The 142,462-nt window shown below is 40.0% G+C and overlaps 9 protein-coding genes across 14 annotated transcripts; 1 reads left to right on the forward strand and 8 right to left on the reverse strand.

Moving 5' to 3' along the window:
• Nucleotides 1-6,515: 6,515 nt before the first annotated feature.
• LOC120440767 (vascular cell adhesion protein 1-like) lies at nucleotides 6,516-9,199 on the reverse strand. Its single transcript, XM_039613984.1, has 5 exons — nucleotides 9,181-9,199; nucleotides 8,724-8,808; nucleotides 8,254-8,583; nucleotides 7,191-7,445; nucleotides 6,516-7,017 (listed from the first exon to the last, which is right to left on the reverse strand). The coding sequence occupies exons 1-5, from the start codon at nucleotides 9,181-9,183 to the stop codon at nucleotides 6,926-6,928; spliced, it is 765 nt and encodes a 254-aa protein (XP_039469918.1). The 5' UTR covers nucleotides 9,184-9,199; the 3' UTR covers nucleotides 6,516-6,925.
• A 7,814-nt stretch (nucleotides 9,200-17,013) lies between these two features.
• LOC120440754 lies at nucleotides 17,014-20,550 on the reverse strand. The gene is made up of 4 exons (XM_039613962.1): nucleotides 20,404-20,550; nucleotides 18,862-19,131; nucleotides 18,182-18,514; nucleotides 17,014-17,900 (listed from the first exon to the last, which is right to left on the reverse strand). The coding sequence occupies exons 1-4, from the start codon at nucleotides 20,474-20,476 to the stop codon at nucleotides 17,797-17,799; spliced, it is 780 nt and encodes a 259-aa protein (XP_039469896.1). The 5' UTR covers nucleotides 20,477-20,550; the 3' UTR covers nucleotides 17,014-17,796.
• Nucleotides 20,551-33,154: 12,604 nt separating this feature from the next.
• On the reverse strand, nucleotides 33,155-35,471 carry LOC116329976. The gene is made up of 4 exons (XM_039612987.1): nucleotides 35,275-35,471; nucleotides 34,391-34,660; nucleotides 33,900-34,226; nucleotides 33,155-33,644 (listed from the first exon to the last, which is right to left on the reverse strand). Exons 1-4 carry the CDS (start codon nucleotides 35,345-35,347, stop codon nucleotides 33,385-33,387), a joined length of 930 nt encoding a protein of 309 aa, XP_039468921.1. The 5' UTR covers nucleotides 35,348-35,471; the 3' UTR covers nucleotides 33,155-33,384.
• A 2,304-nt stretch (nucleotides 35,472-37,775) lies between these two features.
• Nucleotides 37,776-63,126, reverse strand: LOC116329981 (general transcription factor 3C polypeptide 1). The gene is made up of 39 exons (XM_031752126.2): nucleotides 62,695-63,126; nucleotides 59,907-60,119; nucleotides 59,143-59,319; nucleotides 58,883-59,026; nucleotides 58,522-58,618; nucleotides 58,317-58,440; nucleotides 57,699-57,878; nucleotides 56,730-56,845; nucleotides 55,730-55,782; nucleotides 55,231-55,622; nucleotides 55,035-55,103; nucleotides 53,551-53,788; nucleotides 53,309-53,462; nucleotides 53,074-53,177; nucleotides 50,368-50,459; nucleotides 49,476-49,850; nucleotides 49,188-49,333; nucleotides 48,755-48,852; nucleotides 48,558-48,654; nucleotides 48,162-48,345; nucleotides 47,972-48,068; nucleotides 47,319-47,451; nucleotides 47,136-47,223; nucleotides 46,967-47,028; nucleotides 46,447-46,555; nucleotides 46,222-46,364; nucleotides 45,985-46,127; nucleotides 45,832-45,916; nucleotides 45,624-45,736; nucleotides 45,481-45,540; nucleotides 45,307-45,400; nucleotides 44,924-45,096; nucleotides 43,503-44,111; nucleotides 43,058-43,200; nucleotides 42,468-42,572; nucleotides 42,095-42,390; nucleotides 40,140-40,702; nucleotides 39,870-40,053; nucleotides 37,776-38,191 (listed from the first exon to the last, which is right to left on the reverse strand). Exons 1-39 carry the CDS (start codon nucleotides 62,913-62,915, stop codon nucleotides 37,994-37,996), a joined length of 6,672 nt encoding a protein of 2,223 aa, XP_031607986.1. The 5' UTR covers nucleotides 62,916-63,126; the 3' UTR covers nucleotides 37,776-37,993.
• A 2,565-nt stretch (nucleotides 63,127-65,691) lies between these two features.
• Nucleotides 65,692-81,733, reverse strand: LOC116329980 (axin-1-like). Of its 2 annotated transcripts, none has more exons than XM_031752125.2 (13): nucleotides 81,566-81,733; nucleotides 79,949-80,630; nucleotides 77,773-77,966; nucleotides 77,439-77,594; nucleotides 76,112-76,246; nucleotides 75,894-75,990; nucleotides 73,464-73,601; nucleotides 72,303-72,693; nucleotides 71,363-71,540; nucleotides 70,736-70,909; nucleotides 69,395-69,691; nucleotides 69,152-69,301; nucleotides 65,692-69,067 (listed from the first exon to the last, which is right to left on the reverse strand). In XM_031752125.2, exons 2-13 carry the CDS (start codon nucleotides 80,558-80,560, stop codon nucleotides 68,941-68,943), a joined length of 2,649 nt encoding a protein of 882 aa, XP_031607985.1. In that variant the 5' UTR covers nucleotides 80,561-80,630; nucleotides 81,566-81,733; the 3' UTR covers nucleotides 65,692-68,940. The 2 variants fall into 2 exon arrangements, with proteins under 2 accessions (XP_031607985.1, XP_031607984.1); XM_031752124.2 differs by having other exon boundaries at nucleotides 70,736-70,912.
• A 17,694-nt stretch (nucleotides 81,734-99,427) lies between these two features.
• Nucleotides 99,428-102,157, reverse strand: thumpd1 (THUMP domain containing 1). The gene is made up of 5 exons (XM_031752117.2): nucleotides 101,670-102,157; nucleotides 101,002-101,179; nucleotides 100,820-100,905; nucleotides 100,520-100,682; nucleotides 99,428-100,431 (listed from the first exon to the last, which is right to left on the reverse strand). Exons 1-5 carry the CDS (start codon nucleotides 101,874-101,876, stop codon nucleotides 100,103-100,105), a joined length of 963 nt encoding a protein of 320 aa, XP_031607977.1. The 5' UTR covers nucleotides 101,877-102,157; the 3' UTR covers nucleotides 99,428-100,102.
• A 769-nt stretch (nucleotides 102,158-102,926) lies between these two features.
• eri2 (ERI1 exoribonuclease family member 2) lies at nucleotides 102,927-109,126 on the reverse strand. Its single transcript, XM_031752118.2, has 9 exons — nucleotides 108,897-109,126; nucleotides 108,569-108,630; nucleotides 108,390-108,470; nucleotides 108,165-108,292; nucleotides 107,928-108,084; nucleotides 107,603-107,703; nucleotides 107,239-107,320; nucleotides 107,076-107,164; nucleotides 102,927-106,296 (listed from the first exon to the last, which is right to left on the reverse strand). Exons 1-9 carry the CDS (start codon nucleotides 108,917-108,919, stop codon nucleotides 104,827-104,829), a joined length of 2,193 nt encoding a protein of 730 aa, XP_031607978.1. The 5' UTR covers nucleotides 108,920-109,126; the 3' UTR covers nucleotides 102,927-104,826.
• On the forward strand, nucleotides 108,288-118,371 carry LOC116329990 (RNA exonuclease 5). 5 transcript variants are annotated; one of them, XM_039613996.1, is made up of 19 exons: nucleotides 108,288-108,372; nucleotides 110,289-110,561; nucleotides 110,691-110,817; nucleotides 110,918-111,029; nucleotides 111,228-111,335; nucleotides 111,908-111,996; nucleotides 112,317-112,432; nucleotides 112,599-112,737; nucleotides 113,013-113,107; nucleotides 113,182-113,284; nucleotides 113,364-113,434; nucleotides 114,770-114,878; nucleotides 115,093-115,209; nucleotides 115,291-115,431; nucleotides 115,531-115,623; nucleotides 115,738-116,098; nucleotides 116,187-116,344; nucleotides 117,805-117,914; nucleotides 118,001-118,371. In XM_039613996.1, the coding sequence occupies exons 2-19, from the start codon at nucleotides 110,311-110,313 to the stop codon at nucleotides 118,053-118,055; spliced, it is 2,355 nt and encodes a 784-aa protein (XP_039469930.1). In that variant the 5' UTR covers nucleotides 108,288-108,372; nucleotides 110,289-110,310; the 3' UTR covers nucleotides 118,056-118,371. The 5 variants fall into 5 exon arrangements, with proteins under 5 accessions (XP_039469930.1, XP_039469932.1, XP_031607996.1 ...); XM_039613998.1 differs by having other exon boundaries at nucleotides 108,301-108,334; XM_031752136.2 differs by lacking the exon at nucleotides 108,288-108,372 and adding an exon at nucleotides 109,608-109,740.
• A 3,344-nt stretch (nucleotides 118,372-121,715) lies between these two features.
• Nucleotides 121,716-133,671, reverse strand: parn (poly(A)-specific ribonuclease (deadenylation nuclease)). Its single transcript, XM_031752130.2, has 26 exons — nucleotides 133,539-133,671; nucleotides 133,216-133,293; nucleotides 133,045-133,124; nucleotides 132,802-132,869; nucleotides 131,357-131,438; nucleotides 131,126-131,186; nucleotides 128,328-128,496; nucleotides 128,103-128,165; nucleotides 127,972-128,010; nucleotides 127,850-127,892; nucleotides 127,685-127,765; nucleotides 127,512-127,568; nucleotides 127,225-127,302; nucleotides 127,069-127,112; nucleotides 126,912-126,954; nucleotides 125,879-125,954; nucleotides 125,679-125,789; nucleotides 125,533-125,602; nucleotides 125,382-125,437; nucleotides 125,038-125,124; nucleotides 124,877-124,951; nucleotides 124,614-124,782; nucleotides 124,361-124,485; nucleotides 123,894-123,951; nucleotides 123,648-123,808; nucleotides 121,716-122,250 (listed from the first exon to the last, which is right to left on the reverse strand). Exons 1-26 carry the CDS (start codon nucleotides 133,555-133,557, stop codon nucleotides 122,204-122,206), a joined length of 2,040 nt encoding a protein of 679 aa, XP_031607990.1. The 5' UTR covers nucleotides 133,558-133,671; the 3' UTR covers nucleotides 121,716-122,203.
• Between the last annotated feature and the right edge of the window lie 8,791 nt (nucleotides 133,672-142,462).

The following is a 142,462-nucleotide window of genomic DNA, read 5'->3' on the forward strand; positions in this document are numbered from 1 at the left end:
AGCCCCACCACAGCGATGCTGATCGGGTTCATTTTCCCCTGGCGATTGTTTGGCTGTTAAAGGGTGGTGAGTTGGATCCCACCATGAGGTCTGTTAAGTAGTTTGTTGAGCTGCTGTTTTCACTAAGGCAATATAGTGGCAGTGAATCTTTGAATCTTATAAGCCATGTTTGGTAATAAAGGGTGATCTTTTAATTGTTTTAGGTCCTGCCACTTAATTCACTGTTTTCTTGTTTCAGCTCCATATTTTGTTTAATAAAATTATTTAAATTTTTTAATTTTTTTGATTAGCCTGTCAATTACAAGCCTGTGTGCCTTGGCAACCGGTAAAACCTTTGTATTGGTTAATGTAATATTTCCTGGGGTGCGTCGCTACCATTTAGTTCTTTCCCTCTCCATCGCTGCTGGATTTTTATTATTTGTTCTTTTTGGATCTACCTTCATATGTGAACAAACACTCTCAGTATGAAGTTTAACAAATCCAGATACAGAATTTCCAGCGTTTGACAGTGTTCAGTCTGACTTTAATGCAGTTGTTCAAGCCCAAAACAGACGGAACAAGAAAACAGGTGAAAAACTGCAGATAAATTAAACTGCAAACACAATAGCAACAGCACTTTGTAAAAAATGAAAAGTCTTTGAAATTTGACAAAAATGTGCTCATTTTCTTGTTAGCTGTATTGGGTAATATTGGCTAAAAAATGATAAAATTACTATTATTACTATTAATAATTACTATTATTATTACTACTACTAATGCTATCTATTTCACCTTTTGATTTTCTAACTGTAACATCTGCTCTTACCAGCAGCACTTTATACATAGAGTAAATTAATCCTGAGCATAACTGAATTCAGATTATTGGTGCTGCCCTCCACAACAGATCCAGTTTCTCATGTTGCCTTCAAATAAATATTTAATCCTTCATTAAATTACTTGTAAAAAATGCCTCTGAGTTCATCAGTGTTCATCAACATTTAGCAGCTGTATGATATGAAAATAAGAAACGAAGCAATAAATTTTTATGGTATAAACAGTCTGTTTATCTTTTTATAGCTGGAAATCTAGATTTTTTGAAATCAAATGTGATGAAGAAAATGATCAAACATGAAGTCCAAAGGTGGCTCGAAAGGAAATGGGCTCTGAGTTTCCTGTTTTGCTTTTCTGCTGCAGAGAACAATGCTGGCAGTGAAGGCTGTTTGTTTTTTTCAGCAGTGCATCCGCTTGTTTTATTATAACAGCTTGCCTTCAGTGAAAGTGAAAGTGAGTGTCGTAAAATCACCAAACAGGAAGCCCGACAGAGGCAGGTCAGGTCTGCTTCCTGGGGAGGTTCCCATGTATCCCCCTGAAGAATTTTTTTTTTCAACTGACTTTACATAATGTGAGTAAGTACGGAGCGTTTCACCTTTTTAACAGGGCATTAGGGAAAACGTAAGAACAGCAGTTTTGTAAGTCAGCCCTTGACTGGTTCTAGTCTGTTCAGATGCTGAAACTACTAGGATAGAAAAACCCTCACATAATAATAATGATGATAATAATAATAATAATAATACATTTTATTTATAAAGCGCTTTTCAAGACACCCAAGGACACTTTACAATAGGATAAAACACATAATGGAAAAATGACAAAATGAAGAACAACAAAACAAAAACACGAGATAAAATGAACAAACAGTGGTTCACAGTGAATATGCAGATTTGCAGACATATCACTTATATCTCTTCTTTTAAGCTTCATTGAAATCCATTTTTCCCTCTGACATACAAAGCATTTATTAAAGTAATCTGAGTGTTAAAAAAGTAAACCTTAAAATTAGACATACACAGCATGCGCTCAGCTGGATGTGTAGAGACAGAGCCGTATGTTCTGGAAACTCTGACTAGAGAGTCAGTTTGGGAGATGAATCTCTAACCACATCTGCCCGGGTCTGCTGACACCAAAGATCAGAAAAATGAAGATTTCTGGTCATTTCCAAGGTTCACCTGAATTGCTCAGACTGAGCAGCCTTCACTGGCACGAGAAGCTATAGATCCTGTTATCTTGGACACCATAAACACCACCTCTCTCTCTGTCCAGTGATCACATTTAAAACCAGCAGAGCTTTTCACACAGCATGCAACTGAAGCAAATGTTTTTGGAAAAAACAGTTTACATATTGCATTACATAGCATTTAGTGCTGGATCACGTTCCGTCTGTTTTATTGAATAAATCTGTTGCCTGTGTACTGTATTTTGTTTTTCTCACATTATAAAAGAACTAATCAGGTAGAGAAACAAGATGCACATGGTCACAATTTCATTAAAAACTTTGTTTTATACTTTACACAGTTGAAAAGATAAAATATAGTAACAAAAAGGAAAGAATTTCATGTTGGTATATGAGCTGATGTCTCAACACCTCCCTTTAGTAATCAAATGCCTACACCATCATGATCTTATTGCAATAATGAAAGGCGGTGGGCTGGGGTGGGTATCTGAGTATCTCCCTGTACGTTGGGGTTTTGAGTGGGTGTGTTTCCTGCGCCTTGAGAAACAGCTCCTGACTGTTGTTTGTGCCTGAGTACCTGGCCTTCCTGGAATCCCTGGACGGGGTTCTTGAGGGTGCTCCACTTGAGGACTCTGTCGTCCTACTTAGAGACTTCAACGCTCATGTGGGAAACATGAGTGAGACTGGAGGGGCGTGAATGAGAGGAACGGCCTCCCAGACCTGAACCCGAGCAGTGTTCTGTTACTGGACTTCTGTGCAAACACTATGTTGTAACATAAGGGTGTCCGTAAGTGCACGGGGCACCAGAACACTCTCAGCCAGGAAAGCTTCCACTTGGGTGGTCTCAGAATTTCATCTCTGCTTTTCAAAGATGATGTTGTTCTATTGGCTTCATCAGGTGACGGCCTCCAGCTCACACTGGAGTGCAGCCCAGTGCAAAGCACTGGGAATGAGAATCGGCACCTCCTAATCTGAGGCCACGGTCTGCAACTGGAAAAAGGTGGAGTGCCCACTCCAGGTCAGGGACGAGTTCCTGCCCCAATTGGAGAAGTGTTTTTGTATATCATGGTGTGTTCACGAGTGACGGGAGAAGGGAGCGGGAGATCGACAAATGGATTGGTGCAGTGATGCAGACTCTGCACCAGATCGTATCAATATATTGGTTGAGCTACATCCCTACCCTCACCTATGGTCACGGGCTGTAGGTTGTGACCAAAAGAACGAGATCATGGATACAAGTGGTGGAAATGAGCTTCCTCCTAAGGGTGGCAATCTTTCAATCTTTAGAATACAATAGAATAGCCCATTACTGTTATTGTACATGTACAACTGAGTCTGGTTACCACTCTTGAGAGGCAGATAATATAGCAGAGCTGGTCCATTTATACTGCAGCTCATAGGGTTGATGACACTCAGGTGAGCTGGCCTGGTAGTGGAAAGGCTTTGAGCTCTAGTCAAATGGGTGGAAAACATCAGCTGAACCCTTGCTGGCTCAGTTAGGGTTGACAAAAGGCTCTATATAAAAATGGCCACAACACTGTGTAAAAAGTTAAGTCTTTGAAATGTAATAACAATAGGCAAATGTTGTTCACAGTTATTTTGGTGAATATCGTTTAACACTGTCTGTTTTATCTTTAATTGCCTATCTGTGGCCTCTACTCTCACCAACACTTTGAAAAAAGATCAAATTAATATTGAACAGAACTGAGTTCAGCTTAGTGATGCGATCCAGTTTGTCATGTTAAATTAATTGCCCAACTCTGCTTTAGATGCTCTCTAGAAACCTTGTTGCATAGATTTAAAGGACTGTGCAGTTTGGCTGGTTTGTTTAAAATGATGTAGCCACCAGTGGAAAATATGTATCGTCCATTATAACCAAAGGTTGACATTGTTTAGTGCCCATCACAAGTAAACACCAGAATCTGAAATGAAATAACTAAACTAGAAATTTGAAATTTGTACTTAAGCTGAACAAAATAAACCAAAGGCATCAGCAAAACATTTATTGAGGCAAAGATACACAGATACGCAGTTTGATGATTAAATGCCAATGACCCATCAAATCACAACAGGATCGCAGCAGTGATAGGAGTTAGGATGGGACTCCCCCAGAGATGAAGATGGAGGCTTGGATGGAGCTCCGAGGGAAAGCGGTGAGACAAAGGTTACACAAATGAGAGTCTGACAGGCAGGATGACAGAAGAGCAATGAGATTTAAAGTATATGGAATGGGAGCTGATTGGCTCACACAAGGTGGGCAAGAAAATGACTGGAATATAGTAATGAAGTCAGCAAGGAAAGAAAGGCTTGAGAGCTATCAGTCCATAAAGAGAGATAAGAAGAGAGCCTATAATAAGGCTAAGAGGTAATTGGAGGCCAGGAGAGGCTATTATACAAAGTTTAGAGAACAAAGTTTTTGTAAAGATGAACAGAAATGAGAATAAAAATGGTTTGTTACCACCACCAGCTCGATGTCATGGCTTACCTGGACTGTTTTGAGGTAAAAAGATGACATCAGAGTCAAAACTGATGTACGCCAAATAGCTTGATGATGACCAGCAGCTCAGTTATTAAATATTGGATGAGGAAATCTGGTTGCAGAAATAGCAGCACCTATTCCAAAAGTGTGACCTCAGCATAATTTAGGGGCTAATACCCCACCTGAGAAGCAGTTTTTAAAAAACACTAAGAGTTTAAACACTGAGTGACTGACAAGAGTTGAAAAGAAAGGAAAAGATGTAAGTAAGGAAGTAGCTGCTGATTGAACTCTGATGAAGCTACAGAGCAAAGTGGAGTCACCCCCACCAAAAAATAAGACCAGTCATACCGTGGCAGGGAGAAACACCTCTGAGAAAAATAAGTCATATGACATTAGCTGCAGCTCAACGTTAAAGACAGACTGACATAATGTGGTGAGGAAAAGTTACTGAGAAGGATACAGATTGAAACTGATTGCAAAAAGGCTTGAGGAAGACTTGAAGATTTCAGGAGAGACAAGACAAAGCCTTGAATAAAAGCCTGAGGGCCATCAGAGGCAAGGAGAGTTAAACCAGAAGTGGTGATAATCCTCACAAGGCCATCAGAAGGACAGATCTATTACAGAGACTGGAAACTGGTGGAGGTCAAATAACAAAGTGTTTGTGAATAAGAGCAGAAGTGTGAATAAAGATGAAAAAGATTTTGAGGTTTACAAAAAGGTTTGACAGCTGTTGAATGCCAGGAGAGAAACATTTTGGACTTTTAACTGTTTCTTAAAGTGTTACAGCATGAACTTCTCTTATAGCTGTTCATGCTTTAGCAAAGTAATTAAGTAAAAGATAAACAACTAAATGACAGAGAAGTTCTCTTTATTTACTATCCACTATAAAACATTACAATGAGCCTACAGTAAGAAAAAGTATCACATGTCACATTTTTGGTGAGCCAATGGCTGTAATGGGGTTGGGCTAATTAGAGGTAGGTGTTATTGATTGCACTGATACACTGGTCTACTTATAGCCCGCACTACAAACACTGCTGTGTAATTTTGTCTCTCTGTGCAGGCCAGGGCCTATTATATGCCACAGTCTAAGGGCAGCGGAGTTGCAGAGGCTGGAGTGACCACTGGCTATCTACTTGCAGGGTGGCGGGTGTCAGAGAACAACTGCTAACCCTGTTGAAGTCGACACGTGGAGTGCAACTGGCATTGTGGCGTAGCTGGCTCTGGCCTTGGGACTGTGTGTTTTTACTTGATTCGCCAATGGGACACTGGACTGTTTTATCTTTTATCTTTTGAGTATTGTGTCAATAAATGATCTTTTAGAATTTTATTGACTGTCATCTTTTTGCCCACGGCTGAGACGGTTGGTCAGACCTAGAATCTTTTTGGGTGTGTTACACATGTCCTTCTCTTATAGCTGTTCATGCTTTAGCAAAGTAATTAAGTAAAAGATAAACAACTAAATGACAGAGAAGTTCTCTTTATTTACTATCTACTATAAAAAATGACAATGGGTCCACAGTAAGAAAAAGTATCTGATGACCCATCATAGAGGAAGGAGATCCTAGCAGTGACAGGAGTTTGAACAGGATCCCCAAAAAGTGAATAAGATCAATCTTACCGTTTCAATGAAGTCTGACTGTATAGAATATAAAACACATGAATGATTAACAGCAATATTTCCAGAGACACAGAACATATGCATAACACCAACTGAACTGAATGACGGTGAGACGAGGGAACTGAAGCAAGTGTCCAGAAGCAAAACAGAACAGAGGACAAGGCTTGAGGGTGGATACACATGGATACAGGAGTATGATGGAATTGAATCGGATACATGAAGAATAGTCTGCTGCTTATCAGCATTACAAACAAACAAAGCAAACTTTGTGAGCTATAATGACTAAAAGTCCCTTTTATGTTGCATTTTGAATAGAAAAGGACATAAAATTCAAGATGATGAGCAATGAGGACACATTTTATTCCAAAAACAACTCTTATACAATTCAACTCAAGAGAAAAAGTGGCATTATTGAATAATCCCAAGAAAATGTGCAGACATTGTGAAGTAATGTATGAGATCGACAGAATAGATGTATTAAGGATTTTACGTTTGAGTGAAAATAGCCTGCATTATCAAGCAGAGAATGATTAAGAAGAGAATCAGCCAACAGGTGAAGAACAGAGGGGACATTTATTTAGCAGAGACCCTCAAAGACCCCGTGGGCCCAGTTTGAACACCACATTTAAACAAAAAGATAGAAAAATGGGGAGACCTTCCCTTGGAAATGTGCCTTTTCCAAACAGCAAGTCTACTTACAGAAGATAGACAGTTACAAGCTGCTCATCAGAATCAGTATCGAAAATACATATTAACCATTCATTAACAAGTATTTTAACCAGTCATTTCTTCAGCTGTTACTAACGATATTTTTATTGAGTTTGTAGTGTCCCATTCAGTTGTGTTTGCAGTAGCATCCCACTGACAGTCCGACAAGGACCAGAGCTCCCAGTATCGTCCCAGCTATTATATATGGGATGGAGTTGACTGTAGAATTGGGTTGAGGTGGGGTCGGGGGTTGGGTAAAGAAAAGAAAGGAGAATCATTTATACCAGGCAAATTAAAAACACCAAAACACTCACAATGAACTTAATTTGTGAAGTAATATTGTGATTGAACTTCAGTGACTCGTTTTCCAGGAAGTATCTGACAACACTCACCTTGTACATCAATGTTAAACTCCTTGGTGACAGTCCCTACTGTGTTGCTCACAGTGCAGATATACTGTCCTTCATGCTCAAAGCCGACAGATTTAATAGTGAGAACGCTGCCACTGTAGGAAGGACTATTTGTTGGAAGTGTCCAGGTGTATGAGGGGCTGGGGTTTCCCACAGAGGAGCAGTTCAGGTGTAGAGTGTCTCCTTCTGTGATTGTGATCACATCTGGATTTGGTGGCTCCTTTAGCTCAGGCCCATCTGTGTGATTAATGATAGAGATTAAAAATACGAAGCAAAATTTCAGCATAATCAAAATAATTTATAAATTAAAACACATTTCTGGTGTAATATACAACAGAAAGTACTGTCGACAGTTCAGCCCACTGTACTTTATTTTCACTTTGTGCTGCTATACTCTGTTGTCAGTTTGTCCACTTCATGATGTTTAACTGCTCTACTTACTTTACAGGTTGATGCTCGCCACACTAAACATCTGACATAAAGTTTAAATTACACGTAGCATGACAGTAAGAGGTCAGTCTGACAGTTCAGAGAAGTAAGAGAATTGTTCAACCCATATGACACTGAAAGGAGACAAATCATGATTAATTCTTCTGGAGTGGCTTTAAATACACTTATTCTTTTATTGCATATTTGTTACTCTGTATTAATTCCACATTTAAACAAATAGTAAAGCCGACCTTTTATCATTTAGGATTTAAACACAATTACTATTATTATTTTTTAATGTTGACAAACAAAGTTTACTTCTATTCTGGCTTTCCACAAACTTCTGAGGGAAACATTTTACTGGTAAACAGCTAAATCCTCCACTATGTTCATCAGCTTGTGTCAGTCAGCAGTTTGTTGATGATGCTATTTAGAGCCTGTTCATTAACAGTGATGAGAGCTATGAGGAAGAATCAAAACACTATTTCTTTACTGTTTCGATTCTTCCTCAAAGCACTCACAAGGACACAAAACCAAACCAGTGACATGAATCATGCTCAAAATGTCAAACTCTGAGAAACAGATCAAAGAACGTCTTTATTTCTCTCAGACTCACAGTGAACTATAGCAGGGAGTTTTTCTGATGTCACCACTGGAGGGCGCTGTGGTCCATCTGGTCCCAGCTCCAGCTTGGTTTCGCACCAGTACTGGGCTCCATCATCTTCTCTACTGGGAGTGATGTTCAGAGTAAAGGTCTCATTCACTGGTTTCTTCTGTTCACTGTTGGACTGTAGGTGACCCTTTGCTATGTTTCCTCTGTAGAAGGTCACAGTGAGGCTTTGAACAGGAGCTACGTTCTGTACGCTACACTGCAGGGTGTACTGCTGATTCTCAAACATCATCCCAGTGTGGTTTACAAAGCTGATGGAGACACTTTCTGGAGGCTCTGAGGAGACAGGGAAAGAAAGAGTAACACAGGTAGATGTTAGTCAGTAACCTCTGAGCTCACGAATCCGTCTGTGCATTTACACAAAGAGGTCAAATTTTGTCTGATTGTAAACAGCCTTGAAAGTTAAATGTAGCTACCAGGGGCGTCATAGTGGAGGCAAAAGTGATGCTCAGATAAAGACACCCAAGGAGCCAAAGGAAGGAGGCAGCCGCAGGTCTCTCTCTTAAGGATGTAACACAAGATGAGCTCATGCAGTGGCAATTAAACGTTATTAAAACAGCAAATAGCTTTTATCGGTGTGGTTGGTTTTAAGGTTGATTTAAAAAATTGCATTCGTTTCTAAACAGAGGAGAGTTCAGCTTTTTTCATTATATATATAACACACAAAAAACGAAGACGTCATTTTTTCATTGTAGAAAATCAGCGCAGTTAGAAGTAAACTGTGTGTCGGAAACATTAATAGATCAGTTCGCCCGCTTGTTTGAAATATTATGAGTAAGCCACAGGACCACAGGCAATAATCTCGGAGTGGGCAAAAAGACGTGACAGAGGCGGATGGAAGTGAAGAGAGCGTGGAAAATAAAGGTTTTCTACCATAGAGAAGAGCTTTTGCGTAAGTGGTGAAAATGGTTTTCAGGCCTATTTCAAACATTAAAGGGCAGAGTCGGGCCATGACGTCAGAAACTCTGGAAGCCCGTTCTTTGTGGGCGTTACGTATTTTCAATCAGCCAATAGGGAACGTTGTTGTGGGCGGGGCCGGTTTCAACAATGAAAGGCAAGAGAACCAGGCCGTGACGTCACAGTCAACTCAAGTCCATAAATAGCAGGTGAACCCCGCACTGGACCAGCACGTTTCTTACTTATAGTCACGAGCGATTCACTGGATGAGATTTTGTTCTGCTACCCTCAGTCATATCTGAATGTCTGATTCATTGTAACACCGTAGCTTAACTGTCAAAACTGAGCGATCAAAAACCAAAACCAGGATTAGTGTGCACTCTGCCAAAGAGTACACTGGGCGACCTGCAGGTCGAGGAGGAAGAAAATAAAGTCCTGGAAGAGCAGAAAGTGATGAAGGACACAAAAGAAATGCAGGAAAAAGTGGACGAGCAGACAGAAGAATTAGCCGAGGCTAAGACAGAGACAAAAGACACGGCAACCCCAGATTCCTCCTCAAAGTTGTGTGTCGACAAAGTTGAGAAGACCATGGTAGAGGACGCAAAGAAACAAACTGAACAGGACAAAGAAGTGTTAGAAGAAGTGCAGTTTGTATTCAAAGATGAGACCAACCAGGCTGAAATATCAGCACTGGAAAAGACACTGAAGCTGCAGAAAAAGGTGCGCGTCAACTGGGTTATTCAGTTGGTGGTTTTACTGGCCAAAGAAAAAGTCTCCTCCAAATACAAGATCTTCACAGAGCGCCTCACTCCTGACTGCATCAGTGATCGTCTGATTGAGAAAATCTGGCCTGAAGTTGAGGAGAAACACTTGAATTTATCCCACGACAGCATTTTTAATGTGGGCAAGGCCATCCTCAAGGATCTTTGCAAAACACACAAGAGCAAAGAAAACCTTTTGATTTTTAATCTGAGGGAACAGCTTGACAATATTACCGTCTCAATCTTCATCAAACACCTGTTGGCATTACCAGCAAGAGTACTGAGTGTCTCTAAAGACAGGGAAGAATACCAGGAAGTTGTAAAGAATGTGACCAAAGATCTGGTAATGCACGCCATGAGCGAAGGAAATGAGACGATGACAATGAATCCAGTAGCATCAGAGTTTATTGTAGAGAGGCTTTTCCAGAAGATCTGGAACAAAATTTTGTCAAAAAAGTACAAAATGTCCTTGGAGAACATTGAACTACTCGCCCTGACAGTATACAATGAACTCCATGACAGGTGGGACTCTCCAATACTCTTAATGTGGTCAAGAAACCCAGAGATGGATGAAGCAATCGTCAGCAGCTTCAAAAAACATGCAAAACTGAGGAGCCAAAATGTCATCGTTAGGGCTTTCTCATGTGCACGCTTAAATCTAACTGACACGTGCATGTGATTATGCAAGAAAACTCTTAAATTGGCTTCAAATATTCATTTCAATTGGGCTTTCTAAATTTAATTTTAAAACCAGAGTGGTTAAAAATAACTACTCTTCTTCTCCCAACTTCCTTCCCTCATCACCAACTGGCCGAGGCAGATGGCCACCCCATCCCAGAGCCTGGGTCTGCCGGAGGTTTCTCTCTTTTAAAAGTGAGTTTTTCCTTCCCACTGTCGCCAAGTGCTTGCTCTAGGGGGTTGGAGTCTTTGTGCGTTATTGTAGAACAACCTTACAATATAAAGCACCATGAGGGAAGTGTTGTTGGGATTTGGTGCTGTTTCTTAACTCAAAATGTCCAATTACAACAGGACATTTTGAATTTAAAAAAACAGCACCAAACCACAAATAAAAAAAAATAATAAAAAAAAAAAAAAAAAAAAACTTTGAATTTGTGCTTTGTTTCATTTACTGTTTAAGAAGTTCGTTCTTCCTGCAACTTTTAAACACAACAAACAACAAATAGCTGAGCTGTTGGATTTACTAAGTGCAGCCAAGAATACAAACAAGCAGTCCTCACACACATTTGAGAAAAACTGAGACCTTTGAATCTTTATAGCTTACTGAATATTTATCTCTTTACTCTGTCTGTATTTCTCCAGTTTTTTTCTTTTTCTATTTGTATTATTTACTTAGAAGCTAGAAAGTTACAAGCTGCTCATCAGAATCAGAATCAAAAATATATTTTAACCATTCAGTCATTTCTTCAGCTGTCAGTAACAGAAGAAACAGAAGACAATATATTAGCAAAATTAACATAGATTACTAACTGATGCACATATTTGTTCTTTTTTAAACATCATGACATCATTTATTTAATGTCTGCTGAACTCTGTACCATTTCTGAATCAATTTATAATGGAAATGTCTTTTTTTAATAAAAAAAAAACAAAAAAACAAAAACAAAAATGACACAAATATAATCCAAGAAGCGTCTCAGGTTTTCTGAATTTCTGGCAAAAAAAAAAAATGTATTGAGTTAACCATCAGCTGATTTTATTTGTCAGCTGTTTGGTGTGGATTTTAGAGAATTTCCACTCTGTCACCGCTGACATGAGCTTTGAGAAAACAACCAGAATGGCAAATTAATGTAAAGAAATCTAAACCAGTGAGGTACAACATTCTAAAAAGAAAATGTTCATTTATGTTTTTATGTTTTTATTATTTTATGCTCACAGTAGACTGTAACATTGACACTTTCTAATGTCACCACTGGAGGGGGCTGTGGTCCAAAAATTGACATGTACAAGCATATGAGGGCAGATCATTGTAGTAGAAAACAAACTGTATTTCAATTCATTTACTGTATTTTCCGCATTATAAGGCGCACTTAAAATCCTTTAATTGTCTCAAAAATTGACAGTGCGCCTTGTAATCCGGTGCACTTTATGTATGAATTCTGGTTGTGCTTAATGACCTTGAACCAATTTTATGTGGTACACGGCGCTCAAAATCTGTCAAAAAGTGGTTTAGCACGGCTTTTGTAAGCTATGAAGCTGCACCGCTTGATGAATTTGTCGGGTTAAATGAAATCATTCTACATACCAGGAATTCAAGACAGTTAAAGCAGCCCTTCTACAACACAACCACACAAATCTACATGCTTTCAAAACAGGTGACTGGGTGCTGAAAAGAGTTCTCTGGAGAACCATCTGTAAGCAGAAACAGTTGTAGGGATCATTCCAGGTTCTACTTTAAACCCAGATAGCAGTTAAGGTCAAAGATTGCGCCACTTGGATCCATGTCAGCCATTGCAAAGAGGATTCCAGAACCACAATAACAACACAAAGGGTTAAACAGATTTCCACACAAACAAAGACATCAAGGATGTACATTGTGCTCTGCCATTTCAATTTACAGAGCCAGACTGTCTCCACATGAGGCACCGAACATGAACACAGGAAACACAGGAAAAAGTGTTTTGTTTGTTTTTTAAATCACTCAGATGCTCCTTAGGGAAGAGTTTTAAAGATTACTCTAGTGTGTCATTAGCTTGGAAAGTCGTGTGTGTGTGTGCGTGTGTGTGAGATGTTGTACATTCATTCTTAACAGTATTGCAGCTCACAAACTGGAGACACTGGCTGACAAAGGAGAGTTTTTGGATAGAAATAAAAAAATCTTTTAATCTCCCTGATGACAAGCGTCATTGTGGCTTTGGCTCTCCTAACACTGTGTGTTTCCTGTATCAGAGACCTGGTTGATAGGACAGCTGATAACTCTGTCTCACAACAAAGGACTTCCTTAAATGCACAATGGCTTCTTGTGAATGAACAACTTGATTTAATTCCTGTGCCATCTCAGTACCTTCCTATCAATATTGAAATTCCTCAGGCAGTAACAAATGAAGATTTTGTGTACATTTTTAAATCTCTTTACACTTTGTAGCCATCAGGATGCCAACTAAAAGGGTAAGGCTATTTAATTTTTTGTATGTTATGTTCACTCAACCCCCATTTGTTCAGGCACTGATATTTTGGGAAGTTTCTTTATTAGCACTATGTTTTATTGGCTAGAGAAATATTGGATAGATAGAATCAGACTACCCTCAATTGCACAGCTCTGTATCTAGAATCAGTCTCTTGGAGACAAAGCAGAGTGCTAAGCATGCCAGGATGGCATTAATACACACTTTATTTATCCCAAAAGTCACAGACCAAAGTGAAAAAAGGAAACGAGAGACAGAGGGTAATGCCCACCTGATCTGTCACCACAAGATGAGGACATTATTATACTTATCGCACAGACCACAGCCATCAAATTCAAATTGACCTTTTTTATGGTACATTTTCTCACTTCAAACATTTGATAACAAAAGCTCCAGGCAGCGTGCAGTACGACTGATGTTGTATCTTAAGTGTATCTGATTGTATCAGTTCCTGGTCTCTCGAATTGGCAGCTCTTGGGGGTTTAAAAAGGGGAAGTGTTGGGTGAAACTGTGAATGAGGTGCCAGTGTTGCTAATGGATCAAGGGAATTTACGCTCAGGGGTTTAAGAAGCAAAACTAATGTGACTATTGCAGTGTGTACTGTGCATTAGATGGAGGAGTTGTACAGGAGTGATTTCCTGTGTCGTTCAGTGGTGTATTTGTGTAATCTCAGTCTCTCACTGGACATGCTCCTGTGACTGGCCAGCACTTCATGAAGTGGGTGGGAGGTATTGTCCAATATTTTCCTTATCTTGGGCTGCCTCTCCGACGCCAACTTAACAGAGTCCAGCTCCTTCCCCACAACATTACTGGCCTTGCGGATCAGTTTATTGAGTTTGCGACCCTCAACCTGCTGCCCCAGCATGCAACAGCTTAGAGGATAGCACTGACCACAAGAGACTCATAAAAAATCCTGAGCATTGTCCAACAGTTGTTGAAAAACCTCAGCTGCCTCAGAAAATAGAGATGACTCTGGCCCTTCCTGTAGAGGGCGCTGGTATTTTTAACCCAGTCCAGTTTATTATCATTGTGTACTCTGAGGTATTTAAAGTCCTTCACAATGTGAGAATTTAATGGCTGTTTTGCTCGAATGTGCTGTGACTTTCAATGACTCAATTTTCTGTTACTTGGCTGTGTCATTTTTTTTTCAAGAACACTGCTGCACAGCTTTTAAATTTTCATGTACTTTTCACACAAGACAGACAGACAGACATTATTGTTTCTGTTATATTGTTGTAATAATAATAATAATAATAATAATAAATTTCAAAAAGGTAGCAAAGAGATTTAAACTTAACTGGTAATTCTTCTACCAAAATAAAATAAAATAAAATAAAATAAAATAAAATAAAATAAAATGAAATAAAATAAAATAAAATAAAATAAAATAAAATAAAATAAAATAAAATAAAAATCCTCAGCTTCATAACTCATAAATAGGCAAGAGAAACTTCAAGTCACCCATTGTCTCTCCATACATCAGCTTGTTCGCAGCTACCGAACGTTCAGCATCGACTAAAAAGAATTTGGAAACTTCTAGATTCTTTAGAATGTATTTGTATCAAGGTACTAAAATGTCTCACAGACAACACCACCGAAGCCAGAGGGATCACTCCAGCACTGCTCACTTGGGTGAATTTATGGCCCTCAGAAAAGCATTTATAAATTGTTGCAAGGAAAAACAAGACCTGGAGAACAGGATTCAACAAATGGAAAAGGAAAAAAGTGCCAAAATGATTAAAATGCAACAATTTACAGAAATATTGAAAGACAAGGAAAAGAAGGAAAAGAAAAACAGAGAAATGCAGTGCAAGCTCCAAGACATGGAGAAAAACAGTGAAGGTTTGTGTGTCATGTTTGATGAAGCTCTCAAAAGAAATATACAAATGCTTAAAGCGAAGGAACAATAGGAGGCACTTCATCAACACATGCAGTGCAAACGCCATGACACAGAGAAAAACATGGAAGCACTGCAGGAAGTCTTTGATAAAGCACTTCAAGAAAATGCAGACCTGCTAAATGAAAAGAAACAACTGGAAGAAACCCAGAGAGAGACGCAGCAGATTCTCCAAGACTTTAAAACAAGGAAGGCAGAATTGAAACTACTTAACAATGAAGTGAAGCACAAAAACACTGAAGTCGAGGAAGAGAAACAGCAACTAGAAAAAAAATGCAGGGATATGCAGTGCAACATCCAAGTGATGGTGACAAAAAAATATCCATTTGAAAGCGTTATACAACAAAGTTCAGTATGCAAACACCGAAATTCAGGAGGAGAAGCAACGACAGGAAAAATCACAAGAAAACACACAGTCTTCGCTTGAAGAACTGCTGAAGAAAAATGACAAGTTACAAGCCATCATTGACAAAGAACGACAAAAAGACATAGGATAAGCATGAGAAAAACAAAGAAGTGCGAGAAAAAACTGATGAAAAGCAAGAAACATTAGAAGAACTGGAGAAACGCTGAAGAATCTTGAGGTGCAGGATGAACACTTTTTCACCGACATGACAAATCTCATAGCGCAAAACAAAGATCTGCATGAAATCTGCCTAAAAAAGAAAAGAAAGCAGTTTGGGATCTTCTGGAAAAGGACTTCTTCCCAAGAGTAGCCTCATCTTCCTCCTTCAGGGGCTAATTATTCAATAAAATACACAACTAAATTCAGTGTGCTTCAGGGTCTTATTTAATTTTAACATTACTGATGAAAAACACTGTTTAGCAGTGCTTACGAAAAGCTGAATAACTTAAACTGAGCTTTATTTAAAATGACGTCCTGTTTTTAGATGAGTCGACAGGTTTGAGTTGGATAACAGGTACCAGTTCAAGACTTAAAACTCACCGTAATTAGAAAATAAAATTTAAGACAAGTCACACTTTGATCATTTGCCTTCATTTTATAAAGATATGTATGCGTTAGTGTTGACTGATTCTTTTAAGTCTTGTTGTTGCTTTCCCAAAGACCACAAAGATTTAAACAACAAACATATAAAAGTGGAACACAAGTTAAAAATAGAAGGATGAAATAATTTGCGGATTTCTTTCTTTGTAAAAGAATCAGGGAATAAACAAATGCAGATGTACTTCAAGGTTTTAGGAGGCAAAGAAGACAAATAGGCACCATATTATTTTACATGCATTTTTTATAAAACATACATTTAATGCACATCATGATCATTGATAAAGATCATTGAAGACCTGCTGGCATTAAAAAATCATCAAAAGGATTAAAAGGATTCTTTTTAAGGATTAAAAAAAGGCTTACTCTGTAAAATCTATTTAGTTCACTGAGCTTAAATTATGCAAATTTGTTGCCTAAAAAACCTAAGCAAAGCATATTTAAAATGGAAATTAAACACTAAATGTATAAAGGCTAATTTACACCATTGAAAGTGAACAGCATGCCCTTGGTGTTAACACAAAACTCATTGTTGGAGTCAGGGGCAACACAAAAATGACCCCCACCTCCAATTTGTAGTTTAAGTGTTTATACATTTAGCATTTCCTGTCCTCTTTAAGCTGAGTTAGGGAAACTTGTGAATTATTCTCCTGTAGCAGCTCTACCCACAATGCAAAGGTATCGCGTCACAAACAGAAACACAGTTATGGAAACAGCTGCTGTGTACAACATTTGGTACAGGAGGTTTTTGATATAGACTGAAAGTGTGAGGGCTCAGTGGTTGGCACTGTTTCCTCGCAGCTTGGTGATCCAGGGTTCAAACCCATAAACCAAAACCATTTCATAAAGTGTTGATTCACAACAAAATTAATGATTCACAAAATATGAGAATGCACACAGACTTCTGTACACTAAAAGAACAAAATCAGAGGTGTTTTATTTCACAGTTTATTATTCAGTGAGTTTACTGTCAGCTCTACTTAAGGCATTCACGAGGCTCACAAACTAAAATGAGATGACACCTATAAGCTACACCAAAACTGGAAGCAATGCATATATTAAAACATGGAAACATTAGCATGTGGGCGTTGTCTCTAGCATGAACGAAAACTCCTATCAGTCTAATGCCAGTCTCAAACATAAGGCCTGGGAGTCAGAAACATTGCAGCAAAGATCAACTGGAGAGCTCTGGAAAATGTGGAGGAGGGCGTAGATTTTGAACTTTTAACTGTATTATCATAACTTTCACAGCTTTTCAATGAAAATCTTAATAAAGAACACCCTTCACTCATACTACACCAAAGTAATTGATAAACAATTACAATTACAGAAAGTTCCTGTTTTGTTTTCATTATCTACTATATAAATGTGTTGGGGGGCGCTACCCTACATCCCATGCCTCTCCTCTTTTTGATCCACAGCCACCTCGACGCTGCTTCTGCTACGTTGGTGACCAACTTGATAGCTCTTCGCTGGTTAACCTCTGTGATTCCAAGCATCAAAACTTTATATTTTACAAGTCAAGGTAAAACTTTTATCATTTATCACATTTATAATTTTTACACATTTATCATGTAGTTTCACTTTAGCTTCTGAAGCAACTCTAACCAGTCAGTGATCCCAGGATGTTCTGTGTCCTCACAAACATCAAACACTCTTCACTCCAAGGCTAACGCTCTCTCAGGCTCAAACATCAAAATAAAAACAAAAAAAAGTCATTTTACACAGCTGTCTGTACAGGGAATGATTTTTTGATGTAACAGCTTCATGCAACATTCTGTCGTGAATTTACATCAAAGCAGAGAACAGAAACTTTAAACACATGAAGTGAAAAATGAATATTCTGCTGGAGCCTCTCTTCCATGTTGCCTGTCCATTTCTTCCCCCAAAAGCTACAAACAGACAGACAGTTAAAGGGTGCAAAGAAACATCTGTGAATCAGAGACTGAGCTGTCATTATTGTAAGACTGTGATGTACGGTGGCTCAGAGAGTTTACTGCAGTATGCAGTGTATCATTTAATCAAGAAGTCAACTGATATGAGTTCACTGACACACATAGCTACCTAATAAACAGAGATAAAGCTGCTTTATCCTTTTTCACTGTCAGCAAGGTTTTGCTAGTTTCTGAAGGGTAAATTACGATTTTGTTGACTTTTAGTTTCTCAGACTTACGTTGGAGTGTAAGATTTAGTTTTTCTGATGTCACCACTGGAGGGGGTTGTGGTCCAGCTGGTCCCAGCTCCAGCTTGGCTTCACAGCAGTACTGGGCTCCATCATCTTCTCTACTGGAATTGATGTTCAGAGTAAAGGTCTCATTCACTGGTTTCTTCTCTTCACTGTGGTTGGACTGTAGGTGACCCAGTGCTGTGTTTCCTCTGTAGAAGGTCACAGTGAGGCTTTGAACAGGAGCTACGTTCTGTACGCTACACTGCAGGGTGTACTGCTGATTCTCAAACATCATCCCAGTGTGGTTTACAAAGCTGATGGAGACACTTTCTGGAGGCTCTGAGAAGACAGGGAAAGAAAGAGTAACACAGATAGATGTTAGTCAGTAACTGCTGAGAGTATGAATCCATCTAACTGGAAAGAAAGGGAAAGAAACAAAAAATGTAAAGAACAACACAGAATGCAAGCTAAAGACTTGTTAACAACAACTGAGAGGATGAATCCATGTAACTGTATATTTACGCAGATAAAGAGGTTGATTTGCGATTATAAATTATGAAAAATTCATTAGCAAGTGTCATGATCTAGAGTACATATTTACATATTTACACAAAGAGATCAAATTCAGATTATAAATGATGCAAAATTCACTAGTAAGTCTGATGTTATAACGTAAGCATACTTACGATAGATAGATAGATCCAGAGCGCTACAGCACTGATCACCAGCACCATTGTTATAATAGCACATGACAGATATGCCCCATTCAGTCAGTCTGTCAACTGTCCAGATCATCGTGGTTCCATGTCCTGTAACTTTTCCCACAGGGTGCTCCAAACCAAAAACATCTTCACTGCAGTCCTTCTGACATACATCACATGTAACACTGGCTGGGTCACCGTACTTCACTACCAGTGCAGATGGAGTGAACACAGGACACTCTGTGCAGCCCAAACCTGTAAGAAACAAAGTATATATGTCTGAGATAATCAAGAAAACCATAATGACACCAGTGCTTTATAATCCATCTTATGACTTTATATTTTGCAATAATTATATATTTTCTTGTTGGTAATTCACAGTCTCAAAATATCTGGATGTTTGGTGATTTAGCAGTAAAGTCAGAACAAATCTACAAAGAAATAAACATTTATCTTGAATGGATGTATGTCACATTTGGACTAGATCTGGAAAAGATTTGTTTTATGCCATTATAACACAAAGTATCCTTAATAGCCTTCTCTTACCTGTACATGATGTAGTTCTGATGTATGTTTTTTTTACTTGCTTGTTTCAGAACAGTAACCAATTTATAACTGATTAGAATATTTTCATTGTAAGATTCAATGATAACCTTACATATTATTCAGACATTCAACTAACAGCCATAGTAATTACTTGAAGTTTGTAAGTGTCAATCAAGATCTGCGGCTGCAGATCGTGTGTTCCTTTTGTGAGGACCTAAACATAGACAAAGGAAGGCAAAACTAGATTTTTAACAAAAAGGAAACCGTTTATTAAGGATGGTAGAAAGACATGACCAAAAATTGTCAAACCAAAATAACAGAGAAAACCTGGAACACTGGGAATACCTTGGAAACACCTTGGAATAATAACAGAAACATGGAAACACGAGGAAGGATTCACGGAGGATTTACAGACGATCTGACAATGAACACAGGGAAACTAAATATATACACATGAGGGTGACGAGGGAAGTGGAAACAAATGGGGAACATGGCTGGGATGAACAGACATAGTGACACAGGGGAAGTAAAATGGAACACAATGAACACGGGATGAGTGACTGTCAAAATAAAACAGGAAACATAGTGAGACACAGAATAGCACACACGGGCTAGTCTGTGTCACTGGGACCTAGGTTAGAACAGACATGGGGACAAACGGACTGGGGAGATGGAGAAGATGAGAGACTCTGACAGGAGACACGGGGATGACAGAGACTCAAGAGGAACCTAACACAAGAAACATAAACTAGGCATACAAGAAAGCTTAGAAACATGTAACTAACTAAACTTGAGGCTGACTCTAAAACTGGAATTTAACCCGTCTTTAAAATAGAAACAGTCACAAAAACACAATAACCATAAGACACTTGGTAAAAGACCCAGCACCCTGACAGTAAGACTAACATTCAGCAGAATCAGGGCTAAACAAGAACATCCCGAACACAGCCTCTTTTTATAGCTGGGAAACCTTTAACTTACCACAGCTGGACACATGGTGGGTGCACAGAAAAGTTACTGAGGAGGCAACCAGAAGAATAAAATGGAAAAACATTATTCCCAGCTAGATTTTTAGAAATCAAATGATCAAACATGAAACCCAAAGGTGTACAGAGAGGGAATCTGTTCTGCGAGTTCCCCGTTTTGCTTTTCTTCAGTAGGAGAACAATGTTGGCAGAGTAGCCTGTTTACCAAAAATACATCCGCTCATCTGTTTTTTTTTGTTTTTGTTTTTTTCAATCTTCAAAGATAGTCAGCTGTGAAAGTGAAACTCTGTTTTTCTGAAATCACAGATTCAAGTCAAGTCTGTCTCCTGAGGAGGTTTTACAGTCCAGATCAAAAGTTTAAGACCACTTGCAAAATGACAAAAAATCATATTTTGCATTGTTAGATCTTAACAAGGGTCCAAGTAGAGCAACAAGAAGAAATGAGAGTGACACAAGCAATTTATTGAAAACAGTGCTTAAACTTAAACAGGCTGTTTTACCTGATCAAAAGTTTAGGAGCATCTTCTCCGTGGAGGGTACTGCTGCTTGTGGATGTTCAACTTATAGCCAAGCATCTCACTCATTACTGGTTCTACAAGCTCCCGAACCATGGGGTGTTTGTACAACGAGCTATAAACACACGAAGATGGAGTAAGTATGGCTCCTAGGCAAGGACTGTAGGAGAAAGCGTCTTGTCTCTGAAAAGAACATGGCAGCGCGCCTTAAGTTTGCAAAAATTACATCTGAACAAACCACAAGACTTCTGAAACACTGTCCTTTGGACATATGAGACCAAAGTGGAGATGTTTGACCATAATGCAAAGCACCATATTTGGAGAAATTAAACACAGCATCAACACGTCATATCACCTGTGCATGGCAGTGATAAGTTAGGCCTGCATTGCAAACACAGAAGCTGGGCACCTGGGAGTCACTGACTTGAGCATGAACTCCTCTGTATGCTTTGACAGTATAAGCTTGGCTGAAATTGGGTCATGCAACAAGACAATGATCCCAAGCACGGCAGGAAAACCACAAAGGAACGCCTGGAAAAGAAAAAAGAAGTGTTGCAACGACCCAGTCAAAGTCCAGACTGCAACTTGATTGAAATGCTGTGGCAGAAACTTAAGAGAGCTGTGCATCAACAAATGAACTGAAGCAAAATTCTAAAGAAGAGCGTGCCACAAGTCCTGATAATATGATTAAGGAAAGGATTCATGCCTTTCTTATAAACGTGTTTCTACAAGCTATTGAATAATTGGTTGTCTCTTTCTCAATTTGACTTTATGTCTATTCAATTGCATGTTGTTTTACACCTGAGGTTAGGTTAGATTCAGTGGGGTTTAGATTTATCATGCTTTTGTTTTATTATTTCAATTAATTTAATTCAGTTGCTTTTAATTGTCTAATTTTCTCATTGTATATTATGCATTAGCTGTACCTGGATATAAGCACTCTCTAAATCTGGGCTTTTGTGCACTGTCATATGGAACTTGTCAAAAAATCTTTTTGTTGTTGTTGTTGTTTGTCTGTTTGCTTGTTTGTTTTTTAAAAAGAAAATTAATTAGCAAATTTCTAGATGTGACTCCTCATGTAGTTCTAATTAAATGCATAATTAAACATAGTTTTGAATATGATTTTCCCTCTTACAGCCTCTATTGTCTGTATGATTACATGTGGTTCAAACCTATTGGCTGCATAAGTGAAATTTTGGTAGTTCATGCTGAAAGACGAAATTTTGTCCTCATGAGTGACACTGAAATGAACGGCAATGTGGTACATTCCTTTCTCTTCACTTCCCAGGGATCTTTATCAGTTTCCTGAGACTCCTCCCATGCTCCTCATTAAAGTACCAGTTACAGTGTATGGGCCAACCTGACTCAAGTGTACAAGAAAATGAAGGTACGCATGATATGAGATCATTTACATCCTTGAAAAACTGACAGGGAATGTGTATTTTTAAAGCCTTGTTGTAAATACGCTTACATCAGTGGCTTGAAGTGACTTTTACAGAAAGCCAAATCCACCACGCAAATAAAACATTTTCCTCCACTATTTAGTATTCACTAGCTGGGCCCACGTCCTCATTTTAGGTTTGACAGCATTTTAGTAGGTAAAGATGAAGAATGCTTGGACATGAATTGAGCTGCGGTTTGGGGAAGGCCTCTAAGGGGACTGGCGCCACCTCCCGGGCCTGGCAGATCCCCATGTACTAAATAGAAGTAAGGAAGTTAAAGAATTGAGAACAAGGAGGGAGGGAGGGTGGGGCACGTAAACGAGAATGAACAGCTTGCAGAACTGGGGGAACCTATATAGATGACAACCGGAAGGAGCGTGTTTGGAGGCGTGGTCCCGCTCCTGAAATTCCGATACATAATCTTCAAAATAAGATAAGCTGGATCCCATTAAAATGAGCTGCATGACTTTCATGTCTTCCTGGTGAAGTATTGCAAAATATTATTTCATCTTATTAGTTCTATTATTAATTAAATATTTACTATATTGCCAAAGCGATTTACTGTTAACTGACAATGACAAGTGGTGGAGGAAATTTTCAAACTATTCCTTTAGGAAAAGCTTTAATAAAACACTATGAAAACACCTTACAGTAGTCATCATAAAAATGTGCATATCTGTAAAATTGCACAATAATATCAAAAATTTAAAATATATATATTCTGCAGATAAATTGGTGTTATGTAGTCAATATTACTGCTGTATATGTGCTTAAAGTTGAACTCATTTTAAATACTTTGCATTATGTTTAAAATCCAGCAGCAGATGTTTTTAATGGCTGTCCTGCGAGGACCACGTATCTCAGGAAAAAAACACAATCTCTGTGTTCAGGCCCACGTGTTAAATTATATTACATAGCTTAAGCAGTGTGTGCATTTTCTCTTGCTAACTACTTTGGCCAAGATGTGTAAGATAGAGAAGACTGAGTGTTAAAAAGATGTTATCTCACCCCATGCCAATTTACCAATTACCCAATTTACCAAGATGACCTCAGAATAACTTTGGTTTCTGCTAAAAAAAAAAAAAAAAGAATATCCTCTAAAATATCCTTTAAATACTGAAGCCTAGTCACTAAAACTGTTTGCATTACAACTGACTGTAGTGCAGACCGATCTGCACTTCTGTTATGTGTGCATTGAAGGAATTCCATCTTATGAGAATTAAACTGTCTTCTCTTTTAGTGCTCAAATCTGCTGCACCTTTCAATAGCTCAATTTTATGTGAGTGAAGTTGCCAACAGTACATTTGTAAACATGTACATTTATAAACAGTACATTTGTATAAAGAATGAAACCAGCACCACTGAATGAACTGTGAGGTCAGTTCCTTGATCATTAATATGCAAATTGTCATGGCCATTGATCAACAACCACTCATCAAAGCCCACTGATCAAAGATCATTGATCAATGGCCATGAGTACCATTCACAGAGAGTTGGGGAATGGCTGCAATCACAGCGTTGTAAGATGGTGAAAGATGTGAAAAGACACTGCTGTTTATACAATTTAAGTCTCTAAATTGTATAAACAGCAGTGTCCAACATAATCATAGTGATTGTGGGCAAGTTTGTGTGCAAGTGGGGATGGGGCAGTCAGTGGAAAGGCAATGCAGGTCTGGAGTTGGTGTATGTGAGAGGAGAGAGTGAATTCAGCATCTTGACAGCCTGATGGATGAAGCTGTCTGTCAGTCTCCTGGTTCGAGCTTGGAGGCTCTTAAGTCTCCTTCCTGATGGCAGCAAACTGAAGAAGCTGTTGGACAGATGAGTAGAGTCACCTGTAATGCAGAGGGCTTTCCAGATGAGGCGGGTGCAGTAGATCTCCTGCAGGGAGGGAAGAGAATTACCCACAATCCTCTCCACTGTTCTCACTATTCGCTGTAATTTTTTCCGGCAGGACCCAGTGCAGGAGTCATACCACACAGTGATGCAGCTGCTGAGGATGCTCTCAAGAGTCGCTGTTGGGCTTTACTGACCAGTGATGCTGTGTTTTTTAACCAGGAGAGATCTTCTGGGATGTGCACACCCAGGAACTTGGTGCTGCTTACCCTCTCCACAGCAGCACCATTGATAGTTAGTGGGGTGTGGAGGGAGTGAGTTCTCCTGAAGTCTATGATGATGTCCTTGGTCTTCTCAATGTTCAGGAACAGGTTGTTGTTGCTGCACCAATCGGCCAGATGAACTTCACTCCTGTAGTAGATCTCATCGTTGTTGCTGATGTGACCCACCGCAGTTGTGTCATCTGCAAATTTGATGAAAAGGTTGGAGCTGTGTGATGGTGTGCAGTCGTGGGTCAGCAAAGTAAAGACAAGGGGGCTCAACACACATCATTGGGGAGCCCAGGTATTCAGTGTTCTTGTGCTGGAGGTGTTGCTGCCGCCCCGTACTGTCTGCTGTCTTCCTGTCAGGAAATCCAGCAGCAAGTTTCACAGCGAGGCGCTGATCCCCAGCAGATCCAGTTTGTGAATGAGCTGCTGCGAAATGATGGTGTTGAATGCTGAACTGAAGTCTATGAACAGCATTCTAACGTATGAGTCTCTAGTGTCCAGATGTGTGAGGGCTAAGTGAAGGGTAGTTGAAACTGCATCATCGGTTGAGCGGTTTGGCCAAAAACTGAAGTGGATCCAGGTTGGGGGGAAGAGATGTTTTGATTTGATGCATGACTAACCGTTCAAAGTACTTCATAATGATGGAGGTGAGTGCGACCAAACGGTAGTCGTTAAAGCAGGAGGTAGATGACTTCAGTACAGGAATGATGGCGGAGGCTTTGAGGCATGTGGGAACGACAGCCTGGCTCAGTGATGTATTCCACAGAGTTCCACAGCACAGTCCCTCAGTGCTTACCCAGGGATGTTATCAGGACCTGGGGCTTTGCATGTAATGATCCTGGCAAGGGATCTCCACACACTGACTGGGGATAGTGTCACTCCCGGTTGTTGGGGGGGGTGGAGTTTTCTGTGCGGGGGTGAAGTTCTGTGCCTCAAAGCGAGCTAAGAACTTGTTTAGCTCATCTGGTAAAGAGGTGGAACCGACAGCGATCTACGGAGTGGGCTTGTAGTCTGTGTTGGTTTTTATTCCTTGCCACAGCCTCCGAGTATCTCTGCTGTCGCTGAAGCTTTGTGAAATCTTCCTGGAGTATTGCCTTTTCGCCTCTGATGCCATGTGACAGGTTTGCCCTTACTGTTCTTAGGCTCACCTCATCCCCAGCTCTGAAGGCTGCATTTCTCAACCTCAGGAGCCTGTAGACCTCACCTCTGAAACATGGTTTCTGATTGGCCCGAAAAGTGATAGTCTTGGTCTCTGTGACATCATCGATGCATTTTGAGATGTAGGCAATGACAGCTTCTGTATATTTCTGAAAGTCTGTGGAGCAGTCTGTTTAAAGATCTCCCAGTCTGTGGTGGAAAAGCGGTCTTGCAGTGCCTCTGAGGACCCTTCTGGCCACACACCTGCTTACAAACTGGTTTTGTGACTTTGACCAGGGGCCTGTATGCTGGCATTAGCATAGCAGTGATGTGATCAGAGGCACCAAGGTGGGGGAGGGGGAGGGCTTTGTAATCTCCTCTCTGGGTGGTGAAAACATTGTCCAAAAAAACAATGACACAAATGAACACAATGACACCACAGGGAAAGAGAAACTAAACACAATGACAAACACACAATACGCTTTCAAAATAAACCAGGAAACACTGAGAAAATAACAATAATCAAAGAATAAAACTAAAACACAAAACACTGGGCCGTAGACCCAGTACCGTGACAACAGGATCACTACGGGTTTTTGCTTAGGCAGCAGTTGTCCTTCTCTCCTGGATCGGCTGGAGCTTTCTGTAGGTGCCTTCCCAGCTTTGACAAATGTCCAGCTGGGATAACCCCATTTACTCAGGGCCTTCTTGATGTGCTGTTCTTCTGCTTCCCTGGCTGCTGTGTCTGTGGGAATGGCGTTCCTTCTGTGTTGTAGCGTCCTGATGACACCCAGTTTGTGCTCCAGTGGATGATGAGAGTCAAACCTTAGATACTGATCCGTATGTTGATTGATTGATTTTTATTGATTAGCATACAGAATACAAAATAAAGATTACCAAAAAGCAAAAAAAATCATGAGACAAGGCTAATCAAAGGGTATTGGCTGAAGCATTTGCTTATTATGCCAACCCTTTTAACAAAAATCTTTTGCATGCAGCTCCTGTACACAGGGCTCAAGCAAAGAATAAAAAAGAAAGCAAAGCAAAAACAAACAAACAAACAAACAAAAATTTTTTCCACCTTAGATAATTACATCAAAGCAAAACAATCAAGAGTTTCAGAATTATTATTTTTGCTCTTTTCATTCTTGATTAATATATTTTTCTAATACTCTATTTTTAAACATGTTTTTAAACAAGGAAAATGAACTACACCTTTTCAAATCATTGTCATAACTATTCCACAGGTTAACTCCTCTAACAGAAACACATCTTTGCTTTATGTTTGTCCTTATCTTGTTTGTTTTAAAGACATCTGTTCCCCTTAAGTCATATTGACTCTCTCTGACTTTAAACAGCTTCTGAATACTGCGGCAAAGCAAGTTATTTTGTGCTTTATACATTATCTGTGCCATTTTATATTCGACTAAATCATAAAATTTCAGGGTATTCAGATTAATAAACAAAATGTTAGTTGGTTCTATATAGTTTGATTGATTTATAATTCTTATAGCTCTTTTTGTAACTTGAAAATAGGAAGAGTATTTGTTTTATATGCATTACCCCATATCTCCAGACAATAAGTCATATATGGAAGCAACAGAGAACAATAAAGTGTGTATAATGATTTTTGTTCAGGACATGCTTTGTTTTGTAGAGAATAGCAATGGTTTTTGACATTTTGTTGTCACATGATTTATATGAGACTTCCAGCTCAGCTTATCATCAATTAGCACTCCAAGAAATTTATTTTGAACACTCTTTCAATTTCAATTCCATTAACCCTGATTTTAGATACATTTTCATTTGTCTAGTGCCAAAAATAATCAATTTTGTTTTCTTTATATTTAATGATAACTTATTTACATCAAACCAGTTTTTAATATATTTAACTCCTTTTCCACTGTAGTCAGAAGCTGTTCTAGGTCTTTACCTGAGCAATACAGAGTGGTATCATCAGCAAACAATACACATTTTAACAGTTTGGAAACACTACATATGTCATTTATATATAATATGAATAATTTAGGGCCCAGCACAGAGCCCTGAGGAACACCACAAGTTACCTTCAACTGATTAGATTTTACATTATTGATTTCAACATATTGATATCTGTCATCCAGGTAACTTTTCATCCACTTATATGCTATCCCTCTTATACCATATCTCTAGTTTATTCATTAATATAGAATGATCAATTGTATCAAACGCCTTTTTAAGTCTATAAAACACCAACGGTATATTCCTTATTATCTATTGCATTAGATATCCCTTCTACAAGTTCCATCACTGCCATCGAAGTGGACCTTTTCACTCTAAAGCCATATTGGTTATCACTTAGGAGATTATGCTTCTCTATATATTTATCAAGTCTATTAACAAATAACTTTTCTAAAATTTTTGAGAACTGTGGGAGTAGTGATATTGGCCTGTAATTGGTAAACTGACATCTCTCTCCGTTTTATGGATTGGAATAACTTTTGCTGTTTTCATTTGTGAGGGAAACATACCAGTTCGAAAGGACAGATTACAAATGTATGCAAAGGTTGCACTATATATTCTATAATACTCTTAACTAATTTCATGTCAATACCAAAACAGTCAGTGGACTTTTTATTTTGAATGTCTTCACAATGTTAATTATTTCTCTATGAGTTACAGCACCAATAAACATGGAGGACACATTCTGAGTAATATGTTTATTTAGGTCATTATTATTTCTTGACTCTGGAATTTCTTTTGCTAAATTAAAGCCAACATTTACAAAGAAATCATTAAATTCATTTACAATGTCTTTAGTTTTATCAAGCACAATATCTTTATCTTTTTAAAATAGTCTGGATAATTCTTATTTTTGAGCCCTTTTTGATTATGCTATTTAATATCCTCCATGTTTCTTGTGTGTTACTTCTATTTTGCTCCAATAATGTGTGGTAATATTCTTTCTTACTTGTTCTTATAATATTTACTAATCTATTTTTATATAACTTGTACTTTATTTCAGCATCTTTTGTCCTCAGTTTTATGAATCTCTTATATAGATTATTTTTCATTTTACATGCATCTTCTATCCCCTTTGTGATCCATGGCTTATTTGATCTGTGATGCTTTCTGGTGATTTTCATTAAAGGACAATGTTTTTCATATAGTGAAATTACAGTTGATAGGAATGCATCATATGCACTACTTGAATCTTCATTTGCAAAAACCTCATTCCAATTGTGTTCCTTTAAGTCCGCCTGGAGGGCAGCAATGGCTCTTGTTGTTCTATGTCGTATCATATCAAATGTTTGATTCTTTTTTTTAGTTTTAATCTCAAAATAATTTTCAAAAATTGCAAAAACAGGAAGATGATCGCTTATATCAGTTATAAGAAGTCCACCTACTATTTCATGGTCAATTTTATTTGTGAATATATTATCTATCAATGTAGCTGTATCAATTGTTATTCTACTTGGTTTTATAATTACAGGGAAAAGGCAGTTACTATACATTGTACTGATGAAATCTGTTGTTTTCTGATGTCCATTTGGGTTTAGCAAATCTATATTAAAATCACCACAAATTATTTGCACTTTTTTATCATTTAGGTTGCTAAACATAGCAGCAAGTTTTTCATTGAATGTGTCAAGGCATGATCCTGGTGTCCTATAGATGCAACTTATAATTATATTGCTAGCTTTTGTGTAGGTTTATGGTACACGTCAGCTTTTAGATGTCCCCCCATTACTGATGGAAATCTCACAGTCTAAGAAGGCTAACCTGCCACTTTTCATATCCTGGTTGACCTTTTGACCTTTACATTTTCATTAATATCTTTAAAGCAGAAGCAGCACAAACAACAATTTTAGTAGTATCGTGCAAGATCAATCAATTGGAGACCAGAACAACAAACGACGGAGGCACCAGACAAATGCAATCAAACGATGAGTTTATTAACACAGGAGAGGAAACATCAGCATATGTCTTCCTCTGACAAAAATACACTGATTTTATAGCATAGAGGATTACGCCCCCACGTACGTCAACACAGGTCAAAAATACATTGTGTACAGTCATTGTTTACAGACAAGGGTACATCTTGTACATCTCTAATAACTATAAACAGACATGTAACTTCTCTTTTCTATAACACCTGCCTTTTAAGGTAATAAACTTCAAGCTTCAGGGTCTCTAAGGGCTAATAATTGACCCTCGTCACCAATCACTAAGTAGACAGGATTGGCGCAGGTCTCAAAGAAAAGCAGAAGACACTTGGGCCTTCGCTCAGGCCTGCTACTAGATTAATATGTGTATTGTAAGCATGCATGCAATTAACCTGCTATGTTCTCATCTTCCCTCAACATGTATCACCTGGACACTCTCACCAGTGAAGCTTAAAACGAATGTTCCCTCTAATTTTTCATGTGTCTGAGCGAACACACAAACTCCCTGAGCGATCCCTTGGACCACTGTGAGCGACATCAGACGTGTGCACTGTGGTCACGCCAGCATCTAATCCATCCAAGTTACATGGTTTATTAAAATAATCAAATTACAGCATTTACATTTATGTTAGACTACTTTTAATTAACTGCTTTAGCCCACTTACAATGAAAATTTAAAAAATCCTGTTCATGACCTGTGTAGTATGTTAACACTATTGGAAGTAAAAATAACTTGAACTCCAATTTTGAAAACACAACTTTCTTTCTTCTTTTTTTTTCATAAAGCTCTGACTTGTATTATGAGTCTGTGGTCTGGGAGAGTCCTATAACTCTCTGTCTGCCAAATACAGCATATAATGACCAATGTTGGGCAATTAATTATATAGTTACTACTTCAAAAAAGTAACTCAGTTTGGCAAACAACAAAGTTTTTGCAGCTATTTTTTTTTTTTTTTTTTTAATGCAGCCAAGGCGTTTTTAAATAAACATTTCAAACTATTTACAGAACAATCAGCTGTTCTGCATCAAATCTGATGCCACACAAAATTATTTGTGCCACTCCAAAAATAATTTCTGTCCACTATGAGATAAAGGAGAACAACAGCCTGATACCTGCAGGCCTGACAACAGGAGATGTATCACTCCTGTAACACCTGTAACATTCAGCACTCGCCTCATTGTTCTGACACACACAACAAAACTATTGACAACACTACACACTAACTACACACTAACTACACACTAACTACACAAGATTTGTGCTAAACGTCTCAAATCTCTCACATCTCAGAACACACCCGTCACCCTAAAACTTCCCCCCCGTTTCTTAACAACTAGATGCCACGTTGCCATATCATTTTTTGATTGGTCGACACGGTACTTTTTTCGACCAATGGGAAAGGGTGGGGGTTTGGTTTTGTCTTTGCTCACAGGCGGAGAGTGCTTTCGAGCGTTTTCCTTATAAAACGCCGTTTTTACCGTTTCTTCCCGCAGTAAATATAAACAACGATAGTATTCAGGAAGAAAACCAAACATTGCAGATATTTTTATCATAACTCTGATTTTACGTGGCCTATCAACACAATTTAAAAACTGGTATAAAGTCCACACTTTTTCCGTCAATTGTTCCGTCTGTCCTGCTCACATCTCCAATGGTTGTACACGTTGTCATTAATGTGGCTTCACTGCACATCAGCCACGCCGCTTTGCTAGCTAAAACACCGGTGTCGGCACATAAGGACGCTGTCATAGCCTGTCAACGACGTTGATTGGCTGCGTATATACGAATGTGAATCGCATTATTGGCTGGACTATAGGATAAGGTGGCATCGTTCTAATCCCATACAGGAGCAGCCAGTCACTTACTGACTAACACTGCAAAACAGAATTGTTAAAGTTTTAATTTTACTTTCAATTCAGGTTAGATTTTTTTTGTGCGCAACGCAGATTTTCTGTGCGCAGAGACCGTGCCAGCAGTGCGCAATTGCGCACGTGCGCAGCTTAGAGGGAACATTGCTTAAAACCCTCTTGGATGGAACATCAACTCCAAACAAGCACAGATATGCAATGTGTATAAAATGAACTCAACCTGTGAATAGAAAGGTCACTGTGATGACAAACATATTCAATGCAATATGAACCCTGTAAGAAATATTACTGATAAAATAATGCTGTAAAACATGTTATTAATGCATTTATCATAAGGCAGATTATATGGTAGCAATAAAAGAATCTCTGAATCCTGACAGTAGCACAAACGTAGCACAGTTGATTGACACCAATTTTTTTGATTTCCTTAATGGGGGGACTTGCTGACCTCTGATGACCTCTAGAATTCTTTATTAATATCTCTAAAATGATGGCGGCACAAATGAAAATTTTTGCAGTACAAACCAGCACAAACGTTTGATACCACTTTCGTTGGATTTGAAGAAGGTGGGGGGTCCAACTTCACTCACATCTTAAATTTCTGTAAGCAGGTGTAGTAGAAACAGCAGTATTTGTATATATATATATATATATATATATATATATATATATATATATATATATATATATATATATATATATATATATATATATTTCACAGTCTTTTGATTTTTCATAAGTCATAACTCTTCATAATTCATATACATTCAACTTCAAATATTATGCACAAATGTGTATCTTTATCCTAATAATACCAAGTCATGGCTTCTCTTTCTCTTTTGGGTTTATCACGGTTCTCCAGCTTCCTCTCTATAGTCTAAAAATGGTTTAACAGGCTTCTGCGACTTGTCTTTTCAAACAGGCTAAATGATCACAAAGACAGAAACTTCTCATGTACACATTAAATGTTGTGACCAAGAGGAAGAAGAAGTTGTTTACATTAAAAAAATCAACAACTTTATTTTGGTTTATATTTGGTGTACATACATAGAAAAATCAATTTACACACATAAAACAGAATTCTGTGATTAAAGCCATTCTCAGATCATATGTTTCATTATATAGAAGGAAGCTAAGACTGGTGTTATTGTAACTACAGGAAGATCTGTTATAGTGGCTGTCAGTGAATAAAGCATTAATGCAAAAAAATGTATAATGTGCATTTATATACAAATCAGCACTGTGGTATATGGTTCCAATGTTGGACAGTTAGGTTATCAATTTGGTATTCATGATCCTCACAGGATTAATCCACAGACTGATCGCGACTTTTCTCTGGCAGAAATGATTTGTTGCAACTTTGGTAATGCTGTGACCTCATCAAGGACCATCGTCAGCTCAAATGAAAACATTTCCCTGCAGTGTTATTTATGATTAAATATCTAAATGTACTATGTTCTTAGAGTGAAATATTAGTTTTCCTCCTGCGATCACGACAGAGATTAAAGTAGACTGAGCGAATGTGCACAAAGGGAAAAATGAAGACAAAATTATGAGATGGAACTTATATTTCTGCTGCTCCTCATTTGTTTGTAAAACAAATAGATTATAAATGTGAACACTGTCAGAATGGGCGTGTTCTCATTTATAGACAAATGAAGGTGTTTAATTTCTAATGAATTAAAATGAGGTCGACACTGCAGAGCGACACTACAAATGGAACCACTGAACTCCTGAGAAACATCAGCTTGTTGGTGTTTCTAGCACAGCTGTAAACGACTCTAATGATCTAAATAAAAGAAAGCAACTCTAACTAGTCACCTTAGATCGTTATGTGTGTGCATATATAGAAAAACAAGTCATTTAAATACTGTTCACTCACTGCCTTTAAAGCTAAGAAACTATACAGAAAATGAATGAAGTATTTGCTATGATCTAATTACATTCATTGTTATAAAAGGCTCATGCAATCTTTTGATATGAAATCAGATGACAGCAGAGAGCAGAAGCATTAAACACATGAAGCTGTGAGTTAATATTCTGTTGGAGCTGCTGTTTGGTGTAGTGCTTGTTTGTGCAATTAGTGCTGTCGTGGTCGCTGTTGTCGTTGTGGCTGAGCTTGTAGTTGATTTGGTGGTTGTAGTTATTGACTTTGTAGTTTGGGGTGTTGTGGCTCTTGTGGTTGACCTTGTTGTTGATTTAATGGTTGTAGGTTCTGGCTTTCTGGTTGTGGTTGGTTCAAAATCTAGAAAAAGACAAAGAGGTAATGTGAGCAAATGAACACCTGATGTATAAATCCCGTGTTTTGGTCTGTCTGTTAATATTTTCAGTCTGTAGTCTAAGATAAGCTAACCTGCTCCCAGCTATAGGTTTAAGATTATGCACAGACATGGAAGCGATACCAAACAAAGAAAAAAAAAAGTATGTTGAAAATCTGTGTTGGTTTGGTGTGAATATAAAACTGAGGTTTGATTCTTTTAATTTTCCCACAGTGACTTACAGACTGTAGCAGGGAGTTTTTCTGATGTCACCACTGGAGGGCGCTGTGGTCCAGCTGGTCCCAGCTTCAGCTTGGCTTCACACCAGTACTGGGCTCCATCATCTTCTCTACTGGAATTGATGTTCAGAGTGAAGGTCTCATTCACTGGTTTCTTCTGTTCACTGTTGGACTGTAGGTGACCCAGTGCTGTGTTTCCTCTGTAGAAGGTCACAGTGAGGCTCTGAACAGGAGCTACGTTCTGTACGCTACACTGCAGGGTGTACTGCTGATTCTCAAACATCATCCCAGTGTGGTTTACAAAGCTGATGGAGACACTTTCTGGAGGCTCTGAGGAGACAGGGAAAGAAAGAGTAACACAGATAGATGTCAGTCAGTAACCTCTGAGAGCATGAATCAATCTAACTGTGTATTTACACAAAGAGGTCAAATTCAGATTATAAATGACACAAAATTCACTAAAAAGTCTGATCCTCTAAAGTAAGTATACTTACGATAGATACATAGATCCAGAGTGCTACTACACTGATCACCAGCATCATTGTTATAATAGCACATGACTAATGTGCCCCATTCAGTCAGTCTGTCAACCGTCCAGAACATCGTGGTTCCATTTTTTGTAACTTTTCCCACAGCGTGCTCCAAACCTAAAGCATCTCCACTGCAGTCCTTCTGACATGCATCACATGTAACATTGGCTGGGTCACCGTACTTCACTACCAGTGCAGATGGAGTGAACACAGGATACTCTGTGCAGCTAGAACCTGTAAGAAACAAAGTAAATGTTTGAGACAATCAATAAAACAGTAGTTGCAACAACACTTGATACTAAATCTTATGGTTATATAGTTTACATTTCCTTCTTAATAATTCTCATGGTATTTGGATACTGTTGGGTGATTTGGCAGTAAAAGTTTAAACAAATTCACAAATAAAATGAACATTTGTTTTTTATGAATGTCTGTCACATTTGGACTAGATCCAACAAAGTTTTATATTCTTTAAATACAAAATATCTACAAATAATAACCCTTCACCACCCAACTGTACACGTCTTGTTATATATGTGTGTTTGTTTTTCACTTGAGTTATTAAAAAATTTAAGATTGACTGATTGATTTAAGATTCAATGGTCACATTACAAACTGATCAAGCACTAACATAAGATCCGCAGTTAGAGTAATTAATCTATCACTTTACAACATCTAAAATAAAAAGTGAGAACCATTAAATTAACAGGGTATTACAGTATGCTTCCACCTGTAACAATGGCTCTAAGTTTCTAAGACATTCAGCAGCAGCAGGACTAAATGAGAGCTGTATATTAGTTGTACCATGCACATCGTGAACACAGCCTCTTGGAAAACCCTTCACTTACCTTGACTGGACACTTGGTGGGTGCACAGAAAAGTAACTGAGGAGGCGACCAGAAAAATAAAATAGGAAAACATTATTCCCCGATAGATTTTTAGAAATCAAATGTTGTCAAGAAGATGATCAAACATTTAGTCCAAAGGTGGTCGGAGAGGGGAATGTACTCTACGAGTTCCTCATTTTGGTTTTCTATTGTAAGGGAACAATGTTGGCACTGTAGCCACACCACACATCCGCTGTTTTTTTTCCTTTCCTGTTTTACAGCCATCAAGTTATCAATGTTGGCAAATTGTGAAAACGAAAGTGTAGCATTGTCACCATTATACATACTGCAATCTTTTTATATACTGACTTTAAAGTAGTAATATCCTCATAATAATTAAAAAAATATCAATCAATCAGTATGACTAAGGAGCCTTGAAAAAAAAGCGACTGGACTTCTTCAAGTTGCTTGAAGACGTTTCACCTCTCATCCGAGAAGCTTCTTCAGTTCTAGGGTCAAATGTTGGAGAGCCCCAGATTTAAGCTCTGTGGGAGTATCCCCCCCCCTTAACACACCATGCACTGTTTTATGTTTTTTTTATCAGTCTTGAGGTTTAAGCATTTAGTGTGTGCTTCCTAATGTTTGTTTTATATCCAGTTTGTACTTATTGTGCAGTTACTGTTTTGGTTTTTTTGCTTGTTGCTTTTAATGCCATTACAGTATACCATGCATTAGCTTGAGTACTCTGTATATGCAGCATAACTTTTCTAAACTGTAATATGGGAGAAAAATCAGTTGTGCAATTAAACTGCCAGAGCTTTAGTCGTGAGCCAGCATTAGACAGTGGCTCTAATTAAAGTGAAGATTATCCAGTTTTACATGTTCTGAGTGTCCCATTTCAGTCCTGTATTGTAGGCTATGGAGAACTCACACAGACCTGCACAGTGCACTCAAACATATTTATCTGTACATAATATCTGTAGGCTGATAGGGTCCACACTTACAGGCAATAATATTGAAGGTTTGGTACTTTGGCTGAAGGAAAAGAGGAAGTTTTGTGCTCATAAGTCACATTGAAATGAATGTGACTGTGGTACATTCCTTTCCTCTTTGCTTCCCCGGTGATCTTTATCACGGTTTCCTGAGGCTCCTCCCATTCTGTATCAGTCTTGTATTTATTCACTCAATAACAACGGTATTATTTCTGCACTTTCTGTTTTAACCCCAGTTCTCTGTATGACTGACCTATCTCAAGTGTATCAACAGATGAAGGCAGAACATCATAACTAATTTATAGACTTAAACTGTGAGTCTTTAAAAAAACAAACAAAAACATTCAGTCCTGCCAAGTCCGACTTTCAGCACCTTTACAACCATCTAGGAAGTGAAAGCACAGCGTACGCCAGTAATTACCACACCATCTGAACAAATAAAATTATAGCTCACATACTGGTCACATACTCAACTGAAGCGCTGCTCATTACCTACATTACTTGCGACTTATTGGTTATAGCTGCTTAATTTCTCGTTAATGGGAATATCTAAACAGCCAATCACATGACACTGATTTAAGGGACTCTGACATGCCAGGATTGTTGGTGCCAGACAGGCTGGTCTGAGCATTTCACATTTTCTCACACTAGCATCTCTAGGGTTTACAAACAATAGTGTCAAAAAGAGAAAATATAGAGCAAGTTCTGTGCAAAGTGTCTTGTTGATGCCAAATGACAATAAATATAATAAAGGTTAGGCGAGTTTCCACTACCAATCAAAGATACAGATGCTTTTCATTAAGTACTTCGAGCTCTGGTTTTCATATTGGACTCTCACCTGGCTTTTATATATTGTGATTGTCTTAAAATATCCTAATGACAGCTTATTGCTAAAACATCTCCACCTTTTTATCCTGTAATAAACACAGTAAAGCGTTTTTAATTGGAGTGTGCTGTTGTTTTCGCCCTTTTCCAGATTTCTGCCCATTCTGTAAACACTACTCGCATTTCTAATCTTCTGCAGCTAGAAACAACCTCGCTCCACTACACCAATCTCTTGATACACTTTAAAGGTACCTGATCAGGCTATAGAGAGAACGAGTGGGTCCAACAACAGGAGTAAGCCATGAAAACCTGACAAAAAGACAACTCCTCAGCGAACAGATATTTGCATGAATGACTTCCCCCAGAGTCATTCACACAACACCAAAGTATCTAAGTAACAGATAAACAATTAAATGACAGAAAAGCTCGTTTTCCATTGTACTATAAAAAAAGTTTAAAATATGGGACTGTGGGCAGTGAGCTCGAACATTTTCTGTGATTTCACACCTTTATCATGTAGAAAAGACTTGATGTAATGTAAAGAATCCAAATTTATTACTAAATAAAGTAAAAAATAGAGTACACTGAGTGTGTTTCTCTCATAAGACCTTTACAAAGCTGATTTAAGCCTTTAGGAGCTGCATACTGTATGCATAAGTGTAAACACAACTTTTGCATGTTTCAGAGAAAATGACAAAAACGTGATTAACTAATAAATACAAGTTTTAACAAAACTTATGGATTTTTATTGAGAATTATAAGTTAGAGCACAGAAAAGCTGAACACAAAAAACTTCCCCAAAGGAAATACAAACAGCCTGATCAAATTTGTGAAATATCCTCACTTAGCTGTCAACAGCCTGATCATTGCTTCAATATTTTTCTCAGTCCTTGGAGATCTAAAATAAGTTTAGCAAACACTTTTCAGGGTATACAACAGTTCCAGGTTCGCTCGTTGGGCAACACTCGACAGAGTCGCAGGCAGCAGCTGATGGTGGGCTCATACATCACTATATCTGGTTCTCTCTCGCTTTTTCTTTGCTGTGCAGGACGAGTGAACAGTGAGGGTTTAGGACTTTTAGCCAGAGTTTTCTTCGTCACACAGCCCAGTTCGATAAGTGCCTGTGGAAGAGACAGAAAGAGTAAAAACTCAACCAACTCAGCCATTTTTTGTCTTTGATGCATTTTACACAATGTTTCCAGCAGTCTGAAGGCTAATCTCTTAACAGAGATGCGGAACTTGTTATCTGAAAGTTTGAACATGTTTAATATGAGCACCTTATCTATATGACAGAAAATAAGGAAAGACAGCTCTTTTATAGTAATGCTAAAACTGTGACGTGCTAAAAGTGTCAAAACAAGTTATCCTGAGATGTACCACGTTTTAAAAAGTTCTTCTTTTGCCTTCATCAAACTTGTCTGAACTTTTATAATTGTCATTTTTCATGTTGTGTATGCAGCCCCCGAAAAGTTGGGATGCTGCAATTTATAAATCTCATAAACTACTTGCAGCTAATTAGGTTAATGGGCAACAACTCAATAACATGACTGGATAAAAGAAGAGCATCTTAGAGACGCTCAGAGTTTCTCAGAAGTAAGGACAGGCAGAGGTTCACAATCTGCAAAAATAACGGCGTCTACAAATTGTGGAACAATTGAGAATGTTCCTTAATGCTAGATTGTGAAGACTTTAAATATCTCATCATCTGCAGTGCATAATGTCATCAATCTCTGCACAAAGGGTAAAGCTGAAAATCAGTACTGGTTATCGTGTCATCCACAAACGCAGGTTAAAGCTGCATCACGCAAAGACGAAGTCATGTATGAATATGATCCAGAAATCACAGCTGGGACACAACTAACTTAAAATGGACTGAGACAAACTGTTCTGTGATCAGATGAATTCAAATCTGAAACTCTTTTTGGAAAATATAGACGCCGCAAACTCTGGACTAAAGAAGTCAGGGACCACCTCAGCAGCTTGTGCATCTAAAAAGGCAACGTGAATGCTGAAAGGTATAAACAGTTTTTAGAGCAGCATCACGTCTTTTTCAGGGAAGATCTTGCATATTTCAGTAAGACACTACACTGCAGACCAGTATGGCTTCATAGCAGAAGAGTCCAGGTGCTGAACTGTCCTGCCTACAATCCAGTCTTCTCACAAACTGAAAACATTTAGAGCATGGAACCAAAAATGCAATAAAAAGAGCCAAGACTGCTGAGCAGCTAGAATCCTCCATCGGACAAGAATGGGAAAGCATCCTCTCCCAAAAGTCCAGCAGTCGCTAAACGAGACGCTACACAGCAGCAAACAACTTTTCTGAGACTTGATCCATTTCACAACTTTAAACATTTGATACCTTTTATAGTGTGAATAAAATCTGGGTTTATGAGATTTGCAAATCATTGCTTCCTATTTTTAAAATCACGTTTTGCACAGCAATCGTGTTGTGTCTGCTATTCAAAGATACAGGCATATTTTTAACATTTAGGCATGGATTTAGTGCCGCTATAAGGCTGATTGGTTCATTTTCACCGCTGTCATCAGTGCACTTGCTCAGCCCAGCAACAAACTGTCACTATAGAAAGCATCTACCTGCTAATAGATGCTGAAGGAGCTGATAGAGGTCAGAACGGAGACTGAATATTGGACGTGTGTGACTCAAGTGCTCAAATAATGGAAAGTCTATTTTATCTGTAGATCCAAGATTTCTAGTGTTTATGTGTATGAAATGTTGATACACTTAGACGAAAAAATAAAAAACTAATAGATGAAGTAACAACTAATAGACTGGAATACCTGCACAAGATCCTGAACTGCCACTGGCTGCAGCAAATCTTTGTAATGCTCTACCAGCGCCTGGTGTGTCAGGCCGGGCTGAGACATGATGTGGTAAAGAACAGCTTCCAGCATGCCCTTACACACCTGCCGGTTCACCTTACCATCAACCAAGCGCCAGGGCCGGCTGATGAAGCTGGTTTCACTGGACGCAAAAAGGAGAGAGATGAAACATGGAATATCGAGGAAGGAAAAAACGAAAACCTTGGTATGATTAAAGTTGGTACTCACGCATCAGTATCGGGGCCTGTGGAGGAAGAGCACGCCTCATCGTTGTTTTCATCGGCTTTCCTTCCTCTTCTCAACCTCTGCTCATTCCTGTTATCTTGTCTTCTCTCTGCGTCCGTCGTCTCCTTCCTTTCTGCGGCCTGTTTTTCCTCCTCCTGTATCTGCTTTCCTCCCTCCTCCTCCAATAACAACAACTGGTCTCCCCTCGACTCATCTGCCCTCTCCATCGGCCGTTCCAGTTGTTCCAGCTGTTCCAGCTGTTCGTTCTCATTTGTTTCTTTGTTACTCGACACTCCGTCCACATCCTCTTTGTCAGCGACGTCCTCTCTATCCACAGCCAATCTCTTCGCCGGTGGTTCTTCCTTCTCCACTTGGAATTCTCGGCTGCACCGCTTCCGTACAAAGGGGATGGTTTGCTTCTTCTCCAAAAACGGGTCTGACGCAAATGATGACTGAGACCAGTGCTTGGAGCTGACAGTAAGAAGCCATGGTCCAGCGAGCTTCATGAGCACCCAGCGGACACTTAGACTCCCAACTTTTACCACCTGGCCTTCTTCTTCCAACTCCTAGAACACAAACATGTTGCTATGAATTACTGCCATTTTTAATACTTTTTTAAAGGTGATTCCTCTGTAATTATTCCAGCCTCAGTGTTGTGTAACATTTCAACTAAAGACAAAAGAAACTGAATGAGTTGGCAAAGTGTAGCTGCTGCAGTTACACAAACAGTTGAAAGCTGTTGGTGCCACAGTTCTCCAGCTCCAACCAGCTTCTTTTTACACTCGCCCCTTCAACAGGTATGCCAACATGATTTCACAGAGTGAAACAGGTGCTTTTTTCTATGCTGTGGCTTTAATCATTGGAAAGAGGTGCGTAATATAAAGCCTGGTTTAGGTTCCTATGGGGAATCCTAGTAGAGACATACAACATAACCTATTCCCTACCTACCTAGTGTCTGACATTATTGCCTACATTTATGCTGGTGCATTATGTGTAATAACCGTGTCCCAGTGCCAGTTTATAGAAGGAAAAAAAAACAAAAAAACTTTTCCCCTCCTGGGTCTCCACTTTTTGTTCCGGTCATTTTTTTTGGGGGGGGGAAAAACATATTTGCTTCTTTTCTGATAGTTTCCACTCGAGGAATTTGCTGGCATTTGTGAATCTTTATATTACACTATGACTGTTATTCCTTATACTGAGACAATGACTGTTATTCTCTCACTAATAAATTCAAAAACTGGTGAAAAAGTACAGAATGAACTGATGGTGCTGAACGACTAATTCTACATCGGCACGACATGTAGTTCCATGGGGTTTGCGTTTGTGGCATCGCTACAGTGTAGCCCATTGAAGCACAATGAAAGCAGCAATGCCTAGCTTTCACCACACTGTAATGTTATTGCACTGAAGTGTGACACAGAACAGAACAGACAGGCTGTGTTAATGCGGTTCTGCATGCACACACACAAACATGTTTCCTAATCCTGTTCAAGATCCATTTTCTTTCTACACTGCTCCGCTGTTTGCAGACACCAAAGGTCAGTACATTGACAGCAATCTCATTCAGGCTTATAAACGCTGTTATTTCATGGTTTGTACATTTCTTTATATTTTGCTTCTTACACAGACCGTGTTAACACTGATCAGATGGTTGCCGGTGTATAATAACTTTTGCTTACATCACTCAAACGTGTTGCGTGTGCCTGACTGGGTGAGCTTAAAATAAAATTTAAAAACATCCTGAGGATTTGTCATTTTTCAGTTCCTGCAGTGCAGACACGCAAACAAAGAGAGAAATCCTTAAAGAGTCATAAGAATGATGACAAAGTTCCTGTAGCAGGAAATAAAATAAAACGATGCAGAACACACATCGTAACATAACTTAGACACCAAATCTGTTTTCTTCCCCCTTCATATAAAGATGTTGCGTTTAGATTATTTTAGAGTTAGATTTTTACCTCCATGTACTGCTGCAGCTTCCTGCTGCGTCCAGACTGCGGCTCCAGCAGGTTCGCGTGAGCCTCGAGAAAGTCATAAGCATCCCAACCTCTTTCACCAGCTTCATCTAAGCTCCTCATGATCTGAGTGCACGCTTCAATGTCCCGCGGGGTGTATCCCTTTTGCTCAACAAAGCGCCTGTAACACTCCTCAACACTGGGAGGAGAAAAGGAGGCAGAACGGACGAAGGAGGTGAGGTTGGAGGGGAGAAGGGATGGACCGCATTTTGTCAAGTCCAGAGGTGGAAAATCTAAAACTGAAGGAAACAGAAAAGGATTTTATTTTTGAACACCAGACTCCGTTTGTATAAGTCTAAAATACGGTGACTCTTACTCTCTGCACCGAACAGGTTGTGAGCGGGCGTGTTGCGCAGCTGCAATCTCAGAATACACGACTCCATCACAATGCTATCATTGGTGTTTAGGTTGCGCACTTTTACTAGAAAAAGAGAAGAACAGACATAAACAGAAATGCAACATCCTTTCATTTTCTTAACACAGAAAACGCACAACACACCAGTCACAACAGACGGCTGTTGTGACTGGAGGCTTCTTCCTGTTTAAAGGAAGTTTTTCCCTCCCACTGTCGCCAAGTTCTTGCTCATAATTGGTCATTTGATTATTAAGCTTTTCTTTCTATTATTGTGGGGTCTTTACAATAAAGCACAGCGACTGTTGCTCTGATTCGATGCTATATAAATAAAACTAATTTAACAAGGCTTCTGTTTCATTTCTGGTGAAAACAGTTACTCCAAATATGGCAGGAACTTCACTGAAGAGTGTGTAAACTGACACAAACTACTTGCTCTTTGCTACAAAACTATTTTGGAAGTTTGGTGTCGAATTGTTCAATCAATCCAACAAACTTTACTTTTAATGATCCACCAGGTATTATTTCACAGTGAAAGGTTTCTAAAGCTTTACCGATGCCCGGGGTGCAATATCCTCGCATCATTAAGTACTTGGTGTGCGAAGCTTTTTGTGCCTTCACTTGTAGCCTTTTTTTCCCATCGTACTCGTCACCATCATCATCATCCTCCTCTTCTTCTTCTACTAGTTCTGCCATACTGAAAAGAAAAGATTGTGACTTTTGTACATCGGGCTACAAATAATTTTTTTTATGTTATCCGTTTGTAAGCTTAATGAGAGCTGGATAAAAACTGGATAAATCTGTACAACTTAAATAATAAAAACTAGTTTCTGACTTTGCTTTTACTTGAATGTGTTGTCACTACTGCACTTTCAACCTGCTTTTGTTTATTAACACTTCAAGCAGCATTTCATGTGTGAGGGGTGATGTACATATCTTAGCCTGAGATGCTTTGGAAGTGTATAAAAGTCATTACAGTGCTGAATCCTTATGTCTCACCTCTTCACTACATCCTTGTCCACCAGGTTGCTGTCCACCACCACCATCTGTTTAGGTATGGAGACGTACACATTCAGCAGTCCTAGAGACATCAGGCTGAGCGAGACTAGGCAGGCTCCACCCGGGGACTGGAGAGAGAACTTGAGCATGTCCGACACATCAGGAGGCTCGTCTGAAGCTGGAGGTGCCGCGTTTGACGTGGCCGACACTCCTGGAGCCTCTTCACCAGATCCAGATGTGGAGCTGTCATCAGGCTTTTTCTGCTCGTCTGGTTTGCTCAAAACATCAGTTTTCTCGTTGTTTGTGTCAGTGTCCTTCAAACTCTCGTCTCCTTTAATTTCACTTTGGTTGTCATCTCCTTCCTTTGTGGTGACATCTTTTGCCCTTTCCGGCTCACTCGCTGGTTTGTCAGCTTCTTTTCCTCCATGTTCTTTACTTTTGGATCCTGTTTTTGTCTCCAGCACTTCCTCTCCATTCTGTGACCTGTATTCAGTTTCGTTGTAGAGTGCGATGATGGGCCTGTCATCTTGCGTCCCGTTGTCTATTAGACTCCTTAAGAAGCGGAAGGAATCGGTGCACAGGGAATGAGGAAAACGCCATGAAAAACACCTATAAGGAAGGAAAGGGAGAGGGGTGGTGAAAAATTTCAGGGTGCAGTAAGCAGTGCAGGAAGAATTCAGATACTGGACTACTGGAGTTTTATTATTCTGTATCCACCTGTACTGTTTATGGATGCAGTTTATTAACCAGGCTTGCTAGCTTTAGGTGAATATCTTGAAGCTTTAACCTCTTCACTTGTTCCTAGTATTCCACCACAAAAGGGCCTGACACCGGACACCACTGGCTAATGAATCACTTTGGATTTCCTGTAAGCAGTCAAATGCAAACAGAAACAAAGGGCTGGAAGGTATGCTGGTCCTAGGGGAACCCCTTCCTAATGGGTACTTACCATAACATACTGCACATAAATATTTGTCATGAAAGCAGCCTTTGTCTGAGAAATTAAAAAAAACCCTCAAAGACTTCTAGGTTTCTAATCGAGTTCTAGCAGTTACAAAATCACCTTTAAGTCCTACTTATGAGTGCTACTTAGGTGAAAGTGGCTACAGATCTATTCCAGTTAATTAATCAACTCATTCATTCAGACATACAGTACATTTGGAAAGTGTCCATTAGCTATAATGTAGTTTCTTCTTCCTTTGTTTTGAATACCTCTCCACTTTTTATGAGCAAACAGTGGAGCAAATAAAATGTCATGAGGGGAGGGGAGGAGCCCTGGGTTACCATGGTAATGAAACAGTTAGCAAGCCATTCCCACTCAGTTTTCTGTAGTGTAGAACGTTCACTCCCGACCAGCTACCAGGATCAAGTGTTGCTTCAGTGATGCGTGTGAGCGTATCATTCCTCAATTGGTAACGTACCTGAAGTAGGACTGGGACAGCTGGTAGGACATAGGCAGGATGGGCAGCGCTCGGTTCTTCTTCGGCCCAAACTGCTGGCTGATACGCCGGCGGTTGACCAGACCCCTCTTCCTGCATTGTATGAAGACTTTGCACAGAAGCTCCTGGTCATACTGACTGTACAAGTGGAAGATCTACGACAGACGTGAGACAAATAATCAAAGGACTGAGCCTTAAAATATGACACAGATCTACTTATTAAGGGAATTTAATTCTATAAAAAGCTTGATTACAATTTTTAATTATTTTTTTTGTTTGACGATGTGAATAAAAAAAAATTAATCTTCACAGATAAACTTAGTTAAAGGGAGATTTTATGGGACTATACTGAATGTTGGCTGTACCTGAAAGGATCTGGAGGTTTTCATTTGATTGTTGGTCATGGCCAGAGTGCTCTGGATCAAGTTATGTAACACTACAGAATGAATGTCATCTGTGCTGCAGTGGAGACACAAACAAACAATCACTTACTGCCATAAACATTCACATTCTAGTATAAAAATCTCAGATAACCTTACCTGCTCAGAGTGTCTTTGTATGGGAGCTTTTTCCCGCTGTCTATTGCAGAAACCTTAAACCTGTTTTTAAAAAAAACAAACAGTGTTAGCTTTACACTTAGCTACATATTGTATGTCAGCACATCAATCTTCCAGCTTTTTACCTCGAGAAGAGCTGCTGTTTGGTGTCAGGGATGATCAAATCATGAGCATTTACAATGGAGCTGAACTTCTGTCTGAGCAGCCGGATATACTCTGAGAACACTTTGGCACAATCCTAAAAAAGCACAGACAGAAATATTACACTTTCAAGTCACTTAAATAAAGAAAAATAAAGAAAACTGAAATAAAAGAGGAACAGCAAACGCATACCTCTGGTTTATCGGGATTAGCAGGTTTCTCCTTCTCCAAAAGACTCATCAGCGACTTGTCCTGGTAAACCTCAGCCAGGCAGATCCTGCAGCAAAGAGAGTTTCACGAATGACTGGATTTAAAAGTATGTGTTTCTTTGTTATCTGCACTCACCTGTAGTTCAGAAGCGTCTGAGGATTTTTCAGGATGTATCTTGAGCGACGTCCGACGGCAACAGACGTTTTATCCGATGAGATCTCAAACTCTGCGTGGAGCAGGTCTCTCACCACGCAGTGAGGTACGAACGGCCTTTTTAACTGCAACACATGACGTAACGTGCAGCACGTTTTGGAGGAAGTAAGTGCGAGAAAGTGTAAAATTAAAAAAAGATGACTGAATTTCTGTGTGTACCTTGCTGTTGAGCAGGTCCGCAGCCACACAGCAGAGCATCACCAGTGAGTCTTCCTGTACAGTCCAGTTGACTCTTTGCCTGGTCATCCGTTTCAAAGCCTGGTGGTCCGTCTCATCGTGTGCAGGAGTTCTTTTCTTGGGTTCTTTGATTATGAAAACACACGTTTTCCCTCACACCCAGCAGACACATGCATTCATTTTTAGGTTAAAATGGACACTTTGTACCTTTTTTCTTCTTGCGTGGGACTTTGACAACATCTTTCTTGCTTCTCTTCCTCTTCTGCCCCTTTCCTCCAACCACCCGCTGGTTTCTGGATGCTGGTTCTATTCCCACCTGGTTATCAGTGAATAAGATTACAAACAATAACCTGCAGGCAGCCTAAATAGATGTATTTGAGCATTGATCAGTAATTAAATAAAAAGAAACAACACCATTACTGCCTTTGGATATTTACAATATTGGACATAAAAAGAATGAGCAGGTAAATAATTATGTTGTTTATTATATAATAAAGGCCCACATTATGATTGTACTCTCAATTTGATTAATAAAACACATACTAACCTTATGAGCTTAATTAAACATACGTGCTTTAAAAGCTCCTTCAACCTGTTATTATTACTTTCTGTTGAACATTGTTTATTTTCTGCAGCAGGATTTAATGCAGGCCTGTTGAACTTATTTAACTGTACCTAATAAACTGGAAAATGAGCATATCCTAGAGTTTGAAATAAAGTCCCATACCTGAACTTTTTCTGCCATTGCTGGCCGCTTGGATGTGACGCAATGCGGTTTCGCCGTACCTCCTGTTGTAGAGATTTGTGGTTAATCACAATGTAAAAAGCTCACAAACAGATGTGACATCGCTGATCACAGGAAGTGGACAAAAGAAAACAAACAAACAAAAACTCACCAGCTTTAAGTGCAAATCTGAGAGCATCTTTACTCAGGAGGCTCTTTAGTCTGGTTTTGTTGTCCTGTGCCTCTAAACCAGATTGCCTCTTAAAAACAAAACAAAAAAACCCCAAACATGTCAAAAATGCCAGCAGGCATTCAACATGCACATGACTATCGGTATTCCATATTGCACTTGTACCGTGTTAACAGAAAGCAGCTGATTGGTCCAAAACCAGTTGCGTTTAAGATGACCAAAAAATTCAGAGTCCAGTCCTCCTGCTCCTTTACCGTCTCCTGGTATCGACCCATCATCACACACTTCAGTACTGCCCCTGTGTGTGTTTGACAGATGCACATTCATCAGAATGACTTTAAAACACTGCGTATGAAAGATAGCTGAGCTACTACAGTACTGTAGCTGCTCGAGTTAAAGTCAGCTTTAATTGAAAACGAGAAATGGAAGAAAAGCAAGCACAGTGAATAATGTCGAGCCACACAGGAAAATGGGTGCTCTCTGACTGGCTGACAAGTGGCTGCTGGGAGTCGCTAGTGTGAAGCTGGTTGTAAAGTGGTATACGGTAGTTAGCAGCTCAATATTTGCATGAAAGTTGCCAACTTGTCTGTAAAGACTCGCAAACTACTCACCAAGTGGTGAAGTAAAACTTTACATTTCTTTTGCCTTCAAAGTTGGCTGCAGTGGTAAGGCACAACTTTTACTTTAATCAGTCACAACGAGATTTATGATGCAGCACCCTCTTTAAAACCGATTGCACTCGGCGACAGCCAGGAAAGCTTCATATCGTTTTTTTTCCTCCCTCACAGCCAGAGGGAGAGAAATCATTACACACTCACTTTAGCAGGTACGCCAATCCTGCGAAAACATGGCGTTCTTGCACAAAAGAAGGAGTCGTTTCCTCATCAGTGGTGTTCCTCTTACAACGAACTACCCCTAAAAAGAACATTTTCAAACAGGGACGTATTATTATTATTTTGAATAATTGCCAGAGCAGTGCGTGCGTTTTATGGTCATGTATGCACGTACCCAGTGGTGTATTGAGGCAGACGCACATCAGGTCAAACCAGTACTTTTCCAGGTCATCAGCAGTGTTAAAGACGTAAGGGCGCCTTTCAAACGGTTTTTCAGGGCACTCTGTGACCAGCCAGTAGTGAGGCTCGGTGTTGGTGGTGTCAACAATAGTAGCATTACGTTTAAGATACACAAACACCTGGATAAATAAATGGATAAAGACATAATGCATAAAAATGCTCCTGAGCGGCTAAATTTACAGCCATTAATAAGTAAGATTTTTGTGAAGATCAAGCAATTTTTACAACCTTAGAAAAAACCGTACAAATCAAAAACATGTAACATGCTTGTATTCCTTTTAATAGTCCTCGTACGCTTACACGTACTTCACTGTTTTAAGGTTTTGTGTACCTGGTCCTTCTCCATGAACTTCTCAATTGGACCAAACTGCAGGAGACCCATGTAGACCAGCTTTAGCAGGTTTTCATGAAACACAAAGATGTACTTCCTAAAATTAAAAAAATAAATAAATAAATAAAAATGTCCATAAATGCTGACTTTCAGATCCCAGATGTGACATGTTACCGAGAGAGAAGAATGAAAGTCACCGTTTATAAAGCAGCTGCCTTCTCATTCGTGCAGGCAGCGCTCTCACCAGATGATGTTGCTTTACAGGATCATTGAGATATTCCTCCAGTCCTTCCACCTGCGGGCACAAGTTAGCAGAGTTAACTCAAAAGAATGGGTCGTTCTAAAGAGCTCACTGAATTCGTGCATGGTACTGTAGTGGTACAAGTGTGTTTAGGAGCACAGCCTCTCAGCCATGAAGCAGCAGACCACACAAAGTCTAAGTGCTGAGACAAATACCTAAACGTTGCACTACATCTGCTACAAAATGAGTTCAAACTGAGAAAATCTGCACATATCTGCCACAGAGTTGGCCTGTTCATCTTTTTAGAGGAAAAATATTTTCCACTCCACACAAGCCAATGAACTGCATGGCCTTTTTTTTTTTTTTTCAAAACAAAGCTTCACACTCACCTTATAAGTAACTTGAATAATTTGCACAAAAACAGAGAGAGGCAAACAGAGGAGCAGGTCGCCCACCATCGCCCAGCCGCTGCTATACTCCTTGTGAACACGGACAGGAGGGATGAATCTCTTCCAGGAGTCTTCATCGAGATAGACTATCAGCGTCACACAGGAAATAAAGGTGAACCAAGGACATTAGCTGGGAAAAATGCAAAACTTCCACACCGGTATAGACAGAAACAAGCAATCCAAATGAAATTTTCATTAGAAATTCAAGTATACATGAGGCTGTCTCACCTTTCATGTCAGACTGAGAGTAACTATCTTTTTGCTCCTCTCCTTCATCACCAGATTCCACTTCCATGTTAGATAAGCTGGAGTCTGCACTTTTCCGGCCGTCAGATCCGGTGCCAACAGTGTCCGACAACGGTGTTCGTCTGTCTGCAGGTGTAGAGCTTTCTGCTTCTTTCAGATCCTGTTGTGCTTTGCTGTCTGCAGGTTTGGCAGCAGGATCGGAGCCGTCTGCGCTGCTTGATGATTGACTGGTTGAATCAGAGCTGCTGCAGTTGTGTCGGAGCGGATGCCCATAGATCAGATACCAGAGGAAGTTATGCATCATACGTAGACGATGCATTTTAGGCTGGAAGCCATAAGTCTTACTCAACCCTCGAACTATTCAAAAAAAATAATAATGATAATAAAGTGAGTCAAACATTTATTGGAGACAGATCTGATTTAGTATACACAATAGCATGATCTTAGCAGGCCTGCTCAATTTACTGCATTTAAAAATGTTTTTAGTCTCTTCTTATTTTTGATCATCTGACGAACAAAAATGTCTTTTATGGTTAATTGGCCCCTAATTAACAATAATAAACCAAAACAAATGTAAAAATATCCATATTTAATACATGGGTAGGGTAAGACGGCGCTGGCACGGCTGGCAGCCTTAACCCAATTTCCCTCAGGATGAATAAAGTATGATCAATCAATCATTCCTTCCCTTGTTAGAAGAGTATTAAGGAAATCATGAAAATAATATTTATTCTGCCAGTTTGATATAGAGCCTGAATCACATGATTGACCCACTGGACAAACTATTAGTCTTTTCTCATTTCTGTTCTTGGCAATAGAAATTTGTGGGAAATTAAAGTTTTCCTTCTGTTGTGGTACAAAATCAAAACACAACCTCTTGTGGGCTTGAAGTCCGGGTCATCATCGATAATTGCTTTCTTTTTGTCAGCCTCCTTTTCTTGTTCTCTGGCTCTGTCTTCAGCATGACTGAGGGACAGAAGAAGAATACCAAGGGCACAACAGGCCAGTGAAACACAGAAGACAAGTTCACATTCTAGTATAGAAAGATCTGAATACATAAACACAGCAATCAGGCAGGCCGAGTGATCATTACCAAGATCAGAAGTCCGTTTAAATCTCTTCACATGTCAACAAACACCAGGTAACAGTAAAAGCATTGAGTACTGTCCAAAAGTCTTGAGTGAGCCGATATTTCTTTGCATTTTGCTTCCATTGTTCTCCAGACTTTCTGAAGATCTTTCAAAATTTTCCTTTAGACATTGGCTGGTGTTTTGCTCATTTTCTCTTAACACTCAAGGATAAAGAAGGCATCAAACTCAACCAGTGTTGTGTCTACACATACAGTTAAGCCCAAAATTATTCATACCCCTGGCAAATTTTGACTTAAAGTTACTTTTATTCAACTAGCAAGTTATTTTTTGACTGGAAATGACACAGGCGTCTCACAAAAGATAATAAGATGATGTACAAGACGCATCATTGTGGAAAAAAATATTTCTCAGCTTTTATTTACATTTGAGCAAAAAGTATCATGTCCAGAATTATTCATACCCTTTACAAACTGTCACAGTCTCTGGGAAAATCCAAAGTTCCAGACCATTCCAAATAGTCAAAGCTGTTCTAAAGCATCCTAATTACCCTGATTAATTGAAAATAGCTGTTTTAATCAACTCAACAGGTGAAAAACAGCAGCTCTCTGCAGGTGGTCTGTGGACATTCATGGCTAAGACAAAGGAACTCAGTGAGGACCTGCGGCTGTGCATTGTGGCTGCTCACAAGTGAGGAATGGGCTACAAGGCCATATCCAAATGTTTTCAAGTTCCAGTGGCTACAGTGCAAAGTATTATTAAAAATACAAGATGTTCCGCACTGTGGAAAATCTCAGAGGACGTTGTCGGAGGCCAAAAGTGAAACCTGTGCTGGCCAGGAGAATAGTGAGAGAGGTGAAAAAGAATCCAGGATCACCACCAAGGCCATTCTGGTGAATCTGGGCTCTGCTGGTGGCAATGTCTCAAGGCAGACAGTCCAACGGACACTGTTGGGTTCCACGGATGCAGACCAAGGAAAACGCCACTTCTCCAGGCACTTCTAAGGCATGCAAAAGCTCATTTGGCCATCTGGACAAAGAAGAAGATTTCTGGTCTTCAGTGTTATGGTCAGATGAAACAAAAATTGAATTATTTGGTCACAATGATGTTGCCTTCATTTGGCATAAAAATGGAGAAGCCTTCAACCCAAAGAACACCATCCCCACTGTCAAACATGGTGGTGGGAACCTAATGCTTTGGGGGTGTTTTTTAGCCAATGGACCAGGGAACCTAATCACAGTAAACAGCACCATGAAAAAAGAGCAATACATGAAGATTGTCAACAACAACATCAGGCAGTCTGCAGAAAAACTTGGCCTTGGGAACCCGTGGACATTTTAGCACGACAATGACTCAAAACATACAGCAAAGCGTGGTGAAGAAATGGTTAGCAGACAACAACATTAACGTTTTGCAGTGGCCTAGCCAGAGTCCTGACTTGAATCAATTGAGAATCTGTGGAGGAGGGAGGTAAAGATCAGGGTGATGGCGAGAAGACCCTCCAACCTGAAAGATTTGGAGCTCATTGCTAAAGATGAATGGGCAAAATGCCTGTGGAGACATGCAAAAAGCTGGTCTGCAATTATAGGAAACGTTTGATTGCTGTAATAGCCAATAAAGGCTTTTTTCTATTGATTATTGAGAAGGGTATGAATAATTCTGAACATGATACTTTTTGCTAAAATATAAATAAAACCTGAGAAATATTTTTTTTCCACAATGATGCCTCTTGTACATCGTCTTATTATCTTTGGGGAGACACCTGTGTCATTTCTGCTCAAAAAAGAACTTGCTTGTTGAACAAAAGTAACTTTAAGTCAGAATTTGGCAGGGGTATGAATAATTATGGGCTTAACTGTAACAGATAAATTAGTAAAGAACCAATTTAAAATTATATTTAGACAAAAACACAATTTCTTCTTCTTTTTTTAGTTGTATCTATGGGAAACAGCAGTTTCCTCAGTTTCACAGGCATTAAATGGTGTTTTTGCAGCAACAAGGTGATTCTCAGAGCGTTAGCTGAAAATACCTCGGCTTGGTGTGCAGCATGTCCTAAAATAATTTTAAAAAAACTGGACAAGTGGAGGACAAAAGAAAAATGAGGGTTACCCCAAGTAGACGTTCAAGGGGGAAAAGGTCAAAGGGAAAAGGCGGGAAGACTAAGACATGCCAAATTACACAAGAACTGGACTGAAAATCAGTGGCAACAGGTCTGATGGAGTAAAGCATGGTAGAGGCTCTGTCATTGTTTGAGGCAGCGTTTAGTTTGTGGTGATGAGGATCTTTTCAAAATTGATGGAATAATGATCACTGATCATCCAATCTCATCATTGTTCAGGAACACACTGACACCCGTTTTAATAAAGCACTGCACCTACTTTCCATTTTCCTAGTAAAATATTTTTAAAAATGGAGGTCACGCAAGACATTAGGACAGCTCAAACATCCTGTTGTTGTTTTTAAATGTGACTTATCTTTTATTATGTGCTCACCGTAACACTGCTGAAGAGCTGGAAATTCTGAACCGGACCTGCTCAATAACCTGTTTGACTCTGTCATCGTTGGGTTGAATGGACGGATGAACAATCATTTCAACCTACAGGTGCAACAACAGACACACACATCAGACAGACAGAGGACACTTTATATATGATGTCATAGGACTCCATAAAACTCTCCTCTTCCCTGTATAGAAAGGCAGAGCGCAGATGTGATGTGTTCACGTACCTTCCTTGTCATCCCATCCTGTACAACAGTGGTCGTGTATATCTTAAGCAAGCCTTCTCTTGCGAGACAGTGGACGAGACGTACGATAGTCTTCTTGCAGCACTTTGAACTGACACCGTCCTGTTTCTCGTCGTCATTGATCATCTTCTGCAGCCTGTGGAAAGCACATCACGCTCACGCTCTCTTACTGTGCATGCAAAAACACTTTAAAGTTGAACTGTTGCCATTTCAGACAAACTTACTGGAAAAGACCTTCTATGATTCTGAAGTTGCAGACAGCTTCAACTATCAAGTTCTTCCTCCTTAGCAGGCGGTACGTCTCGTGAGACCTCTCCCGAGTTCCGCTGGCTTTTTTTGGAGAGGGAATACTTTTGACGACCACGGTGATGGGTGCTGCATTATCAGCTGCATTTGGTGACACACTTTGATGCAAAGAGCTGGCATCAGTTGAACTGGTTTCTTCCTTTTCCTCAACCGGAGCTTTGTAGGAGAGAAAGGAAATTGCACGGGCACATAGTGCACATCATCATCATCATCATCATCCCAAAGAAAACTATCAAAGTTATTTCAGTACCAAACAAAGAAGAGCCACAAAAGGCTGTTTTTGGCAGTCAATTTGGCAGGCTGTTTGGTTTTTTAGGGCTACAAATAAACTGTGGTTGCACTTTTCTTTGTTAGCTAGGTTTCTGCAGCAATTGTGGATGCCCAAAGCGCACCTCAGCAGGACTTCAGAAAGTCAGACTTTCTAAATCACCCAACAAAAAAAATTCCTCATTGATCAGCTTGTCAGACTGGTTTTAAAGCACAACCTCACTTGTAAATAAAAAATACTTGAAAAAAGTCCTGAACTAACAGTTAGTGACCCCAGCTGTCTCCGTGTGTGTTGAACATTAATCCACATCTGCGCTTAGAGACTATGTTTCTCCTGCTTTTGACACTACACCATCAGGTGCATATTTTTACAGTTTCATACCTGTGACTACATTTCTCTATAAGGAATGTTGTAATTATGCATACATAGGCAAATTTAAAATAAATGCATTATAATAGTAGGAGCAGAGAAGAGCCCAAACCATTTCTTAAAACTGGACCACCTGACTCTGCACCTTCTGTTACCTTCTTTCAAATTTATAGTGAAATTCTGCTTCTTCTTTAACGTCTACAAACCTTTTTCATCTGTATTGTTATTCTTTATTGCTTTTATCGCTACCCTGTAATCTGGCCCGTTTGGAACCATCTCAGATCACTTTAACTGGATTTGGGGAACAAAAACAATTGAACCAAAAAAAAAAAAAAAACTGTAAAATCCACTTTAGGCTTCAGTCACACGGACTAGCTGGAAAAAACCTCCCTGTGATTGCTTTGCTTGTTAGCAGATCGCCATGTTTGCTATAATTTCCATCAAAGATTTTTTGGTGAGTAGTTTGAGTTTGTGTTTGCAGACAAGTCAGCGTCTTCCATGGAAACTAGTGGAGAAACCTGCTAACAATCAAAGCAATTGCAAGGAGGTGTGACCAGTGGTTGCCAGTAACTATACACAGACAGCAAAGCAGATCTGAATCAGAATGAATATTTACTAAATTGACAAAAAACGTTTAATTCAAATGCACGCTAATGCATTTGTAAATATAAATTAGTTTGTTCTTTATATAAAAATATAAAAACACATTTTTTCCTTTATTTTAATCTACAGCCAGAGCTGTTCAGGTTAACATGTGGGAATTACCTGTCACAGCACCAGACACTGAGTCGGGTGTCCCGTGAGTCGCAGGTTCGCTGCACACTGAAGTTTCACCTGAGAGGTTCCAAAAAAAAAAAAAAAAGTTAAAAACTCATCAACATTAAGACGTTATAATGTGGATTTTACCTTACAGAGATTTACTATCTATTCTGAAATCAGCAAAGGTGTAATGACTGCTCACACTCAGCTGGTGCACTCTGCGTGACAGGAACGTCAGGCTGAGTGTGCTCTGCTGTCATGCTGCCATTTTCCCCCGTTGCCTTTCGCCTGGCTCCTGATTTTACCCTCACTTTCCTTTCATTTCCATCCAGCTCTTCGTGTCTTGAATTTCCTTTCCCATCTTCAGATGTCTGCCCCTCTTCCTCTGCCTCTTTGTTTCTTCCCTTGACTTCTTTTTTATTCTTCTTGGCTCCAGGAGTTTTGGAGCTTCCTTTCACTGGCGCCTTTGACGATGACGGCGTTTTAGGGGAGGTCAGTTCTGCATTTGACGTCTGAGGTGCGGAAGAAAAGAGCAGCATCTGCCGCTCCTGCTCTTTAGCGAACAGCTGGAGTTGATTGCTACCGCCGACACACCTGCCAAAAGATGTGAGCAAAACGATATTTTTTATGGCAGGATTTAGTGCAAAGTGGCGCGAAAATAAGAATTTAAAGGTATAATTTATGTATTTAGGGTTACAAACTTATGGCTGATGAATTTTGTCGTCCTCTGCCGACCCTCATCTTCCATGAATCCCTACAGAGTGAGGCACACACACAAATGAAAAACAGAAATTTACAATGTAAACAAAACACAATGAACGCAACACTAAACGACCCACTGCTTTGGTAGATTGCTGCAACATATCATTTCCTGGTATGAAAAGGCAAGACAATGCTGAAGTGCCGGCTTATAGATCTATGACCTCATTAAACAATTTCCTGATGAGCTTATGATCGCAGTCAGTACTTAGAAGTCTTATTGAAAACAACGCGATATTCAGTTTGTAATTTTTGTTCCTCGTTTGAATCAAGAATGAGATCGTGGATACCAGTGGCAGAAAAGAGTTTTCTCCAGTGGGTAGCTGTCCTCTGACTTAGAGACAGGGTGGGGCATCATTTGAAAAGGGCTCAGAGCAGCTGCTACTCTTTGGATGACAAGCAGAAATGATCCTGGGCTGGCAGTTGTGATGTCAGGTTTGGCATTTGCCGTTCATGAGGGCGAGAAGAGCTGATATAAAAAGGTTGTAACCGATAATTCCGGCTGCTCCCTTTGCCTCTCAAGGAGTTACTTCAGAACATAGACCTGCATATTTAATTTGGCACAGATTTTACAGCCCAGGGTGGGTTCCTAATGCCTGTGCTTCCTCTCACTTGTGAACTGACAACCTTTCGCGTGTCAGAGAAACAACGGCAGAAGAATTAGAGGTTTGACACCAAATAAACTTTCAAGTGGTTATCTGATCATCAGCACATGTGCCATTAATAATATGTTAGGAAGGACGTTGTTTGTGGCGGCTGACCTCTGGTCAAGTCATGTGGGTGGGAAGCCGAAACACATCCGACAATTGAGTATACCTGCAAATAAGCTATCCTGATCATCGTTACTGATTTTTCTATTTTTAGCCTACGCACATCGATCTTATTTTAGGAGAAGGGCAAAAATAAAGAACGAAAGAATAAAAGCATCGGCCCAGACCTCACCTTAATCAACCCATCTTTCTCTAGCCTTCGCCAGAGCATGCGAGCTTCCAATTTGCTGACGTTCAGTCTGAGTGCAATATCACGCTGGGGGATGCCCTTAGTGCCAGAGGATAGTACTGCATTACAAGAGAAAAAAGACAAAAGGCAACAGTTAACACAACACTCAGCTGATTACGAGTAAGACAAACAACTTCCTGTGAGATTGAACAGAAACAAAGTGATCTGAAGGTAAAATGCAGCCTTTAGGCATTAGAGAGTGCAGAGAACTACATTCTGTTATTAACTGTCCTGCTGCGCTTTCATGAGTTATGAGGACTAGTGATGAACTTCAGAAACAACAATATTTGTTGCCTTATTTACACCTCACTGTCTTCATGGAAAGAGACAACATAAGAATGATATTGTACATTTCACGAGAAGATTACACTCTAGCACAAAATCAGACTATTAATAACAAATTAACAAGTAACAGTTTATAATGTAAGGAAAAAGGCCTGAAGGAGAACTAGTCCTCTGCACCTTTGGACACTGAAAACGTGGTTCAATGTGGTGAATGTCACCGTGGAAACCGAGGTCTGAATCCCTCGTAAAAATGAAATCTCAGCATAGACGAAGTTATTTTATCGCAGAAACCTTTAAAAAAATGAACTTCACAAAGAAGGAAGGCACTATTAAATATTGCATGAGATTTTAACTATTGTAGTAAAATTAACGAGTTAAAAAGAGCTAAATGTTTAAAAAGGGTATAAGCCCTTTGCTGTTGGCTCAGTACAGCTGTGATCACGCTCAAACATCAAAGCTCAAGGCTGCACCTTCATGCAATGGTTTGGAGCACAGACAGAAAAATATCGCCGTACAAGTGTTTATGGAAGTGTTAGCTTTTCTCTCACTGCAACAAAACTAACCAGGAAAAGCATCAAGACTTCATTTTTCTTTTGTTTCTTAACGTAAGGAAGAGATCAAACATACTGATGTGATAGGCCTGTGTTAACAGGTCCTTCTCCATGATCCGCCCCTCTGTAAGCAAACCCCCTCTTCCTGCTCCACCGTCATCATCCTCGTCTTCATCGTCATCGTCATCTTCCTCAGCTACACCCTTCTTTATGTATGGCTTTAACAGCCTCACACAGCGAACAGTCACTTTGGAGCCTGAGAAATAAGTAAAGCAGTGTACTTTTTTTTAAAAATGTGTACATTTTAGTAACATACCAACAAAAAAATTTCTATCGAATACTCCAAAATCCCTTCTTCATGGTTCTTTACTTTAGAAAGTCAAGCAGTGACAGAGTTGTTTTTTAACTCACCACTAAATATAGAATGAGGACTTTTGCCAGGCACTACAGGCCTGGCATAAACATGTGCATATACATCAAAATATTTGAGAAACTAAGCACACAGAAGCAGCAACTCTGTAAACTGCACATAAAGGACAAGTAAGACGGTGATTATATCAAGAAGCAGTTGTGTCATAAGCAATTTGGGTCAGATTTCTTCTCTTTCTGATTGGTCATTGATATCCAAATCAAGCATATGTTGTGCTGCACTCATGCACTATGAGGCTTATGTGGTGTTTCAGTGTTGCATTACCATTTTTGTTGGTGCGGGGTCCAGCGCTGGGGTCCAACACCTCCAAAGGGAATCGGCAAAACTCGATCAACTTGGACGCTCGCATGTACTTGAACAGACGCGAGTAAGTCCTGTCGCCCACGTTCTACGAGAAAAACAGACAACTTTCTACCACAAGCAGAAGGCTAGACAGACGGGAGCAACAGAAACTTGGAGGGATACTCACAAGATGTTCTCTGAGCGTGATAATTGTGGAAAACTGACTCGGACACTGCTGGAGAAAGTTGGACGTGACCTCCATCAGTATGTCATACTTGGTCCTCCTGAAAGACAAAAACAGGAAGCAGATGTGATAAAGCCAACACACAGATGGATGCACCTAAATTTTAAAGCTGCAAAAACCATGAACAGATTTAGGTGGTATCTTTATTGCTGAGGTTACGTGCATAAAACAGAATCTCAACTGAGGGTCCAAGGACAGATGATTTTTTATTTCATGCTTTTCTTTTTCACTGATGATGCTAAACTGACCATTCCCATTTCTGCTTTTGATGAGATAAAATGTGAAACACAGAGCACAAACATACCTGTTTACATGGAAGCGTTTGAGCAGCAGAAGGATGGAGTGCTGCTGCTGTCCGGTCTTCATTCGCCTGACGTAGGACTGCATGGTGACCAACTGGTATCGGACAAGAGACTTTCTGAAGTAGTGAAACTTTCGGGCATCCACCCTGCTCAAACACAACACTGACTGTTAGAAGGCAGACAGCTGAGTGCAAGCCAGTCTGTAGAGGAAACACAGAACAGCGATGGAACCGTGCTAAAGGTGGGCACAAGTGTCTCCTACTTGAAAGAGCCTCCATGTAGATCCCTCTGCAGCTCTCCTTGCCATCGTGCTCGGCCCACTCTCTCCAGCACGCAGTAAGAGTCGCTGCCGAGTTTTACATCAGGATCGCTCTCGCTGCCAATCAGGGCACGATATCGCAAACACTGTGATGCCACGACAACCAGCTTTCTCCCGTATCTTAGAAGGAAGCACAATAAATTTGCTAATTCCACAGAGCATGTTAATCATCGGGTGGGGGTGGGGGGGTTATGAAACATCCAACATCCCTCACTACAAATCTCACCATCCTGCGTAGATAGTTTCATGGTTAACACGAGCAGCTTTCATAAACACTATTAAATAAATTGCATTTTATTGATGTTTTGTAGGCATAACCATGCGATGCTAACTTGTCTGCCACTTAGGTCCTGTCTGCAACCATTTAGCAACCACCAGTCATGTGGAAAAATTAGTATTCTCCAACAGGTTGGGAGTGGTTGCTGCAGGAAAATCATTGTCAATGTCCCAGTCCAATCGTTGCCCCTCTGGCAACTACTTGTCACTAGGAAATCTGCAATCTAATAGCAACCGAAACAATCACTTGATACAGCACCTCTGATTTCACACAACGCCAACTACTAGCAACCGGTGTTTTTAATCACATCCAATATAGCGGGCAACTCTGAAGCACTGTGCACGTGACATTGTGTGAGAAATCTTCAATAAGCAGCATATTTAACCACATTTAATTCCAGGTTTGTCAGTATCAGCTCATCTCTACAAACCTTTCCAAAGCCTCGTTCAAGCTAACCAATGGGGTCAGCAGGGACTTGGAGCGGACTTGCTTTGTGACGTCTTTCCTTGTTTTGAAGAAGGCACACGAGCCCTGAATCCCATCCTTGTTTTCTGGAACAACGTCGATGGGGTAGATGTCTTTGGGAGTGTCGGTAAAGCTGTCAGTCACTTCAATGCCTGTCTCTGCATCAATGTCCTTAAACCTGAAAGAAACAAGAGCAACTCCAAACGTAACGAGAAGGCAAAATAACACATTTATTGCATTAAATTTCAATGGTAAACTTGACCCTGAAAGAAAAATGCTCTTACATCTACTACTACTACCTCTACAAACTAAGGTGTAATATTAATAACTATCTATATTTACACTATTAAAAACAAAACAAGCAAGCAAACAAACAATCCTTCAGCATTTGGCAAAGGGAATTCACTTCCGTTCAACCAGAAAAGCATTAGGAAAGTCCAAAACTTATGTTAGGATGTCCACAAAAAGAGTTTACATCAGAGCTGTCAAACAAAAGGCTCGGGGGCCAGAATAGGCCCGCAAAAGATTCAAATTTGGCCCACTGGACATCTTCAAAGCAGGGAAGGCATAAACCTTAGATGTTTTAAGTTTTACAGGTTTTCCTACTGATAATTGCCTCCACCATGGAAATTCATACAGCACCGAGTTAAATAAGAAACAGATGAATGAAGAACAGAAAATTCTTGTTTTAAAACTAATGCAGAAATTTGTGATTTTTACAGTAGGTTCACAGTTTAAAAAAAAAAAAAAGAAAAAAAAAAAAGAAAAGACATTCTGTCAATTAACAACAATTTTCCTGTGTTATAATTACAGGACAGCCTGTGCAATTTATTTCTTACAATGAAGGAAAACTGAGTTATACCTTTCAAATTGCACTTTTGTTCTTATTAGTGCTGGGCGATATGACGATATATATCGTGTGGACGATAGAAACTTTTCTATCGTGCCATTTGTGTTCTATCGTTTCTAACCCTAATTTTATAAATTATTACATAAAATATATCATTAACCCCTTACAACCGGTCGGAGCAGGCACACTGCGTTTTGCCTAACTATTTTTAAATCCCTGTAGAACTGGAACCACTAAGGTAGCACAATAATTTTTTTTGCATATGAAACCGTAGGAGTTGTACTTACATCTTATTCCATTAGCTTGCCCTAGGTCACGGTTTCCTTCCACATATAGCTTTGCAAAAACTGCATAAAAAGCACTTCCAGCAACAAAAACATAATATTCCAGAAACACGCTTTGCCGATCCGATCAGCTGTTCATAACACTTCCTACATTGGAATATAAGTCAGCGCGAACTATCGCATGTCCGCCATTACCTGTCCGAAACCGGAAGTGACGTCATTTTCGCGGAAAATGTAGTTTTTTACTTTCAAAGCCTATGTTGGTGTTTTTAAAAGTCATGTTTGACTTTATGCTTTTCTGTATCGTTTCAGGGATGCTTAGAAGTCAAATTACACTGTTGGAAATAGTTTATTTTGATGCACATAGTGTTTTTTTGCAAATTTACATTATAATATTTCATTTTTCCTGTAGTATATAAAAATTAGTTTATCTCAAAAATAAAACTATGAAGACACTCAAAATAAATTTCTCGTGGTTGGAAACTATTTTGTGCAACTTTCTTGTATTTACAGTTTTGAGGGATAAGCCTCTTAAATTTCTCTAACTAGAAATATTTGTAAAAAACAAAACAAAAACGATTTTCAATTTTTTGTAGTTTATTGCACTTTTTTTGCAATTTATGTAGTTACTATGGACTTAATGCATACAAATTATTAAAATTTGGGCTATAACGGTTGTATTGATGTATAGCAACTTGAAATGCTCCCACAAATGGCACTACAGCATGTAAAATGTAAAGATAAGCTCTGGCGGACTTGGTCTCATGGTAGGTCTTAAAGAGTTAAATAGCCTGTGGCAAATATATTAGTGTTGTCTTCTCACTATACATACTCTTAACTTTATGCAAGAGAAAATAAAGTATAAAAAAATGATATTTTTCACAAAGAAACTCCGTCTTGTGGTTTTGCAACATGGTGCTGCTTTACGTGCACCCGGATTTGCGGCATGCTTTACGGTAACTCAAAACAAAGACTGCACCCTCTCCAATCGCTGTTTACAGACTGCATACTTTTCAGATGACCACAGGTCGGGTGGTATATCGTGATATATATCGTTATCGTGATATAAAACAATTCATATCGTGATAAATATTTTTTCCATATCGCCCAACACTAGTTCTTATATTAAAATATCTCAGGGATTAAATGTGTAATGTGTTTAATTACACCAACAGAAAAAGGAGTTTCACTGATTCAGTCCACTACACCACCAGTGCGATCCAGCTGCTGTTTCAGGTCACTAAAATGTCAGGAGTCACTGATGATGTTAAGCTGACTAATCATTGGCTTTTGGACGAACAAAAGAAATCAATGGACGATGACAACAAAGGCTTGAGAAATTTACAGTGGGAGATTTTCTAACACAGATGCACACAGAGGATTATTAAGTGCATCATAAACTGGTGTAATGCAGGTTTAAAGATGGAGTACATAAAGTGCAAGAGTGTTAAAGTATAGGAAAACAACAGCCCCACTAAGACAGGTTCCGCCTGTCTGTGGACCATCATGACAAATTTGAGCATTTATTTACTTCTTGTGTGGAAGCCTGCTGTTTGTTTTAACTGCGTTAAAACTGTGCGAGCCCCTTATGATCATATCTGTGAGGATGAGAACATCACCTGTCGGTCAGCACGACATCCTCTCTCTCCTCCGGGAGCTCGTAAAACTTCAGCTCGCTGTTGATGACCAGTGACTTCCAGATGAGCTCCTTGGTGCAGTCGTCAAGCTTGAGGGGAAACCCGGGCTGCCTGTCTTCCAGTCGTATCCACAAAGTGGGAATGGTTATCCCGTCCAGCCCTTCCAGAGCCACTTCATCCACAACTATACTCAGCAGATCCATTCCGTGCTATTGGCTAGCTAACATGCTAGCGCACCGGCAGCTATCCTACCTACAGTCTGCGCGCGCGCTAAAGCCTCGTAAAGTCACGGGGTGTGACCGGAGTGCTCGCGTGCTCAGATATCTGTGTTAGTGGCAGAATAAATAAAAAGACTGATTTAGTAAGCATTACTTCTTACTTCTACGACGTCTTCCAGCTAGTTTGTGTCCGTGTACGTCCCTGCGTCATATTTAAACTTTGACCTCACGTTGTGTGATTAGTTGGGGGAAAATGAAATCCACCAGGGGGTGTACAGGTACAGTTTCTGAGCTTCATCGACGCACTGGCATATTTTGAAAAAAATGAAAAATAAATAATAATAGAATAACTCGAAAACATATTTGCTTTACAGGAAAGTGAAAATTTTACAATTATGTTTCCATTTAAAAATTATTCTGGTTTTATATTGAGCCCTGGCATTTATTTAGTCTATTTTTCTTATATATTTGACTATTTTGTGTATTCCCCCCGCCGCCTTTTTCGAGGTATATTGTATATTAGCCATAATTGAACCTATATTGTCCTCTCACCCAGTTGTACGATTTAAATGCCTTGAAACAAATTTCTGTCTGCTTCACAACACTTCCCAGCGGATGTCTGCATATTAATCAGCATATTAATCATGCTTTTCTTTGAATATGCACTCTTTCAGCAGTCACTTTGTTTTTAAGTTGCTGAGTAACCGCTGCAGTTTGTTACACCAATATTAAATGGCCATTGTTTTATTAGTTTTTGTAATTGGTATAAATTGACCTTCTATTCATTGGAAAGGTTATCTCTTTACAACACAATACTCTGAGCCGATGACTCGAAAATAATAATAATAATAGTAAATAAGTATCAGTCAAGCATAAGAGTTTATTCATTTGAGACAGCGCGACAAATGACGGTGGTATATTTGGGGGGGTTCTGTCAACTTGAACTTACAACCTTTTTCCTTAACTTGCTCTCTTTAAATATTTTTTTAAATATTTTTTTTATTTAAGTGAAAGTTAAGGTTAATTTATTTTGTGTTGTGTGTGACTTAAATCTGTTGGATTGATCTGACTTAATTTTTTTTTCTTTTTTTTTAAACCTGACATAATCTAATTAAGTTTGTCCAGCAATTCTCCTTTTCCTTTTTAGGTCATGGAGACCTAACTCCACCTGCTGCTGGAGACGGTGCGTCACATGTGACACCTGTGGACATGAAAGCAAAGTGGATGAGTTTGAGCTGTTTTGCCTTTAAATATAAATACATGACAGGCATTTGGTAAGATGCTGAGTACATTAACTATATGCAACAGAAAGTTATATTTATAGTTGGATGGGTACTTCATTAAAAGGATATTTTCCTAATGATACATTTACACCCACATTCCCTGTCCACTGATGGAACAAGTATTGATATTGGAGACATGTATGATTATTGAAATCATTCTAATTTAAATTTTCTTAGATAGTGTTTCAATTAATTAAGCTAAATAAGTGCCTGTAGACACTGCCCAGCTAAGGATCAATATTTGCTTCTAGGAGGACATTTTTATAAATCATACACTAGTGAACGAAGCTATAACTGATATAAAGACATTCAGTTCTTGTCTTAAAATAAATCAGGTCCGACTTTATTAATTAGAGCTGTTTAACTGCTCATTAACACAAATACAGTGTCTAATCAGCCAATCACATGGCAGAAACTTGGTGCATATAGACATGTCAAGATGACCTGCTGAAGTTCGAACTGAGCATCAGAACAAGGAAGAAAGGTGATTTAATGATCTGAAAAAGAAGAAAATATCCAGAATAAGAGTATCTGTGAATGTGGAACACAGTGAACCTTGAAGCAGATGGGCTAAAGCAGCAGAAGACCACACAGGGTAACACTCCTGTCAGCTGAGGCTTACAATTTGCCTATTCTCACCAAAATGGGGCGTTTGAAATACCAGAGGAGTTTGAAAAATGTTGTCTAGTCTGATGAGTCTCAATTTCAGCTGCAATATTTGGGTAGTGATGTCAGAATTTGGTATAAACAACATGACAGCACAGATCCAAACTTCCTTGTATCAACAATGCAGGCTGCTAGTGGTGGAGTAATAGTGTGGGGAAATGCCACAGCTTACCTGAGTACTGTTGATGACCATGTCAATCCCTTTATGGATAGCGCACCATGTCACAAAGCTCAAATCATCTCAAACTGGTTTCATGAACTTGACAGTGAGTTCACTGTACTCAAATGACATCCACAGTCATCAGATCTCAACCCAATAGAGCACCTCTGGGATGTCACATCATGAATGTGCAGCGTGATGCTATCATGTAAATATGGACCAAAATCTCTGAGCAATGCTTCCAGAAACTTGTTCAATCTGTGCCATGAAGAATTAAGACAGTTAAAAGGTAAAAGGGGTCCACACTAATAGTAGTAAGGTATACCTATTGCAGAAGCTAGTGAGTGTACGTATATACAGCCCTTATACAGAGTCTATATATACATACACACACACGCAAGTATGCTGTATGTATACTCAAAATACTGATTTTATCTCACAACAAGTTCATCCAATGAAGTGGCTCATGAGTGTACGTGTCATTGTTAAAGGTTGCCTGAATATTTTAGTGTTTTTCCATCACCAGCTACAGCTATCACATAAATGCAGAAACCAAACTGCAGTGGTGTACAAGTGCAAAGCATCTGAAAGTTAAGACTTTTAGTTTAAGGCAAAAAGAGAAAGCCATATAAAATACATTTAACCTCAAAAATAAAGTTGAGGATGAATTTATTCAACATCTTTATTATGAAGTACCCTTTTAAAAGAAATGTACAAGTGGAACCAGCACAGTGACATCTTGGCGTTGGAAAAAGAAAAACAAAACAGAAAACACCATGGACATTTGGTGCAGGTCTGAAGACACGTATGAAATGATAATGTACATATTTACAGCAGAGGGTTGATCAGAACAGAAGTGAGAAATAGCATGACTGCAGCTAAAAATACAAATGGGACTGAGTGATGATTAAAACTAATAATAAAAAGCATGGATTGGTTTCAATAAACACATTTTTGAAAGGTTAAAGGCACTGTGTTTCACACAAATCAACAACGCAACAGATGCAGTTATTTGTTCTTGTCCATCAAATCATAAATCTCAAGAAACAACTCAATGTAGTCATTCAACTGTCCCTGGGTGCTCTTTCTAATAAAACAGATGCAAAATATATCAGAGGGCCAAAAGCAGTTTGCACATAAACATTAAACCAAAATAGACAGTTCAATTCATCTGGAAACATTCCTTATAAAGAACATGCTCGCTGATTATTAAAATTACATTTTTTTCTTATAAACAAATACATTTCTAAATTTTTTATTTCATACTGAAGGCATAATGGGTTGGAGTAAGGACAAACATTTTCTGATCCTATGCTCCTCTTGCTGGGCCAAACCCAGGATGATTTCTATTTGACATTAATGCAACACATTCAATTAACAATCAGCATCGAGGACACAAAACAATCAGGTGAACAGATCAATAGTGAACCTGTGCTCAAGTAGCTGACATGATCGATCCTTCGAGGATATGGTGGACCAAAGTAAAAAAAAAATAATAATAATAATTTTTTTTTAAAAATTCATCAAGTTACATTCGGCTTACGTAGCTGGTGTGCCCTCAGTGCAACGTTTGCACTGCGCTTTATATTCTGACCTCAAGGCTTTACTGCGTTATGGTACAAACACAAGCAGGTTAAAAGACTAGCTTGACATTTTGAAAAATTCACTCTGCTGTTTTCATAACAAAAAAGTGACCAAATGTGTAACACTCCTCGTGTCTATACAGTAAACGTGAAGCTATAGGCAATTAGCTGAGCTTAGAATAGAAGACATCTCGCCTGGCTCTGTCTACATTTCACAGTCTGCCTCCCAGCGCCTTTCAGCGTTTCCTAATCAGCATGGATCTATAACCTGAGCTGAAGGCCTTACAATCATTACGATCTTACAATCTTACTCCCACCTCAAATCTGTTTTTCCCCACCCGCAAAAGCGAGTAGTTATTAGACAGCTCATCAGGCTCTAGGCAATCGTGATAGGTCCTCTGAATCATCAATTTATATCTAATAAACTAGCAATCCACAGATCAACCAAATATCAATACTGGCATATTTTGAATCATCTACCGTGTCACCAATTTTGTGCTGAGATAGTGTGATAAAGATCTCAAAAACCTTTAAACAGTTTAGAATGACAAAAACAAAATAAATAAATAAACAAAAACTAACAATCAGCTATCAACCAAACTATTTTAAACACCGCCACTGACCCAGAATTTCATCACTGGTGCCACCCTTCTTATAAACCAATGAACAACAAATAACTGATAATTAAATTAAATTAACTTGTAGTTAAAACTCACGTAGTTTAACTCACGTAAGAGCCAGGGTAGGTCCAATCTTCCTAGTAAACTATAAACTAACAACTGCTGGCTTTAGCTTTGCATTTACCGCTTAGATATATGAGCTGTATTAACTTATCACAGTATTCCTGGTGAAAATTTCTAATGTCAAACTATTAATTTAATTTGGAGAAAGGCAAAAAAAAAAAAAAAAAAAAAAAAAAACCCTGCAGTTTTTAAACTCAGTGTTCCTCTACAGAGTTTAAAGATGTAGGAGGAAATACTACATTCCCTCACAGTTCTGTCAAAAAACACACATTAGATAGCTGTGGACTGCACATACACGTGTATGTAGGCGAAGGGGGATCACACTACACTCTTTGGCTGAGTTCAGGTGTACACGATGGACACTTAACGCTTCAGAATAAGCACTGTAGATATGTAGTAATGGCACTGGCCAGGCAGGCAGGCAGGCAGGCACCTAGACTGAGCTTGGAGTTCTGTGCGCAGGCTTTTGATATAGCAGAAGACTTCTAAAGTTACACAAGGGGACAGTGTGACCGTTAAAAAAAATTATATATTGTGGTCTTTTTTGAGGGTAATAAAAAAAAAAATCCTATATTTAAAAATCCTCCCGCAGTAGAACACGACTGCACACTCAAAGGTAAACAGTACAGAGCTGAGGTGCAGTGATGTGGTATACTGGGAAAAAAACAAACAAATCGGCTGCCCTGAAATGACTAATGAACTAGCTTCAAAACATACACAATAATACAACATTAAGTCTGAGATATGACGAAATTAAGCTGCAATAATAAGTAATAGTACCTGCCTTGTACATACACGATTCAAATAAAATGAAAACAAGTAGCTAGAATACTTGTCTTATTAAAAATACGGTAAACAAGTTAAGCAGAGAACTGTTGTCTGAACAAGGTGATGTGAGAGATCACTACGTGACTTCTAGGAATTGAGGGTGAGCAGGTTTCTCTGTTCTGAGGCTATGAAGTCAACGAGAGGCAGGCTAAATGTTCCACTCCCCAAAAATCTTCTGTCACCAGCTGATGAGGAACAGAGACAGCAAAAGGCAGCTAGACTCCCTAGAGGAACAAAACTGCTTCCTTTACCGTCCTGAGCACCGATTGAAGAGTTTCCGTGGTAATGTAGCAGCATCGTAATGGTCTGCGGAGGACGGGCTCCTCCAGAGCAGAAGTGGAAGACTACTTTAAACCTCTCTCCTTCAGCAGTCCCCTCACCCTTTTCCCATCCATTGCAGTAGAAGTGGAAGACTGGTCAGACATACCTGAACAGCTCTCCTTGATCGTCCACAGTGGAGACAGGACAGGTGAAATAATTTATGTTCTTCTACTACCCGCTGTATCATCTGACTGAGCTTCTTTGCTTTATGTGGGTTTGGATCCAGGCGTTGATGTCCCGTAAATATAACCGCCTCCTTAACGCTCGAGCTTCGACTATGCAGCGCAATCTCCATTCGGTCGCACGTTACTCCTTCCGCCTTTCTACTTCCCGTTGTTCGTTTTCTGGCAGGTGAATTTCAATCCCACCTCAATGTTTTCTTCCTCTTTTTCATGCCATTTGATTTGTTTTCATGTTCCCAAAATTTCAGTCAACTTTCTCCACCTTCCCGACGATCTTCTCCTCGAAGATAGGCAAGATTGCGTCATCGTCACGAACCTCCTCGAACACCACACCACAGTCAAACTCGTCGCTCACTTTCTTGAAATAGAACCTGCACACAAGCACAAGTGTAAGAGCACATCTTTAACATTCCCACACACACTTATGGCTTTTTAAAACCTGTCTATGTATTTACCTGTAGTGGCCCTTTTTGGTAAGCAGCTCCTTGAACTGGCCCAAAGTCACTACACGGCCTTTGACAGATGTTCGATATGGAATTGGTTCTCCACAAAAGTAGTAAGCCACTGTCATGTTCTCGCACACTTGACGCTTTCCAGACTTGTGCCTGAGATGGAAAAAATACACGTTAAACACACAAAAAATAAACATTAAAAATAATAACAATAATCGAGTACACAGAATTTGACCTGACACGTACCTAGGCTTGACCTGTTGTAGTGCAGCCCTCCTCCTCTCCTCCTCCAGCCTCCGTCTAGCCTCCTCCAGCTGGGTGAGGGGATTGGGAGCTGGGTTGGGGGGCATAGCTGGGTCCTGGATGAAGGGATGAGAAGGCTGGACTTGGGTGGATGATGAGCCGGGGATAGCGGTGGACACTGAAGAAGGGTTACGTAGTTGCGCAGAGACCCAGGGGTGCACAGCTCCAGGCCGCTCCACTGAAGCTGGACGTGGCGATTCGCTGCTGGTTCCTGTCCTCCTTGAGCTACTGGTGCTCCCTCTGAAAAAACAAGAGAATTGCCTGCATTAAAATGGGCACAGGAACTAGAGCCTCACAATATGAGACTATGCTAAGCATAGTCTCATTGATCCCTATATGATTGCTTTATTGATCGCTATATCAAGAACCACCGAAATACTGGTTCTTGATATAGCGAGTATGCGTTACTCAGGACAAACATTTAAAACCTGAAGAAGAATAACCCCCAACATAAGCAGAAATGATTTGTTCGATGTATCCATGTGCTCCCCTGTGAGATTCTCCCTCTCCGATGCTGGCTAAATAATATCACTTTACTCTCATTTATTAGTAGGCTCCAAATTCCATTCATTTGCAGTAAATGTTAAATATTTCTAAGATATCTATGTCTTTCTGATCCTGTTTGAAGGGAATGGGCATCTGCCACATGGTGTTGTACACAAAAACTCCTTTTTAGCATCACTAGTGAAGAGAATTAAACTGTCACAAATAAAGTTATACTTCATTTGCGTTGTTACTGACAACATGTGCATCAAGTTCCTTCCATGTTAGAGCAGAACACGGGCAATCTGTAACACACCTACTGCTGGAGGGCGGCCTTGCCGTTAATCTTGCTGGCACAGGTCTGTTATGTATGCCAGCTGACTAGTGCCCGCACACACAGTTATATGGTCATGGGTTAATAATAAAGAGTAATCATTAGCCAGGTTATTGCTTAGCTGTGGGCACAATCGCAGATTCCATTTGCCGTTATCAAAGTGTCATCTATAAGGTCACTGAGAAATTCACTTTGCTAAGAGCAGAGTCTGCTTTTACTTTGACTCTCTGCTTTAAATGGCGACCAACAACACAAAGTGTTCTTCTTTTTTGCCAAGTAAAATATCAATGCCAAACCACTGCCAAATAAAAAAAAACTGTGGTATTTTCAATACAATATATCTGATGAGAAAGAAAGCACATCACCTGTATTCCTAATTTAATTTTTATTTCATTATTTGATCTGAAGAATTTTAAAAATTGCAACAACTATAAATTACTGTCAGCTTTAAATATAAAATGACTCACCCATGGGAACTCTTTCTCTGTCTGTCTCCATCCATCATCCATTGCAGGATCTTCTGGTTTCTCTCCAAATCCTCCATTGGTACTTGTGCCTCCAGGCCACGCCCACTCTCGTCACCTTTCCCCGATGCCTCTGATGTCTTCTTACAACCTCGCCGTGATAGTGTGCTGCCTTTACTACTGCAGAACAAACAGGTAACAAACAAAAACAAAAAACAGTTGGAGTCATCTGATTACCTAACAGCATAGACAAGATAATATACTTTACTGCCACTAGGGCACTGCCAGGATACGGACTTGTGCTTAATAGTAGTATAATACATTAAGGAATACAAATGTATGCAAAGTGGAGCCTATCCCAGGGTGTACCTGTCACAGGACAAACACACAGAGACAGACAACCATTGGCACTCACTTTCACACCTATGGGCAATTGAGATTCATCAATTAACCTAACCCCACTAGGGTTAGGTTAAAGGGTTTTTGAGTTGTATGCAAGCAGCAAAGAGGTGAAGATGTCACTCAAAGCTGGTAGGTGGAAGTTAGTGATGCCTTGTGCAGTTTCTACAATCCTCTGCAGAGCTGTTCCCCTTCCATACAACTTCCTATAGACCAAGTGCACACGCTTACCTATAACCCATCCCCTCGAGTGTGCTGGCTCCAGCTCCGTCAGCGTAGTTTCGACTTCTCCCGGCATACTGATTGGCTGACTCTCCATTCCACAGGAAGTTGGGCTGAGACCTACTACCCGCTTCCTCTGGCCCATCCCTTCCTCTGTGGTGGTACAACGGCTTGTGGTGATGCATACCTGAGATGGAATCAGTAAAGTAAATGGAAACTCACAGCACTGACATCTGTGCTATTTCACCTGAAGAGCCAGTTATGGCTTGCCATTAAAATTTTTAGTAACAGGATGCACTAATTAGTCCAAGCATATTATAGTTCCTTCCTCTGTGTTGTAAAGGTCCATTAAAAATCTCAAGACTCCATATCTTCACATTAGCTCAATATAATGAGCACAAGTTAAGCCTACTCTGTTATACCAACATCAATATTAAACAGAGCAACAACAGCACATTATTCCACAGCAACACAAACACTAGAGCAGAATAACAACTATTTCTTGCTACTTGAAGTTACATTTGCCAAAAACTACAGTGTACAGTAGGGCTGGGGAATACAGTCTCCAAAAAAACAAAACACCCTTAAAAAGACAGGGACACAGGATATGAACCAGGTATAATGTTGAAGTATCAGCATTAATTTCTAATGCACAGTTCCGCAAATAAATAATTTTTAATGTTTGTAGAAATAATTTACCCAAAATTGTGCAATGTAAGACAAAGTCTGCACTTTTTCCAAATGTGTCTGTAGAACTAGAGAGGACATGTAACTGTGTCCGTTGGAGAGTTGCTTTAGAGACATGTGGTATTGGGGGTATTATGGGGCAGTCAGTCTCCATGCTTAATACAGAGAGTAACCTGGGCCCACATTTAGATAGTCTGTTTGCTGCTGAAGTGCTTTGGAAATCGTACTCAACCATTTCTCCCTCCCTTTCACAGCCTCTTACCTTTGACTCCAGCAGCAGGCAGACTGTGACCTGCACCTCGGTGTGCAGGGTAGTGAGGCGGCCCGATTCCCCCGTCAGGTGAACGCGATGATTTGGGAGGAGTGTGTCGACCCCCTCCTGCTAAGGTGCTGTTGTTTGCCCCTGGCGACTGGCAGCCTGGCGTCCTCATCACCCGCTGTACGTGCTCATCCAAAATAGATTCTGGGTCGTCGTCATGGGGATCGTCTATGGGGACCAGGCCGCCGTAAGTGGCGACTGTTGCAGTGTTAGCAGTGGTCTCGGAATAACGGGCACCATAAAGAGGTGGAAACGATGAGGGGACGGGGACAGACATGCTATGAGAAGACATTGAGGTTGTCATGGAGACGTCAGCATCATCCCCCTCTTCTTCCTGTTAAGAACAGAAAATATATTTAGTTTTTCAATTTTTAAACTGGGTTGTACATCAATACAGAAGACAACGATTAAGGTGATGGAGGCTAATGAATGCGTTTCTTTTTTTGCCCAGCCTTTCTGCCTATGTATTACAAGCCGGATGGCTTCGTGGCAGTAACCTGACACCTAAAAAAAAAAAAAGTTAAAAAAAAGAATTGGGCAAACTTTATGTAAAAATACTGTTGTGCCAGTTCACCTGACTTAGAATCACCAATAATTAAACTATCGATATATAATCCCAGAGTGATTCTCTCTTCTCCTGATGGCATAGTCTCTCCTCTCACCAGCAGCAATGAGTCTATACAGAAGCAATCACTGTTAAAGTGGAATGCTAGAACCAGATTAACTGAGTGTAATATTAAATTCTCACCGTGGCCGGTCGCAGCAAAAAGAAATAGCAACTTTTCTGGCAAGAATCATGTTTGTCACTTGGTACAACAATGTGTTGCTGCCTAATGCAATTCAACGCTACTGCAAGAGAGCAGAATCAATCACTAAACTGTTCACAGGCATTTCTGCATATATGGCATAATGCATTGTCTAAATTTCTACTGTGTAAATCTCCTTGTAGATGAGAAGCTAGCTGTTAGTCTGGAATAGAAGTGACAGAGCTGCATAGGGAGGCTGACTAAAATGGAAACAACTCTCTCTTTCACTTACAAAGTTTTAATTTTGAAGAATTAAAATCACATTGCAGGGTGCATATATACACGATTGTGTACTCACCAGCCGTACTCTCTTCAGCCTCTCTTCGAGTCTTTCCTGAGCCTCTCGCTCTCTGAGCACCGTCTCCAGCCTGCTGATGAGCTCTGCTGCAAACCTCTCAGGCTCTACGTGGATGTCCTTTGGCATTCGATACGTGCGCTGTGTATTGACACAAGTAGAAATTATTACATACTACACATGGGTGCATATGTCTGCTGCCATAATTTAAATGACAAACTTATGAATTAATATGCATTTAACACATTCAAATGGGGAAAATTAACGTGTGCAAACAATCAGTGATAGCAATTTGTGACAGTTATGGTAATTCCTTCTCAACTACTTGCAGATAAATACTGCCTTAAGACCACCTCGAATTATGAGCAACATCTACTCCTCCAACGTCTTCAAACCCAGAATATAGAAATATGTAAATATGTTTTATTCCAAAGCTTTAACTGGTGCCAATCAGATGCCTCTCAGATGTCACTTCTCAGTGTCTGTACATCGAGTGCTTTTAGTTTTTAATGGGGCTTGTGATTTCAATCAGTGTATAAGTTGATCCTGAATTTTTAAGAATCCAGTGCTGACTTTTAAATAAGTTGCTGAACTTTAGCTGTACTCATTTTGACCAACATGCTGGTAGTGCACCAGGATCTCAGCTTTGCATGGGATGCACCTTTACTTCCAGTTTAAACCGTGGAATGTGCGCACAAGTCACTTCACTGACACCAAAAAACACACAGCACCTCTGGCAGGGGTTCAACACAGTAGCAGGCTACAAGCCCACCGATCAGACACGCTGTAATGACCTCGCACTGCCAGATAACCTCAATACACCAACAACAAAGGGGTCCCGTCGTCACCTGCCAACCAGATCATGTTCTGAAGGAACGTGTAGAACAACTGAAAGAGGTTTTTACAAGGACATTTTCAACATCGTTCTCAGACAAAATAACATTCCCACTTGTCTAAACGGCACCACTATAATTTTTTGCCCAAGAAATCTGACCCAGCTTGTTTGAATGACTACCACCCTCTAGTCCTCACCCCAAGACCTGTGAAATGCTTTGAAAGGCTTGTCTTGCAACATAATAAGTCACATCTCCCTTCTAACCCCTAGAATTTGCATACAGAGAAAACCAGCCTACAAAAGATGCCATTATATCCAGCCTGCACCACCTTAGTCTGACTCATCTGCAATACAGAAAGTCATACGCATCCTACTGATTCAAGTCAACTTTTTATACTGTCTCGCCACAGCAGCTTGTGGAGAAGCTGAACCTGCTCCGTGTGGGACCTGGTACCTGGAACTGGATCTTGGGCTTTCTTACACAGAGCTGGCAGATGGCCAGAAAGGAAGAAAACAACACAATATGCTGAATACAAGATCGCCTTAAAGGGTGTGTATTCAGCCCATTATTGTTCAAGATGCAGACACATGACTGCTCTGCTAGTTTTAACACCAACCACACTAAAAGGTTTGCTAAGGTAGGCCTCATTGCCAATCAAGATGAGCCAGCACACAGAGGGGAGTTGACAGCTTGACAACCTTAACCTCAACACAGGAAAAAACAGCAACAATGAGATAATTGCTGACTTCTTGACAATCAGTTTCACCTTCCACTGATTGATGGTTCTGTGGTAGAAACAAAAGCACATAATTTCTGCCGATATGCCAAACTGATGACATCACTTCCAGTTACTACACCACCACAGCTTTAATCAAAAAAGGCCTAGCAGCACCCTCCGCCTCCTCCACATGCTGACAAATGCAAACCTGCCAACTCCCCATAAATTTCTACCGAAAATTCTACCACTGAGTCTATTCTCACTTACTGTACTACGTCCTGGTTAGGAAAAAGCAAATGGGAGCAAAAATGCAAATTAAACAGGGTTGTGAGAACACCATGAAAGGTCACTGGTGCCACACACCCATCTCTGCTAGACATTTACAACCAGTGCAGTCTGGGCATTGCCAACATCCCCACTCATCCTTCTCACAGCCTGTTGCAGCATTCGCTCAAGGACCACACACACACACACACACACACACACACACACACACTTATGAAACAGCTTTTCAACCCACATCGATCACAATGCTGAACCAGAACAACAAGAAGGGCTTTACTCAACATATTTATTTACTTGTGCATCACTTATTTATTATCGTCATGATATTTTACGCTGCGCAAGATACCAAGCTGCTCTCCAATGCATCGATCCGTGTCTGAATGATACACTGAAAGCACTTAAGCATAGAAAGAAGTATGAAAAATACAAACGGGTATGAATTTAGCAAAGATTACAAAGTTGTACTCTCACAAAAGCCTAATAGTGTGCAGAAAAACTTTAAAACTGCATTCCAGTGTCAAATTCTGCACATATTTCGCTGTGCATGCAGCAATACAAGAACTGATATTACAGGGAATTGCTGTTTGTACTCACAGGTATATGAGGTAGGGGCACACGTCCGTTGGCTTTGGCACTTTCATGCATCTCTTTACGATGCTGTTTCCAATATCTGTATGGAGGAATACCATCTCTACACAAACACAAAGGGAAAAAAAAGATGAACAAAAATCAACTGCAGATCTGTAAAATTTATACAAAACTCAAAAGTGTAGTACTGTCCGAGGTGCAGCAGGTTGTCTTTGAGTACTTACACACTGCTGTCGGTCAGTGACATTGTGTCTGCATCGCTCGACATGCTCTGCTGCTCACTGTCATTGGCACTGGTTGCTGGAGCCCGCGCATAGCCCATATTTGCGTAGTATGGGTTTATCGGCTCTCTCCATGGCCTGAAGAAGAATTGAGACATCGTGACTCATGTGAAGGAGACATGTTAAATTTTCAGGGGTTCTTACAAAACATTCGCACCATTTTTTTTTTTTTTTGTCTTAGTCATGTCTGATATGATGCTTGTGAATTGTGCTTTAAAAAAATAAATAAAGAGATATGAAAGCTGTGTTAAAGGCTTCAAAATCTACGGAGTGTGAAGCGTTCCGATTAAATACACAAAATGGAAAAAAAAGGCTCAGAAAGTTTGGCTGCACACAAAATTTGCTCTTCTCAAGAAAGACTTGTGTTCATGATTTCGCAGTAAGAAAAAATGCCACCTACTCTTGATATAAGTGGGTGTGCTGCAAAGATTCCCCGAAAAGAGCTATTTGCAATCTTGAAAGGGTTACAAAGAAGCTAACAGAAAAAGGTCTCAGCCTTCCCACATGAATATTTCCACTATAAGAATTTCAACAGGTATTATATATGTATTACTTATTATAATGAATAATATTATAGATGTATTTTGACAATGTTTGTAAATGACAAACTCTAATTTCCAAAATATTACCCTTGCATAATACTAGGTCAACTACACTGCTATACACGAGACAAGAAACACCCACTGTTTCCCACGGGACAAGATAGGGCATGTGATTATGTACGCGCACATGCATGTATGAAAGCGAAAGGAGGGGCACTCAAGCATTTTAAAAATGAATAAACATAACATAACCCAACCCAAACAAACATAACCCAATATCTACTTAGTAAGAACATACATAGAAACAATCAACAGCCTCTCCACAAAGTTCCTCCTCAAACAGATCGATTCTGAGTCCACTCGCTTAGACTGCAGCTGGTCCCTGCAGTGTTGGTCCCTGTTCTGTTCTGCAAGTCTCAGAGAGCTCAGCCCAGCAGCATCAGCTCTCCACCTGCTGTGGGTTCTACTTAGAGCTGAGTCTAGGGCTTGCAGCAGATCTCCAGAGAACCAAAGACAAACATAACCAGCTGCAGTCCAAGTCTGTCCAACTGCAGGACAAGGGAAACACTAGATGCAAAGGATCGAAGCTGACTGGTTAGCACAGAACGTTCAGATCTAGACTATGTTTTTAAAAAACACTGACATCGCATGGAAGTTTCAATAAATGTTTAGACATTATTTATGTTATGATTGCAAAACAGCAGGCGTATACACACACACACACACACCTGTACTCCCTGCTGTCCTGCCTCCTCCTACTGGCTGAGGCTCTCTGTGGTGCCGTCTGCATCAGCAGTGTCTGAGTCAACCTGCAAGCTGGTGTGTCTCCACAGTCGTCCTCATCCTTTTCTTCCTCCACTTCCCTCACTCCTCCTCCTCCACACCTAAGATCACATTTATGTTATTAAAATATTTAGATAAATGAATCTGAGCTTCAAATCTTTGTTAGAGCTGTTCTGATCAGCTGAGACAGATCAGTGAAGTTTACAGTTAAATCCTATGCAATGCATCAGAATTGAAATGTGGAATAACACAAAGTCTCAAGTTTCTTTCTCTTCTCACCTCCACTCCTCATCCTCAGCGAGTGTAGGCAAATACCCAGAAACAGGCTTGGCTGGTCCTGATGAAGGGCTCTGATCACTGGGGTTGGGCTTGGGGCTTTCTCCCCCTGTCCGTGTGTACTCCAGGTACAGATCTGACTTAAGGAACAAAGGGTAGGTGTTCTCCTCGATTATGGTCTGGATCTCTGTCTGAGCCTGGAACACACAAAGACCAAGTTGGTACAATAAAAACGAAGACATTATTTCTCACCTTTAACTAAGCTCACTGTGACACAGTGCTCCCAGACTGAAAGGCTTTGCCCTTTCAAACTATATGTTTCATGCCAAATGGATACTCATTACAGACCAACACAATTACACAGGATATACCAGCATTTATGTTAGAGACTACACAGCTAGGTTAACACCTATTCCAGACTGAAAAAGCAATGTGTGTCAAACCACATGCAAGCAATAAACCTGAAAGGGTCAATGTACATCCCTCGATGTGGCTTGGCACAAGTCAAGTTGGTTTGAATTCTAGTTGAACAGTACACAGCTTTGGTTTTTATTACTTTGATGACTTGCAGAGAAACAGCAACGGAAATAAAATCAAACGCAAGTCTGTGGAACAGCTATAAAGAAAGCTAATTGAAACAAGCTTCATTTGGTCTATCACAGTAATACCCATGCATTCTTACTCAACATAACATTATTATGTATACTCTATGAGACTCAAGTCTTTAAGACTGGTGATAGAAGTCTCATAGAGTATACATGTGGTCTCAACATTAAGAAGATAAAAATGAGCAGTCATCTACACAAAACTGAAAGTGTTGAGGGTTAAAGAGGGCAGAGAAGAGCAGATGATCCTTTGGTGTGGTTTGCTCATTAAGGCAGAAATAAAGCACAAGGAAACACAAATCTGTGGTTTAACAAAACAGCGACAAGTGCGTGACTCTTGCTCTTTTACTTTTCCTGTCAGGATGAATGCCTCCTGTCAACCACAGGAACACTGTCAGAAGATCAGAAACGGATTGAGGTACTCAGGAAGTATAACTGCATTTACACCGTGGGAACCTGGGTTAGCTTTAGAGCTGCCACGATTAGTCGACTAGTCACGATTACGTCGACTATCAAAATCGTCGACGACTGATTTAATAGTCGACGCGTCGTTTGAAGCTTTGTAAGATCACAAAAGACGCAGGAATAAGTAGTAGGATTTAAAAGTGTAATAACGGACTGAAACAGAAGATGGCAGCAGTGCATGTAAAGGATGCCAGCTGCCGTTAAACCCCGAAGAAGAAGAAGCTGTGTCCCAGAATTCATAGTGCGGCCCAGCGCAGTTGTCAACAATGGCGGCAGCTAGTTAGTTTTAATATTACTATTATTATTCTTTCTGGGTCACAAAATAAACGTTTAACATATTTTCAAGCTGTAAGTTTTACGTCCAATCGATGCATGATCTGATTAGTCGACTAATCGCAAAAATAATCGGTGACTAGTCGACTATCAAAATAATCGTTTGTGGCAGCCCTAGTTAGCTTATAGTTTTAGTCACTGTTCCCTCCCCCTAAATAAAACCCTAAAGTCAATGAAGCAGAACTGAAGCGCCCTGACATATCTAACGCATGTTTCAAGACAGCAAAAGCTGCTGTGCATTGTTCTTAGATTGTTTTAAATACCCAATGGAAATGAACACATGCAAGAACAAACTCTGTGAATTATAAATATGCTACTTTCCATGTTCTTAAACAAATATGCTCACTACAAAATCTGACCTGTATAAGGGCTGGTTAAATAGACATGATGGAAGCAGACATGGCTTTAAGTTCCTCAAATCTAGGGGTAAATATTGACACTGAAATTATAACGACTTGACAGGAATAGACCCAGTGCGTATCAGTGAGAAGAGCGAAAAACGTAAGTTCCCAGCACCAGTCAACTGAAAGCACAGCCATATGAAAGCCACTGTCTGATTTTTTTTTGTCACGAACTATCTTGCCAACATCCACAATTCAGTTTCAGTTTCCTAACCTGTTGGCCTGGAACACTGCTTAGCATTGGCACCTTAATGGTTTCAATTCCTTAACCAAATCTGACCATTTAAACAAAAGAAATAATAGCTGTCAGGAATCAATAACGGTATCTACTAGACTGCTTTCCTATTAAATATTACAATATAAAATTCTAATAACCTGTTCAAAAATGGCTGCGTCTGGATGCGGCTTTCCCACGCAGTCTCTGATGAAGCTCTTGGTGGCAGCTTTGATCTGCCTGGAGACTATCCCATTTCCATCTACGATATACTTTCTGTAGATAGCCTTGGCCAGCTTTGCCCTCTTCTCCTGGCTGGTCTTCCTAAACCCAGAGCAGGCAAACCAGAAGTCGAGAAGGTCTGCACACCCTTCCTGGCACAGGAAGGTTCTGAACAGCTGGGTGCCTTCCCTGTCATCCAGGAGGGAGTGAAGTGACTCGGCCCACTTCAGGTAAGGAGGAGTTGGTGAAGCAGAGCCCTCAGGTTCATAGCCCAAGTCCAAGTCAGGGCGACGTGGGGTCGCAGACGACGAGGAGGGTGTATAACTTGACGGGTCCCCCATTTTAGACGACAGGGGATAGCCTGCGGTTTGGGAAAGGGTGTTTGGACGGGTGTTGACTGACTGGACTGGGGGGTCCACGTCTGAGCCCTCCTCACCAGGAACCGGGGGCCGCGGCGCATCCTCTGTAAAGTGGGTAGGGCCACTCATGGAGGCCACAACCCCACCCCCGCCCCTGTACCCGATCCCATGCAATTCTCTGACAACGCTCATGTCTCTGATTGCACAAGGCAGAGGTCAGATATTCCCCTTTAGCAATGACTTGGCTGGCAAACAATTTACCCTGCAATGGAAACAAGAAAAGCAGTTAGTTGTAGCAGTGGAAGGTGATGACTCAAACACAAATATTATTGCTAAGGTGAGAATGATGACTTGAGTCATACCTCATCACTGAACTGTGTCACACCACTAATACGCACACAGTATGTATATATTTAGAGTGCGAGAGATCACTGAGTAATAACGTTAGATGATGAGCAGACACACGAAGTAAAACAGTATGATACTAACAGTATGAGACTCATGAGAATAGAAACTGAAAATACTGCTAGTTTGTTAACTTGGAATCTAAACTTACTAGCAAATACACCTCAGTTTAAATAATCTCGTATTTCTCCAACTAAGTCTCCAGTTTAACAAAGACCAACTCAACGCGCTTTACTTGAGTGTCCAAGCTTAAGTTCACCAACAAGTTTATTTCGCCTGTGTAGCAGCTAGCTTTAGCGCTAACTCCTGTCAAATCACACGCTCGGTATTGCTGGACACTGTTTTGCAAATAACCAACTAATGCTAACAAGCTAAAATGGCTAGCTAGCCTTGTAGCAATGCCACCACCAATGCCAGGGCTTTGAAGTGAGAATCTCATTCATCTTGGCCTGCAAAGACGGTGGGGGATGGGCACCGAAACAAACTCCACACAACACGGGCCTCCGTGCAAAAAAAAGAGGAAAAAAAAGGAAAAAAAACTTCAGCACTAGAGGAAACTATAAACGTACTCGTAAAGAGCACATCTGTACAGAAGCAACGCAAACTTCCTTGTTGTTTAACCCCAACAAATCTAGTCGCATAAGATCAAACAAAACAAGAAAGCGAGGGCACGTTTCTGACTCTGCTGGCTGCAGCGCCAGCTAGCTTGATGTGTTAGCTAGTTTTGATTAGCTGGCTAGCTTAGCTAGGTCCGTTAACGTCCCGTGTTTTCCACAAAAGTTTACGTCCTACCGTCTCTGAAAGCCCGTTCCCCGTAATCCGCTGCATTGGGGATACTGGCGCGAACAGTGTACTCCAAAACGCAGCATATGGATAGCTTTTTGAGATTAAATATTAACGAAAATAACCCGTCGTCTTGTCCTTAACTCCCCATGGTGGCTGCTTTCAGAGCAATAATACAGAGCGAGTGAGTACGTGAGTGCACGCCGACTGTGAGCGGAGCGTAGTACGTTTCTAGAAATGCGCCGGATAGAAACGCCAAGCACACGAAAAAATACCCGAGATTCTTTCATCTTATCCACGATAAATGCAGCGATACGTCAACGTTATTATAAGTACGCGTGCATGCACAATTTCCCAGTAGTTACAAAAATATACGAAATGTAAAAGTATTTACTATGCAAGGCAAAACTGACTGATGCAGCATTTTGATTCTGCAGGACTGTAGAGCTAATTCAAATTGTTTAAATTAAATGCTGGGATATTTACTGAAAATGTGTTTGTTTGTTTTTTCAAATTCAAAGTATGACTGCCAAGTCAATGTAGTAAAGTACAACTAGACCCCACAGCATTTATCGAAAAAGGAAAATGTGCAAACTGCACAAGATTTAAATATCCAAGTAAATTTCACCTATTTTAGAAATGCACCTAAATGCTGCAATTTAGCAAAGAGAAATTAGGTTCTTCTTACTTCTGACATTTTAATGACTTTGCACTTAGAAAGTGGTCCATATGGTAGTGTAGTAACGACACTATTCAAAGGCTTATTTTGAATGATGCCAGCAACCAGTTACAACTTGTGATTTTCTGACCATGTTCAACCATTCTCTGATGCATTAGTGCATTTTGAATTATGTATTATTACTATGAAATGTATGTTAGCGCAGGCCCTTTACTGCTATTATTACCACTTTATGAACCTACTTAGTTGCAGGTAACAGTGCAGACAAATCATCAACAAACATGCAAAAGTATCATAGGAAAAAAATCCATCTGGAACCATAAGTGTAATATTATTACAGATTATATGATTATATTATTATTGTAATGGAGACTTTGTGTAGAATGATTGTATGTAGGTAGCTATAAAAATAGTGAAAGTCTTTTTACTCTTCTGGAGTAAAAAGTTGGGACTACTGCTTCTCAACACAATGAGAAAGACATGTTAAAAAGTAAACTTGAAGTATTTATTTATGTATTCATTAGTTTATTTGTTAATTTTCACCACTGTGGGTACATTAAATGAGTTATGAAGAAGAGTTTGTGCTTCGTGTCGGTTCTATATCTCTCCGTTCTATAGTAAGGTAGCCAAAAAAGTGCACAACGGCGCCCCCATCGGCAACAACGAGCAATTTCACAATATCACTAAATGAATGGAAGTGTAATACAAACGGTAGCCTTTCAATAGACTCCAATAAAAAAGTTATTCACGATAAGCCGACTGCACCGTACACTGTCACGCACATTAAACAAATGTGGATGAAAAGGAAAAAACAAACAAATAAATAAATGAGCCAGAATCCCCAAACAGCACCAGGGCACCACAATAGACCACAGGATCAGGTAGGCTACGGCTCACTTTGCTCCAGGCAATCTGCAAGTCTAAAGGTGAGACAGTTTTTTAGCAACGCGCGATGACAAAACAACGCGACTCACCTCTTGTGCGTCTGAACAGGTGTTCAGTCCGAAGAGCTCATCTCTGCCGGCGGAGTGACTCACAGGACAGAGGGAGCACGCCGCTGCCGCCACCTGAGCATGTCACTCCTCTCCGCCGGGCTGTCAGTCATGCAGGAGCACGGAGCTCCCACCGGCTGCTGGAGGGACGGAGAGAGAGAGAGAGGGAGAGAGAGAGAAAAGGGTGTGGGTGTGTGTGTGTGTGTGTGTGGGGTGTGTGTGTGGGGGGGGGGGGTGCACTACAGTTATCAGGCTGAATCAATATTTCCATATGCTCGTGGGAAAAAAAGAACACCTGAACGTGGCCTTATTAAATGTTATTCCACAGATGTATTGCAAATATCTAATATGAGCCATTTGCTACTGCATGATGTAAATTTGCCTTACACGTGGATGAACCTGTCATGTGTCTTAGTAGTAACAGGACTAAAGAAATTACAGCAAACACTGCCAATTTTTTTAATTTCTATAATCAGCAAGAATGATTTCAATTCACGTCGCTCCTTGTCTTTGACAACAGCAAAAACAAGAGAAAATACACTAATTCAAATGTCCATTAACATATTGGTTTTGGTATGAATTTGAATCAGAAAATGAAAATAGCCCATGCCAGTAAATTCAGAAGAAGCAGCATTTACTCTCTTTGGAGATAAAACCAAACCAAGGATGCATGGAGCTTACTACGCCTCCTGAGGGGCTGTCAGGCCAGCTGTCCCATGTGAAGGAGAGCAGGGTCCGGTGGCTCAGGTGAGGTCCAGACACCTGTCCTCATCTCTGCCCACTCCTCGATGCACTGCTTCTTCATGACAACTCGAAGCTGGGAAATAATAACAATAATCATCATCACCATCATCCTTCTTGCTAAAAGGGAGTTTGTCCTTCCCACTATTGCCAAGTTCTTGGTAATAAGTGGTTTACTGATTGTTGGGGGTTTTCTGTTACCTTACAATATAAAGCATCTCGAGGGGACTTTTGCTGTGATTGGTGCAATATAAATAAAGTGAACTGAATTATTATTTTTATTGTTTCATATGGAATTCAAAAATAACTTGTAACCCTCTTGTATATCCGGTTCTTTTATTTAATCATGTATATTTGTGCAGAACAATATAACACTATATTTTCAACCCTTATGACACTGTTGGTAAAAAGCTTTTACCAGTCACATGAATTAACCGTGTGCACCTAAACAGAACAGATCCCTCAATTTCATGTAAACTTACTACTACATGTGAAAATCCTGCTGTGTAAATGCTCCACTTATGTCATGTTATAAGAGCTGATACTCCTTAAATGTAACTCTCTTAATATTGCGATACAGCCTACATGTTGCGTTCAAAGGCTAATAAAAAAAAATCATATTTCTAGACTAACCCAACACAATAAACGCCTCCGTTTATTTCAACATATCCAGAACAAAATTATTTTCTTCATCTTGATTTTCATTTCTGCACATGTTCACTGTACCAATTTAATATATTTACTTTTCGACGATATTATTATTTTGTTAGCATTGTTTAATTTTGTCCGCCCTTTCGATGAGTACAGTTGAATCCAACAAAAAGCACGGTGAAATTTCCAGCACTTTAACTTTAAAACTCTATTTGGCATGCGCCATTTAAAACCATGTAATCGTCTCTAAACAGATAATCGCTGTGAAATTGTCAGAGAAGGCTTTCAGAGGACAGTAATGAAGACGGGCGGCAAGGTTGTTTAGCGAATGGCGGTGTGTTTGATTGGCAGACTTTACAGCCAAGGCAAACACACTTCATTATGGAAATGTATGCACATTATTTTGGCCTATATCATCAACAGTCAACACACATACACTCATTGCACCTGCAGATACACGTTCTTGTGGTAACAGGCTGGTGTTGTTAGGGCTGCTGTGGTGCCCCCGGAGACAATGAGGGGAGAGGGAAGAAGACAAAGAGAGAATACTGACGAAGATGAACTTGACCTTTATGATGTCTTGGTGAGGAGGGGTTGGGGGCATGTTGGTACTTATGAATCTATAATGAATCTGAACTATGTATGTGTGTGAGTATTGCTGGTCTGTACTCTAAGCTGAAAAGGTCATCACACAAGGGGACCACTAATACACCTGGTGCTATCTATCTATCTATCTATCTATCTATCTATCTATCTATCTATCTATCTATCTATCTATCTATCTATCTATCTATCTATCTATCTATCTATCTATCTATCTATCTATCTATCTATCTATCTATCTATCTATCTATCTATCTGTCTGTCTGTCAATAGCACCATAGCACCTTTCAAGTAATCCAAGGATGCTTTACAAAAATATATAAGTTAAAAAAGGCTAGAAGTAGAATATTTAATATTGCAGTAACTGTAATAAAATCGTATTGCATTGACTGACCGCTGATTTGCCTAGGGTTAAGACGTGGATATACCAGTAACCACATCTTGGTATTTGACAGATAGGATTGGCTCCAGCACCCCTGCAACACTCAGTTGGATAACGCTACGAAAATGGATGGATGGATTTAATAGTTATATGATCATTAGTTGTGTTTAGACTTGAGTTTTTGTGGCTTTGGAGTGTAGTTTTCAGAGTTTATGTGACTGTATGTTAAGATTTAGCTAGCAATGGGCTACCGTCACCAAAACTCCATGAGGTGCAAGGTGTACAGGGAAATCACAACCAATCTACTTGTTTGTTCAAGAAGGTCAAGCAGCTGAATTCAGGAAACAGAGGAAAAAACATGCAGATTGAAATAGTGTTCAGTGTAAGGAATAGTGCATTTATAGATACAGATCCACAGTACTTGATTGCTTTCCTTATCAGTTTCAGTTTTAGAATTTTAAAGACTTGGATGGTAGGAACTGACATTCAGAGAATGAATATTCCTGCACGCCTATATGCTCCACATCATTTTACATTTATGCAACAAGACAATGCAACGCATTTTTACTCATAGACAACATATATGTTTGTTAAACATTAAGCACATTGTGCCTCATTTATTCCTTTTATATATCTTGTTTTATTGGCTTTACTGACTTTTTTATTGCATTATTAGTGGAGCAGCTGTTACTAATAAAACTGACAAAGACGCCTTTCAACTCACTGCGCCAGAACCAATGACGCCTGAACTCTGGAATCAAAGAAGATAAATGGTATTCAACAATTATTAAGCTTATTACCTGTGCTGTGCTTTTACTCCTCTGACGTGTCAAAATATCTCCTGGGAAAAGCTTTCAGTAGATCATGTTTGAAGTGAAGTCATTTTTATTCATAAAGCCCAATATCCCGGATCACAGCCCTTTACACTCTCTGGTGTCAGATGCCAGACTGGGGTAAGGAAAACTCATCCACCAAACACTTTTAGGTAAAAATCAAACCTACTGTATGTTTTGGCTAACAAGAATCAAATAATGTGTTCTGCTGCACCTGTTGCCACTGGACTAATTCAGATGAATAACGTGATTGATACATGAATGATCAATAATGGACTGATCACCCTTGCTAGCTTTTCTCAATTTCAGTAAAAACACAGTCCTCCTTTCACGAGCTTTTCAAGCATTAAGAATGTGATGAAAATAATTTCCCAGTGAAGACGAGAGTAGATCATTAATTCCTAAATTGAGGCAACCCTCTTAGACTACTGAGACGGAGCTTTTTGTCAGTGAGCCGGTCCAGCTCAGGGGTCCCTTTGTTCCAGCTGCCACAGCAGATTTAGGCGTCTGTACGGAGGCCTGTCAGAAACAGGCTTATCTCTTGGGGGCCTCCCAGCACAAAGACCCATTTAGATGCTCAGAGAAAGTGAAATCTTCATTATATACCCCTTAAAAGAGAAACACACCCCTGCTCTTTAGGAAAATTAATTGGAGACAAGTATTTTATTCGGGTGAAATAAGAGCTCTAAAACAAAGTATAAGGCTGAGCTTGTACAGTGGGCCCTTTTATTATGTTTGATATGTAGTAGTGAGTAGGATAGCGTCAACGTTTCAGGCAACTTTGCACTGAGAATTTGCGATTACATTAGTCACAAACATTGCCACAGAGGTATGAAGGACAGCTAGCGCTGAAGCTTATGTTCATCACCCTCCTACTTAAACACTTCCCTCTGTTTTCATTTTTTTCTTTCAATACTCAAAGTTACACAAGCCAACCAAAACAATACGTGAACTACAGAAAGCACAGTATCAACACTCCCATCTATATCTATCTCTCTATCATTTATCCACCTATCCGTCAATCCACCTATCCATCCATCTGCTGGCCTTTCCCAGCCATGCCTGTAGTGAGAGTGTCAGTATATCTGCCATGGCGTCCCGCTGATGTGTATTGTGATGGGGCTGAATACTCCAGCAACCAATATGGCCCGCACCAATACTGGATTAGCCACAGTGGATTAGCTGGCTGCCCTCCTGCTGCTTATTCAAATATTGTTTCACGTATTGTCATCATTGGGGCTGAGCTCTGGCCCAGTAGCCTGCAAGCTACAGAATATTTTCAAAGAAAACCAGAAAAAAAATGTCTTTGCTTCCATTTCCCCACAAAAGCGTCTGATTTCAGCGAACGTGGGATCTGGACCACTGAGGGTCAGGGGAAATTGTTGAGGGGTTCGGAGAGCATCCGCAGCCCTAGAACAGGCAGGGGAAAAAGAGGGATGGAAAGATGATGGAAAAGCAAAAACCCAACTAAGGCCAAAAACAGGCATGAAAGCGTGCCTTGATCTTTGATACATGGTGTTCTTCTTTTTTCTCTCCTCTCTCCCTTTCTTTCACCCTCACACATACACTTGGGAGTCAAGGCAATTGATGTGCTGCCTTTGATGGCAAAGAGAGGCCTATATTAACGGCCAAAAAGACCATGATGAAAGGGCTGAGGAAAAAGAAGCAAAATGGGTAGAAAATGTGTTATTAGAAAGAATGGCAACTCATGATGAATACTTGGGATGAAGTGATGGTAACCAGACATCGGGGTCTTGAGGGTTTGATGATTTAACGGCAGCGGAGGAAAGGCTAAGGTAGACGGAAGGCTTACCGTGCTAGCCCCGCGGTAGTGATGGCTGAGGTTGGCTTGGTGGTTCCAGTGTGTCATGCTGATGGTCGTCCTGTTAGAATAAGGGACGTGAATACACCTGCTGCATTGCCTGAGTTCATCGTGGTGATTCCGAGGTCTGGACGCCAGTGGACGTCCCATTGCAGAAGCAGTCGCCATCTTTGTCCCGTTGTTGTCTTGGATATGCTCTCCTGCGTCTTCATCCCTCCCTCTTTCCTTTGATCATGCCTCCCTCCCTTGCTGTCTGCCGTATGACATCATCACGCAGCGGTATCGACAAGCATCAAAGAACCTCTGGGCAGGACTGTGTATCTGTCGGTCCGTGCATTTGAAAGGGGTGTAAATATGGAGCATAAAGAGTGCTGTAACCCCCCTGCTCCTAGCATCCACTCCTCTTCTCTCACTGCAGATGGGTGGTTTATTAGGCCGATACAAAACTATAAGCACACAAGCACACACCCACACCACCCATTTCTCAGACGGGTGTATCCCAAGGCCCCCTGCTGTGCTTGCAGCGTTTGATGATGCGTCTAGCTTAATTCGATCCCAAAGCTCGCTCCTTTTCTAAGATGTTCATTTCACCCTTCTTATATGTTTTTCCAAGCTGCTGCAACAAAACACAAATGTGTTCTTGGTCAACTTTGTGACTAAATGACAACACTACTCTTCGCGTAGCCACCCCTCCTTCTTCACACTTTGACTCTCATCCCCTGCTCTTTCTCTCTTACCTCTTACAGCTGGTCGGTACCATTTCCAATCCTGTTAAAGTTCTATGTCCTCTCAAGGAGACCTTCTGTCTGTCTGTCATCAGCCCCAAAATCACATATACATGTTTCACTGTCACACTCTCAATCCTCTGTGGCAGCTGGTATCCAACCCAATAAGATCATCCTCTAAAAAAACACACAGAATTAGCAACTGAATGGATTAGATTTGTCCAACATCAATGTACCTGCAAAGAGAATGACGCAAACCAACGTTTTACTACAGTCAACATATATTTAAAATACAGTGTAATGGATTTACAATTAAACTGCTCTACAAAGGCCGGCAGTAGTAATGTAATTATAGAGATAATAAAGTCAAGAAGAAACAATTAATAGTTTAAAGTTTTCAAAGTGGAAAAGACAGAAAGGCTGCAGTACAATGATTTTATGCTTTCTTAAAAGCTGATTATTTTACCCTAATTTAACCAAACTGAATCACATAAACTACTCTAGTCACTGCTAAAATGGCTTAGCTAGCTTTTAGCCAAAATCAAGACTAAAAATGAATGTTTTGCACTTTTTTCAGTCATAAAGTAAAGTGAACACTTCCGCAGAATAGCATTTTTTTACTGGTGAATCTTGTGTCAAAAAGTCCTGTCCAAGCAAAATTTTAAGCGAATACAGTAAAGTTATGTAGCAAGACAGTTTTGGCTTAATACTAACATTTTTGTCAATCCAAATAATTTCATAATAAAAGCTTTTCAGTAAAATAAATGTGTCCCCCTATCAAAAATGTTATTAACAGTCTATCTTTGACTGAACTGCTGTATTATTATACCTAATCATTTATATTGGCTGCTGTCTCTGCTACTCACTAGCTAAACGGGCCTACTTCAGGCCAATGCAGTTGAAATAACCTGGGCTCACGCTGTATAATATCACTGAAACAACATGCTGTATCACTGTGGTCTCTCTGATGCAGTTTTTCTGATGGAAAAACAAAAACTGACCATCAAAGCAATGAACAGCCCCGCAGTCCCATTCAGTTACTGAGGTCTTTTCTGTAATAGACAAAGAGCCGAATCAAACATGACTCATTAGTGTAACAGAACCTGGATCAGCTTTCTCTTAAGCACTGATTATTGAGAGGAAAAAAGAATGAAAAGTAATTCGAGCTTTTTAGAGTCACACAGCTACCACCTCCTCGCCTGTCTGCTGTTCTTCTACTTTCCCCCAGTTTCCATTCACATCTTTACTCTGCCCTGCCGCCTCTCTGCCCCCACTCTCTACCCCCCTGTCTAACTAATTGTCAAGGTTCTTGTTAGCATTATGCTTAAATGCACCTCTCTGCAGCGAAAGCCACCCAGTGATATGGAAAGTATCCTTAGTGAAGGATTAGACCACTGATTGGAAGTACCAAACAAACATGAGTGTTTGGAGAGGAATAACTGCTACGAAATCTGTTGTTCACTCAGGCTTTCGCCTTTTTCCATCCCATACTTCCCTCTCTTCAACTCAACAAACTGTTTCTCAGCGTTCCAACTCTAAGACCAGGCATTTTCTTTCTCCTTCCCAAACCAATTGCATAAACAGCCATTTACATTCAAACAGCAACTTCATTCCAGGTATTAAGAGAACTAATTCTACCACATTATTAGACTCCTTAAAAATGCCCACTTATTTCCTCCACAAATTACTTCCCGTAATCCCAATCAACTAAATCCATTTGCTGATTGCTCCCCTTCTGCAGGGGACAAACAGCAATGTCTGGAATCAATATGAGGACTCTTAGCCTACCTGTAAGATTGTTGGGGTAACAGCTAATGGCAGCAAGCTGACGGGCTGTAGAGGGTTGATAAGCATTTCTCATTACTGAACCCCATTCACATAAGCGCCTGCCACACTCGTATAATACACATTCACGCACACACAATCTGTGGGAGAAATAGATGTCCTCCAAAACATATTGCCATCGTTGTAACAATAGATATAAATAAATAAATAAACCATCGGTGTGTGCATCTATTAACTATGTGTGACAAAAGAGAAGGCATCTGGAAATGCTATAAACTGGCACATAGCTAGAGGGTATGGATAAAATAGCAGAAAAGCTTCAACTATACAAAAACATACCAGCTTGGCGAGGCTTGTAATTGCTTATTGTCACCATAGCACAAGTGCGTCCAACTCTGTGGTCATTTTTGATTTCATTTTTTTGGCTCTAATTTGTTATGAAGTAAATACCACACTCAGTGTCTTTCAGTCAGTTTTAGTCGGCTCAGTGCATTCCCTCCACTTTTAATAGATGTGCTTGAAAATTATGCAAAGAACAACAAAAAACAACAAGATAAATATTCAGTATGTATTTTATGTAATGCTAGTGGAATAGCCGGATTTTATTCTTACTTTGGGGTAACTTCACAGCAGAATATTTGAGTTGTCACAGTAAAACATTGACATTTTCATTAATGTGACATAGCACAAGTAAAATTTGTTTATACAGGGGTTATTAATGTTGTTTAATTGGAATTAAACAGTTCTAGTAGTGGATACCATCACAGAAGATGAGACCACACGAGGTACATCTGTAGGACAGAAAAATGATTAACAGGACAAATATAGCTTTTCTTTAAGTTGCCTTATATGTTGTGTGATACTGGATTGTTTCACCTTTAATTTCTGATCTAGTTCCTTTTGAGGAGAAAATCTTTGGTCAGCATCCACAATGATTTTTCAAAATATCTTTTGGTTAAATAGTGTCTTTTTTTGTGGACCCAGTCGAATTTAATGCGTTTTGTACTTTTTTTTGTACTTGGACATTTTATGTGTGGTTAATGGAAAGTAAATGAGCGTGCCCTTGTTCATTGCAGTTAGCAAACTTACCGTATTAAGGCTTTGCCATACATAGAATACATGTCGGTATAATGTATTTGTTGCCTTTCACCCAATTTTAATGAATCAATCTCATGGAATCATGGTTAACTCTGTTAACTATTTCAAACGGTTAACATTAACCCTATAATGGCCTTTGTATCATATTTGATACATGAGTTTCTGAGACCTCTATCTCATCAATATGATCAATACTTGCCAAAATTACAAAATGTTATGGACAAAAAAATAACATTGCTGTTAACAAAAAGTTGCCTAATGTATCAAATGCGCTATAAAAAATATATAATAAATATATAATAAAAATATATCATACACAACATGATACAGCAAAAAAAAAGAAAAGTGGATTTTGTTATAAGGCTTAATAAACATCTCATTTCCAAAAAATCAGAGTTTTTTGATTGCTTGGGTCTTACAGGGTGAACACTGCAGACAATCTTCAGGCCTCTAGATGCTTATTAGTGTAATTGATGCGTATTAAGACCATAAAGCCAAGGATGATAATGTAGTCGTGATGCCAGTTGATGAAGAACCTCATAATGCTGATGTCCATGTAGTACTGTATGCCCACTCACACCCACACATGGACAAGCTAACCTTTTGTTTTCCACCGTGTCTTGTTTCAATAAAGCTTGTCATACTGTAATATTTGTACTCTTTCACTATTTAATGCTTTCATCACATTATTACACCATATGTATATTTTGTAGGAGCGGTGTTTTAAGGCACTAAAAGCTTTTTCTTAGTCATTTTCTTGCATATTTGTTTTTTGTCTGAGCTCCACTCACTGGTTTGCTGCAAGAAGAGATGATATTATCTGTATATGCTTGTAATTATATCTGTGAAAATCAAGACAAACATTAAAATGAAATTCCTTAATCCTTTTATGTAAAATCCAGAATTGAGTCCATTTCCTAGATCATTTTACATAATTCTGATTGTACCTACAACTCAGTCTCAGTCAGTCTGTCTATATGTGCACTGGAGGCTTCAACCTTTCATATTTTATTCAACTGAAATGTTGAAACCAGATTACAGGTGAGCAGAAGTTATACTGAAAAACTATTTCCTGATGTAGCCATAAAGGGTCCTTAATAACCAGGAACTAAATGTCTTCTTACAAATGTTCCCTTTCGACTGTGGTTTGCTTGCTTAATGTTACATTTTGGAACCAAATTTTCACGCCTTTAATGGTTATTTCATCCACCTATAAGTGGACCTCGAGTCCTTTGCGTGCTCTTAAGCTCAACAATTTCAGGCTCCGAATGTTCATTCTGCAGAGAGAGAAAGCTGCAGTCGTGAGGGGATTGAGGCCATTGTTCAGTTAAAGTGAGACAAATGAGACCCCGGAGAGCACTACTTAGCCACTCATAAAGGTCAGATATGGAGCCACACCAATGGATGCTAATCCTGACCCTGGGGACTGTGTGCACATGCGCCTGTGGATGTAATTGTTTCACAGGCCTGTGACATTTAAACCTGAATGAGTGTACAATCCTGGGTGGCAGAACAGTGTGTACGTGCTTGTAAGTCCTTTGGCTGGAAACCAGTGGGCTGCAGTGCCCACAGAGGTTTAATTAGACATTGCCTTGGGGGCAATTAAAACATCAGAGGCTATGTTTTTATGTAGACAACACCATTTTATTACTGCTGTAAATATTCTCTTGATTTAGACTATGTTGTTTCTGGCTAAACATTTAAAACTGTGGGCTCTGAACGACAGATTTTCGAAACCTTCATATGCCATGAAGAATCATCTGGAAGTCACTAATATTAGCAAAAAAGAATCGATGGGAAATGATACATTTTCTATACCATAAGAATTTCACCTGATGGTAGATATGTCATAATGAGGCATCACTGTATGTCTCTCATTAAAATGACTAGCTACATAGTCTAATTGGTATTGAACTAATAACACACTACTGAGGCTGAAAACAGCCAATCCTTCCTTCCTGTATCAGTGCCACAAGCTTGTCAGCAGGTCTCACTGGCTGGGGCACCTGAGAGCTGGAGGTAATGCAATTTGTGAGTTTTAGCAGAATGCGGTGTAGATAACGACTGCCAGGGTCACAACAACAGTTCAGCACAAGTGTAATGAGCAGAAAAAGAAATGACAAATCAGTTAAAGCATGTGTGCGTATCTGAAAGAGACAGAAAACGTGAACTGGAGGTCCTTATTAGAATTAATTACCATCACTACACTGTATCCAACATCCTAGTTATACTGCACATTTTTTTTCAGAGACAATTCTTGCTATTTCTCTTAGATTTGACAATAAGTTTGATGTGTCTACCCACAAATCTATAAACAGCGCCTGGCTCTCCTGGTAATATCTTTAAAAGACAAACTGTAAAACTGTTTATGACCTTTAGAGGAAGGCAGAGCAGAAACAGAGAACATACCCAGGATAATTCTACAAAGATATGAGCATGTACTCTGGCATGAACCTGTAAACTGAGGGAAGAGTCACAGATGCGAGACCTTTTGCAAACAATGGCAAAACAAACAATGCAAAAAGAGAAAGCGGCTCTTATTTTTTGTCATTGTTTACAAGGTAAAAGGCATGGCTGTAGGCTACCATGAATTTTGGTATGCCAGTGAGTGAAATCTGAGTTTTTCTTTTGAATCTATCATCAGCAGCAAATTAAACTGGTCAAAATGAATTTCATGCCACAATATCTGCAAAACAAACAGCCATTTCCATCAGCTGCTTTTGTCTTTGTGCTAATAAACAAACGTTAGCATGCTAACAAGCTAAACTGAGATGTACACATGAAACATTATATGTGTAAACAATTACTGTTAGGTTTATCATTGTAATTCTATTAGCATGATTAGATCAAAAACGACGACTCACTTTATTGTGGCTCCCCTTGGAGACTTTTCAGCAGCATGAGAGTGCACCAAATTATCTTTGTTTTTATTCTGTTAACAGTTCCCACCTCTCCTCTGTTAGCTAGGTAGTTTTTGCTTAATCTTACAAAAAAGCAACGATGATCACTTCTGCAAGGGTCCTCTTACCAGGGGAAATTTAAATGTAAATAATAATAATAATGATAATAATAATCATATAGCACCATATTATCAATCAAAAACACAGCTGGCTCTAGCCGTTTCAGTGCCCTGGGCGAGATAAGGACTGTTCTCTTTACTAGTTTGTTCATCTGTCTGAGGTGCACACACTCATGTTTGGGGATGCTCATATGTATGATACTGTGGGTTGGTATATAATAAACTTAAGAGAAAGACTCTTACAAACAGATGTTTGATTCTTCTCTTTTTCAGTCATTCTCTTTCAGATTTGCTGCTGTGCTTAGGATTATCGCTTTGACAGATGATTTATTTTCAGCCAACCTTTAGCTGTCAGACAGATGCTCTCACATTTTACAACATTTTGGTATACAGCAGAGGTCATGATCATCTCAGTGACTGCAAGTGTTAAAGTGAATTGTTAAATGTTTGTCATTTTTATGCTTACCATCTCTACATTGTTTTAACTCTGTGATGAAAGGATTCTTCTGTCCTTCCCCCAGATTCTCGAGGTTCTGAGTGGGGGGCTGTAGTCTTTTATTACAGACACATCCCTGTGAAGGTCTTTTTGATGTAAGCTTCCTGCCCAGCAGGAAGTCTCACACACACACACACGCACACACACACACACACACACACACACACGCATTCTTACATACATACAGAAGTTCACACATATACATACAATGCCTTGTCTTAGAACCATGTGGGCGTTGCTTTGCTGTGATGTGTTTTGTGTGAACTGTTTCTCAATAAAAGGCAGCGAGAGGAGGCCATCGTCGGGGTCATTTTCGTGGTAGACACAGACGAGGCCTCCCTTGCAAGAAAATCGATCGATCACTGACTGTCTTGTTTTCTTCATGATGAATAAGTCTCTAAAACCAGCGGGGCTTGTGGAAACACAGACCCAACAGCAAGGTACCCAGGTCCTTTGGGACAAGTCCAAATCATCATCCTGCCATTTCCATGTCTAACAGGTGGCAGAGGTGCTGATAGGCTGTGTTTGCTTCTGGCCAAACATGGTGATGCGCATTACAGCCAAATATCTCCCCTTTGGTCTCTTCTGTCCAAAGGACATTGATCCAGAACTCTTGTGATTTGTTCAGATATAACTTTGCAAACCTAAGATGTGCTCTCATGTTCGTTTTAGAGAAAGGAGGCGTTTTCCTGGGAACCCATCCAAACAAGTCGTACCTGTTGAGCCATTCTCTGATTTCACTGTCAGATACTTTAACATGTAACGTGCTACTTGAGGCTTACTTGAAGTAGTTTCTGAGATGTACAGTGCTAAACAATTTTAATAGAAACCAGATATTTTGGAAATCTGTCTTGTTTCAGCCTAAACTTATTTATTAGGCAAATAACAAACAGGTTTCAAGTTTTGTTTAGTTTAGTTTTTTCTTTTCCTTCTTTTTTATTTTAGTTTTTTTTTTTTTTTTTTAACCAAATTTGAGCTAGAAGTCAGTGATTAATCAAGCATAACATTCAACCACAAAAACGCATTTTTCTGTGCAGGAATACGAGTAAATAACTCTATTTTGGCATCTTAATCAAAAACTAATATTGTGCTTTACTATATTTCTTTCCATTTTTATAAAGCAGTAAATCTGAAAATTAATTTACAACAATAATAATATTTTAGCATTAAAAACTTTGATTAAAGAGCTTGCACATACTGGTGGTTTAACCATTACAAAAACATAAAAAATTATTTATCAATACTGTTAACTTTGCGGCATAAACCTTACATTGGTTGATGGCCTAATAAATTTGCTAAGCACTGTAGCTCTTGCTGCTTTTACTCCCTCTCTGAACATTGCATGCTCTTGGGCTGAATTTGGGTGTCGACTCCTGCAGGCTGTGGCTCTACGTCTCCTCCAGACCAGCAAACTGTTCACACATCTGCTTCTACAGAGGTGATCACACTCTGATTTTCAGTTAATCAAGTACATTTAACTAACAGCACCTGGCTGCCATTACCCTCTTAATTCCTACGGAAGCAGTGAGGGTGTGCTTAGTATTTCACAGCACTGCACTACAGACTTTTGCATTTATAGCTTACAGGTTATCAAAATGTCTGAATATGCTTCCTCATGACATTAACTTAATTAGGATGAGGGTTGTTCCTAATTACAGACTTTTTCTTTTTTTGTTAAACCTACTGACTCACGGACTTGCGTGAGCCACATTGAGGGCACACCTTCACTTAGACAATGCCATCTGCACTGTATCTGGTTACAAAATGGATATTATATTTGACACGTAAGTAACACGGACTGTTTGATTTAGCTGTAAGAGCAGATAAGATAAGATAAGATAAGATAAGCTTTATTAGTCCCACACGTGGGAAATTTGTTTTGTCACAGCAGGAAGTGGACAGTGCAAAAGTAATATAGCAAAATTAGAATACAATAAGAATAAAATACTGTACACAACTATACAGAATAGAATAAAATAAAATACTATATACAGTAGAATAAAATATACAATAGAATAAAAATAGAATGCAAATGCTTTATAGAACTGAGTAAAAATACAACTATGTCAGAAAAAGAATATTGCACTTAGTGTTATTGCACGTGTGTGGGTTTGTGTGTTTGATCAGTTGAAGTCTTTGTTGTGGAGTCTGACAGCAGTGGGGAGGAAAGACCTGCGAAATCTCTCCGTCCCACACCGTGGGTGCCGCAGTCTCCCACTGAAGGAGCTGCTCAGTGCTGTCACAGTCTCATGCATGGGGTGGGAGATGTTGTCCAACAGGGATGACAGCTTAGCCACCATTCTCCTGTCACTCACCACCTCCACTGGGTCCAGAGGGCATCCTAGAACAGAGCTGGCCCTTCTAATCAGCCTGTTCAGTCTCTTCCTGTCCCCGGCAGAGATGTTGCCACCCCAGCAGACCACACCGTAAAAGATGGCTGAGGCCACCACAGAGTCATAGAAGGTCTTCAGGAGTGGGCCCTCCACTCCAAACAACCTGAGTCTCCGCAGCAGGTACAGCCTGCTCTGCCCTTTCCTGTAGAGGGCGTCTGAGTTATGAGTCCAGTCCAGTTTGTTGTTCAGATGAACACCAAGGTACCTGTAGCTGTCCACAGCCTCAATGTCCATACATTGGATGTTCAGTGGTTGCAGTGGAGGATGCTTGTGGCTGCGGAAGTCTACCACCAGCTCCTTGGTTTTACTGGCATTGATCTGGAGGTAGTTCAGCTGGCACCAGTCCACAAAGTCTTGGGTTAGTCCTCTGTACTCCTTGTCGTCCCCATCAGTGATGAGGCCGACTATTGCAGAGTCATCAGAGAACTTCTGCAGGAAGCACTGGGTGGAGTTGTGGGAGAAGTCTGCAGTGTAGATGGTGAAGAGGAACGGAGCCAGAACCGTTCCCTGTGGGGCCCCGTGCTGCAGGCGACCCTGTCCGACACACAGCCCTGAGTCCTCACATACTGTGGTCGGTCGGTGAGGTAGTCCAAAATCCAGGTAGTGAGGTGATGGTCCACTTCAGAGTTCTCCAGCTTGTCCTTCAGAACCGAGGGAAGAATAGTGTTGAAGGCACTGGAGAAATCAAAGAACATGATTCTCACAGTGCTTCCAGCGGTCTCCAGGTGAGCGAGGGAACGATGTAGGAGGTGAATGATGGCATCATCCGCTCCAATGCCAGGATGGTAGGCAAACTGAAGTGGGTCCAGTGATGAGCTCACAAGGCGCCGAAGCTGAGCCAGGACCAGCCGCTCCAGTGTCTTCATCAGGTGGGATGTCAGAGCCACCGGCCTGTAGCTGTTGAGGTCCTTGGGGCGTGAAGTCTTTGGCACTGGTAAAACACAGGAGGTTTTCCAGAGCTGTGGGACTCTCCCCAGCCTCAGGCTGAAGAGGTGCTCCATCACCCCACACAGTTGGTCTGCGCAGTTGGTCTACCTTTGGGACCTGAAAATATAGCAACACCCCCAAAAAAACCCCCAGCTTATGTGACAGTCAGTGCCTCTCACAGCCGACCCATACTTTCTTCTCAGTATCAGTTATTTATTGCAGTGTTCTAAACAATGCACTCGACGCACTGCATGGGAGTAGTCAGTATTCATTAGAAACTTAATGCATGAATAACAAGTACTCACAGGCAGGACCGCACCTTAGGACTGGAGATTAATTGTTCTCAACTACATGATATCAATCAAGCACTAGAATGGCTGAAATATTTCTTCCTCTTCTGGCATCCCTCCAGCTGCTGCCCAGGTCGTCAGCAGCTGGAGGGATGACAGAAGAAAAAACTGCACTCAAATAAATGATTGATATTTCTCTGCATCACAGGTTATACCCTTCCTGTATTCTGTAATAAGATGTTACTTTCTTTATATGAAGTGTTTTATATTTTAAACGGTAATTACAGCCTGGAGTATTCAAGTAGTATCATGTAGTCTTTAAGACTAAAACAACCAGAAGACTGTTTCTCCTAAAATAATTTTTAAAAGAAAACAACAGTATAGCTACGAATATCCACTTAGAGGGTAGCACAATTATCACATAACAGTCAGTACTCTGGAAAATGATGTTTTATCTCCATCTTGTGGAGTACAAAAGAACTGCCAAAGAAGTATCTACACTTTCTAAGCGTAACACACCATACAGAGTTTATACGTATGCCATTTCTGACCTCCTCACTCTCCTCCACTTCGGTCCGTTTATTGTGCCAATGAGCAGAACAGAGAGCATCATGAACTAAGTAAAGAATACATGAGGAACCAGTTAAACACACAGGCAGCAGGGACAAGTATAGGAAACGAGTTACACAACAGTAATAGGTACTAGGAGTGATACCTGTTAACTTGAGGAAAAGTCCTTTTTTTAAGCGAGAACCCCAGAAGTAATAAAAACACACTGAAATTAAAAGTCAAATTCACCATTTAAACGAACGAACAAACAAAAAAAAACAACAACAACAACAACAAAAAAAAACTGTCAGAAGCTACAAATAGTTTGTACAATCCATTAAAAAATTCTCTCATTTGAAATGTACAACTCAATAAAGCTGATATTGGATGCCAGATATCCCCATGAATATTAAAACCCCCCAAATATTAAATTATTTTAGAATCCTTTGTGATGCTTACGGAGCTCATGACGTTGACAAATCAGTCCATTTAAAACAAAATCACGACACTACAAAGCAAATAAAACTGTATATCCTCAACTGTTTACGTCAGTGTGAGCTTTTACTCCCCCCCACCTTCACCCTCATCACCCTCCCCCTTCTCTGAAACACTTGTGCCCTTGTCTTCTTCGCCCTTCGTCTCTCCTCTGTCCGTCTCTCCCGCATCGGGTTTCTCCGTCTGATCGCTCGTGTCTGCGTCTGCTTTTGCTGTGGTCACGTCAGGCTTAGATATGTCGTCTTTCACCACTTCCTGAACATTGTACTTTCTGTACAACGTATAGTCTTTTACCACACTGAGGCAGCACACTGTTTTGATGACCTCGACAATGATTGTCAGTTCAGGGTTTGTCAAATCCACTTTGTTCTTAGGGTTCATCTTCCCCACAAGGCCTGTAAGACAGTCAGATTCGAAAGGAGTCAGTTTCCTTTAGCACGGGCACCGGCAGCCATGAAAAACAGGGAAAATGAACGAGCTTACTTGCGATAGATTTGATGATTTCGTCTCGCTTGTTGTGGTTGCTGTTGCGGGCCTTGAATGCAATCTGGTAGGTAGCACAGCTTGGAGTTTTGAACCAAGGCTCCAGGAAAGTGGCCAGATATTTCACCATATCTTCCTGAAAAGCTTTGCAGGTTCCAGTTACCTGTAAGAAAAAGAAAAAACCCAAGGGTTTTACTGGTGTTGTCATAATGCATCAGATGATTCAACAACCCCTCGACTTACTATCCTGCATCAGTTTAAACGCATATGCACATCGAGACTCACAACTAAGCTACTTACTGGCAACATTCGAAGGATGACACGTGACTTTTTCTTCTTTGTAGTATGGAGGTCTGACAGGATGTGATGAACCAGTTTATCAGACTCTACGGCAAAACAAAACAAAAAACACAAAAATCAGGAAAAAAAGCCCAAACAAAACACTGAAAGACAGACTCGCATCAACTACAAAAAAGCTTTACCGATATTCTGAGTTCTGATGAAGATCACGTTGTTTGCTCCGCTGTCGAGCGCCTGGAAGCGCCTCTCCTGTTTAGTTTCCGATGCCCGCAACTGGGCCACTTCTTTCTTCAGGGCAACATCAACATCTTCTTCTTCAGCTTCCTCTTCTTCACTGCTGCTCCCCGTATTTTCCTGAAGCTGTGAGCAAGAATCAAGTCAACTTTTTTGTCACATATACACACTGCAAAACACAGAGGTTACGCTGGGCAATGCCATTCTTACTTTGTATGTTCCCTTCACACAGGTTAAATCAATAAACTACACTAAGAGAATAATAAGCATAGAAAATTACTTAATGGTATATGTAGAGCATTAAAAACACACAAAAAAGTACAAGTGACACGAAAAAGCAACACGTGTGCTTCTCATTTTACGCATGTGGAACACAAAAGCATTTCCAGTAACATAAAACATGAGAAAAGAAGCAATCACCCCACATATGGAAACACTGAAACCAGCCATTTGTGCTTCACATATTCATTATAGTTCGTACGAGATTGTTGCTTTTCACTTATTCCATTAACAAAGCAAGCTAAATCCTAGTTTAACTCAAGCCATCCAGTATATTAGCCCCAAACACTGCTCGTCTGAGGCTTTTGATCCAATAATGAAAACAATGTAAACTTACCTTCTCGAGACCATAGAGCTTGTCTGCGTATTCACCGAGCAGATTCAAGGCCTCCGCCGTGCACTTTCTCTCGTTCATGTTGCATGTGATGAGGATCCCCTGCATGCCCACCTCCAGCTCCCGGGAGCCCTTCCACCGCTTGCTGTGGTGACCGGCCATAAAGCGCTTCTTGCTCCGTTTCCTGGATTCGTTTTGCACGGCTGACATGTTCCCAGAGCGCTTTCAGATACAGAACTAAAACCGGGAGTTCGGAGGCTCACTAGCTTATCGGCTACCTGTTTTTGTGTTTGTTTTGATTGTACCTCCTCGCCTGTATTAGCCGTAAGCTCAACACGAACTGTCGGAGATTTTAAAGCTGCAGCAACAATATAAAACGGAGTAAAGTTAACGGACTGGTGCAGCCTTTCCCCCCCTCACGTGCGTTCAAACCGTTCCAAGAAAGGAGGGCTCCGTGCACATTTGTTGGTCGTCCTGTACGGCGTGTCAGGAGGGACAAAAGTCTCTGGCAGCGTGTCAAATTACGATACTGTTAGGGCACCGTATCAGATTTCCAAAAAATGACCACATTCTTAAAATAATACAAAATAACTGTAAAAAAAAAAACAACAAAAAAAAAACTTTATTTACAATGCTGTCACAGTAAACATTTGTTCTTCACAATCTTTTTCTGTTAAAAATGGTTAAAATTGCTATTGTACATTATATTGTTTGACAAGAACCCCCATATATTTAAAAATGTATTTGGTAAATAATAGTAATCATTATAAGGTTGTTATATATTTGTTTTTTGGGGGGTCAAACTCGAAATCATTCCAAAACAATGCTAAAGTACATCCTGAATGAGTAAGTGTTAAAGAGTTTCCACCCATGTAGTTTATATCAGGAATCAGTGTTTACAAATAACTCAATTTAATGGGTAATATTCACAGATAATGTTACACAAGAGTTACCGATTTCCTTTATCCAACACTAGAACCATTGATGGTAACCATGCATGTAGCTTATGGGTGACAAAAATGAACCTGAACACTATCTGAAAGTCACTAGAAGGCAATGCCTTCCAAAAAGACATCCAGCCCTATTGAAGTCTATGGAAAAATGACCATGACATGACCTTTCGAGTTTATGGGCTCAGTCACTCATTTTGGAACACACTGAATAAAAAAATCAAGTCTGTTTTTTAAATTTTGGTCATACTATGTTTAAAAATGTGGGATTATCTTGAAACCACATTACTATTACCTAATGAGCTGTCAATCAGAAGTCATTAGCCAATGAGTGTGTGGTTTGACAGTCAGACCCGCCTTTCCTTGTCATATCTGACCTTTTGTTATGGTGGAAACACTCAACTGGAGGCTTAAACTTCAAACTGGGACCTTCTGTAACCAGTAGGTTATGTCAGAGTGGAAATAGTTGAGCAAATAATTATTTCAACCCCAGGTGAATTTGTAAGTTTGCTAACTTACAAAGAAATGAACAGTCTCACATTTTTAATCATATTTTCATATAAATGGAGAGAAACAGAATTTTAACAAAACTAATTACATAGCAGTTATACACTGACTTGCTTGTCATTGAGTGAATTATTTGAGATGCTAAAACTCGGCCCGAGTTCTGGCTCCCACAGATTCAAATGTGACCTGACCGATTTTTAGGACCAATGCTTCTACCAATATTTAGTGATTCAAAAAGCCAATATTCTGATACATTGGCTGATTTTTATTTCATAAATGCAAAACAAGTAGAATTCCCTAACATTTGTTATATGTAGTTACTTTTTCCACACTCTACTTATACCAGCTGATTTTGTGATATTCTAAACACCAACAGAGAAGTTGCCCTCTGGTGGTCAGACTATGCAATGTCAACACTCATGAGTGAAAGGTATTTCTCCTGTCTCCCCTTGGCTTTTTAAATGTACATTTATCAGTCATTATAAATGCTGATAGTGACAGATAAACAAATAGCTAATATCAACCCACTAATAAATCGGTCAGGCTGTAGGCAACTCATATTTATAGAGAAGAGTAAAAACAGAATTCTATATTCAACTCTGTTCTGTCCATTTGTTTAACTGGCGTTATCACTCACAGAGCGAGTTTCTGATGAAGGTGTTATGTGATTAGTCCTCAAGAGTAAAAAGAAAAACAAAAAACAATTTCACATTTTCTTTTACCATATAATGATGTGTTTATATTATTATTACATATTAATACTCTGTTAAAGATCATGGTTCCTCTCTACCTGCAGACAAATATCATCATCTTTATTATTATAAAATAATGTAATGGATCCTTGATTCAAATTTAAAAGTATATTTAATATAAACAGCACATAATAATAAATTATTTTCTCTTCTGAGTGGCTCCAGTTATTGATCAGTGCAGTAATGAATGAATCCAGTGTTTCCCAAACATGTGGACCAGGGCCCCCTGGTGTGTCTCAAAGGTTCCCCAGGTGGACCACAGTGATAACAGAAATTCAGTTTGAAATCATTAACACATATGTAAAGTTACAAATTTATATAAATACATATATTTATATAAAGAGTTAATTAAAACTGGTAATCAGAGGTGGTTACTTTGTGATATTACTCATTACTCTGAGATAAGCTTACTGCTCTTGTATTGAGGTTTGTGCCCCAGGGACAGGTGGGTCATACATTGGCCATAAGACTTTGCATATGACTGTGTAGCATTAGCGATTTATAGTCTGTGTTGTTTGCGTCTTTGAATAAAATTTTCAAGGAAGTGCATCACCTTCTCTTGTGTTTTGATTAGAGTGAAGCTGCTGGGCTGCAGCACTCTTGACTTTGGGAATGGGTGAATAAAGCACTCAAGTCTTTAAACTACTTAATTTGCAGTGACTTGAAAGAGATAAAGAAACCCTTTTTTCCAATTACCAAATCAGTCATTTCAGTGTTTATGATGCCAGTTAAAAGCTGTAATTTGACAAGTGTTTAATTAATGAAAGGAGAGCTCTGAAATAAGAACCAGTGGAATAAATACGGCGTCCCTTCAGAGGGGATTTAAATATCAAGAGGACACTGATCAAGAAATCAATCAGTAATTGATTAACTATCTTTGAGCACTGAGTATACTTCACTATGAAAATGCTATAATGCCAATAATACTAATGTATTATTAGTATTAGCATTTCAGTAGCTTTTCCTTAGCAGTGGCGTGTGGGCTGGACGATGGGACACAGTGGAGTTGAGCTGACAGAGTGAAACAGAGGATCCGACAGCAGGAGCGGCCGCTGATGTGCTCTTCATCACGGCCGACTCCCACTTAAAAAACTCGCACCCTTTCTCCATCCGTCCTCCGCTGCCTGATCGGCGGACTGGGCAGCAATAAAACCCTCGACCGTGGTTTGGACCGCCGTTTGACACGACCTGTCGCTTTGCACGACGGCCGCACATGCACAGTGGAGAAGTGATCTTCTGAGCTCCTCTCACAGAAATGATGGAACGGTTGGCACGAGAGGAGAGAGCGTTGGTTGACAAAGAGGAGAAGACACTGCCGTGGAAGGAAGGACATGAGGGAGCTGTAGCTTGTTTGGCCGGCTCGGTGTAGATGGTAAAGGAGGACCTCAGAGTGTCTTTGTGTTTTGGGATTTGTGCGATAGCGGGTTTGGGCCGGGCAATGGACATATTGGGGGTGGAGGTTTTTTCTGGCACAAAAGGATTAGGTCTAATTGAACAGTTCTTAGTGGGAACATAAGATGTTTTGTGAAGTTGGAGAGAGGTTCTAAGTCCTGTGTTGCACTGATCTGATTTACCAATGTTAACAGTTTTAGGCACAGCAAAATAAATATGTGAGGTCACTGAATGCATCGTTTCTGTTGTTGTTCTGTTGTTCGTTTCTGTTGAGATACAACCATGAGATTTTTGACCTTTACTGGTAGAATCTGTGGCAATCTTTTGCATTTTAGAGCTCTTTCCAGTTGATTCTCTCATATCATCATTCAAAGTGAGCTGACTTCCTACTGAATGTGATGTATGCTGCTCTACCCAATCATAACAGCCACTATCAAACTCAGATATGTACTCTGCATCACATTCATCATTTGCTTCATTAACATCATCCTCCAACACCACGTCGTCATATGAGCCACGCCTCTCCTCAGTTTCCACTAAAAGCTCCGCACCCTCCTCTTTCTGCGTGGATCCTAGCATTGCTTCTGTTTTTGAGGCCCAGTTTGGTGGAGACAGATTTGAAAAGCAGCTCACGGTAGTGGAACACAGAATAAGACTGTTATTGTTATTCTGGGGAGAAACACAGTTTGTAACAACTGAGGTGGAAAGCCTAGGGGCAGCCTCTACTGTGACTGATCTCCTGCCGTGCTTCAACAGCGGCGCCGTCGTGCCATTCAGAAGAGTCTTTGGTGAGATCAGGCTTCGACAGATTTGAGCAGATTCGTGAATGGAGCTTGGGTTTTTCTTTGCGGCAAAGTTTTGAGCAGTCTCCTCGGGACATGGTCGTTTTGGACAAGCTTTGAGAGGAATTTTAAATGACGAGTGTTTGCTACGGATGACTGTATTTTCCTTTTTATTCTCGTTAGGTTTTTCTTTCTTGACTGAAGGACAGGCAGTGTTTCCAAACACCGGTTTGGCCATCACTGGGGTCTACAGGACATAGAGCAGATTTTAAATCAGTAACTGAATGGAACAACCCATCAACTATCAAATTAACTCTGGCAGCACTTCTTCCGAGTTACATAAACTATTTTGCCAAAACCATTCCCTCAGCCAACCAAATAATTGAACTCATGTTTTACAGTTATTTCCATGGCTGCAGGTGTATAAAAACTGAGCACCTAGACATGCAGACTGCATCTACTAATATTTGTGAAAGCATGGCCTGCACAGAGTCCTGAGCTAAACCCATTAGAACACCTTTAGTTAACCAAGTTAGTGTAGAAACTCCGAGCCAGGCCTTCTCATCCAACATCAGTGGACCTTACAAATGTGATTCCAGACAATGGTCAAAAATTCCCATAAACTCTCCTAAACCCTGTGGAAAATTTTCCCAGAAGAGCTGAAGCTGTTATAGCTACAAAGGGTGAACTGACATAAACCCTATGGATTAAAAATGGGACGTCACTAAAGTTCATGTGTGTGTGAAGGCAGATGAGCAAACACCTTTGGCAATATAGTGTACTTAGTTCTAATGTTGTCTTCTCTCCAAGCACAAAATACAAACTTAAAGATATAATTTTATTACTAAATAAAATCTAAATCAGAACAATATTTTAAAAAAATGTCTACAATCAAAATGTTTTTGCACAGAGCAAATTTCCTTCATATCATTATCTTCACGGAGATTTTAAATTTGGAAGATGATGAGGGATGCTAGGATTTCCAGAGTTGGGGTTCGTTAAGGGCGACATCGGCCGGCCACTCACCCTCTCCAGGCTCCTAGTAATCTTCATTATGCACCCATCCCTCATCATTCTTGCTGCCAGCTGAGCCGTGTTTCGGGCATCATCTAAACCTGAGAGAGAAAACAAAGAAGGGTTAGGTTGATGATCGTGTGTAATACAGAATTATCTACACTTGGTCACATACCAGAATGTTCTCTGCCCGAAAACTGTATTCCAAGATCCTGAAGAGCTCCATTCAGGCCTTTGGGTTTCCTGTTGTAAAAAAGCTGGAAAAACAAAAAGAAGTTAGAGAAACAACCACATGAGCAGAGAGGTAATTAGAGTAAATTACACAGTCTGTGACATCTTACATCTTAATAAAAATATTTACTCCTTTTATTCAGTTTACCTAATTTCACATTACTGTAATTACCATAAGTTATGTTTGTTTTGGACTCACTTAAATCTGTATGCTAGTCTTTGTGCTTTTACCTTAAAATTGACACCCCTTTAAACATTTTAGCTTAAATAAAACATACAATAAACAAAGACGCCTTAAAAACTCTTACCCGGTATGTGCTTCTCAGGTCTATCCAGCTGTTGAGAACATCAGGTTTATGAAGCTGTTTGCGTTTACACTCGTACTGCAGACAAACCCCAAGATCCCAGTCTGACACCGAGCGGAGACCGAAGAACACAAATTTCAGTGCACTTTTGCTCATTTTATACCATTTAATACCTTAAATAGTCTTAAGAACTGCAGTAAATGAGCAGATTTAATGGCTCTCTATAGCTAGTTTAAAAATACAATTGACACCCCAGTGGTTCACCAATGCCAATTCATAGCAATGCTGAGCTTACAGAGGTGTAGACCAATATACTCAGAACTTTTACCTGACCATGTGAGGAAAGTACACAGCTTTTGAGATGGTCCCAAACATCTCTGGTCTTTGTTGGCAAAGGCCACTCCCATTTCGAGCTGAAGGTTTTGGAGCCAACGGCTGAACCGCGAGAGACAGATCTGAAGCGGGATCCCTGCTTCAACCTGCATCTGTGCGAGAGAGAAATAAAAGTTGGTTGTAATGTAACACAGAGCATGCTGGCATTTTTAAATGTGTATGCTGCAGACACCTGTGTAATCCCAGTCAGCTCAGTACAGAAGTCAGACAGGATGGGGTGCTCCTGGGGTTGGACATAAGTGTGAAATTCAGACTCCACCTCCCCCGTGGACGTGTTCAGCAGAACAGCAGGAAACTCGACTGCAGGGAGGAAGAAAGAAAAGATGGACCGGTGTTAACACAGTAAGGACATCAAGAGGATGAATTGTAAACTGTGAATGGTAAATCTGCTCCTTACTAATTTCTTGGCTGCGGTTGTTTTTCTCTCTCCAGCAAGTGGATTCAAAGTCGATCACAATCAGATAAGAAAATACTTGATCTGAAAGAACCAGACAGTTTTCACAGCCATGATCCAGTGTAAAAAAAAAAAAAAAAATCAACTGTCAAACAAATCCGATTTGAACATGGCATACTCACTTGATACCACAGATTTCTTCGACACAGAGGACTTGCTCCGCTGTCTCAACAATCCTAATTCCCTGCGAAGGAAGGAAGATAAAATAGTGTGTATATCGTAACAACACCTGACCTAACCTTGTATTTAAAGTCTGTTACAGTCAACTACAATTCTACTTTTAACTGAATACGCTGTCCTTGTAGATGTACTTGTAGCATTTATCTAAAACAATATTGAAAAACGTAGCTTGTAATCGACATAAACTTATTCGTTGCTTTTAAAACAGGTTCCTTTGTTCAGTTTGTTTAGGTTAGCAGATTAGCCAGCAAACAGGCTAATTTTACTCACTTCGCCAATTTCTTTGTGGTCATAGCTGTTATTTAATTTTGCCACGGTGATGTTTCTGCGACCGTCTTTCTAGGAGAAACTGTGAACTATAGCAGGAGCTTGACTTTAGCCATTAATTGAAAACTCGGGGAATTCGCGCTGTTTCTTTCAAAACAGCATCTGTAGTTCCGAGCTCGATTATTTAAGCCTGCAAGTCGGCAGGCATCACTGTAGAGTCAAAATTAGTCGAGCTTTTGTTGCCGTCTCACGATTTCCTATCAAAATAAAAGACCTCTTAACACTCAAAGCAGCTAGGTTGTTATATAGTTAACAAAAAACTGAACAAAAACTAAGACTAGATGTGTGAAAAATACTCCGCTTTTGTAAAAACTTAAACAAAAATAAAAACGACTTAAAAACGTCAAATTAAGCGGTTTTGTGTACTCGAAAACTATTTAAAATAAAAAGAATAAAAACTTTAGATGAAATATCCCATTTTAGTATCTGTTTGGTAAAAACTTTATTACAACATGCCTGATGAGGCATTGATGTCGTGTTTACTGAGCTTCTGGTTGTCTGCAAGACTGTGAGCCAGCTGCTTTTAAAAAGTGCTGCGTTTTTATTGTAGTAACTGTGCTGATTTTCCTGAAGAAAATGCTAATCTATAAACAACAATTCTGCTACATGCACATAGCCGTAGCTACTCGTGTTTTATTTTTAAAGTTACAGACCGGAAGTAGTACTAGTACCTGTTTTTATTTGCTCTTACAAGACAAAACTAGTAACACATGCTTTAGCCATGTGTTACTAACTGCAGACATTGGTAGAAACATAATTTTGGACCAAACAGGACCTATGGCATGTGGTATTTACACAATTTTACCCTCATTATACATCTTACGCGTATACCGGACTTCAAAATTAATTTAAACTAAAATTTCAGCTAGGTTGGGATTTCCTGTGTAACTGTGACTCTGATATAAATAGACTAACTAACCAGAGAGAGAAGAATAAGAAAGTCGTCCGCTGAACCAGCATTTAGGAGCGCTTTAATTTGTGAAACTGAGCTTCTGTTGATAACAAATTGCCCTTCGCTGTGTTTTCAGTTCCCCAGCTCTAGTTAATGTGCTGTAAACTTAGCATAGTCTTTCTGAGCTGCCTGTCTAAAATACAGTTCAACGAACAATTACCAGCTCCAAAATTAAGTAAGCATGAAAATGAAAAAGCTCACTGACAGCGTGTGATTCTTAGCTGTTTTTAATGCCCACAGCTATATTAGTAACTCTAAAGTTTGAGCTCCAGCTCTACAGAACAAGGCTGCATTACTCTGCACTCATTTGAACCATTTAAAAAGGAGCAGCAGTAAATCTTGGCTCTAACCAAACTGAAATATGTTTTTGGTTTGCCTTCCAGTGTAAATATAATAGGCTGGAACATGGAGTCTTCCACAGTTGCAAAGTGCAAAACAAAGAAAAGGAAAAACAGCACCCACACAGCTCAGGAGGAGGCTAAGAGATTCAAAACTGAGCAGCGAGATGATGAGGTGCTGCAGTGTGGACCTGCCTCTTGCTTGCCAAGGGTTTCGGTGTTGCCTGACCGCCTTCAGCAACCGATCGCCCTGGATGAACTGACAGAGTTGCTGCAGTATGCTGCTCTCGGGAAAACAGGTGGCATCAAAAAGCCCAGGTAACAGCTGCAGTAGTAATGTGTTATCTACCCCATCAGCTGGTGTCAAAGAGTCCTCAGTAACTCATACTGTGCTGTTATACTCACATAAAGATAATAATTTAAAATATGTTTTTTCCTGTCTGCTAGTTGGTGCCATCTCCGCCATCACAGAAAAGTTAAAGGTGTAAATGTTGTGATTGTGGAGGACCTGACGCAGAATCACTTTTACAAACACTACCTCTGTCTGCAGCACCTCAGGACCAGCTACACCTCTGTAAGAGGGAAATTAAACACAGCAAATCAAATTATTTATAAGTGAAGTCATATTCATAGCACTTTAACAAAAAAAATTAAATAAATCTGACTTTTTTTAGAGGGTCACCTTCACGCCATCATCTGTAGATGTAGTATCTGGAATCTTTTCCAGTCAAGTTCCCAAACAGGACGGTTTGTCTGTCTCCAAAGCAGATGAGGAACTGCAGGAAGGTGAGACTCATGTGATGGATGATGGATTAATTTAGTAGTTCTGCTCCTATTATCTTGTTTTCTTATTAATATTCACCACATTATTATACTGTAACATTTAGTGAAGAATATTCGATCTCTTTGGTGTTTTTCAGTTTTCATGTAATGTTTTTGCTCTTCTCTGTACCTGTGTTCACTTATTTCTGTACACTGGTGCAGCGATGAAGAACCACCCAATCATCACTGTGTTCGGGACCGAGAGGAGAGGACTAACAGCATATGTTCTCACAGAGAAGGAGATGATCAAGAATAACTACCCTGTGAAAGGTAAGAATTTTTCTTTTGTAACATTATGTCAACTAAGAGTTACTTTTTGGTAATAACCCCTAAAAATTTAAAAAAAAATCATTAAATAAGAGATGAGAGGAATCTTTTTTCTGTCCATGCATTTTTTTTATGTTGTCATGACCATCCAACAAAAATTGAAAAAAAAACCTCCCCAGAGGTTCATACTGGGATCAATCACAGTTGTTTCTGTTTTCCATCCTTTTTTTAATTGCCACTTGGCTTCTTCTTGTTTCTATCTAACACTTTTCTACTCTGACTGACAACCCAAGGTGCTTTTTACTACAAGCCGTAGCAACCCATCCATACAGAGCTTTATTCTGTGCTTCTGAGCACTGATCTCTGATGGATCAGGGCCCATTTGAGGTTTAGTGTGTTAAAACAGTAATCTGATGTTTTTTTAAACTATATCTTGTGACAAAATTACCAAACATTAGATGGAAAAAAAAAAGGAAAGCTGACCGTCGGACATTTCAACATGAGTGCTGAGTGGCGAGAGTTACTTTGGGCTCAGTGTTTCCTCCTCACCTCTTGGTTTATTTGTTCTCAAACAGGAATGCCCGGCTTTGAGGAATTTGTGTGTACAGACTGCGCTGACTGTGTGACTGACAGCAGCCCCCTCTTTGGAATCGACTGTGAAATGGTGAGAGGCTAAAATATTTTGTCACTTCCCATTTTCCACGATGGAATCAGGTGGCATCACAGAGGTGCAGCTGACAGCTAACAACCTGTACGGCGCTATATTGTGTGTCTGATTTTTTACTTACCCAAGACTTGAAAACTAGATCTCAGATTGAAAAAACAAACAAAAAAAACTGTAGCACTATGTCCATTTCTTTGCCCGATGTTTCGCAGCAGGACAGTGTGCCTCTGTAAATAGAAGCTTCCACTTACATGCCTGTGTTAGCATCTCATTGACTGAGTTTTTACATCACTCACCGTTATGTTTATTTTATGTTTCAGTGTGTAACAGAAGATGGAAAAGAGCTAACTCGTGTTTCTATGGTGGACGGTGATGGGAAGTGTTTAATGGATGAGCTGGTGAAACCTCCGAACCACATTCTCAACTACTGTACCAAGTACACACGCTTTTTTATCGTCTCAAGTTTTAATAAATTGTTAAGAGTCACATTATGTTTGTACAGGAATCAGGTGTCAGTCAGTGTCATATGTTACATCTTATAGAAATATATTCATTGTTCTGTCTGACATTCTTTCTCCAACACTGCTCGTATCTCCTGATAGATTCTCTGGTATCACACCTGCGATGTTGCAACCAATAACAACCACCCTGCAGGATGTTCAAGAAATGCTTATTAGGATTTTGCCACATGACGCAGTTCTGGTGGGCCATTCTCTCGAACATGACCTCATAGCTTTGAAAGTGAGTGATTTCTTTCAAACAGCTCGCCCTTCTGATGAAGTCATGGCTCAGGAAAAAAAAGAAATTAATAAAACAAAAAACTGTGTGCAGGATATTGGCAGCTGGTTATTTTATCAGAAATGTTAGAACATGATCATCTTGACTCGGCTGAAGTTGTACTTTATTCCAGCAGTAATCATGTCCTGTAATTTCAGAGAAAATATCTTAAAAGACATACCTCAGTTTTTTCATTAACATGAACTGTAAACCATGTTGCGTCTGTGCCCGCCCTGCAGCTCATCCACAAGCATGTAATTGACACGTCACTGCTGTACAAGAGGGAGTGTGGGGGGAGGTTTAAGCTCAAGGTTCTGACTGGGATCATACTGAAGTGAGTTCTCGTGTTATCTCTAAATATTTCTGTCCCACTGTGATCGATAATCTAATTTTCCACTTGTATCTCAGGAGGAAAATACAAACAGAAGATATGTTGGGTCATCATCCAACTGAAGATGCTCTGGCAGCCCTGGAGCTGGCCCAGTACTTTATCAAAACAGGACCTCGCCAGGTAGGAAATCATATTCGGAAAAGTACACACACACTCACAACCACAGGAATAATCTAACATTTCCTTTGCTTACTGTCAGGTTTTAGAGATTCACTGGAAGGCGCTGTGGAGAGAAACAGAAACAAGAGAGGAGCCCCCAGAGACTCACAGGTACAACAATCCCTATATTGTTAGCGTGCAGGTCAGTCTATAACTTGTGTTTGGGTAACCTTAACCTCCTAGGACCTGGCGTCCACATATGTGGACATCACATTTTGGGTTATTTAGACCAAAATACTCAATTTTGCTCTACAAGCACTTGATATCCACTTACGAGAACATTATACTGCTACTGTTCTATCAGAATTTTAAATGAATATCCTCATATTTGGCTCTTATTTTTCTTAAAAACAAAAATAAGGTAAAAAAAAAAAATCTGGTAATTCTTTGTTTTTACATTCATCGGGCTCCAATGTGACCAAATATCAAAGAGAAATTAAAAATGCATGCCGTGGAAGAGTTCGGGTCTTAGGAGGTTAAAAAGAAAAAAAAAACATGGGTCTGACTAAAAACGTAAAACACAGTGATCCACTAAGCCATGCTGGGATTACTCATCCAGTCTTTCTTCCTTCTCGTCATGTGTAAACCCCACACACAGCAGAGGGCGCAGGTTTTCTTATAGCCAGGCATTAACAAATTATTAAGTAACCTGATGTAACCTGTAGGTGGAGCAGGTCAGAAAATTAACCTTACTGCACTCAGATGCTGCCGTTATATATAATTTAAGGTCAAATAACTTAAATGACCCTGCTTGTCATTTACTGAGAGAGAAAAGGAGAAAACCCTGAATGAATAAACTCAATCTGCTGCGTTCAGCTTCAAGGTGATCGCTGGAGCAGGTGAGACAGAGAAGTGGATGAAATGGAATTGTAGAATAACAAATGTCACTTTAGTGTTGCAGGTCAGGTTGAGTAGTTAATGTCCACATATTTTGCAGGTCTGCTGGTGTGGATTGTCTCACATAATAGGTCTACTAAAAAAGAAAAAAACCCTGATCTGTGCACCTCTGCTCTGTACTCATTTCATGTTCGTGTTCATTCTGAGCTGAGTGAACTGTGTCTTTGTCCGGGTTTTTTTAACCTTCAGCTTAAGGCAGTGCATTGCACACCTGAAAATTAAGCACTTGAAGAAATGTAGGTTTTAAAACAGGATGTAAACCTCCAGCATGTAGGAACTGACTCATATGACCCACTGTGTTATCTTCATAGGCATTTAACACAATGTGAAGCTATTTGTAATCGGCCTCCTGATCTCTGTAATCTGTTTTTGTCTTGTTTTGACTCTCTTTCCATCCAGTGGCCTCAGCTACCAGCTAAGACTGAACAACTTTATGGAAGTCTGAAATGAGAAAACAAATTTAAGCATTAAAGTCGTCTCAGAATACTGTGGATGGATTGAGTTGTTCACCTGCTGCTGACAGGTCCTCTGTCTTTCCTTCTTGTGCAGGTTTTCTGACGTGCTACAGGCACTTGGACGTTCAGTAGCCTTTTTAGGAAAAGATTCTGACATCGCACTCAAGGAGTCCAGTCACAAGCAGTGCAACTCAGACAAAGAGGTAAGAAGTAAGGCGATGTCTCCTGTGTCTGTAATGAAACACTCGACCGAACCCTCCAAAGCTTTTTAGATGTTACCGACTCCTTCTCCAGTACATACGAAAGTATTGGTTCATTTTTTTTCTTTCATATTTACCCTCACTTTCCTCTCGTAAACTCTTCCTGCTTTGCTTCTGCCCAATTACATCTAACTCATTATGCACCGCCCCCCTCCAGGTGCTTAAATCTTTCCGAAATCTGAAAACGTGGCCGTCCTTCTCCGTCCTTCAGTTTTCCACCTTGTCAAACCATCTGAAGAGTTACTTCCCTCATCAGGAGCGGCACCATCAGATGGTGAGGCTTTTAGCCAGCGCTTTGTATCGTTTTGAACACGTTCGCTTGCGTGTATAATTTACTCTGTCTATTTATTTCCAGCAGACTTGCTCAAGACTTCAGGACATGTGTGTAGTGTTAGCTGGGCCGTTCCCCACAGGCTTCTCTGACGGAGACGCGAAGCAGCTGTTTAGCTTCTGCGGAACAGTTCGAAAAGTCAAGATGTTGAACACAGTGGTCAGGGTGTGCATCGCTTTCATTGTTTTACCAATTCACTATAAAACCAGAGCTGCAAAATTCTTCACTGTTGCTTGAATGTGCTGTGTGTGTTTGATCTCCCAGGTTCACGCAGAGATTGAGTTTGAGTTGCTGGAGGGAGCGATGCTGGCGGTAAAAACTCTGAATGGCCTTAATGTGCTCGGGCAGACTATAAAGGTAGCTCTCTTCCTTTTTCTTTTTTTTTCCATTTGCTTCTGTTATTTATTCCCTTTGTGCTGCAGTTAGGCCCACATTTATGCAGATTATCTCCAACTACTTGTTATTTTCTAGGTACAGAGGCCGGTGTGTGAGTCAATGCTAGATCTGGATGTGACTCTTGAAGCACTGATGGGTGACCCTCTGAATGCCAGTCACCTCTACGCTGTTAAAATGAACCACAGTATGACTGAGTGCATCAGCACTTCCACAAAAGTTAATGGGCATGTGTCAGATGCTGAACGCTTAGATGTCACTCCTGTGAAAACAGTCAACGGGCTGCCTCCAGCTAAAGTAAACAAATGGTTGCATCTCAATACCTCTAAATCTGAACTGTCTGAAGAGTCAGTCAAAGAGACATTTGGCCACTTTGGCACAGTGAAGAGAGTCATCGTATCTGCCAAGCCTAAAGAATCCACAGGACATGCCCGCATAGGTAAGGTGAAAACTACATTTATCACGCGCTGCACGTGCTGTGTGGGACCTTTGCGTACACTTCAGAGTCTAACGTGTCCGTCTGTCAGTGTTTGTGAATTCAGAGGACAGACGTGCAGCCCTCAACTCTTCTGAGGATCTGTGGAAGAAGAAGTACCTCATCTGTCCATCGCTGACGCCGGTCCATTTGCCTTCATGGGTTGGAGCGGAGAATAAGAAGACAACCCACAGTCACAGCAGCGCTCAGGTAAAGAGTAGATTGTTGTGATTCCAGTAGGTTATCGTTCTTTTTTAACCGTTTATCACCCGTGTATGACACAGGCTGCCTGGACTTGTTTTATAACTTTGGCTATAAAAATGACAAAATACTTCCCATCTTTTTTGAACCATTTGAATTTTCTTTCTAGCCAAAAATGCTTGAGAGGGGAAGCCAATCAAAAAGCAGGCTGACCTGAAAGTAAGGGGAGTTAAAACGACCTGTTTTCTGAAAGCGCATGAACTCAGGGCCTGCTAACAGGGCAGAACTGTGAGTCATGCAAAGCTACTCCAGTCAAGTCCAAGCATAAAAATATTGATCTGGAAATGTGCACAAAAAGGTCTCATTTGAAATGTTTGGGCTTTTTTTTCCAAGGCTCTGGATTCAATACTGTTGTTTCCTTAGAACAAGTATTTCAACCATCCTGGGTCATAACACAGTTCTGCTGTGTCATCCTAAAAACATCCAAAACAAAAAGGGAAAAAGGAAAGGCTACACCAAGAAGAAACATCACACACAGATGACTTCACTAATTAAGAATATTACCAACAATATAAGCTTGTAAAGTCTTACAGAAGAATTTGAATCTCTGTTAGTTACTTTTATTCTTTCCTATCTGCACACTTTCTGAACGTGTGGTCAGGTTTTATTGAGTTGAAATGTGACTAGTAATTAATTTTTCCCTCCTGTGCAAAATCAGACTGATCCCAGAATTCACACAGCGTGTCAGTGCCACAAAAAAGAAAAAAGAAAACAAGGCATGAAATCTAAATACCTCTGTAGACCGCAGGGATAAAACTGCAGCCTTGAGCTCACAGTATATCAGGGTTACTTTGAGCAGAGGCCAAGTGACAGCCCCACTGGAGTTTGTTAAATTGGATTTAAGAGTACGAGAAATAGAAAGCTGGATAGTGCTGGGACCATGATTATCTTTAGATGCTTAGCTGGCACCATCTTACAAATACAGATCCCCATGGTGAGCGTGATAAGCTGCTGTGTTTAATGAATGGAGTCATAGTATGATGGATGTCATCATGTGGTTTCAGGATATCTCTGTGTGATTGGTTGATATAGATAATGCTGCATTTTTTTCTTTCATAAGAATCCAATCTCAGTATAGGTTCATTTCCTATAATAGTTATGCTGCAATATGTTTGTGCAGATGGCTGCACCTCACTACACCTGGCTCTGCTGGAGGTTTCTTCCTGTTAAAAGGGAGTTTTTCCTTCCCCCTGTCGTCAAAGAGCTTGCTGATAGGGGAATCATATGATTGTTGGGGTTTTCTTGCAATAAAAAGCACTTTGAGGCAACTCTTGTTGTGATTTGGAGCTATAAAAATAAAATTGAATTCAATTAGGAGAGCTAAAAGCATCTTTGGTAATTAGATTTTTCAGAATATTATTGATGTACAGAACATGTATAATGATGACTCTTATGTTTCATATGCGTAGGAACAGCAAATGGATGTCGTGATGAGGAAGCTAGACCGCTGCTTGCAGAAGCTCTTCACATCTCTCCCGGCTGGCACTTTGTCTGTTGTTGTGCTGCTCGGACACGCCAGGTGAGAAACCCTGCAGCGTCTCTGCCTCATTCTGCCCTCCAGTCATACATTGCTGAACCATTTCCTCCCTGTTTTTCCTCCCCTAGCACAAATGGTCACCTTCCTGGGTTGTGTCTAATGGAAGTCAAGCAAGATTGTTGAGGAGATGAAGCGTAAAACTGTCGCCAGGCTGTCGGCTCCAGGATGTCTGAACCTGTGTCACCTGGATCATATGAAATCTGTTCAGCAAAGTGAAACTTGAAGGCTTTGGGTTTTACTGAGACTCGCTCTACCTCAGGAATTGGTTTTTTAGTTTTGTGTAATGGGGCACGTTTTTTTTATGGCCTTGAAATAATCAAAGCTGCAAACTAAGATTTGCCTTTACTGTGTGGATCTAAATTGAAGAACTCCATACCCTAAGGGTATAATAAAAATATGATGGTTGTCACTCTATGAATAAACAATATTTATACATTAACCTGACTTGATGTTGTGGTGCAATGATAGAAACTGAAGAAAACAAAGAATTAGATTCAACACATGCTGAAGAATCACTTGGGAGGCTCATTTATGAGGGGAAATCATGCAGAGGGATTATGCTGTATGTAAAAGGAAGATGGGATGATTTCCATGAATGTAACGCAGTGAATTAAATACAAAACACATGAATGTTACTAATATTATTATTAGTTTTAAGTATCTCGGGGTCTTGTTCACGAGTGATGGGAGAAGGAAGCGGGAGATCGACAGACGGATCTGTTGTGGTGAAGAGAGAGCTGAGTGTAAAAGCGAAGCTCTCAATTTACCGGTTGATCTACGCCCCTACAGAAATTGGCCTCTCCCTTAGAGATAGGGTGAGAGGTTCGGCCATTCGGGAGGGGCTCAGAGTAGAGCCGCTGCTCCTTCACATCGAAAGAAGCCAGTTGAGGTGGTTCGGGCATCTGACAAGGATGCGTCCTGGGCACCTCCTGGGTGAGGTTTTCCGGGCATGTCCCACCGGGAGGAGGCCCCGGGCAAGACCCTGGACACGCTGGAGAGATTATATCTCTCGGCTGGCCTGAGAACACCTTGGTGTTCCCCCGGATAAGCTGGAGGAGGTGGCTGGGGAGAGGGAAGTCTGGGCTTCTCTGCTTGGGCTGCTGCCCCCGCAACCCGGCCCCGGATAAGCGGAAGAAAATGGATGGATGGATGAATATTATTGTGCTTGTAATATAGGGCACTTTGGATGTTGTACTTAAAAGGGATTACATTTACAGACTAAAATTACACATTAAAGCAGTTCTTCTGCAACAGAGTGTAAACATTTATAAGCCAAACCTGCATATAAATATAAAGGTCATTGCATATAAAATCAATCAATCAGTGCCTCTTATCTGATTCCCTCAGAGATAGCTGATGTTTTTATGATACAGAAACTTTAGCATATTTAATTAAACCATGCATGTCTGAATTGCAGGCCCTACAGTACAAAGTTATGCTGCAAAATGTCTTTGGAATATATCCACACAGGTTGAAAAAGGTTGAGCATCAGCGTATGACTGATCGAGGCCCTCCTCTGAACCTCTATCAGGATGTAAAATTGTTTAATCAGTGTTGTATGTTCAAAATAATAGATCCCAGAAATAATATAGAACATGTGAGCGCCAATGTAGTTTCTTCATTTCACATTTGCAGAGTTAAAGAAATGACTCTGTTAGAAGAAAAGGAATCACAGCTAGAAAAATGACCCTGGTATCAATATAGGTATGAAAATGCCACTTATCACAAATTTATCCATCCATCCACTTTCTTCTGCTTAAGCATTTCAGGGTCTCTCCTGAGGAGAGAGGTCAGGTACACCATGGACAGGTCACCAGTCTGCTGTATGGTGACACGGCCCTTGAAAATTTGCACAAAATGAATTTTTTGTATTCTCCAGTGAATTATCAGAAAAAGATAAAACAGTCAGGGTACCAGTGCTTGTTCGTGCTCCATGCAGAGGTGCCGCTTCCCAACAAAACAGTGGTGAGTGGATTAGATAATAACTATAAATATATTAATATAATAGGCTGCATAGTAGTTAGCACTGTTGCCTCACAGCAAGAGGATCATTGGTTTGAATCAACCATTTGGCCAGAGCCTCTCTGTGTGTAGTTTGTATGTTCTGAATGGTTGTCTGCCTCTGTGTTGGCAACAGACTGTCGAGCTGCCCAAGGTGTACTCCACCTATCATCTTAAGGTAGCTCCACCGCTCTGAATTGCATAAATAGAACAGAATGCATGGATATTAAATATGATGCCATGTAAATGCAGCCAGTAGAGAAGAGGAACTTCCACCAGCATCACATTATTTCTTTTGTACACTTTGATGTTCAGCATTAGTTAATTTAGCCAGCAGGGCAGTAATCCCTTTCATCAGGGTCAGAGGGACAGGACGGGCTCCCTGCGACTTTCTTCCAAACGCCTCAGACACAATCAACTCCATGTCACAGACATTACATTGCTGCCGTTTTATTACCGAGTCTAATATATTCCATGATGCTGATGTCCAACACCTCAGATATATAACTGATTTAACTGTGCTCTCAGAGCTCAAATGTGTTTATGTACACTTAAAAGTGGCACCTGCACTTAAAAACCCAAAAGACAAATATTCAATACAGTGCCATGTACTTAAGGAATGAAGGCACAATTTTGTAAGGCTTTAACAAATGTGCTGGAAAAAAAAAAAAAAAAAAAAAAAAAACACAGAAGAAACAAAAAAACCCCTCAACTGATTGTGAAGGCCTCGTGGGATTTGAATGATTTCACATTTAAAAGATCTGCAAGAATCAACACGACTTCCAATTTTCCATTTTGGCTCCAGAATTTCCCCTCTTCCCCCTCTGGGAGCAGTTTCAAGCCTTCCACCACCTCAGCATCCTCCTATAGGCTGCAGGGTATATACACAGAAATTGAGTGCAATATTTAAAAACGTGGGAGGACCTTGAAGGCGAGTCACCAAATTAAATTCCTCTGCTATAATAAATAATTTCAGGCATGTTTTCCCCCCATTCTGCTACATCAAAACTAATCAGAAGTAGTCAATTTAATCATAAGGAATGTAAACAAAGCTTGGGGTTTTAACAGGACACATAACAGAGCCTCTAAAGTAGATGAATATTTGAGTCTATTTAACAAGTGTTTAAGAAAAGGAGACAAAAACAATTAGTAAGAAACATTCTTTAATTTTTTTCCCCCTTTTCCAAGGAAATATTCAAGGATTTTTAAACTTTATCTCATACAAAAATGTATACGTCATCTTAACGCTTACACCTTTTGCATTAGAACATACTCAGACTGCTGAAGGTTGACACAGTTACAAAACATTCAACACAAAAAGGTAAAGAAATCATTTCTGTACAAAAAGAAAGAGAAAAAAGAAAAAATACAAGCACCTCTCATGAAAGGTCAAAATGCCACCAATAATAAATATCACATTATCATTGATAAGCTTCTATGATAAAACTGGAGAAGTTGATAGATCTTTTTTCTTTTTTAAAAATGGAAAAAATATTGGACTGCATTAAAATACTAAATAACCCTGACTTTGTAAACTATAGGACCTGTCAAGTGGTATATGTCACAATTTATGACTCACAGGGATACAAAGACTGAGACTCACAGGGATACACAGACTGGACAAACACACACACATCACACACACACACACACACACACACACACACACACACACACACACACACACACACACACACACACACACACACACACACACACACACACACACACACACACACACACACACACACACACACACACACACACACACACACACACACACACACACACACACACACACACACACACACACACACACACACACACACACACACACACACACACACACACACACACACACACAAATATAAGACTGACTACAGGTATCCATCATTAAAACTTGCAAATGTTTCCAAAGTGACAACGTGGATGTGGTGGCAGATACCAGTCTGAACACATCAGAGAATAAATGAACAATAATTTCGATATTAAAGATCTGGTGGTACATCTGTGTGTGTTTACCCAGAAGAGTTGCCTGCTCCTCTGATGTAGGATCAAAATATGGCAGCTGCTGTTATGGCTTGTGTTCTCTGTCAGTAGTCCAGTTATGTAGCTTGGCTGGTAGCTATGGACACGGTATCCACAGCTGTTGGATGAACAAATGAATATAGTATTGTACGACCTTGAAGGAGAATATCCCAAGTGCTTAGGAAGAGAGACTGTGCAGGAGCCCAGTATGAGACAGCGGCCTCTACATGCTTCACCTCTCGCTACCAGACTTCTGGGACTTCGAACAGTGTTGGTGTAGATTCAGCACCTGCACAGGAGAGACATTTTTCACATGACAGAAAAAACCCACAAACATGCTTCCAGTGTCTACATTCACCAGGTCATATTAAACAGTATATGATAAATGTACAGTTTTATTTTTTACCATTAGTCCTCCCCTTCCCTAAACTGCCATGTAATCCCTTACTAACATCCTCAGGCTGTTGTGAACCCTTACATTCTCATCCAATTTCAGCTTTCACAAATGAGACTCCCAGCAACAAAGAAAAAACCCATAGTCCAAGTATATTTGGTGACTATATTATTTCTGTGAGATCAACTACAAGCAGATCTCCTTTGTCAAGTATTCCCTACCTGATCCCCACCATATTTCAGTTTCTCCCAAAATATTCACCTGGAATGTCAAAAAGATGGCATAAAGGCGCCCCCAGTGCCATTTTGCGGCCTCCTGCGGTATCAGTTTCATAATCCTACGTCACCCAGTTTTGTTAGGATGCCTGGGTCGTTGACCCAGAGGTTTTGAGTTAATTATATTTTTTTATCATTTCTAGTCTTTGGTTTCTTTGTTGAAGTTCTGTCTGATGGTTTGTCTCTGTGTAATCCTTAGTTGCTGTCTCCCCTGTCGGCTATATCCCTGTGTCCAGTCTGTGTCTGCCCTGTTCCCACCTCTCTGTTCCCTCTGTAGTGCTTGCCTGTGAGTCTGTGTCTGTAAGTTCAGTCTGTGTTACTTCCTGTTTTACTTTGAAGGTCCGGGTCTTATGTGAATGTGTCCTGCTTTGCTTCCTTGTCTCGTTAGTTCTGATTTCTCCCAGCTGTGCCCTCCTGTGTCTCATTCCCCTCGTTACTTCCCAGTGTACCAACCTTAACAAGTTTAAGTTATTCCATTCACAGGATTTTCAGAAAACTTGACCTCTGACCTTGAGGTCAAGGCCACTGGGATTCGAACTTGCCTGCGATTTTTTGTAGATACACCTATGGTCTCACTCTGAAACTCCTATTTTGCCCTGTTCAAGTTATTGCAGACACTCACACACACACACCCCCCTCCCCTCCTGACAGGTCACTTTCACCTGCACAATATTAGGCTTTTATGTTGTGGCTAATCAGTGCATGTTGAGAAGATATTTAGTTTGTCTTATTTCTATCTAGGATAAAATAAGGAGTAGAGTTAACTAAGGAAAATGCGCAGCTAAGCTGATTTTAGCTACACATCTTTATATTTGACAACACTACTAAGAGCCCAAAGCAGCAAGTCAGCCTGAATCTGACCTGGTCCTGTTTTTACTTCCAGAACATCTAAATGTGACGATGAACCATTACAAAACCAAAAAACCCCCCCAAAAAACAACAAAACAAAACACGTTATGAGGAGAATCTTTGGTTCCAGGTCTGTAAGCAGGTTAATGGACCGTATCAAAAACGCACCTTCAGATTTCTTTTTCTTGTTCTTTTGACCCTTCCTTTTGTGTACCGTTGGAGTTTGTTGCCAAGTGACAGTCCCCTCAGCCTCATTGCCTGGATTTGTACCCTCGGGGCTTTTCTCATCATCAGGGGCTGGACTTAGCCCAGGTGAATCTGATAGATCCCTGCAGAACACAGCAACCATAAGAGGCTTAAATCACAACAAACATGACAACAGTGGCAGCGTAAATGATGGCTGCTTTTACTTACGTCGTCTTCAGCCATCCCTCGGATGTCTTACTCTCGACAGCTTTAGTATTTGCCGCATCTATAAAACAGTGACAACAGTGCACAAGACCCAAGATTATAGCTCAGAGTATTCATTATCATTTAATGGGACACAGCGTGTGTGTAGAAAATGCATTAAGACAGAGCTTTTATTAGTATATAGTATACACTCCCTCACTATTCAGCATAAATATCTTTGGGAGTAGTGTCATCAAAGTCATTTGACATCTCTGCTTTGGAGCAGGTGAATATTACTAAAATTACACAAATCTAGCACTAGAGTACCCAGGCTTGCTTAACTTTAACTCCTTGGCAGTGATGATCATTCACCATGCCACCTGCTCTCATCCTCTGCTAAGTACTTTCCTAGGGGAACCCTGCTGCATACTACCACACTGAAGACAACCCCAAAAAAAAAACAGTACAAATGAACACACGTATTGACACACCATCAGTTTTCATCTTCTTGGTGCCTGTGGTATCTGGGTAAGAGTAGTGACTCCAGCCATCTGTAATTTGAGCATCATCAGCTCCCTGCTCTCCCTGCATGGGACTGATGCTTCGCTTCCTCATCCTACAACAGCAGAAGAATATTTCATGTAAACACAACCTGTGAAAATCTGAAGAAAATACTACAGAAGGGAAAAATGGACAGAATTTCATCAGGAAATGTACAACGTGACGCATTCATTGCACGAGCACCTGGAATATCCAAATCCAGAAGTAGTGGAGCAGGTGTAGTGAGGCTTCACCCAACTGTCCTCTCCCCATGTTTTGGTTGTCTGCTTCTCCTTTTCCTGCTGCTTTCCCTGGATGTACTCTGCATATGTCTGGATCTTGTAGCTCTCTGCATAGCGGCTGGTGTTCATAGCTGTGTTTATTTAAAAAAAAAAAAAAAAGTACAGTTTAAAACATTTATGAAAGATTACTTACTACTTTGTGATTAGCTAAAGCATCACACTCACCTATCTGTACCTGGTCCGTCTGACTTAGGGACACAAAGGCAGACGTGTCGTCTATCCATGAAACCTGGATGTTCCCTGAATAGATAAAGAGCAGAGGGTAAAGATTAAGAATGGCTAATATCTGTTTAAAAGAAGAATTAATGGGCTAAATCGTGACGTACCAAAGGCACTAAAGAGCTGGTAGAGGTCACTAGTCTTCCATTCTTTTGGGAAGGTGACGTACAGGACATGGTCTCTCTTGGGTTGCACTATGCAAGAAGGAGGGAAGAAAGAAACATGTGGACGAGCTGCAGTTTGAATTTGTACCAAGCATATTTTATGTTTGAAACGTAAGTTTGTGTATTGTGTTAGTTCGCTTCTAGAGCTGCTTCACTTTATTTTGGTTTAATACCACCGCAGCTCTAAGAAATGCTAAATATTTAAGATTCGGTCTCGCTTTGTCCAAACCAAGATAATATAATAGTCTATTAGTGACAGTCATGTTGTGTTGCAGTACTTTACTCACAATCTGGTCCTGTGATGTTGAGGTAGGGTATATCTATAATCCTCATCAGAAAAAGCCTTAACAACAGAAAACAAAAGTATTAAAAGGTTTTATTAAAATAAACATGTAAATCAAAATAAAACACTTAAAGCAAATCAATGAAATCACGTACTTATTGAAGAAAGGCTCAATTAATTTGGAACGAGCTGAGATGTATGCTTTGGGCGGAGTCAAGAAAGAACCTGTAAAGGGAAACGACCGAATTTAAAATCAAATATCTGAACTGAAACTTTCTGTGTGAAAAGAATCAGTTATTACCCAGATAGTTGGCCATGGCGATGAAACAAAGGCCAGTGATGTAGGCATCATAACCCGCCTCATGGAGCTGCTCCTGGGCTGTGTCATAGCTGGGGAAGCCCTCTACCGTTTCTGAGAACAGCAGCACAGAGACGGAAGTGTGTCAGCGGGGTTTCCGAACAGTCACTGCATTTCAGACAGAGTCTGCTTTATTTACTCACCAACTTGTGGTGACTTGAAGGGGCTCTCCTTCAGCTGTTTCTCCAACTCTGCCAGAGAAGTATTTGTGATCAATTCCTGAAATGTAAAAGAACATGCCATTATCGCCCTGATCACTTATAATTTACAACAAATCACAAATTATATCTTCAGGTGATTGGAGGGCTCTAGCCACTTGTACCATTACAGTATAATTAGACCTAATTACATAAACTGTCTTAATAAGCCCTACTTAAAATCATAATCAGCTTTTGTGGTCAAGTATGTTGACACCAGAGAAATTAAAGCACGGGAGCTCCTAAAGTACTTACAGAGCAGCGGGGAATTTACAGGTTAACACAGACTTAGTGGACACTAATCTCAAACAAACACATCAGAAGGATGCAGGGATGACATGTTTGAATGTTACAAGCTTTTTGTTTCCATTTGTATTTTGAGCTCTCTTGACTAATTGGATATCAGCAGAATTTTAACAGTGTGTAGGCAAATGTTGTTATTAATGCTACTGTTACTACCAAAACTGCAGGTCAGCTCAATAACAATATGAATCATACTGGCACTTGTTTAGAGTTTGGAAAGGATAACCCAGAGACGTTGCCACTCGGGACTCAGCAGGCAATGCAGCCATCATACTGGGTAACAGTGTTAACCTTTCAGGGAGACTGTTGCCCAAGTGACATCTGAAATGATCTTAGATAAAGACTTCAAAGTAACTGCCCACATCCAGGAAAAACAGCCTACATGGAGCAGAAGACGAATTGAATTTTGAACTCTGTCCAATTAAGATCGAGTTTTAAAATTCATAAACAATTACTGGCTTATAAAATAGGAAATCATAGCCCAGACATTGGCTGGCTGTAGCAGAAGGCCTGAAAAATGGGCCTCATGAGGGTAAGTCAGCAGTTCAGCTGATGGGTTCACAGAAAGTAAACAAAACATAAATTAGCGTTACCCACCCACCCCCCCCCCCCATCTTTTCAATACATCTTAGTGACCAACAGCGATCCACTAAAAGCACTTAAGCAAATGATTTACCTTAAATGGCTGAGTGGAAGCCATCAATTTGGTGTCTAGAAGTCTGCAAGTAAATAAATAAATCCATTAAAACAAACAAGCAAAAAAAAAAACAAAACAAAAAACAACCATGTAAAACCCCTGCTGTAATGACAAAAAACAAATTTAACAACATTACCTTGGGAAGACGCACATCGTAACTTCTTTAAAGTCTTGAAGATCCTAAAAAGAGTACGGCCTTAAATAATGCATACATCTCATACCAAGCTTGAAATTGCTATTTCTTGTACCGAAAATGCATTTTAGCTCCATATTTAAAATATGCACAACATACCTCAGGCAGAGGGCAGTAAAACTGATGGATGGTGTGCATCACATCCAAGAGCATGTTGTGGCCAACAACCAGTTTACCCTGCAAGTTAGAAGGAATGGGTCCATAAATGTCACATTTATGGAAGCAAATTTAAAAGTTTTTCTAAAAAAGCAACACTATTAAAAAAAATAAATAAAAAAAAATAAAAAATTCTTTAGCAAACAAAACTTTGCTCACAAAGTTGAATATTGGTATAAAGCCTCAGTCTATATTCGTGTATAAATCTGTAAGTGAAAAACTAGACTTACAGACTTTGAGATGGCATGGATGACTCTGGAGAAACCGACAGCATCATTTAGCTCCTCCTGTCAGGGGGAGGTGATTCAGTTCTGTTAGTTTTATAAATGCACAAAGCTACAACATGTTTTTCTGAATTTCATACAAGCTTGACAATTAGCACAAGAAACATTTGATAGCTTGCCTGCTCTTTCTCTAGTTTCTGCTGCTCCCTCCGCTTCCTCTCCTCCTCATCAACTTTACTGATTTGTATGTATCGCTCCTTCTGCAAAGACAAAATTTACTTCCAAATTTTCACAAAACAAAAAAAAAGTGAAAAAACAGCTTCACAAACAAAATATAAGCGTACCTTTTCTGTTTCCACAGTTTCCACGTGCAGGCCCTTTGGAAACCTGTAGGAACAAGACAAATGTTAATCTTTAAGCCAAGCAAGACGGTCAAAGCAAAGACAGGGCTTTAAGCAACACTCACTTCCAGTTCAGCGTCTGGTATATCAGCTTTCTCTGAAATCTGGTAAACAAAAGTAGAAATAAAATGAAATTTACATGGTGAAAACCAAAGTTCAGGGTAGATGCAGCTTTTCTAGAAAAGCGTCCAGTTACCCAGTGCATGGTTCCAGGTCCAAAGTCTTCTCAGAGTTACCCAAGAGGGCCTCAACCTTCTCGCTGTAGTGGAAACAAAAATGACTAGAGTATTCAAAAGCAAACAATGTTTCCTTTGTGGCTTCCTTGACCAATACACCACCAAGGACAGCAACCAAAAGCTAAAACATGATCAAAGAACTCATTTGATGCTGTAAAGAAAACAACACCTGAAGCAGCACTTACACAACTTTGTTGATGAAATCTTTATGTTCCTCGGGTACATGTGAAGAGCCTTTGGAGGATGATGGGGAGATAAAGGATGGTGTCCCTACACCATTAGCATGCTGATTCCTCCTCTCCTCTGTCTGCTCTCTCAGCTGGGCTTCCTCTTCCTGATTTAGGTAGGGGATTCCTTTAAAATACCACAAAGCCTCGTTTTTAAACTTTGCATAGTGACCTGGAGCTTATCGCGCTGCTTGTACAAACATGGAATGTGTATCCAGATGAGGTTTAATGCATTTAATATAATGCAACCAATTCATCCCAACTGCATTTGTGGGAGGCCAGGTAGCAGCAGTCACGCTATTGTGCACGGCTGGTCCACTGCTTGCCTGGGACGTGCAATGTTTGTTGACAAATCAGCCGTCTGTGCCAAACTAATTTGCACATTGAGATTAGATGAAATTGCAGGCACACAATCGAGACAGAAAGAATGCAACGTGAAAATAGAGAGAGACCCACGGGTTGTTGATTAACATGATTCAAGCAGGGTTCACTGGGCGTAAATTGGGTGTAGTTGTAATGTGTGGTTTGTGCTCTGGAGTGTGCGCTAAGTGACAAGAAAACGTTTCAGCAATGGGCCACATTCACAATGTGTGCACAGAAACATTTGTGCTTGAATTTGTTCGTACTCGAATGAATTGAAGATGACCGCAGACCATACATATAAACAGATGAAGACTTAGCAGTCTAAGAAAATGTACTCAATTCTTTCAAATGACCACTGCTTTTACTACAACATTATTGTTACAGCTTTCTAAAAATCACCATAACACCCCCCCCCCCCCCCAAAAAAGGCTCAGAATTACAATCAAATACGATTCATTGAGTAATACTATAAAGAATTTAACAAATTCTTTGCTTCCTTTAACACAACACTCTGTAGCCCATCCCCCCCCCCAAAAAAACCCCCAAACCACTGATAACAACAGTAACAGTGACAATGACGCCGTTGCAGTTTAACGTGCAGCTGGAGACTGTTTACACACAGTGAAGAGCAAAGAGGTGGAGTCATTACCAAGACAGTGAGAAACTGTGTTTCTAGTGTCCAAAACAGCAGTGCCATTCCTGTAATCACCATTGAAACCTTTACTGGGAAGAAGCTAGTGGGAGTCCATAAAAGCACCTGATCAACAAACATAAAGCAAACTATGCAGTGATCTCTAAAGAGGAGCACGGTGTGTACTAGACCAGATTCATTTCAAGGCTTTTGTGAAATTTTTCAGATTAAAATACAAAATATTTTACCCATTAAATTACATTGCATTAATATTTAAATATAGAAATGAAAGCTTTTTCACAAACCAATAATTTTTTTTTAAAAAATTGATTTTCAGCAGCACAGAAACTTGGCATCAAAGCACAAAGCAAACTTCAGAATGCTGATATGCTCCCTTTTCTTCACTGCAGCCATCACATTCTCCTTTAAAGGCTTACAGACACAAACCCACTCGTCCGTTTATAGAAACTCAAACATGAACACACAACAAATCTGCCTCATCCAGGAGATAAAACTCTGCCAGAGAGTACTTTACAGTACAGTGGTCCCTCGCTTTAACGCGGTTCACCTTTCCCGGAATTTTTGTTTGCATTTTTGCTTTTTAAATTTTTTTTTTTTTTAATTTATTATTTTATAAACAGCGCATTGTGTTCTGCGTCCTGGCTGTAGACCATTGTCAATCTCGTGCCGTGTCTCCTGTCCAGTACAGAATGCGTTCAGCTTGTCAAATTTACATACATCTTCGATCGCTAGCAGTGTGACTCTGAAGTGCTGTACTGTATGTTTGTAAGTTTTCTCCCCAACAAACACAACAATGTTGACAAAACATTTTGCACCGTCAAAGGCACCTGCGGTAGCACCCAAAATGCAGGGGAAAAGAAAAGTTGGACTTCTGGACATGCTAAAGGGAGGTAGAAGTTACTGTATGTTTCGGACCTTAAGGCACACTGGATTATAAAGCGCATTAAGCGAATTTAACATGGCACCTTACTTCAGTCAAAGGGTTTATTTTCTGTTTGTTTTCCTGACAGATGTTTTATGCGGTTAAACAATGTCTAAAATGGAAACTAAATAATTAGTTCATTTTGAAAGAGCTGCCCAATGCAACATACAGATGAAGATACATTTCACCATCCTTTCCTTAACTGGTTGATGGTGCCTTGATGCGTGTTTATTTTATGGTTAATCTTATTATCATTTATTAAAAAGGACTTCCATCAGTGCTGGGTGTCACCGCTTATGTAACTTTGTTTAATTAGTTTCTAGTATTCCACAGATGCTGAAGGACATGGATGTTTTTCAGTAACTGCTGTGTTTCTCTTTAGAGGCTGACCATCATCCTTCCTGTGGAAACTTATTTTAAAGCTGCACCTTTTCTGGCTTCCTCCTCGAAACCCTTATTTCAGCTTCTTAAGCTGGACGACTTCTGCTCCCCCCCCCCTTGCAGTACAGGCTTCTCCCTCACCTCAAAGTACAAAGGTTTTCATTTATATTGTATATTGTAAAAGGCTGCTGACGTAGAATGATTCTGATTCACTAACATACCCACGGTGGCAAGAAAACTGGCCAGAGCACATGGTTCATAAATCTGATGGCAATCTTGTGCGTGCACTCCACCATAACTGCTATAAAGTAGAAGCAGAAAACCCTTTATAGCTTTTATGAGTAATTATATATTAAGTCTAGTGGCCAAGTAATCACAGTGAGCTTCCATTTTAAGATTTTTGTATAACAATAGATATAACTGCTTTTTTGCACTCACCGTGACAGAACACCTTGTTGAAGTCAAATCCCTGACTGGCCAGGAAGTCGATACTGGAACTCTGAAATGACAAAATGTGTTTGTGTTCATACTTTTATTAAAGCTGTCTGCAGCTGAACCAGCATTTCATGAAGCACCATTTTAAACCATCTAAATCTCTCCGAATCCAAAAGGTCATATCCCAGTTGCTTATTAAGAAGCAATTCAATAATCTTGAGGAACAATACTCACTTGACAGATGAACTTTATGTCAGGAGATGTCCTGTTGAACGGTTTAGGGAATATATAAAAGTTAAAGGGCTTTGTGATGTACCTGCAGAGGAAGGAAATGGGGAGTCGGGGGGTGGGGGAGAGAAATAATTTAAGTTCCTGGGAGTTTATTGCAATAACCTGCAGACATGCATATGGTTCACCCCCAATAGCAGAATTGTTCCCCTAAAACCCATTAACAGTATTTGGATTGTTTTTATTGGAATAAAAACAGACTGATTGAAACAACTGAGACTAGACCTCAAACCCGCTGCAACACCAGTGAGTTCTTGGACACCTATCATCAACTCATTATCCCTCGAAAGCCTAGCAGGAGTAACCCCTTGAAGCTCTTTCTTGAACTGAGCAGTTTGTCATTTTTCAGGCCCGTTTATAGAACCTCCAGTCATTTAGGTGCTGATCATTGCTTCCAGTACTTTACATCTTTTAAGCCCCACAGGGAGACTGGGCTTCAATTATGGATTGCTACAATCACTGACAAATATTTTGCAAGGTATACAGACACACACACAAAAATTACAGTGTCTTCAGGGCCAGGATTTAACATGACAAATGCACAGAGAACTAAGTGGTTTAAACTGTATGCATCACAAAAGTAAACCAAACGATGGCTCAATAGGCCAAAATAGGACATCAACCTCCTTGTAAGTAGAAATAAATGAGGAAAACTAGGAATAGGATGAATTGATGAATAAAAACAAAAAAAATGCCTGCACCTATGTCAATCTATGAGATTCTGACTACACTCTGCAAGTAGTTGATTTGAATACCTGCTTATGCAATCAGCAAAAGATTGACCAGTTTCCCTGATTTATCACAGTTATACTCTGTATTACCGGAAAGAGAAGCCAGTTACGCAACAGCAGACCGGCTTCATCTTTTATTGCCATATTGATGCACCAGAGTTGCTTTGAAGACAGCACCTGACTGAGTGGTCACAGGCCTGGTCCCCACCTTCAAAGTAACCATATCAAAAGCAACAAGCCTAATATTACTGGAAAGAGTTGCTTTAATTTTGGTCTCCGACCACCTCTTTCCCTAAACAGATTATGATAATGTGCCTAGAAACTGCACTATCCCAGACACTCATTTGAAATGGTACAAAGCAATGGGCAAGTAGTAAGCCTGGAGGCTTTTGGGCCTAATTGTGGGCAGTGATCCATTTCATAATCCGGCTTTAAGTGTGAGAATGCCCAAGGAGGAGAACATCAGTAGATAAGTCTGAATCTAAAACAGTATGCCTACACTTGACCAGAGGCCATCTGTGGTGTATGCATATGGTGCACTTCAATGTAAAGGACCACAACCCAGCAAACTAATGGGAGTCCAGTAGTTTGTTAGTCATTTTCGTGTTTCACCAATTAGAATAACACATTTAGTGTATTCAACAAACAGATACCACTCACTTTGACTTTGCCTGGTCGTACTTGAAGGTACACAAACCAAACTGGAACAAGAGGAAGTCCATGGAATGCTGCAGGCATGGAGAGAAACACATGTTAACACGTTCAAACACGATAAACTGTAAAGTGAAAGTGTTCAAGCTACTGCAGGACCATAAAGGAAGTAGAGGATCCCACTAGAATTGTGTGTATGGAGGATGCGACATTATTTAATATGCATAAACTGCGTTTCTCGACGTTGCTAACCTTTTTAAGCTTCGTGTATCGCTCTTCCGGTGTGTCCAGTCCATTGGTTAGTGCACTGACATTAGGACCGTCGCTTATCCCTTTAAAATAAACAATTAAAAAAATTTCAGTTTCCACACATAATGCTGGGGACTTCAATCCTAACGTCTGCTATAGCTCTGACACGGATACCTGAAAATTCCCCATCGATGGCAAGGAAGTCAGCCTCTTCTATCGCGCTGTACACAGTGTTTAAGCAGTCTTTATAATCTGAGAGAAGGAAAAAGTCAGTCAGTATCAGAACGCTAGCACAATGCTAGCCAGCATTCGAACCCACTGCAGCTATCAAGCTAGCTAGGTAGCTTGCTCGCAGGCAGCACTCACACTGGGATGTTCATTTTCAGTGTGGTCAGTACTAAATATTTTTCATACCACTAGTCTGTTTCATCCTATCGTGAAATGTATGGTGAGACAAAAACTCCGTAAATCGCTGAAAACGGTGTCTGGCTACTTACTTTTCCGTGTAACCTCCATCCCTACACAATGACTGGACCCGGCTGACAGCTACCGTTAGCTAGCCTTCGTCAATTGGCTTTTAACCCGTTTGACATACACTTCCGGCGGCGGTGCCGCAGCACGAAGTACCGGTGTCGCGGTCAGGCATCTTTGTAGCTTTTGAGCTGAAAGAAATTTAACTGACAATAATAAAATGACATTATTTAAAATAAATGTTCCAGTTTTTTAATGAAGGCTTTGGGGCATATTTATAGAGTAACACTTAAAACACGATTTTGCAATTTATTGCAGGTGTTCAGTTATTTTCCTTAATTTATCCTTAATTTTATTTCCCTTTTAAATTCCATTTCTTTTTCATATTTAATATTTTCTGTAAAGTTTAAATAGATCTATCAGATTTGAAAAAAAAAAATCCTACTAGAAGCAAATCTCTACAAAATCGACAGCCATCTTGAAACGCCTACAGCTACTAATCTGGGCAGTTCTCCAGGATTTCTGAAGGTCTTTCAAAGGTTTTTTTGTGGACACTGGCTGCTTTTTCACTCATTTTCAGTCCATTTGCAGAGGAATGTTTTGTCACTTGTAAAACACAGTGGAGGGTCTGTCATAGTTTGGAGCGGCCTTTCAGTCAGTGGTATTGGAGTTTGTCAAAATTAATGGAAGTATAGGTCAAAATCAACAGATTTTGATCCACAATGCAATACCATCATTGTTATCAGCATGACAATGATCCCAAACACACTGCCAATGAATTAAAAGCATACCTGGGTAGAAAAGCACACAATTGGATACGATCAGTCATGGACTGGCCTCCCTAGAGCCCAGACCTCCACACCATTGAAGCAGCGTGGGATCATTTTTACAGAGAAGAGAACAAAAGGCAGCAAAAATCCAATGAAGAGCTATAAATGTCTCGAGAACTATTCCTGAAGACTACTGAAAGAAATGTCAAGACAGCTGCCTATAAGGCAGTTCAAACTTGTTAGAAGTTTGAACTGTACTTCCATGTATGTTTGCATGCCTTCATCCACCCCCTTTCCATTTTCTAGCAAAATATAAAGAAAAGGGAGTTGCTCAAGACTTTTGCACAGTATTGTAGCTCTTTTCAGTCATCTCTTTTATTCTTGCCTACTGCATCATTGTGATCATTATTTGTCATTTCTGGCTTGTTTCGAGGTACAATCTTGATTCGAACTCCCCCTTCCCCATTTTGCACCCATGATACTTACACTTACCAGTGGCAAACATCTCCATCCTTACAGTTCTTTATGTGCAAAACATACCACACATTTTTTCTCTTCATATTCTTCACAGTGACAGAATTCATCTCAAACACTGAACAAAAACCATTAACTCTGCGTGCACCTGTCAAGCTGTACAAATGGTGCCTTGTAGGAGGCTGTGTTTTGTGGATCTTATATCTGTGGGCTACTCCAGATCTTGACTGATTTGTAACTGTTAGTTCCAGATGTGTTGTAAAGTGGTGACTTAATTCAATCTGGCAGTGTGTCTGCCACTGATTTTCTTAGAGCCGGAACAGCTTCTGCAATTATTATATGCATTTGTCAAAGGAATATATATAAAAAAATCTTTTTCAATAGAAAATGTCTTCCCAGTGGAAGAAGCAAGGGGTGAGGTGTTTTCTCCATTGAAATGCAAAGATGACATTTCAAAAAATAGGGACAGGAAGGTTTTCCTTTTCTTACTTTTTTTATAAAGGAAATGGAAAAGAAAAGCTTCTGCTTGTATGTATTTTCTCAGGGGGTGTAAAGCTGTAGAATTACATTTTTTACTTCTCAGAATCAAATGTGAAATGCCACATCTTTTCTAGTCGTCACACTGAAAGCATTTTATGCTCAGTAGAAATGTAAAAAGTTTGGTTTGGTTTTATTTTTAGAGTTTTACTATGTGTTAGGATCGAGACAGAATGTACGCATACTATATTTTATTATTATCATTGCTACAAAAGGAGGATTAAATAATAATAATAGTATGAACAGATCTCACACCAGAACAAACAAAGGGAAATGCAGGAGCAAACCAACTGTTGGGATGACTCACACAGAAAAACAAATTAGAGCACAGTCCGACATGGTGACAAATGCTTACATAAGAGATGAATGACAAGTCAGATTAAACAGATTTAATTAAATATGGTTAACGAGTGGAAGTGATAGAGTGTGGGGGAGGGTGTGGGGAAGGGTGTGGGGGTGTGTGCATTAACCTTCAGCTGAATCACAACTAATCTGAGGAAGCCCTGATTTTTAAATGACCTTTAAGGTGTCGCTTCACATTTGCTGCCGTTCTCTTTTTCCTCCCAAATACTCGGTGATAGAACGGAGAGATCTGTGCACTTCTCAGAAACAGCAAGGATGCTTAATTATTCTCCAGCTTGAAAAGGAAAAATCTTTGTCTGCTAAATGTGAAAAGAAAAGTCACCTGTAATAGCTGAGCAACACCTGAACGAGTCGCAACGTTTCCACGACAAATATAGATTTTGTAACTTGATTCATTTCAGAAAATTCATTTCCCTGAAGGATGTTTGCTCTTGTAATACTGAGAACACGTTGAGTTTGAATAAAGATTTTGGCTTTAAAAGGGAAACGTTTTTGCTGACATGGTGACAGTACCCTCACATATGTTATACTGAACGAGTTTCTGGTCACAGTAATCGTATCATTTGTTCAGACTGGCAGCAAACACATGTCACATCAAGGTTTGTTGTGGTGCCGGTGATCTCAGCATTAGCTTCTGACAGGCCAACAATTCAAACAACTCTCATCCTCCAGATATGGATAGATTATAGCTTAACTATCAAATCAGTCTGTGGATGTTTGTATTACAGTGATCAGCTTTAGTGACTCAACACTTGAGTGTCAGCTAGCACAGAAATAATCTTTAACTTATGTTATTGTTACCTGTAAAATAGTTTTAGGAATACAAGCTTTATACTTCAAATCTCTTTCAGTGCAAATTGACTACTTTGCAACATCTCATGAGTTTCTCTTGCTCTGTATTTTTTTAATCTTCTAATCCTTCCTTTTTTCTCCTCTTTCCCTCCCTGGGTGAGTCCTGACCATTGTATTCCCATCATTTGACAGCTTTTCATTTGTTGTCTTTTGTACACTGATCTGGTATAAAATTACGAGCACTGACAGATGACAGGTAAAGTGAATAACACTTGTTATTTCTTCATCGTGGCACCTGTTAGTGGGTGGGATATATTAGGGAACAAGTCAACATTTGTCTTCAAGGTTGGTGTTAGAAGCAGAAAATGGGCAAGCATAAGGACCAAAGCAAGTTAGACAAGGGCTAAACTGTGATGACTGGGTGAGAGCATCTCCAAAACTGCAGCTCCTGTGGGGTGTTCCCAGTCTGCAGTGGTGAGTGTCTATCAAAAATGATCCAAGGAAAAAACGGTAGTGAATGAGTGTCAAGGTCTTGGGTGGGCAAGGGCTCATTGATGCACTTGGGGAGTGATGGTTGGCCTGTGTGGTCTGATCCAACATGCAAACTATGCAGATAAAGTTAATGTTAATGCAGATAAGTTAAAGTTAATGCCACAAAACAAAAATGGTTCTGGAAAAGTTTGAGGGCGCACAACAACAGGTTTGAGGCATTGGCCTAAAATTCCCCAGATCTCAATCTAGTCAAGCATCTGTGGGGGATGTGCTAGACAAACCGCAAAGTCTGATCCATGGAGGCCCCAACTCACAACTTACACTTTCCCATAGCACTTAAAATATCTATTGCTAACATCTTGGTGCCAGATACTACAGCGCAACTTCAGGGGTCTAGTGGAGTCCGTGCCTTGATGGGTCAGGGCTGCTTTGGTAGCAAAGGAGGAAAAAAACTTTTTCTGAAAACAGCTCCAATTTACAAAACACACAGTTTTTTTTTTTGTGCAAAAATCCATAAATAGGCATTAGATTCTGATATTTTTTAGTTCAAAAAGTGATTTTATCATCCACAGTTAGTCTTTTTAGTATAAAAAACCGTGGAAGATGCCCATTTTTGCTGTTCAAGACTGCTCAAGCCTCATTAGCTTCTGCTCAACCACAAGAAGCCTCCTTCAGACAAAATGATGACCTCTTACAGTGAAAAGACGTTACGAGTTTAGGATGGACTCATGAACCACTTGGTTCAGTACAGTTCTGTTCAAAAAGTCATAGCTGCTATGTTTGTTTGTTGCCCCCCCTGCCCTGCTACATCTTATTCAAAGGCTTCCCCATTCATACACCAAACATTCAGCTCTAATACGGACTGCCTTCAGTTTAGTCTGTTCCTAGTATACGTTATTAAGATCATTTCAGTATAAAACCTACAGAACATAAGCCTGCCAAAGCCTTTGAGCACTCCACATAATATCAATAACTCAGCAGCATATTATTTAAGCCAGCTTTTCACATCATAATTGTTTGATTTTAATTTACTGCCAATCCCAGCTGAGCAGTCAACAGCGCTGTTTCACCACTGAGGAACTCCACCACAACTGCCACTCTAATCCTCGACAAGTGTCGATTAAGTCCAAGTTTTCATTTTCAATAAATTTTCATTTGTTTGTACATGAACTGTTTCAGGAACCATGCTGCCAGGAAACAATCACAGCAAACGAAAACTTTTATGTACTAATGTTCATGCAGTCATTTTTTAAGACAGGCTTCCAAAATGTAGACTTAACCTTTAACTGACAGATGGGAAGCGACTGAAACAAATGTCCTCAGTTAGTGTCATATGCAGCCTCCACATCTTGAGGATAAGGCAGGACCTGTGGCATTTCAAAAGTAAGGTAGTATGTGTTATATGTTCAGAGTCAATTAACTTGAGTGTACACATCACACTATATCACAGTTAGTACTATTGTATTTTCCCTGGAAGCTCAAACCACTGTATCATTTGGCACATGTTTTGGTGTGTTTGTCATGTAAGCTTCTGGTAGTTTTATTCAGGTAGAGCGATTAAGCGTTTCTTTCTTTCTTTTTGTCATGTTTAAAATAAGGTTAATGAAAAAACAAGTAATCCCTAAGAGCCCAAAGATCAGGCTTTACACTGCTCATACATGGTCAATTTGGTACAGTTTTCTTTCCTACACTTTGATCTGCATAATGTCAAACAGAGTAGATGTCCTTAATATCTCCAGAAACACATTTCTAGCTGTTAGCACAGTGGCCTTGCTGTTCAAACCTTCTATCTGTGAAGGGCAGAGAGTCAGTAGGAAGCTGGTTTAAAGGGAGGGGGTCCTTAAAGGAGAGAGGAGTTAAACAGTGAAAGAAAGCTGTTATAAGTTAAAGAATAAAATATTGAGCTGGAAATGCCTATAAAAGGTCCCCTTCAGCTGCTTGTTAACACAAATATCTAATTACCCAATCACGTGGTAGTCACTCATTGCATTTAGGTACGCAGATATGATCAAGATGACCTGCAGAAGTTCAAACTGAGCATCAGAATGATTTAAGTGACTTTGAATGTGGCATGGTTGTTGGTGCCAGACAGGCTGGTCTGACTACTTCACAAACTGCTGATCCACTGGAATCAGCAGTTTGTGATCCCAGTAGACACAGCCATCTCTTGGGTTTACAGAGAATGAAAAGAGAAAGAGAAGATAACCAGTGAGCTGCAGTTTTCTTGGGAAAAGTGCCTTGTTGATAGCAGAGGAGGGAAGAATGGCCAGACTGCTTGAAGCTGATTGTAAAGTAACAATAACTCAAATAACCACTCATAACAAAAAGGTATGCAGAAGCCCATCTCTGAATGCACAATATGTTGACTTTGAAGCAGATAGTATAATCTTCTACAGCAGTAGAAGACCTCACCGGCTGTCAGCCAAAGGCAGGAAACAGAAGCTACAATTCACATGAGCTCTCCAAAACTGGACAAGAAAACATTGGAAAACACATTGTCTGATCTGTTGGCTCAGAATTTGGCATAAAAAAACAGACTCCACAACCTTCCTGAATATTGTTGCTGACCATGTCCATCCCTTTATGACCATCATGTGACCACCATGTCACAAAGCTTAGGTCATTTCAAACGGATTTCTTGAACATAGCAATGAGTTCACTGCACTGAAATGTGCTCTAGAGTCACCAGATCCAGTCACCAGAAAAAGGGCGTCCAACCCGGTACTAGCAACTTGTAACTAATGAAGTAGCGAGTTGTCAAACTCAAATAGAAAGTTATTTCTTAGTTTTCTTTCAGTTGTCCAGACTCTTTGAAATTCCTTGTTAAACAACACTGAAAATTCCTTTTCATTCATTATACATATATTTATGACAGTCGTCAAGTTAATATTTGAGTGCCGTAACGAGTGATATTTTCCCCTGGCATGACAATCCAGCGTTAAGTTTGACTTTGATCAGGTATGAATGCTTTGTATTAACCAGTTCTATTAGCATAACATAATCTGGAAGACTTGATTTAATTTACCACCATCATTTTCAGCTTACAATATAAGTATAACCTAATATAAGATAAGTAATTTTGCTCATGATGTGTATTTTTCTGGCAATGCTTTTTGTGGCCATTTAAAAAAACTTTCTCGTACAAAACTGTGATGGATTAGGTGTTTACTTCCAAATAGTGACAAAGCCGTCAAGACCACAAATTCAACATTTAATTAGACAATGAAAATGAATAGGAAAAAAAATCTATCCATAAATAACTCGGCTAACAAAACCCTGAAACAAAGCAGAATATTAAATTCACTGATATTTTCTGATGGCCAATATAAAATTCAATTATTCATTCAGTGTTTTTGAAAAGTGTAGCTTTTGCAAGTTTTAATAGCTTTTAAATTATGGAACTAGATCTGATTTGTAAATTCTTGTAAAGCCATTCATAAATTTTGCTGTGCTGCACGATAAGGCTGAAAGCAGAAGAAATCACTTGATCATTACCAACTTCACCAGTTTTGCAGAGGGTGGGTGTCACATTTTTGTTTCTTTCCATTCACAGTTGGGGATAGGCTCCAGCCTTCCCATGACCCTGAACTGGATAAATGGAAGTAAATGAATGGATGGATGGTGATCTTTAAATCCAGAGTTGCATACAGACATCAGCACAAACTTGGAGGGTAAAAATAGACAAGCACCACATGAGGGTGCTGTACCCCAGAAATTGAGATTTGTTTTTTAACTTGCTATTACATAGTCCTATTCCACTCTCCCTTTCACACACACACACACACACACACACACACACACACACACACACACACACACACACACACACACACACACACACACACACACACACACACATATGCACACAGGCGCACAAGGGTTCTTGAGATCACTGTAAAACCATTCTATGCTTCTTTTCCATCAAAGTCCACCATACCTTTTCAGTCAAAAGGAGCACAATGGGGAGTCTGCAAACTGGGCAGAGTAGGAAGTGAATGAAAGAACGAAATGAAGTGAAGGCGAGGGGATGAATGGTGGGAGAGAGGCAGAGAAGGGGTGGAGGCGAGAAGGGGAGTAGCAATTTGTGGAAAAAGCATGCTGAGAGGAAACTGTTGGCTTCTGTCAAGTGAGAGTGTCCATTGTTTGCTGATCCAACGGTGGATGTCTCCTCAACCACCCTTTTTTTTGAGAGTAAAGAAATTGAAGTGCAGCCACAAGGGATGAAAGAGGTAAAGAGGGAAAATTGAGAATGTTAGATGAAGGTCAAGGGCAGAGATTTGTTATCCGGTCGCTATAAAACAAAGACGGAAGGTGCACAGGTGGGGGGAAAAGAAAGAGTCTGGTTGTAATGTGACAGTTAGTGGTTCGATAAACATTTTCTAGGCTGTCACACACAGGGAAGCGTACATGCAAACACACACTGAGAAGGGACGCTCACATTTTTGTAACCTGCTCAGACAGTCGTGTTATTGCTCTCCTAATCATGCGTGAGATTAGGTAGCAACACACAAGCAAAAACCTGCTGTTGACACGTCCTATGCCATTTCATCACTTACACACACAAATGCGCACACACTCTCTGTTTAAACTGGGCCTCCGGTGAATAGAAACTGATTTGCTTTCAGGCCAAAGAGACGAACGGTAAAGTGCGGTTTATCGCACGATAATTGCAGGGTGGGGAAGGGAAAGGAACAGAAACGGAGTTGTTGAAAGGGATAAAAGTGTTTCAGAGTTGTGGAAGTGTAACAGATAAGTGAGAACAAAGAATAAATTGATGGCAATTTAGGGAGCGGAGCTTTGCTGGCTGCCTGTCGCTGGTCTGGCTCTTTGTTTAAAAAAGAACTTGTGGGAGGATGAGGGGTTTGACTCGGATGAAAGGGAAGATGGTTGAATGAATCTCAGCTGTGGAGACAAGTAAGAGGAAGTCTCCCTGTCAGAGGTGAGCCTCGGAATTTATACACTCATTTCCATCGCTGGTGTGCACAAATGGCGTCACTTATTACACTTGGACTCTAAAATTATCACACTAAATCAGAGAGCTGCTGCTCATTCTGAAAATGACTCCCATTTGTTTGCTGTTGGTTTGACTGAGATCTCAAGCCAAACACGTGTGTGACAGCTCATGGGTACACAGGGATAACAGAGACTCAGTTTAAGTCCAAGGGCAGAGTACAGGGCATGAAAGACAGAAGAAAATGGCTGTCACTGAGCTACTGTTCTTTTTTGATGTATAAAATTGTGCCCATCGTCATTCCCCCATTCAGTCTTTATTACATTTATGTATCAAAAAAAGCTAATCAGTTTCATACCAAACACATGCATGTGTGTGAATGAGAAGGAGACAGCTGTAACAGCAAAGCTGCAAGGATTAGAGGTTGCAAAGGAGTTTAATTACCTGGCATCAACAGACAGTACATAAGAGAGGTGAAGCAGAGAGTGCAGGCAGGATGGAGTGGGTGGAGACGAATGTCAGGGGTGGTTTGGGACATAAGGATAGCAGCGAGAGAGAAAGGGATGGTTTA

The sequence above is a fragment of the Oreochromis aureus genome, linkage group 6 (assembly GCF_013358895.1).
Source record: "Oreochromis aureus strain Israel breed Guangdong linkage group 6, ZZ_aureus, whole genome shotgun sequence".
NCBI classification, from domain to species: domain Eukaryota; kingdom Metazoa; phylum Chordata; class Actinopteri; order Cichliformes; family Cichlidae; genus Oreochromis; species Oreochromis aureus.

Bases quoted from the DNA above. Each gene is read 5' to 3' on its own strand.
- LOC120440767 (XM_039613984.1), bottom strand. The intron at 8,584-8,723 runs GTAGCTACATTT...CTGTCTCCTCAG, and splicing joins CCTCCACTATGACGCCCCTG to AGCCTCCAGAAAGTGTCTCC. The intron at 7,446-8,253 runs GTGAGTCTGAGA...TTAATCACACAG, and splicing joins ACTCCCTGCTATAGTTCACT to ATGGGCCTGAGCTAAAGGAG.
- LOC120440754 (XM_039613962.1), bottom strand. From the start codon at position 20,476: ATGTTTTTCCATTTTATTCTTCTGGTTGCCTCCTCAGTAACTTTTCTG. The intron at 18,515-18,861 runs GTAAGTATGCTT...CTGTCTTCTCAG, and splicing joins TCTGGATCTATCTATCTATC to AGCCTCCAGAAAGTGTCTCC. The intron at 17,901-18,181 runs GTAAGTCTGAGA...GTCTGTTTGTAG, and splicing joins ACTAAATCTTACACTCCAAC to CTTTTGGGGGAAGAAATGGA.
- LOC116329976 (XM_039612987.1), bottom strand. From the start codon at position 35,347: ATGTTTTCCTATTTTATTTTTCTGGTCGCCTCCTCAGTTACTTTTCTG. The intron at 34,227-34,390 runs GTAAGTATACTT...CTGTCTCCTCAG, and splicing joins TCTGGATCTATGTATCTATC to AGCCTCCAGAAAGTGTCTCC. The intron at 33,645-33,899 runs GTAAGTCACTGT...GTCTTTTTCTAG, and splicing joins AAAACTCCCTGCTACAGTCT to ATTTTGAACCAACCACAACC.
- LOC116329981 (XM_031752126.2), bottom strand. From the start codon at position 62,915: ATGGATCTGCTGAGTATAGTTGTGGATGAAGTGGCTCTGGAAGGGCTG. The intron at 57,879-58,316 runs GTAATGCAACAC...CTTATTTCTCAG, and splicing joins ACCCCGCACCAACAAAAATG to GCTCCAAAGTGACTGTTCGC. The intron at 45,917-45,984 runs GTGAGTGCAGAT...TCTTTGCTGCAG, and splicing joins CAGACGCTTCTGAACTACAG to GATCTGCCTGGCTGAGGTTT.
- LOC116329980 (XM_031752124.2), bottom strand. From the start codon at position 80,560: ATGAGCGTTGTCAGAGAATTGCATGGGATCGGGTACAGGGGCGGGGGT. The intron at 72,694-73,463 runs GTGAGTACACAA...TGTTCTTAACAG, and splicing joins GGCTGAAGAGAGTACGGCTG to GAAGAAGAGGGGGATGATGC. The intron at 70,913-71,362 runs GTAAGCGTGTGC...TTTGTTCTGCAG, and splicing joins CTCGAGGGGATGGGTTATAG to TAGTAAAGGCAGCACACTAT.
- thumpd1 (XM_031752117.2), bottom strand. From the start codon at position 101,876: ATGTCAGCCGTGCAAAACGAATCCAGGAAACGGAGCAAGAAGCGCTTT. The intron at 100,683-100,819 runs GTAAGTAGCTTA...TTTTTCTTACAG, and splicing joins TCATCCTTCGAATGTTGCCA to GTAACTGGAACCTGCAAAGC. The intron at 100,432-100,519 runs GTAAGCTCGTTC...ACTGTCTTACAG, and splicing joins AATCATCAAATCTATCGCAA to GCCTTGTGGGGAAGATGAAC.
- eri2 (XM_031752118.2), bottom strand. From the start codon at position 108,919: ATGACCACAAAGAAATTGGCGAA. The intron at 108,631-108,896 runs GTGAGTAAAATT...CTTCCTTCGCAG, and splicing joins ACCACAAAGAAATTGGCGAA to GGAATTAGGATTGTTGAGAC. The intron at 107,704-107,927 runs GTAAAAGTTCTG...GCTCGGTGTCAG, and splicing joins TACTTTCCTCACATGGTCAG to ACTGGGATCTTGGGGTTTGT.
- LOC116329990 (XM_031752136.2), top strand. The intron at 110,562-110,690 runs GTAACAGCTGCA...CCTGTCTGCTAG, and splicing joins GGTGGCATCAAAAAGCCCAG to TTGGTGCCATCTCCGCCATC. The intron at 110,818-110,917 runs GTAAGAGGGAAA...GACTTTTTTTAG, and splicing joins TCAGGACCAGCTACACCTCT to AGGGTCACCTTCACGCCATC.
- parn (XM_031752130.2), bottom strand. The intron at 131,187-131,356 runs GTGAGTATTGTT...TTGTCATTTCAG, and splicing joins ACATAAAGTTCATCTGTCAA to AGTTCCAGTATCGACTTCCT. The intron at 127,113-127,224 runs GTATGTTGTGCA...TACTCTTTTTAG, and splicing joins TTTACTGCCCTCTGCCTGAG to GATCTTCAAGACTTTAAAGA.